The sequence below is a fragment of the Pan paniscus genome, chromosome 8 (assembly GCF_029289425.2).
Source record: "Pan paniscus chromosome 8, NHGRI_mPanPan1-v2.0_pri, whole genome shotgun sequence".
In the NCBI taxonomy this organism is placed as follows: Eukaryota; Metazoa; Chordata; class Mammalia; order Primates; family Hominidae; genus Pan; species Pan paniscus.
In genome coordinates, this window is record NC_073257.2 from 17585152 (window position 1) to 17729330 (window position 144179).

Consider the following 144179-nt stretch of genomic DNA (forward strand, 5'->3'; position numbering starts at 1 on the left):
AGGTGATTAGGTGTTTCTCTCTTGCAACTCTTAGAATTTTTTTCTTTATGTTGACTTCAAATAGTCTGATGACTATATACTGTGTTGAAGTTCAACTCGAAATGTATTTTCCATGAATTCTCTAATCTTCTTGCATCTGACTAAGTGTTTCCCAATACCAGGGAAGGTTTTCTGAAGTATATCCTCTAAAACGTTTTCCATACTTTTTACTTCTTTTTCTTCTCACTCCAGAATACTTACATTTCTCAGGGGTGGTCACTTTACAAAATTCTCTATTTCTCAAAGACTTTGTTGATTTTTTAAAATTAATTTTTCTATATTTATGTCTGACTGAGTTAATTTGAAAGACCTGTCTTCCAGCTGTAAAACTCTTTCTTCCTCTTGGTCTAGCCTATTGTTAAAGCTTTCAACTGTATTTCACATATTCTTCAATGATTTTTTTATTTCCAGAAGTTCTGATTTTTTAAAATGATGTCAATATATTCTTTCATATTCTGTATTTTTTTTCTGATTTCTGTGTGTTAGTTTTAAGCTTTCTGTTTGGTCTCATTGAGCTTCTATAACTCAATATTTTGAATTCTTTGTCTGATATTCCAAAATTTCATTTAAATTAGGATCTATTGTTGAAGAGTTAATATGATCCTTTGAGGGTGTTAAACAGTCTGTTTTTTCATACTTTCAGAGTTATTTCCTGTTTTGTTTCCTCAACTGGATAAACTATTTTACCCTGTTATGTTTTGAATTTGCTTTTGTTTGGATGACAAGCTTATCAGGGAGCTTATCTTATTCCCTAGTGCAGTGGGCTTGCATCAGCAGATGTCTTTCTGTGTTGAGTGATTCAAGTTCCAGGCCAGTAGATGGTTCTATGGGTAAGAACTGGCTATGGCTGATACAGAGGTGTATATCTGATCCTTGTTAACTGAGAGAAGCTATCTGTGTAATAAGACTTTGATCTGACCTGTGGAAGGCACAGCCATCTAATCTTCCTGCTTAGCCAAGAAGCAGGCCCGCCTACAGGTTACACAATGGCAGACACAAGCACCAGCAGGAGGGAGAAGTTTCAGTGGGCAGATATCAAGTTCCTAGAGGTATGCTAAGCATGAAGTTGGGAAACCTCTGCTCTTTGCCCATTTTAAAAGAGGTTATTTGGGTTTTTGTTGTTGTCGTTGTTTAGCTGAGTTTATAATAATTTTTTTTCTTTTGAGATGGAGTCTTGCTCTGTCGCCCAGGCTGGAGTGCAGTGGCACAATCTTGGCTCACTGCAGCCTCCACCTCCTGGGTACAAGCAATTCTCATGCCTCAGCCTCCCAAGTACCTGAGATTATAGGCATGAGCCACCCCTCCCAGCTAATTTTTGTACTTTTAGTAGAGATGGGGTCTCACCATTTTGGCCAGCTTGGTCTTGAACTCCTGACATCAGGTGATCCACAAACTTCAGCCTCCCAAAGTGCTGGGATTACAGGCGTGAGCCACCATGCCTGCCCATAAATATTTCATATTAGTTTTCTATTGGATTTACAGTTTGTAAATATTTCCTTCCATTTTGTAGGTTGTCTTTTTACCCTTTTGATTTTTTCTTTTGATTTACAGAAGCGTATTTGTTTAATTAAGCCACCTATGTCTGTTTTTATTCTCTTGTTTGTGTTCTTGAGGTCATACTCTTGAATTATTTCCCTAAATTTAGTTATAATTTTTTCCCCAAAGAATTTTCCTTACATTTTCTTATACCACTTTATAGTTTCAGTTCTTACATTTAAAACTTTATTTTGAGTTGTTTAAAAACCTTGCAAAGCAATTTGGAAATATAGGCAACACTGGAAAGCTCTAACTTTTTTGAAAAATATCAATTTCTTATTATGATTTTAGGGATCAGGATTGTGATCTCATCAACATGTGTTTTACTGCAAAAGGTCTGTTTAGGTCACTCATGTTAATTTCCTTGCCCTTGGCATGTGGTTATAGTGGGAAGAGAGCTGCTGTTGTGTCCGGAATTGGTGGGTTCTTGGTCTCACTGACTTCAAGAATGAAGCCGCGGACCCTCGCGGTGAGTGTTACAGTTCTTAAAGGCAGTGTGTCCGGAGTTTGTTCCTTCTGATGTTCAGATGTGTTCGGAGTTTCTTCCTTCTGGTGGGTTCGTGGTCTCGCTGGCTCAGGAGTGAAGCTGCAGATCTTCGCAGTGAGTGTCACAGCTCTTAAGGTGGCGCTTCTGGAGTTGTTCGTTCCTCCCCCTGGGCTCGTGGTCTCGCTGGCTTCAGGAGTGAAGCTGCAGACCTTCGCGGTTAGTGTTACAGCTCATAAAGGCAGTGTGGACTCAAAGAGTGAGCAGTAGCAAGAAGTATTGCAAAGAGTGAAAGAACAAAGCTTCCACAGTGTGGAAGGGGACCCGAGTGGGTTTCCACTGCAGGCTGGGGCAGCCTGCTTTTATTCTCTTATCTGGCCCCACCCGCATCCTGATGATTGGTAGAGCCAAGTGGTCTGTTTTGACAGGGTGCTGATTGGTGCGTTTACAATCCCTGAGCTAGACACAAAGGTTCTCCACGTCCCCACCAGATTAGCTAGATACAGAGTGTGGACACAAAGGTTCTCCAAGGCCCCACCAGAGTACCTAGATAAAGAGTGTCCATTGGTGCATTTACAAACCCTGAGCTAGACACGGGGTGCTGATTGGTGTGTTTACAAACTTTGAGCTAGATACAGAGTGCTGATTGGTGTATTTACAATCCCTGAGCTAGACATAAAGGTTCTCCAAGTCCCCACCAGAGTAGCTAGATACAGAGTGTCCAATGGTGCATTCACAAACCCTGAGCTAGACACAGGGTGCTGACTGGTGTATTTACAATCCCTGAGCTAGACATAAAGGTTCTCCAAGTCCCCACCAGACTTAGGAGCCCAGCTAGCTTCACCCGGTGGATCCCGCACCGGGGCTGCAGGTGGAGCTGCCTGCCAGTCCCGCGCCCTGCGCCTGCACTCCTCAGCCCTTGGGTGGTCAATGGGACTGGGTGCCGTGGAGCAGGGGGTGGTGCTCCTCGAGGAGGCTCGGGCGGCGCAGGAGCCCATGGAGGGGGTGGGAGGCTCAGGCATGGCGGGCTGCAGGTCCCTAGCCCTGCCCGGTGGGAAGCAGCTAAGGCCCGGTGAGAAATCGTGTGCAGCGCCAGTGGGCTGGCACTGCTGGGGGACCCAGTACACCCTCCGCAGCCGCTGGCCCGGGTGCTAAGACTCTCATTGCCCGGGGCCAGCAGGGCTGGCCGGCTGCTCAGAGTGCGGGCCCGCCAAGCCCACGCCCACCCGGAACTCCAGCTGGCCTGCAAGCATGGCGTGCAGCCCCAGTTCCCGCTCGCGCCTCTCCCTCCATACCTCCCTGCAAGCTGAGGGAGCCGGCTCCAGCCTTGGCCAGCCCAGAAAGGGGCTCCCACAGTGCAGTGGTGGGCTGAAGGGCTCCTCAAGTACCGCTAAAGTGGGAGCCCAGGCAGAGGAGGCCCCCAGAGCGAGTGAGGGCTGTGAGGGCTTGCCAGCATGCTGTCACTTCTCACTGTGACCCAGTCCTAGCCAATGCCACGTAAGAGGGACCATGCTAGGGGCTTCTAGGAATGATTCCTCACTTCTAGAAAGAAATTTTTAAAATGAGGTGGACTTTCTTCTGCAAGTAGCTATTGTCCTGCTGCAGTGTGAGTTCTAAATTTGCTTCAGCAGCCTCCACCCAGCCCAAAGATAATATCAATACACAGAAGAAGAAGAGTCAGGAGACGATGAGAGAAGTTCTGGACTCCAAGGAACAACACTCAGAGCTTGCCTTCCCTCAGACTTCTTGTTATGGTGGTAACAGAGTTCTATTAAATTTATATTAATTATAAATTGTTTTCTTGACCTGGTTTTATGCTAATCAAAACCATAAAAGTTAATAATTTTCTCTTTAAAACATCCCCTGCATTTTGTCCCAATCCAGGATTAGTCAGAATAGATGAAAACTGATGAGTCATCCTGAGAGCATGAACCCCAGTGGATTGTAGGGGTTGACTACAGTATTGAGAAATATTAAAATAACAATAAGTACAGAAGAGGCAGGGATCTCAAAAAGTGCTCAGTGGAACCACCACTTATTGTGAGTCAACATCCAGGACACAGTTGTTTCTTCAGACAGAATTCACTCTATGAAAACACTATGAGCAAGGTGGGTTTTACTTAAAATTTCATCGTAATTTTTACATTGTAAATTTACATTGTAAATTTCATCCAGTGTTATAATTAAAATTTCCTACATATTCCCTTAGGCATCTCTGGCTTTTTCCCAAAATTTCCTCCCGGGGTATCAACAGTGCCTCCTCCTCCTCCACAGCATACCTGTTCTTCCTATTCCCTCCTGCACAGCTTCTGCTGCTCGACTGTTTCCACAACAATGCAAACTGACTGTTAGCCTCCATGGCTCCTCTGCTCAACAGCCATGCCCTCACCCACAAACCTCTGTGAAGTTCAAGTATACCCCTTATTGTTCACATATAAACCCCTCAACCCAGAGAATTGAGTCAACAAAACAGGAAACCTCCTCAGGACAAACACTGCTGCCAATATAAATTTGTATTTATTTATTTTAAAATTTATTTTATTTTCAATGTGAGTGTCAGCTCCCATCTCCCTGTCCTCATGTTCCTTTCGTAAGACTCAGAATTTCTGTGTCTCCTGAGGTCAGAGTTTTTCACCAGATTGTATACCAGCTGTGGAAAGTTTGAATTCTTATCAACTCCACAAACTTATGCTAGTCAGACAGAAGCCCCCATGTGCTAACTGTCTTGTCCTTTGAGCCTTGGGAAGTGACAGGAGACACACCTGGTCACTGGAGGAAATCGTGAGTAGAGAGAGAGAGACAGATGAGGAGAGTTTTGAGCCTGAGCCCTTTGTGATACATGAGTGGTTAAGGCTTGGCACTTTTCACCTAGAATTCGGAGGATGTATCAGAAATCCTGAATTTCCAGACAGATACCTGCTGAAAGACTGGAGCCCCCACAGAGAGCTTCTATTTAGGCAATGTTGAGTAGAAATATGTGGTTGGAGCTCTGCAGAGTGTCTCCATGGGTGCGCTGCATAGTGAAGTGGTGGGAGCAAGGCTTCACCCCTCAACATTCCAGAATTATAAATCTACTAGCAGCTTGCAACTTCAGCCAGGAAAAGCCACAGGCCTTAAACTCCAAACTGTGAGAGCAGCCACCTCAAGAATTTTAAATATTCTGTCACCACATATGTTGATTATATGTTCATATTGACAAAAATCTGCTGTTGAAGACTTCTAGTGAGTTTTTCAATTCAGTTATATTTTTCAGCTCCAAAAATTTAAAAAAAAAAAATTCTGTATCAGTGATCATATTGTCATTTTTCTATATTTTTTGGATTTCTGACAGTTTTTCTCCACATTTTTCATTAGCGATTTTAGTATACTTATTGTAGTTGTGTAAGTCTTCTACTAATTTCAATGTCTGTAGCTCTTCAGGAATGATTTCAGCCAATTGATTTTCTTTCTTATAATATACTATATTTTTCTATGTCTTTGTATGCCTTGTTATTTTATTTAATTGGGTATATGTTGGGAGAAAAGCTGAGTGTTGGGAGAGAAGCTGAGGCAGGGCTTGCATTTCTGCTAGACTTGCTGGCTCCTTGCTTCTAGCACTCCCGTTATTTCAAGCAGCCATATGTTTCTCATTCACTTGATACGCTGTTTCCTTTCAACCCCCACATCCTCACCACCTGTTTGTTTGAGCACCAATAAATAGTGTGGGCTCCCAGAGCTCGGGTCCTTTGCAGCCTCCACACTGGCGATGGCTGCCTGGTCCTACTTTCTCTCTCAAACTGGCTTTTTCTCATTCCTTTGACTCCGCCAGACTTCCTCGCCCCCATGACCTGGTGTTGTGTCTGATCACCCCAACATTCCTGGCTGCCCAATGTGGGGCAATGAAGACCCCAGTGAAGGAATGCTAGAGTGTGTGAAAGCGGAGGATGCATCGTCAAAGGACACCCGAGGACGTCTCAAAGAAGCTCGGCGGGAAAGCTGAGCGCTCGGAAGAACCAAGGTAACAATGAGACAAAGTGAAAGCAGACATTCTGCTTATTTAAATTTCTTAAGGCATTTATTACAAAGAGGGGGAGTGAAAGTTAGTACTCAGAATTTGTTATCACTCTTTAGTACAGTAATGCAGTTTTTCCCATGGTTTCCTGAACAAGGGACTATGGAGTTAGATGAATGGGAGAGAATTGGAAGAGATTTTAAAAAGGCATGTAAAGAGGGAGCAGAAATTCCAGTTTCCATTTGGTCAGTGTGGGCGCTAATAAAGGCAGCTCTTGAGCCATTTCAAACAGATAATGAGGCAGATTCAGATGAAGAGGAGAATGAGTGTAAAAAAAACTGACTTAAGATTCTGAGTGTGAGGAACAGCTACTAGAGGAGATTAAAGAAAAGAAAGGAAAACTTAAAAAAGTATGTTTTACTAGCCCGTCGGCTCCACCTGCTGAATTAAGTGAATGGCCACCTCCTCTCTCTCCCGTTAATGGGGGAGAAAATAAATTAGCTGAAAAACTTACTGCTCCTGTAGTTGCAACATTAAAAGCTGGAGCAATTGGTCGTGCTCTACAAAATTCTATTCAAAAAGCTAGAGCTGAGGGAGAACTTGAAGCATGACAACTTCCCGTTACTATAATCCAGCAGGGTGGACAGACTATAGCAATTGGGCCACTTTTCCTTCTAAGTTACTAAAGGAATTTAAGCAAGCCCTTAGTCAATACGGACCAAACTCTCCTTTTGTGCAAACTTTATTTAAAAAACGTGGCTCTTGATAATAGATTAATACCATATGATTAGGATACTTTGACAAAATCTGTTCTCACTCTGTCTCAGTATTTACAGTTTAAAACCTGGTGGGCTAATGGAGTTCAAACTCAGGCAAGGGAAAACACACAAACACAGCCACCTGTGCCTGTTTCCTTTGAACAGTTAATGGGAGTTCGCCCTAATTGGGGTCGATTAGAGAATCAAGCAGTAATGGAGGATGTTACCATGGTTCACCTGCACTTTGTGTGCTTCCAGGCATAGGAAAGCATAAATGTTACAGGGGAAAAATATCCTTCTTTCAGTTCTGTCTGAAGAACCATATATTGATTTTATTGCTCAGTTCCAAGAGGCTGTGTATAAGGTCATAACTGATAAAACGGCTCAGGATGTTGTAATACAGCTTCTTGTATATGATAATGCTAATGCAGAGTGTCAACTGCTATTATAGACCCCTGAGAGGGAAGGCTTATTTAGCTGAATATATTAAGGCTTGTAATGGCATTGGAGGTAACTTACATAAGGCTACTCTTTTAGCTCAGGCTATGGCTGGATTAAGAGTAGGAAAGAATATGCCCCATTTCTCAGGCTCTTGCTTTAATTGTGGGCAATTTGGACACACAAAGGAATGTACAAAAGGAAATCAAAAGGCAAAAACTACTACCATCAATCAACAGAAAAGTCCCAGTATACGTCCCTGGTGTAAGGCAATCACTGGGCAAGTCAGTGTCATTCTAAATTTAGCAAAGATGGACAATCTCTTTCAGGAAACAGGAAGAGGGGCCCCTCCTTGAGCCCCTTAACAAACTGAGGCATACCCAGCACAGCCAGTGCCCTTACAAATGTACAACAATTATCCCCCGCCTCAGCAGGCAATGCTGCCGCAGACCTCTACAGCACAATTCCCATCTCCTTACTTCCTGGGGAGCCACCAAAGAAGGTCTCCATGGGAGTTAGGGGACCCTTACCCTCAGGAACAGTCAGTTTATTACTTGGAAGGTCTAAATTTAAAAGCCGTCACTGTGCATGTGGGAATAATTGTCTCTGATTATACCAGAGAAATTCAATTAGTTATTAGTTCCTCCGTGGTCTGCCTCCCCAGGAGAAAGAATTGCTCAGTTGTTGCTGTTACCTTACATAAAACTAGGAAGCAGCACAGTGAAAAGAACGGGAGGCTTTGGTAATACTAATCCAGCAGGAAAGGCTGTTTATTGGGTTAATCAAGTGTCTGAAAAAAGACCTATTTGCACAGTAACTATTCAGGGAAAATATTTTGAAGGACTAGTAGATATTGGAGCTGATGTCTCTATTATTGCTATAAATCAATGGCCCAGGCACTGGCCTAAGCAAAATGCATCCATTGGTATTGTTGGAGTAGGAGCTGCCTCAGAAGTTTTTCGAAGTTCCTTGATTTTATCATGTCAAGGGCTGGGTGGTCAGGAAGGGACAATTCAGCCTATCATTACACCTATTCCTGTCAATTTATGGGGTAGAGACTTACTGCAACAATGGAATACTGAAATATCTATTCCTACAGATCAATATAGTAATAATAGTAGACAAATGAAAAATACAGGATATTGTCTGGGAAAAGGACTAGGAAAAGATAAAAAAGGCCAATCAGAGCCTTTATAATTACAAGGGCAAACAGATCGGATCGGATTGGGGTGTCATTTTTAGGAGCGGCCGTTGTTGAACCTCCAACTCCCATTCCTCTTGTTTGGCTAACAGCCAAACCGGTTTGGGTGGAGCAATGGCCTCTGAAACAGGAAAACCTGGAGGCTTCAAAAGAACTGGTGCAGGAGCAATTGCAAAAGGGACATACAGAGCCTACTTTCTCCCCCTTGGAATTCTCCTGTATTTGTCATTAAGAAAAAAATCAGGGAAATGGAGAATGTTAACAGATTTGAGGGCTGTTAATGCTGTGATTCAACCCATGACTATACTTCTCACAATGTCCCTTCAGCACCTGACCCTATACCCGCTGGTTATTCCTTGGTTATATTAGTAATACAACAAAGAGTAACATTAAAAGCTAATGATTAATAATGTTTATACTAATGATTGATAATATCCATGATCATCTCTTTATCTAATTTGTATTATAACTATTGTTACTCTAACTATTTTCTTATACTGAAACAGTTTGTGCCTTCAGTCTCTTGCCTCGGCACCTGGGTAATCCTTCGCCCACATCTCCCCCCTTTTTATTGATTAGGATTGTCATTGCCATCATTGCTTGTCGCTGGCTTCGAGTTTTTCATTGGACTCCGTGGAGACGCCTGCAGACTAAAAGCAAACAACATAAACACACCAATATTAGTAATGCTGATAACAAAAGTGAACCTCCAACGGGTTTGATCCACTTGAAAGGATTTAGATCAGATAGTCCTTTTGTAATTCTTTCAAATATGTCAGAACCAGGAATGGTAGTTAAATGAGCCTGGGAAGCCTCAAAAATGTGCTCCTTCAGTGTTGAAATGTCTAGGGTTAAATTATCATCCCGGGCTTTTAGATGCCTTTGGACTTTTTCCCAACTATGTTGATCTTCCTTGTAAGCATAAGGTGTTATGCAATAATCAGAAGTATTCCAATCACATTGTAGTTGCATTCAGTGTTCTAAATTCATCATCCTGTCTCCCAACCAGATGACACTCTGGTGGAGATCATTCATTTGATTGGCCAGTTTTTGATCAGTCTGAGCCTGAGAATTCCAAAGTCAGGTGGAATTTTTTTGGCATGTTTCCACATAATGAGTGGTGTGGACCAAGTTATGAATGGCTACTCCAGCAGTAGCCGCTGTTGTAGTAACAGTAATTAAACCTGCAATCACAGCAATGAGAGTAAAAATGAATCTCCTAGTTCTTTTAAGAATCCCTTTAAGGACTTCATTGACTACATGAACAGAAGGAGATGATTCCCAGAGGCGGTGTAAAGAAACTGATATCCATACCCCTTCCCTGGCCGTGACCAGGAGAACACTTGTTTTTGGATCAAATGTAGCATCAATGCATGTAAACAATTTGCAATTATTGCATTCAATAGTTTGACTATCAGGGGTGATAATTATGTTTCCAATCAATAACATATGGTGGTTTAACACAGCTCCTAATGGGTACCACCCTCTCAGACATTAAAGAGATCTTATACATGTTTGTTTTGGTATTTGTAAGAATTTTTTGATAAGCTACATTCCATAATCTGATTCCGGATATGGCTTCAGACAACCTCCACAATTCAGGATGTTCCGGGGTAACTATGGGATGAATCATTTTTGGTCTAGGAGGAATGATGACCTTGTCCAACCATTTGAATGGGTAAGGAGACACCCATTCCCTCTTTTTGTAGGACTGCCAGCCTTTCTCTTCATAATCTATTAAATAGTTAAACTCAGAACATTGGGTATTTTGGCCAAAGCAATCTCGCCAATAATATCCTTTTGGGGCCCAGTCAATGACAACACCTGTGATCGGACTCCTTAGCACTACTACTTTTGGGGCATTGCAATCACTCCATAGAATGTTTTGAATTATTAGGTCCCTTTATAGGGTCTTTTAAACAGTCTGGCAATCCTTGTGTTTTATTATGCTTTACTGTGACAGGAATTCTCTGTTCTTCAAATGAATTTATGTTAACGGTCAGAACCTGAAAAGAATTACTACAGAAGACATTATGCACCTGATAAGAATCATTGCTGGAGGCCAGTACAGTCCACATCCAATTTTGATTAGAGAATGCCAAACAACCAGGTGCAAATCCTACACACAATGGTGGAAATTTATATCCAATGGACACATTAAAAGGCATTCCTTCTTCGTCTGTTTAAGCCGGAAATCTGTCGTCATTAGGGACTGGCATGAATGCACTGTCATTAGTATAAACTTCCACTGAGGAATCCATCCATGAAACAGATCGAATAAGAAGGGAAACGGGACATATGCCCAGTAGGTGTAATTTTGAGTTGCTGCAGCCCCGGGTATACTTACCACTGCAGTAACTACCATAATGGCAGCCAAGATAATATTACCCATAGTTTTTGGAATCCCTTTGTCCTGTAGGTGTCTCTCAACCTCTTCAGACATTACTTTTATCTGACCCCTGACATCAGAAGGGTGGAATTTTAGCATTGGGAGTTATAGGGCGAGTCTGTGAGGCGAAGTCGAGATATAAATTGTATTAGTCAGGTGACGAGCCTTGCGTTTCGATTTCTGGCGGCTCTTCTCCTTTTGTTTCTGATGGTTCTTCAGGGCTGGAGTCATGGTACAAATTCAGCTGATGGGAGAGAACCCAAACAGGTTGTTGGTCCTTTCCTGGGGAGACACAAGCAAAACCCCTACTCCATGTTATTACAGTGCGTAATTCCCATTTATTAGTTTTTGTGTCCTTCCACCATACTCGCTTGCCTTTTTGTGGGTCAAATTTATTACCAGTAAAGTGTTGTTCTGCTGCCATGAAAGGTTGGTTCTTGGCCAAATTTAAAAATTTTAATGTGAACAGAGCTAAATTTATCTAAGCATGGGGAGTACTGACATCCCCTTTCTTTTTGTTATCTTGTTTGCGAAGCTGGTCCTTGAGAATTATAGGGAATTCCAGTAGTGTGAGTAATGCCCCATGCTTGAGTGAACTTTTAAAGGAAATGCTGGTATAGCTGGGACCATTATCAGTTTTAAGCTTAGCAGGGCAGCCCATAACTGAGAAACAAGAAAGCATATGTCGTTTAACATGAGCAGTACTTTCTCCTGTTTGGCATGTAGCCCAGATGAAATGGGAAAAGGTGTCAACTGTTACATGTACAAAAGAAAGTCTCCCAAAAGCTGGAAAGTGGGTCACGTCCATTTGCCAGAGTGTGTTGGGGGAAAAGCCTCTAGGATTAACTCTGGAAGGAAGTGGTTGTAGGATTAACTCTGGAAGGAAGTGGTTGTAGGATTAACTCTGGAAGGAAGTGGTTGTAGGATTAACTCCGGAAGGAAGTGGTGTAGGATTAACTCCGGAAGGAAGTGGTTGTAGGATTAACTGCCGAAGGAAGTTGTTGTAAAATTAACACTTGGTCAGAGGGACAGTGCCGTACTATGGTTTTTGCCTGTTTCCATGTGGGAGGGAACTTGCTTCTGAGTCCTGCAGCACTGACATGAGTTAGGGCATGACAATTTTGCATGTCCATAAAAATGGATGTGACTAAAGCATCAGCTCTGGCATTTACAGCTGAAAGAGGTCCTGGAAGTGATGTATGGGCTCAAATATGAGTAATGTAAAAGGGGGCACAGTGTGCTCTGAGAATTGTCTAAGACTTTTGAAAAAGTGAAAGTAATCAGGCAAAAATTTAACTAACACTGTTTCTATGTTGGCAACATGCACGAGGTAGGCAGAATCAGAAACAATGTTGACAGACTCAGGAAAATCCTCAAGGACAGTCATAACAGTGATAAGTTCAGCTCGCTGTACAGAAATAAGTCCTGTGTTAAGAACGCGTTCCCATGGTCCTGTGTATACAGCACGGCCATTAGAGGAAGCACCAGTAAATATAGTAATGGCTCCAGTTAATGGAATACTTCTAGTAATATTGGGTAAAATCCAGGAAGTGAGTTTCAGGAACTGGAACAATTTTACATTAGGGTAATGATTGTCAATTATACCGGGGAAATGGGCCAAATTTACCTGCCAAATAACACAATTTGTAAATGCTTGTCAGACTTGTTGATGGTTTAAGGGAACAATAATTTTTTGAGATTCCTGTCCCAAAAGTCATAAAAGATGGGAACAGGCTTGCCTAATGAGGGTAGAAATTTAGTCAAGGTAAATAGTAAGTGTCCTTAGAGAGCTATGGGGAAGAAAACACCATTCAATTATATCATGTTCCTGAGTGATGATCCCTGTTGGAGAGTGTTCAGTGGGAAAAATTAAAATAGTGAAAGGTAATTTGGGATTGAATCTAGTGACCTGAGACCATTGAACTGTTTGTTCAATCAATCATAACTCAGACTCAGCCTCTCTGAGTCTGAGGTTTCTGTAAGAAACCTTTTGCTGTGTAAATCTGGATCCCCACATAATGTGGCAAAAAGGTTTGACATAGCATATGTAGGGATGCCCAAAGAAGGGCAAATCCAATTAATATCTCCAAGTAACTTTTGAAAGTCATTCAAAGCTTTTAAGGCATCTCTCCTAAGCTGAACTTTTTGTGGTGTAATCACCTTGTCTTCCAACTGCATGCCCAAATACAGAAAATGAGAGGAAGTTTGAATTTTTTCTGGTGCAATAGTCAAAACTGCTTCTGAAATGGCCTGTTGAATCACAGAAAAGCAGGAAATCAAAATGGTGTATGGGGGGGCTGTGCAGAGGAGATCATCCATGTAGTGAACGATGTAACATTGAGGAACTGATCCTTGACAGGTTGAAGCACACGCCCCACAAAATACTGACAAAAAGTGGGACTATTAAGCATGCCTTGTGGTAGGACTTTCCAATAGTAGCATGTAGCCTGAGCGACATTGTTGAGGGAAGGGACCATAAAAGCAAACTTTTCAAAGTCCTGAGAGGCCAGTGGAATGTTAAAAAAGCAATCTTTAAGATCTATGAGGATTAGAGACCAATACTCAGTGAGCATAGAGGGGGAGGGTAAGCCAGATTGTAATGTCCCCAGAGGTTGAAGTACAGCATTAACTGCCCTGAGATCAGTGAGCATTCTCTGTTTTCCAGATTTCTTTTGGATAACAAAGACAAGTGAATTCCATGGAGAGAAAGATTCCTCAATGTGTCCCAATTCTAACTGTTCCAGGACTAAATTATGGAGCGCCTCCAGCTTATTTTTTGGGAGCGGCCACTGATCCACCCAAACTGGCTACTGAGTTTTCCAAGTCAAAGGGATGGCATCTGGAGGCTTGACAGTGACTGCTTCTAAAAAGAATAACGAAGCCCTTTGGAGTCAAATTTATAGAAAGGTTGAATAGGTGCAGTAATACCTTCAGCCAATTTTCCCAGACCAGTGTCTTGAACATATCTCATTTTTGTCATAATGTTTTTACTTTGCTCACTGTTGGCAGCATGCGGAAATGAAATTTGTGCACCCCATTGTTGTAAAAGATCTCTTCCCCAGAGATTAACTGGAATAGGTGTAGAGGGTGAACAGTACCAGTCTGTTCCTCTGGGCCAGTACAATGTAAAATAGTGGAACTTTCATAAACCTCAGTGGCCTGACCAACTCCCACCAACCCGGTGGATGTGACTTCTTTGGGCCAGTGACGAGGCCATTGGTGTAAAGCAATAATGGAAACATCAGCACCCATGTCAATCATGCCCATGAATTTCTTTCCATGTATATGCATGGAACAAACAGGTCAGGTGTCAGAAATTTTATTAGCCCAGTAAGCCGCTTTACCCTGATTATCTGCACTCCTAAAACCTCCAGTTCTTTTATGAGAACTGGATCTGAGTGGAATGTACAGCAGAAGAAGTTGAGCAATTCGATCTCCTGCTGAAGCTTGGCAAGGAACTGCAGAACTAACAATAATGTGTATTTCCCCAGAGTAATCAGAGTCAATTACACCATTATGTACCTGAACACCTTTTAAATTTAAGCTTGAGTGACTGAGCAATAAACCAACAGAGCCAGGTGGCAAGGGCCCAAAAGCACCTGTGGGAACAGCTATTGGTGGCTCTCCAGGCAAAAGGGAAATGTCTCTAATACAGCAGAGATCTACTGCTGCAGATCCTGTGGTGGCGGGGGACAAGCATTGAACTGAGATCCTTGTTGAGGTTGTGACATCTATGCTTGTGGCATGAATGGTTGAAGTGGAAACTGAGTGGTTGGATCGATTGGTTGGGCTGGGGATGCCCTCATCTGGCTGCAAGGCCAAGGCTGGGAGTTGGGGAATGCCTCATTGTTTGGAGGGGCCTGGGGCTGGCCCCTCTTACCATTTCCCTGGTTTTGAAGTGGCTGTAAAGGGTTGCCATTAATGTCGAATTTCGAATGGCAGTGAGCTGTCCAGTGATTGCCCTTATGGCATCTTGGGCATGGTGTGGATGGTGGGGCTCGCAGTTGTACGGCCTTTTGAGATTGGTGTTGTACAGGGTGTTGGTCTGAACACCAAGGACATTTTTTCCTGGTATGTCCAGATTGGCTGCAGTGAAAATAATTACCAGGAAATTGTCCAAGCATTCTAATGCTGGCCATAGCCTGAGCCGTGACCATAGCAGTATGTAACGTTCCACCAACACCCTCACATGCTTTAATATAGGATGTGATTAAATCACTTCCTGGTGGGATTTTACCTTTTACAGAGTGAATAGCAGCCTGATAATCTGGATTTGCTTGTTCATAAGCCATGAGTTCCACAACCAAATGTTGGTTATTTAGATCAGGAATAGATTTTTCTGCCACGTCCTGAAGATGGGCAATGAAGTCAGGGTATGGTTCATTTTGCATTTGTCTAATGGCTGTAAAGGAGGGACATCTATTGCCATCATCCTGAATCTTATCCCAAGCACCCAGGCAGCATTTTCGGAGTTGCTCAATGACTTCATCATTCAATATAGTTTGGTTTCTAATTGCAGCCTACTGCCCCATTCCCAGTAACTGGTCAGTTGTAACGTTAACAGGAGGATTAGAGCCCTGATTAAGGCGGACTCAATCCTGGACAGCATCAACCCACCATGTCCTAAATTGTAAATATTGTGATTTAGATAAGACAGATTTTGCTAGAATTTCCCAGTCACAAGGCACCAAGCATTTATCTTCTGCTAAGGATTTTCGGGCGGAACGGACGAAAGGGGAATTGGTACCATATTGTTTAACCGACTCTTTGAAATCTTTAAGGAATCTGAAAGAAAAACTTTCCCAAGTGGCAGGTCATAAGTGGACCTGACCAGGGTGTAAAGGATCAGGTTGCACCACAGCCCGAATAGAAGGTATGCCAGGAGCTGGCTCTGCTGCGACATCAGGCCCTTGTTGCACTGGCTGAGGAGCCTGATCCCTGAGCTGCGGGTCTGGAGAGGCAGTGGCATCAGCTGCCTGCTGAACTTGGTCAGCAGGCGGTGGCTGATCCATTGCAGCCAGAGCAGGGGCAGCTAGAATGGGGGCAGCAGGTATAGGAGATTGTAGAATAACAGGAAACGGCCATGCCTCGGGATCCCCATATTCCCTTGCCTGAGAAATGGCCCTCATAAGAGGGGTGTCATTATCAGGAATGTATGTAACCTATTGCTTATGGGTAGCAACAGCAGTTGTGACTGGACCAGAAGCAGAAAAGAAATTGGGGTTTTGAATATAGGAGAAGTTGAGAGACTTCAAGCCAGGCTGACGCACAGTTGCCTGCTTTGCAGGTCTTTCAGGGGCCTGAACTCCAGGCTGTTGCATTGACTGCAGGGCCTGAGCTCCAGGCTGGTGCATGGACTGCAGGGCCTGAACTCTAGGCTGGTTCATGGACTGCAGGTTAGGCTTCTGGGGAGCCTGATGCATAAGAGGAAAGGCAGAATTGGGTGAAGAGATAGCGTTGAGGGCCTCATTACTGGGCCGAACAGGGATAGAGTTGACAGCCTCATAACCGGGCTGAACAGATGGATGGTTGAGAGCCCTACAGCAGGGCTGAGACAGTACAGGAGGTTCTGGCCACAAGGGCTGCTGATAGTACATTTCAGAGGGATTTTTTTTTATTATACTTTAAGTTTTAGGGTACATGTGCACATTGTGCAGGTTAGTTACATATGTATACATGTGCCATGCTGCTGCGCTGCACCCACTAACTCGTCATCTAGCATTAGGTATATCTCCCGATGCTATCCCTCCCCCCTCCACCCACCCCACAACAGTCCCTAGAGTGTGATATTCCCCTTCTGGTGTCCATGTGATCTCATTGTTCAATTCCCACCTATGAGTGAGAATATGCGGTGTTTGGTTTTTTGTTCTTGCGATAGTTTACTGAGAATGATGATTTCCAATTTCATCCATGTCCCTACAAAGGACATGAACTCGTCATTTTTTATGGCTGCATAGTATTCCATGGTGTATATGTGCTACATTTTCTTAATCCAGTCTATCATTGTTGGACATTTGGGTTGGTTCCAAGTCTTTGCTATTGTGAATAATGCCGCAATAAACATATGTGTGCATGTGTCTTTATAGCAGCATGATTTATAGTCCTTTGGGTATATACCCAGTAATGGGATGGCTGGGTCAAATGGTATTTCCAGTTCTAGATCCCTGATGAATCGCCACACTGACTTCCACAATGGTTGAACTAGTTTACAGTCCCACCAACAGTGTAAAAGTGTTCCTATTTCTCCACATCCTCTCCAGCACCTGTTGTTTCCTGACTTTTTAATGATTGCCATTCTAACTGGTGTGAGATGGTATCTCATTCTGGTTTTGATTTGCATTTCTCTGATGGCCAGTGATGGTGAGCATTTTTTCATGTGTTTTTTGGCTGCATAAATGTCTTCTTTTGAGAAGTGTCTATTCATGTCCTTCGCCCACTTTTTGATGGGGTTGTTTGTTTTTTTCTTGTAAATTTGTTTTAGTTCATTGTAGATTCTGGATATTAGCCCTTTGTCAGATGAGTAGGTTGCAAAAATTTTCTCCCATTTTGTAGGTTGCCTGTTCACTCTGATGGTAGTTTCTTTTGCTGTGCAGAAGCTCTTTGGTTTAATTAGATCCCATTTGTCAATTTTGTCTTTTGTTGCCATTGCTTTTGGTGTTTTAGACATGAAGTCCTTGCCCATGCCTATGTCCTGAATGGTGATGCCTAGATTTTCTTCTAGGGTTTTTATGGTTTTAGGTCTAACATTTAAGTCTTTAATCCATCTTGAATTGATTTTTGTATAAGATGTAAGGAAGGGATCCAGTTTCAGCTTTCTACATATGGCTAGCCAGTTTTCCCAGCACCATTTATTAAATAGGGAATCCTTTCCCTATTGCTTGTTTTTCTCAGGTTTGTCAAAGATCAGGTAGTTGCAGATGTGCGGCATTATTTCTGAGGGCTCTCTTCTGTTCCATTGATCTATATCTCTGTTTTGGTACCAGTACCATGCTGTTTTGGTTACTGTAGCCTTGTAGTATAGTTTGAAGTCAGGTAGCGTGATGCCTCCAGCTTTGTTCTTTTGGCTTAGGATTGACTTGGCAATGCAGGCTCTTTTTTGGTTCCATATGAACTTTAAAGTAGTTTTTTCCAATTCTGTGAAGAAAGTCATTGGTAGCTTGATGGGGATGGCATTGAATCTATAAATTACCTTGGGCAGTATGACCATTTTCATGATATTGATTCTTCCTATCCATGAGCATGGAATGTTCTTCCATTTGTTTGTATCCTCTTTTATTTCATTGAGCAGTGGTTTGTAGTTCTCCTTGAAGAGGTCCTTCACATCCCTTGTAAGTTGGATTCCTAGGTATTTTATTCTCTTTGAAGCAATTGTGAATGGGAGTTCACTCAAGATTTGGCTCTCTGTTTGTCAGTTGTTGGTGTATAAGAAAGCTTGTGATTTTTTTACATTGATTTTGTATCTTGAGACTTTGCTGAAGTTGCTTATCAGCTTCAGGAGATTTTGGGCTGAGACAATGGGGTTTTCTAGATATACAATCATGTCATCTGCAAACAGGGAAAATTTGACTTGCTCTTTTCCTAATTAAATACCCTTTATTTCCTTCTCCTGCCTAATTGCCCTGGCCAGAACTTCCAACACTGTGTTGAATAGGAGTGGTGAGAGAGGGCATCCCTGTCTTGGGCCAGTTTTCAAAGGGAATGCTTCCAGTTTTTGCCCATTCAGTATGATATTGGCTGTGGGTTTGTCATAGATAGCTCTTATTATTTTGAAATACATCCCATCAATACCTAATTTATTGAGAGTTTTTAGCATGAAGGGTTGTTGAATTTTGTCAAAGGCCTTTTCTGCATCTATTGAGATAATCATGTGGTTTTTGTCTTTGGCTCTGTTTGTATGCTGGATTACATTTATTGATTTGCGTATATTGAACCAGACTTGCATCCCAGGGATGAAGCCCACTTGATCATGGTGGATAAGCTTTTTGATGTGCTGCTGGATTCAGTTTGCCAGTATTTTATTGAGGATTTTTGCATCAATGTTCATCAAGGATATTGGCCTAAAATTCTCTTTTTTTGTTGTGTCTCTTCCTGGCTTTGGTATCAGAATGATGCTGGCCTCATAAAATGAGTTAGGGAGGATTCCCTCTTTTTCTATTGATTGGAATAGTTTCAGAAGGATTGGTACCAGTTCCTCCTTGTACCTCTGGTAGAATTCGGCTGTGAATCCATCTGGTCCTGGACTCTTTTTTGGTTGGTAAGCTATTGATTATTGCCACAATTTCAGCTCCTGATATTGGTCTATTCAGAGATTCAACTTCTTCCTGGTTTAGTCTTGGGAGAGTGTATGTGTCCAGGAATTTATCCATTTCTTCTAGATTTTCTAGTTTATTTGCGTAGAGGTGTTTGTAGTATTCTCTGATGGTAGTTTGTATTTCTGTGGGATTAGTGGTGATATCCCCTTTGTCATTTTTTATTGCATCTCTTTGATTCTTCTCTGTTTTTTTCGTTATTAGTCTTGCTAGTGGTCTATTTTGTTGATGCTTTCAAAAAACCAGCTCCTGGATTCATTAATTTTTTGAAGGGTTTTTTGTGTCTCTATTTCCTTCAGTTCTGCTCTGATTTTAGTTATTTCTTGCCTTCTGCTAGCTTTTGAATGTGTTTGCTCTTGCTTTTCTAGTTCTTTTAATTGTGATGTTAGGGTGTCAATTTTGGATCTTTCATGCTTTCTCTTGTGGGCATTTAGTGCTATAAATTTCCCTCTACACACTGCTTTGAATGCGTCCCAGAGATTCTGGTATGTTGTGTCTTTGTTCTCGTTGGTTTTAAACAACATCTTTATTTCTGCCTTCATTTTGTTATGTACCCAGTAGTCATTCAGGAGCAGGTTGTTCAGTTTCCATGTAGTTGAGCGGTTTTGAGTGAGATTCTTAATCCTGAGTTCTAGTTTGATTGCACTGTGGTCTGAGAGATAGTTTGTTATCATTTCTGTTCTTTTACATTTGCTGAGGAGAGCTTTACTTCCCAGTATGTGGTCAATTTTGGAATAGGTGTGTTGTGATGCTGAAAAAAATGTATATTCTGTTGATTTGGGGTGGTGAGTTCTGTAGATGTCTATTAGGTCTGCTTGGTGCAGAGCTGAGTTCAATTCCTGAGTATCCTTGTTGATTTTCTGTCTCGTTGATCTGCCTAATGTTGACAGTGGGGTGTTAAAGTCTCCCATTATTAATGTGTGGGAGTCTAAGTCTCTTTGTAGGTCACTCAGGACTTGCTTTATGAATCTTGGTGTGCCTGCATTGGGTGCATATATATTTAGGATAGTTAGCTCTTCTTGCTGAATTGATCCCTTTACCATTATGTAATAGCCTTCTTTGTCTCTTTTGATCTTTGTTGGTTTAAAGTCTGTTTTATCAGAGACTAGGATTGCAACCCCTGCCTTTTTTTGTTTTCCATTGGCTTGGTAGATCTTCCTCCATCCTTTTATTTTGAGCCTATGTGTGTCTCTGCACGTGAGATGGGTTTCCTGAATACAGCACACTGATGGGTCTTGACTCTTTATCCAATTTGCCAGTCTGTGTCTTTTAATTGGAGCATTTAGTCCATTTACATTTAAAGTTAATATTGTTATGTGTGAATTTGATCCTGTCATGATGATGTTAGCTGGTTATTTTGCTCGTTAGTTGATGCAGTTTCTTCCTAGTCTCGATGGTCTTTACATTTTGGCATGATTTTGCAGCGGCTGGTACCGCTCCATGTTTAGTGCTTCCTTCAGGAGCTCTTGTAAGGCAGGCCTGGTGGTGACAAAATCTCCGCATTTGCCTGTCTGTAAAGTATTTTATTTCTCCTTCACTTATGAAGCTTAGTTTGGCTGGATATGAAATTCTGGGTTGAAAATTCTTTTCTTTAAGAATGTTGAATATTGGCCCCCACTCTCTTCTGGCTTGTAGGGTTTCTGCCGAGAGATCCACTGTTAGTCTGATGGGCTTCCCTTTGAGGGTAACCCAACCTTTCTCTCTGGCTTCCCTTAACATTTTTTCCTTCATTTCAACTTTGGTGAATCTGACAATTATGTGTCTTGGAGTTGCTCTTCTCGAGGAGTATCTTTGTGGCGTTCTCTGTATTTCCTGAATCTGAACATTGGCCTGCCTTGCTAGATTGTGGAAGTTCTCCTGGATGATATCCTGCAGAGTGTTTTCCAACTTGGTTCCATTCTCCCCATCACTTTCAGGTACACCAATCAGACGTAGATTTGGTCTTTTCACATAGTCCCATATTTCTTGGAGGCTTTGCTCATTTCTTTTTATTCTTTTTTCTCTAAACTTCCCTTCTCGATTCATTTCATTCATTTCATCTTCCATTGCCGATACCCTTTCTTCCAGTTGATCGCATCGGCTCCTGAGGCTTCTGCATTCTTCATGTAGTTCTCGAGCGTTGATTTTCAGCTCCATCAGCTCCTTTAAGCACTTCTCTGTATTGGTTATTCTAGTTATACATTCTTCTAAATTTTTTTCAAAGTTTTCAACTTCTTTGCCTTTGGTTTGAATGTCCTCCCGTAGCTCAGAGTAATTTGATCATCTGAAGCCTTCTTCTCTCAGCTTGTCAAAGTCATTCTCCATCCAGCTTTGTTCCGTTGCTGGTGAGGAACTGTGTTCCTTTGGAGGAGGAGAGGCGCTCTGCTTTTTAGCATTTCCAGTTTTTCTGTTCTGTTTTTTCCCCATCTTTGTGGTTTTATCTACTTTTGGTCTTTGATGATGGTGATGTACAGATGGGTTTTTGGTGTGGATGTCCTTTCTGTTTGTTAGTTTTCCTTCTAACAGAGAGGACCCTCATCTGCAGGTCTGTTGGAGTACCCTGCCATGTGAGGTGTCAGTGTGCCCCTGCTGGGGGGTGCCTCCCAGTTAGGCTGCTCGGGGGTCAGAGGTCAGGGACCCACTTGAGGAGGCAGTCTGCCGGTTCTCAGGTCTCCAGCTACGTGCTGGGAGAACCACTGCTCTCTTCAAAGCTGTCAGGGACATTTAAGTCTGCAGAGGTTACTGCTGTCTTTTTGTTTGTCTATGCCCTGCCCCCAGAGGTGGAGCCTACAGAGGCAGGCAGGCCTCCTTGAGCTGTGGTGGGCTCCACCCAGTTCGAGCTTCTGGGCTGCTGTGTTTACCTAATCAAGCCTGGGCAATGGCGGGCGCCCCTCCGCCAGCCTCGCTGCCGCCTTGCAGTTTGATCTCAGACTGCTGTGCTAGCAATCAGCGAGACTCCGTGGACGTAGGACCCTCCGAGCCAGGTGCGGGATATAATCTTGTGGTTTGCCATTTTTTAAGCCCGTCGGAAAAGCACAGTATTCCTGTGGGAGTGACCCGATTTTCCAGGTGCCCCGTCCGTCACCCCTTTCTTTGACTCAGAAAGGGAACTCCCTGACTGCTTGCGCTTCCCAAGTGAGGCAATGCCTCACCCTGCTTCGGCTCGCGCACGGTGCGCACACCCACTGACCTGCGCCCACTGTCTGGCACTCCCTAGTGAGATGAACCCGGTACCTCAGATGGAAATGCAGAAATCACCCGTCTTCTGCGTGGCTCACGCTGGGAGCTGTAGACCCCAGCTGTTCCTATTCGGCCATCTTGGCTCCTCCCCCTCAGTGGGATTTTTTAGATCTGGGGGAAGGAGATCCTTCATAATGTCCTCATAAAGTGATACTGGGGGTGTGGTAGGTGCGGTAGGCTGTGGTGTATTTGGTGGTGCCAAAGGAATATCAGAATGGAGGTCCATTTCTAAAATGATGGCTTCAGGTTGTGCGGTGCTCTCTGGAGAGAGAGTACTGAGGATTTCCTCAACCTCTTCGGAGGAGAGCAAAGGTAGAGTACCCTCCATTCCCTCCTCCTATGGCTGCAAGGATTCTAAGATGGAGCGAACCGAGGACCAAACTGTGCAAATGGCCGGCGGGATAACATGTCCCCCTCTATGAGTGATTTTAAACTGTTGGCCCACCTCACCCCAATCTTTAAGTTCTAGAGTTCCCTCAGTTGGAAACCAAGGGCAAATGAGAATGATGACCTCAAAGAGTTCAATTAGCTTGTCAGAAGAGACTGAAATTCCTCCTTCTTTAAGAAGGGTTTTTATGAAGTTTAAATAGGCCAAGTACTTTGTACTGGCTTGTCCCATGGAGTCCCTGAGATACTCTGAGCGCCCAAGCTTACCACCAAGCTTAATGACGACAATCCTCAGGAATCTGTCGTTGAAAGTCCTCTGCTGAGTCCTGCACTCAAAGCGCAACTTCACACAGTGAGGGAGAAACCCACGTTGGAGCACCAGATGTAAGGTCCAGCCCTACGGGGCTTTGCCGGTGTTCTCCCCATGTGTGGAGATGAGAGATTGTAAGAAATCAAGACACAAGACAAAAGAGATAAAGAGAAAACAGCTGGGCCCAGGGTACCACTACCACCAAGATGCGGAGACTGGTAGTGGCCCCGAATGGCTGGGCGCACTGATGTTTATTGCATACAAGACAAAGGGACAGGGTAAGGAGGGTGAGTCCTCCAAGTGATTGATAAAGTCAGGCAAGTCATGTGATCATTGGAAAGGGGGCCCTTCCCTTTTAGGTAGCTGAAGCAGAGAGGGAAGGCAGCATACATCAGTGTTTTCTTCTATGCACTTATAAGAAAGATCAAAGACTTTAAGACTTTCACTGTTTCTTCTACCACTATCTTCTACGAACTTCAAAGAGGGACCAGGAGTACAGGAGGAACATGAAAGTGGACAAGAAGCATGACCATTGAAGCACAGCACCACAGGGAGGGGTTTATGCCTCTGGATGACTGTGGGCAGGGCTGGATACACAAGAAGCTGGTGGAGCAGAGTGTTCCCTGACTCCTCCAAGGAATGGAGACTCCCTTTCATGGTCTGCTAAGTAACGGGTGCCTTCCCAGGCACTGGTGTTACAGCTTGACCAAGGAGCCCTCAAGCTGTCCTTATGCAGGCGTGACAGAAGGCTCACCTCTTGCCTTCTAGGTCACTTCTCACAATGTCCCTTCAGCACCTGACCGTATGCCTACCGGTTATTCCTTGGTTATATTAGTAATAAAACAAAGAGTAATATTAAAAGCTAATGATTAACAATATTTGTAGTAATGATTGATAATGTCCATGATCATCTCTATATCTAATTTTTATTATAACTATTCTTATTCTAGCTATTTTCTATATTATACTGAAACAGTTTGTGCCTTCAATCTCTTGCCTTGGCACCTGGGTAATCCTCCGCCCACATATAGTCACCCTGAATCTCTCTACTAAGACACTGCGTAAATAAATACATATACTTTAGTCAAATTTAGACAGTTTCTTGAGGATTCCATGTGTCCACTGTTAGCTTTTTAATCCACTATCTTGCTGAAATCATTCTCTGTGAAAATTTTCATGACTTTATAATATTACATTATGTCAATATATAATAATTTACCTATTTCTCTTTTTTTGTTGTTTCATCAAAAAGCAAATGGAAGCAATCAGGGCGGTGTAAAACAACTCAAAGATATTGGTCATGCATGATGCAAACAACAATCATGTTTTAATCTGCCCTCTAAAGGCAGAAACAAGTAATTTCTCATTTTTCTTTAGGAATAATGTTTAGCAAGAGCATAAATTATATAAAATAGTTATCAGTTTTTTGGTTTGTTGCTTTACAATAGCCTCTATTAAAACTGGCTGGAAGAAAAAAAGGCACTGTTTGCATATTGCAAATGATGTCCAAAGTCCAAAGGCTGTTAATAATCAATACTCCAATAATCAGATTTTCTTTTTCATTTGCACCCTATTCAGGATTATATCTTTATCAGTACTGTACCTTCATCAGCAATGAATATTTTTCTTACAATGCAAAAAAGAAAGAAACAATAAATTTGCTGAGGAAAAAAGCAAAAACACCATTTTTGGGGGGTTTTAACTTTAATTTTTTATTGGGGGTAATCTTTTTAAAGAACTCTTAGTCATTTTTTAAGATTGTGTGTGTGAGAGAAAGAAAGATGAAAGTCATTTCAAATGATTCACAATAAAGAAATGATGTCATCATGGCACAAACAAAAAACATTTGTAGCTGGAGGTTGTTATAGTCGCACATACAGTCATAATTTGTTCTGAAATATCTTTGAGTAATTGAATAATTTTTGTAAGATATAGAGATTCTGAAAAGCAAAATGACTTCAGAGATAAAATAATGAGTTTATTTGTAAAATGCTTTACTTAAGAATTTTATTAGAGAAGAAACAATTGAACTGGATTCAGTTTTCTTCACAAACAGCATAAGATGGCATGCATACTTTCTTTTACATGCTATTGGTTAACCATTAGGCAGTGTGCAGAGGGCATTGCCTCCATTGATTTTATAACCTGTGAGGGAAGAAGAAAGAAACATTTGCTAGCCAGCTGAGTGACAGTGATGGATTCAAAACATCAGTGTTTGAAGCTAAATGATGGTCACTTCATGCCTGTCCTGGGATTTGGCACCTATGCACCTCCAGAGGTAATAATAATGTTTTTGATGCAGAGAGTTGAAAAGAGCAAAGCCAGAATAAGTGGAAGCTGACCTGGGTTGTCAGGTTTGTGTTCCTGTGTTACTCTGCATGACTCCAACCTAAGTTTCCCTAGGTTAAAGCTATACTCTATGTACAAAGAGAAAAGGTCAACCTTTGTTGTGCATTGAAGTCTGGTTGCATGGTCATCTACTGTTTATTTGGGGCACTGTTTTTTTTTCTTCTATTTATGTTTATTTCATAGCTTGTCAGAATCCATGAAACTCAGCAGTGAAAAACACTGCCTGCCTGCTCCTCTCTTGGAAATTGATGGCAATAGAAGTGGTTTCTCTGTTTCCTTCTACATTGAAGAAATCTTTTCTTCTTCTAAGAAGACATAATACCGAAGAATTTTTACGGCAAAATTTAGTGGAGATGGGGTGCATGAAATACGTTGGGAGAGTATCACTGTTCTGATATGCGGCCTTGAGCACCACATGGTAATACTGGACCTGGACTAAAGAGAATTTCCCATGTACTACTCTCACCTCTGAGAAAATTACCAGAGGATATAAAATATCCTCATTTTAAGAGAAAAGAAAAAACGACTAGAACCTAACAAGGTAAGTTTAAATTATTGGTCCTTGTTCATATGCATCAGATTTGTAACAAAATGGTAGGAGTGGTCCTCTGACACAAATGTGAGCAAAATGGAGACTTTATAGACTAAACTATTTCTACGCTGGAAGAAAACTTGTATTCCAAGACTGTCCTGAGACTACTATATTTGTGATTAGGGACTAGATACATGTAATTTGAGTCTCACTTTTCTCTCTATCAGTGTGTTCTGTGCAACATCACTGGGAGAGGACTCATAGGAGCTTGCACTGTATTCCTTCTATAATTCCTTTCATGTACCTTTGTCCCTGTGTTAATTTCACTTTATTAAAAATATTTAGGACTATATCTGTAACTATAGGTTGAGGTCAGTGTGGGTTAACCTGTGCCTCTGCTCTCCTGACTCCATGGAACTTTCCAGAGCAGTCAACATCATTGCCAAATCTGCACCTTCCATGTAGGCCTGGTGTTTTTACTACTGTCTAGTGGACACACTGTGGATACTGCCCATGTGGCCGCATTAGATGTTTCCAAAACTGTGCTTATATCATGTTCTCCCAAACCTGCTCAGCTCCTTATCAGATCAAAAACATTTCCATCAACCTTGTGGTCCAGGTGCCAATTCTTACCTTCTCCATATGGAATTGCTCACTAAATCCTGTCAATTCGGTGTCTTTACTCATTTCAAATCTCTTTCTTTTTTCTCTTTGGATGTTTGCACATGACCCAAACACTGTATTTGCCTCCAGAAAGGCTGCCTTAGTGGAGTGAATAGGAGCACTTGGATTTAATTTTCTGCAATATGGAGATCTCAATTCTGAGAATAATGAAATTTTAAAATCAAAGAAGGAGTGTGGATGCAAAAGCCCCTTTGTTGGAGATAATCTATAGCCAACAAAAGGCATTTACTATTTCTTCATGCTTTGAAGGTTTTAGTAGTCATAGACAGTAACTCATGTAATGAGGGAAAACAGAAGTTATGTAACTGCTGGCAGTGGAGATTTTAACAAGTAATAGAGATGATGAGATAATGTGTGAAAAACATAACAATGGCACATTGTAAGAACTCAAAAACTGGTAGATACCATTGTTGATATTTTATTAATATAGAGGAAAATAAAACATAAAAAGGAAATTATTGAATGAAAGGAAGAATAGCAAGCATTTGTAATTCTTACCACCAATGAAATATTTAAGGATAAGTAGGCATTTGTTTTTCCCTTTATTTTTTGTGCTATTTCTACATATACATTTTTAATGCATTGCATATTCCTGGATATTGGACCCTGTATCATATACAACAGTTTACATTTCTGAAAATTACCAAATACGTTTCATAAGGTAGGCAGGCACTAGGTAATAAATAAAGTAATAAAAGACAGCCTAATTGCTACCAGTAGCCATTCACACTCAAAATTATTTATTAGTGATGAGCGTATAACTTGCCTCTTCTTCTTCAAAGTAGGGCAGAAAGAGTTCCTACTTTCATTGGGAATTTGAAATAGAAAAGGTCAGAATGACTCTTTGCTCTGTAGGCAGATGTACAGGAATGTTTTTGAAGATTTGACTGTGTGTGTGTTTTGTTTTGTTGTTTGTTTGTTTTGAGGCAGAGTTTCACTCTTGTTGCCCAGGCTGGAGTACAGTGGTGTGGTCTTGGCTAACTGCAACCTCTGCCTTCGGTGTTCAAATGATTCTCATGTCTCAGCCTCCCAAGTAGTTGGAATTACAGGTGCCTGCCACCATACTCGCCTAATTTTTGTATTTTTTAGTAGAGACGGGGTTCCACCATTTTGGTCAGACTGGTCTCAAAATCCTGACCTCAGGTGATCCACTCACCTTGGCCCCCCAAAGTGCTGGGATTACAGGCGTGAGCCACTATTCCCAGCTGACTTTGTGTTTTATGTATTAAGTTCCAGGCAGGGGAGTAGAATTGAATAATTTATTATTTTGATAATACAGATACTATAAAGTCATGCTCTCAAAAAATGCAGATTCTCCATCAATCAGAATATGAACTTCTTAACATCCACGCTAATGACAGCTTCCTAGAAATCACTGTGCTACCCCCCAGTAATGGAATCATTGCAGTTCATATCATGCATTATTCTTTCTTTCTTCAGTCTTGCTGGCCACCCTGATTATCCATTTTCAGACAAATATTAACATGGAGGACTTTGCGTGAGTTCTACCAGAGGCCCTGTGTGTAGATGGTGACACAGAGGACATCTTTATGCTAGTGATTAGACATACCGCCTTTGGCTAAATCTACCCTGCTTAGAGACTTCAGTTAGCCGAATATAAGTCCACAGGCCATAAGGGAAAGACAATAAATTTGTTTTCTTTGGAAAAATTCAGTGCTCTCTTCTAAAGATTCTTTACCTACTTTGGTCTCCATTATTGTATGTTTTCTTTCTTTCTGACTCATTAGCTCAAAAAGGGTGATTTGCTTATAAGTTAGGATCAGAGGGTGGTGTGTCTGGAATTGGTGGGTTCTTGGTCTCACTGACTTCAAGAATGAAGCCACGGACCCTCGCAGTGTTACAGTTCTTAAAGGCAGCGTGTCCAGAGTTTTTTCCTTCTGATGTTCGGATGTGTTCGGAGTTTATTCCTTCTGGTGGGTGCATGGTCGCGTTGGCTCAGGAGTGAAGCTGCAGACCTTCATGGTGAGTGTTACAGCTCTTAAGGTGGCATGTCTGGAGTTGTTCATTCCTCCTGGTGGGTTCCTGGTCTTGCTGGCTTCAGGAGTGAAGCTGCAGACCTTTGCAGTGTTACAGCCCATAAAGGCAGTGTGGACCCAAAGAGTGAACGGCAGCAAGATTTATTGCAAAGAGTGAAATAACAAAGCTTCCACAGTATGGAAGGGGACCTGAGCAGGTTGCCACTGCTGGCTTGGCCAGCCTGCTTTTATTCTCTTATCTGGCCCCACCCACATCCTGCTGATTGTTCCATTGTACAGAGAGCTGATTGGTCTGTTTTACAGAGAGCTGATTGGTCCATTTTGACAGGGTGCTGATTGGTGTGTTTACAATCCCTGAGCTAGACACAAAGGTTTTCCAAGTCCCCACCAGAGTAGCTAGAGTGTCGATTGGTACATTCACAAACCCTGAGCTAGACACACGGTGCTAATTGGTGTGTTTATAAACCTCGAGCTAGATACAGAGTGTTGATTGGTATATTTACAATCCCTTAGCTAGAAACAAAGGTTCTCCACGTGCCCACTAGATTAGCTAGATACAGAGTGTGGACACAAAGGTTCTCCAAGTCCCCACCAGAGTAGCTAGATACAGAGTGTCAATTGGTGCATTCACAAACCCTGAGCTAGATGCAGGGTGCTGATTGGTGTGTTTACAAACCTTGAGCTAGATACAGAGTGCCAATTGGTGTATTTACAATCCCTTAGCTAGACATAAAGGTTCTCCAAGTCCCCACCAGAGTAGCTAGATACAGAGTGTTGATTGGTGCATTCACAAACCCTGAGCTAGACACAGAGTGCTGATTGGTGTATTTCCAATCCCTTAGCTAGACATAAAGGTTCTCCAAGTCCCCACCAGACTCAGGAGCCCAGCTGACTTCACCCAGTGGATCCTGTGCTGAGACCACAGGTGGAGCTCCCTGCCAGTCCCGCGCCCTGCCCCTGCACTCCTCAGCCCTTGGATGGTCGATGGGACTGGGTGCCGTGGAGCAGGGGGCAGCGCTCGTCAGGGAGGCTCCAGCCACACAAGAGCCCACGGACGGTGGAGAGGCTCAGGCATGGTGGGCTGCAGGTCCCGAGCCCTGCCCCATGGGGAGGCAGCTAAGGCCCGGTGAGAAATTGAGCACAGCAGCTGCTGGCCCAGGTGCTAAGCCCCTCACTGCCCGGGGCTTGCAGGCTGGCCAGCTGCTCTGAGTGCAGGGCCTGCTGAGCACATGCCCAACCAGAACTCGCACTGGCCCACAAGGCCATGCGCAGCCCCAGTTCCCACCCATGCCTCTCCCTCCACACTTCCCTGCAAGCTGAGGGAGATGGCTCCGGCCTTGGCCAGCCCAGAAAGGGGCTCCCACAGTGCAGCTGTAGGCTGGAGGGCTCCTCAAGCATGGCCAGAGTAGGCACCAAGGCTGAGGAGGCACCAAGAATGGCAAGGACTGTGAGGCCTGCCAGCACGTTGTCACCTTTCAATCCCCCCTCTAAACAGGACACCCTAACTGCTGTTGGGAATTTGGCCAATGACTGCTCTAGCTAATTCCTGCTGGATAGGGGTAATGAAGGGGCCCTGCAGTTGTAGTGTCCTCCAGAGGGGAGCTCTCCAGGCCAGGGGAAGTGCCAGCGGGTTGGTCCAGGGGTCCTTGGTAGAAGTTGTTAATTGAACTCATTTGGGGTTCCATTTGTAAGACCATCTGTAGCTTGATGGCCTTGATTCTAGAGGAAACAAATTTGACAAGAAGGTTAAAAATACAGGGCCCAAAGGCAAATAACAGCAAGATGGCTGCCACGGGACCTAGAAAGGGGAGAAGCCATGTTGCCCAACTCCAGAGGTTGGTATAAGAATTTGAAAGGCGTTGTCTGATTTCAGAAGACTTTTCCTGTAAACGCTGGTTGGCATCTTGTACTATCCCCGACTGGTTAGTGTGAAAACAACACTCTTCCCCCAAGAAGGTGCAGAGTCCTCCTTTCTCAGCAGTGAGGAGGTCTAGGCCTCGGCAGTTTTGGAGAGTCACTGCTGCCAAAGAGTCTATTTGGGATTGTAAAGTAAGAATAGATTTCGTTATTTCTTGCAAACTGTCTGAGAAATCCTTTGAGAGTGTGTGGTAGTAGGATAATGAAGTAGATAAACCAGCTATTCCAGTTCCTGTAGCAGTAGCCATTCCTAACCGTATAAGTAGGGGTATTAGTTGTATGGCTCTGCAATGATGGACTTGAGCTTTGAGGGGTACCGATAAGGTCTGATTTCCTGGGGCAATGTTAATGTTGGGATTTAGAAAGACTAAGGTGCAGGTGCCTGTCCAGTTAGTGGGGAGGCAGATATAGGTCAATGTTCCACATAAGAAAAATATGCCTTGGCTGGGTAGACAGAACTTTATCCTAGCTTTTAAAGGAATGGGATACACTGTTTTTTTCTTCACTACTTCCATCTCTCTTTCTCTTTGACTTCTTTGTCTCTTCCTCTCTTTCTGACTCTGACTTTCTGTGTCTGTCCCTCTTTCTCTCTGACTCCTTCTCTTTGTCTCTTTCTCTTTGACTCTGTTTCCTCTCTCTCCTTCTCTTTGTCTCCCTGTTTCTGTCTCTGTCTCTTCCCCTCTGTCTCTTTCTTTGACTTCCTGTCTCTTTCTTTCCTTTCTGCTGCCTCTGCCAACTGCTTATGCTGCTGTTATCCCCTCTTCTTCCCATTTTGATGGATTTGACAGTGTAAGACTCCCACCTCCTTGGGTTTTTGCACTGCATGCAATAACTCTATAATTTCCTTGTGGTATTTAATGGGGGTTCCCCCAGAGGTTAGGAACTCCCTTTCTTTCCACATTGCAGCATGGGCACGCAGGATTAGATAAGCATACTTGCTATCTGTATACACATTTATTCTTTTTCCCTTTCCCAGTTCTAAGGCTTGGGTAAGTGCCACTAGTTCTGCTAACTGGGCACTGGTCCCTGGAGGAAGAGGCTTACTTTCAAATATGGTTACATCTCTGTGGCATAACCTGTCCTTCGTATCCCATTCTCCACAAATGAACTTCCATCTGTATATAGGTTAAGGTCAGGATTAGTTGAGGGGACTTCTAAGAGATCATCTTGGACGGCATAAATCTAGACTATAATTTGTTGGCAGTCATGCTCAATTGGTTCCCCATCCTCTGGGAAAAAAGTGGCAGTGTTGAGGGGCATGCACATGCATATTTGAAGCACCAGTCCCTCAAGGAGTAGTGCCTAGTATCTAAGTAGGCAGTTTTCTGACAGCCATAAACTTCCTTTGGCACCTAGTATGCCATTTACATCATGAGTAGTCCAGACAGTGAGATCCTTTCCTTGTATTATTTTGATAGCCTCTGACACTAAGATGTCCACTGCTGCAACTACCCTTAAACAGTGAGGCCAGCCTTTTGCTACTACATTAATTTCCTTACTTAGGTACGCCACTGGTTGTGGGGTTGTCCCACGAGTCTGAGTAAGGACTCCAAGAGCTATCCTGGCTCTCTCTGTGACTTATAAAGAGAAGTTTTGTCCTGTGGGAAGGCTTAAAGATGGAGCTTGTACTAGGGCCTGCTTTAAGGTTTTGAAGGCTGTTTCTGCCTCTGGTTCCCATTCTACTAGATGAGTATTTGCCATCTGGGTTTCCTTGATTAGAGTATAGAAGGGCCTGGCTATCTCGCTGTATCTGGGGATCCATAGTCGGCAAAAGCCGGTAATTCCAAGGAACCCCCTCAACTGTTTTAATGTCTTAGGGCAAAGATAAGCCAGTATGGGCTGTTATGGGCTGTATTCGTTCCTTGCTGAGGGGCCTGGTCCCTCTGGCTAAGATTAGGCCTCGATATTTGACCTGCTGTAGCAAAGCTGGGCCTTCGACTTAGACACCTTGTAACCTTGATTAGCTAGAAAGTTCAACAGATCCAGAGTAGCCTGCTGGGACAAGGCTTCCAAACTGGTAGCCAAAAGTAAATCATCCACATATTGAAGGACCAGAGTGCCTGGACTTGAGAAGTGGCCTAGATCTTGGGCCAGTGCCTGACCAAACAGATGAGGGCTATCCCTAAACCCTTGGGGCATGTAAGTTGGGATGTGTGGTCTGTGGGATCCTCAAAGGCAAAGAGGAACTGGGAGTCAGAGTGCAGGGGAATACAGAAGAAGGTATCCTTGAGGTCCAGAACCATGAACCATTCTGCTTCCTCTAGTATTTGAGAGAGCATGGTATAGGGATTGGGTACAACTGGATATAGAGGAATTACTGCCTCATTGATGTGTCTAAGATCTTGCACTAGTCTCCACTGACCATTCGGTTTTTGTACTCCTAGAATTGGGGTGTTGCAGGGACTGCTGCATTTCCTTACTAAGGCTTGAGCTTTCAAATGTTTAACAATATTCTGTCATCCTTTATGAGCTTCAGGCCTTAAGGGATATTGCCTTTGATAAGGAAAAGTGGTGGGATCCTTTAACCTGATTTGGACTGGGTGGGCATTTTTTGCCCTTCCAAATTGTCCCTCCAATGCCCAGACTCAGGGTTGATTCCCTCCTCAAGTAGGGGACAACAAATGGGTAACTTGTTTCCCATATTCATGTAGATAATAGCTCCAGCTTTGGCTAATATATGCCTCCCTAATAAGGGTGTGGGACTTTCAGACATAACAAGAAAGGCGTGTGAAAAAAGCAAAGTCTCCCAATTACAACTGAGGTTCCAGGCTGTCCCAGGATTCCTTGGATGGTAACAGACCTTGAGGACAGTCATCCAGGACAGGAGATTAACACTGAGAAGGCTGCACCAGTGTCCAGCAGGAAGTCAATTTCCTGGCCCTGAATAGTTAAACATACCCTGGGGCTCAGTGAGGGTGATGACATGAGCTGACGCTTGCCCTGGGCACCCTCAGTCATATTGTTGGATCATCTGGTTGGGGGCTTCTGACCCAGGGAACCTTTGTCCTCTGGGGCAGTGCACCTTCCAGTGATTGCCTCAGCATAGTGGACATGGATGAGGGGGCAGCTTGTTTCTCATTGGACAATCTTTTTTAAAGTGTCCTAGTAAACCACACTGATAACAAGCCCTGCCAGGTGATGGGCCTGCTCCATTTTCTGTCCTCTCTGAACCACCAAGGTTTGTTTGTCTGAGGGCCATGACTAAGGCTGCAGCCTTTCTCTGATCGTGCTTTTCCTTTTGGGTCTGTTCCTCTTGGTCCCTATTATAGAACACTGAAGCTGCCAGGTTTAATAATGCCTCTAGATTTTGTTCAGGGCCCAGGGCTTACTTTTGGAGCTTTCTCCTGATATCTGTGGCTGATTGGGTATTAAACTTATCTTTTAGAATCAATTGACCCTCGAGTAATTTGGGTGATGGGAGTATAATTTCTTAAGGCCTCATGTAGCCACTCAAGGAAGGCAGAAGGATTTTCTTCCCTTTCCTGAGTCATGGTGGACATCATTGAATAATTCATGTGCTTTTTTCTAATTCTCCTCAGTCCTTCTAGAACACAGATCAACAGATGTTTACGACTCCAGTCCCCATGATCTGAGTCAAGGTCCCAGTGGGGATCCATACTGGGGATGGCTTGCTGACCGGTAGGGAATTTGTCCCTTTCTTCGGCTGTCATGCTATCATTTACTGACTAAGATACCATGTATCTCCAAACTCTTGGGCTGTAGCTAAAGCTGCATTCTTTTCATTAAAGGCCAGGGTTTGATTTAACAGTAGCATGACATCTCTCCAAGTGAGCTCAAAGGTTTGCCCTAGACCCTGTAGGACATCTGTGTACCTATCAGGATCATCTGAAAACTTCCCCAGGTCTGCCTTGATCTGCTTTAAATCAGAGAGGGAGAAGGGGACATGTACCCAGGTTGGGCCAAATTCCCTTCCCCTACAGCTTGAAGGGGACATAACTGATAGCCCGGGGGTTTTTGTGGTCCTTTGGAGATTTCTTTGCTTATTTCCTTCTGGGCAGGGGAGATTAGAGGAGGCTTATCATTAATAGGAAGGGGAGTTATAGGGAGGATAGGATATGGGGGTAAGCTGAGAGGTCCTCCTGTGGGATGTAAATTGTAAGCTTTGCATAGTTGTGTATTCTCCTTCAATGAAAAGAGAACTTGGACATAAGGTATTTCACTCCATTTGCCTTCCCTCTTACAGAAAAGGTCAAGCTGCAGGATAGTACTGTAATTTGTACTTCCCTCAGGTGGCCATTTTTCCCCATCAAAGAGAGAATATTGGGGCCAAGCTGTAGTGCAGAAAAAAATGAGCCACCTCTTTTTCAGGGTTTGTGGGTCAAATTGGTCCCAATGGCTTAGGATGCATTTCAAGGGTGAGCCTGTTGATGCCTGAGTGTTTCCCATCTGAAAGACAAAATTGCCTGTGGTTTTGGTTTGTTTTCTTTCTCCCCCTGCCCACAACAGTCCCTGGACCCTGCTGATCAGAATAGTTGTGCTCACCAATGCAGCAGCAGAAACAACCCCTGCACAAGAACCCACAACGGTCCCTGGACCCTGCTGGTTGGAATACTTGCGCTCACCGATGCAGCAGCAGAAACACTAGTTTTCCTCCCAGACAATATGGAGGACCAAGGAAGGTCAGATTTAGTGGCTCTTATTGACACATTCTCGAAAACCTGCACCCTTGCCTGTCCTCCTGGACCACAAGGAGGACTGACTGAGAAAAATCGGATTTAGTGGCCCTTACCGACACATTCTCAAAACCCTGTTAGAGTCCTAAGCATTCACCTGTTAGTATTGGGACTTTACCCCTGTCCTGTAAAGATGTTATGCCCCAAAAATGAAGTGGAGGGCCGTACCCTGAGGGAGGTAAGGGATCTCCAGGGTTGGAAGAGTGACACCTTTTGTCTTTACTTATATGAATAGGAAGGATACAATTTCTGAGGCTCCCAACATCCTAGCTTCAGGAATAGCTTTTTTTAGGCCTGTTAGCCTGAGGAGGGATCCTAAAATTCCAGGTAGTCCCCACTATGATGGGGCTTTGGGCAAAAATTATGTCTTTCTGATTGGTGAATCCAGGTGCCTAAAGAAGGTAACAGAGTTTATACTAGAAGTCACAGGAGAAACTAGAAAAACACCAGAGACAGGTAGCAGTCTTTAGAAGCAAGACTAACCTCAGAGAAGAGAGTCAAGAGGAAGTTTGTCTGGCAAGCTTTAGGACCCAGGGGGCAAGGGTCAGGATAGATAGGATAGATGAGCGAGTCTCACTTGGGCGACATGCCTTTGAGAGTTCTGCTCACGGCCGCAGGGTCAACCAACTTGTCGTCAGGACCCCGGAGCTGCATGACTTTCCTCTCTGTTGACCCTTGGCTCAGCCCAGAAGTACAGGAAAAGCAGAAGCTGGTTATAGGCAAACCAATGGTCCCAACTCCGAAGAGTCGGGGGTTGTTAGCCCTTTCCCAGAAAGCCTGACACCCGTGTCTTTAGTCCGGCGGCCACGCTAGTTGCTTTTAACTGGCTGACAGGTGCCCGGTATTTAGCCCCCAAATTCTAAGGAAAAATAGGACAGAATAGCAAGTGAAAGGGGTCCGATGGTACTCAGTGCTTGGCAATAGGCGATAGTCTCGCCGCTCATTGATAGGCGATGGTCTCACCCCTCGGCGATAGTCTCACCCCTTGGCGATAGGCGATGGTCCCTTCGTGGTCGCCAAAATGTGTCCAGAAATGGTGGGTTCTTGGTCTCACTGACTTCAAGAATGAAGCCGCGGACCCTCGCAGTGAGTGTTAGAGTTCTTAAAGGCAGCATGTCTGGAGTTTGTTCCTTCTGATGTTTGGATGTGTTCGGAGTTTCTTCCTTCTGGTGGGTGCATGGTGTCGCTGGCTCAGGAGTGAAGCTGCAGACCTTTGTGGTGAGTGTTAGAGCTCTTAAGGTGGCACATCTGGAGTTGTTCATTCCTCCTGGTGGGTTCCTGGTCTTGCTGGCTTCAGGAGTGAAGCTGCAGACCTTCATTGTGTTACAGCTCATAAAGGCAGTGTGGACCCAAAGAGTGAGCAGTAGCAAGATTTATTGCAAAGAGCAAAAGAACAAAGCTTCCACAGTGTGGAAGGGCACCCGAGCAGGTTGCCACTGCTGGCTTGGCCAGCCTGCTTTTATTCTCTTATCTGGTCCCACCCACATCCTGCTGATTGGTCCATTTTACAGAGAGCCGATTGGTCTGTTTTACAGAGAGCTGATTGGTCCGTTTTGATGGTGCTGATTGGTGTGTTTACAATCCCTGAGCTAGACACAAAGGTTCTCCAAGTCCCCACCAGAGTAGCTAGATACAGAGTGTCGATTGGTGCATTCACAAACCCTAAACTAGATGCAGGGTGCTGATTGGTGTGTTTACAAACCTTGAGCTAGATACAGAGTGCCAATTGGTGTATTTACAATCCCTTAGCTAGACACAAAGTTTCTCCAACTCCCCACCAGACTCAGGAGCCCAGCTGGCTTCACTCAGTGGATCCCACACTGGGGCTGCAGGTGGAGCTGCCTGCCAATCCTGTGCCATGTGCCCGCACTCCTCAGCCCTTGGGTGGTCAATGGGACTTGGTGCCGTGGAGCAGGGGGTGGCACTTGTTGGGGAGGCTCGGGCCGCACAGGAGCCCACAGAGGTGGGGAGGCTCAGGCATGGCAGGCTGCAGATCCCAAGCCCTGCCCTGTGGGGAGACAGCTAAGGCCCAGCAAGAAATTGAGCACAGCAGCTGCTGGCCCAGGTGCTAAGTCCCTCACTGCCTGGGGCTTGCGGGCTGGCCAGCTGCTCCGAGTGCAGGGCCCACTGAGCCCATGCCCACCTGGAACTCACGCTGGCCCACAAGTGCGGTGCACAGCCCCAGTTCCCTCCTGCACCTCTCCCTCCACACCTCCCTGCAAGCTGAGGGAGCCAGCTCTGGCCTTGGCCAGCCCAGAAAGGGGCCCCCACAGTGCAGCGGCGGGCTGGAGGGCTCCTCAAGTGCAGCCAGTGTGGGCGCTAAGGCCAAGGAGGCACCGAGAGTGAGCGAGGACTGCAAGGGCTGCCAGCACGCTGTCACCTCTCAGTGGGAGATGATGACAACCATTTTGTAGACCTTTTTGAGGTGGGCATGGATGATTTCCAGCTTCTGAAGAAGGAGCTGGTGACAGGTATATATCAGTGCATCTTTAGCTATTTGAGGAACAAGAAAACACACAGCATGGAGTCTGGAGGGTGAGGGCTATTGACAGGATGACCAGGAATCCATGGGCTTCCTCCAGCAATGCGGAGATCAGAGCTCCCAGAGCCTAGGAATGAGGCATCCCTATGGGAGGGGTGTTCAGTGAGGAGGGAGGGCACACACCCAGAAGAAATGATTAGAGGTCAGATATGGAAGAGGTTTAGGAGGGGGTTGAGTACATGTATGCTTGGAAAAATGCATTGGCAACATTTTGGGATAATTATATGTTGTGCATAAAAGGAAACTTTCTCCACAATCCTTCAAGAAACCCCAGAGCTGAGAGTCAGGCCTGGACCTCTGATGCCCAGTTACAGTATTGACCCTATTGAGCTGTGGTAGGACAGGACATTGAAGACACCATTGACTGATCAGATTCCCCTAACTACCAACCCATCTTTAGAAAATGTTCTTAGATTGCAGAAATATACTATTAATTTATTATACTTGATCTTTTTAAATGTTTCATACATAAAATAAGGCATGCTTATAAGTATGAAAGACAAAATGTCTTAAAGCCATTACATATTACTCTCAAATTAAGGCCAAAATGGTGAATAATACATCTAATAAAGCAAACTCTCCAAAATCCCAAAAATCTTTTGGAAACAGTGTATGCAAAATTGCACAATGTTTTCAAACTTTAGTAAATGTTAGGAACAACTCTTACAAAGACATGTAATTCTTTTACATAGTTTTTAGGGGTACAAAGTAAATCAGCTAATTGTGGGGACATAAATTTTCATTTCAGAAAACTCTTTTGAGAACTTGGGATATCCTGGTGAAAGCATTTTGAGGACAGTGGTTTTTGACCTGGGCACACTAACTGTTCTTACTCTGGTGGCCACCTTAGCCCCATCAAAGAGGCTTTCTCAAGTCAGGTCTCCCAGCACGTTTTGCAGCCCACAGTCTTTCCTTAAACTATGTATTCCTTAAAATTGAGGGAGGCTATAAACTTTGGAGTGCCCTAGGCCAATTTCTTGGACTGTTTTCTGTCTATTTTCATTCCCTTGATGATCTCTGGCTTTAAATACCACCTCTAGGTTGAGAAACACTCTAAAAATATTTGTAGCTGAGCTTTTCCCTCCAAACTCCAGAATGGAACATAACAATGTGTGCTCTACATCTCCGTGTTAGTGTCTAATGAACATTCACCCTTAGCATGTCTCAAACAAACCATGTAAACCAGTGCCATCCTGTTCCACCTGGACTTTCTTATTTTAACTAATAATTATTTCACATCTCATAAAGTTGATTGAGGTAATTACCAAGAAAACAGTGACATTTTCTCAAAACTTACAGGTCAAGTGTGTAACTCCTAAGGAAAAATTTTAAATGTCAAATTTCTTTAGCAAGCATAACATGTTTTTCCAGATGTGAAATAATCATTAGGACAGTCATTTGTAAATACTAAATCTGCTCCAGGCTTATTCCAGCCAGTTCATTACTTAGCCCTCTATTTCCACAGAACGCCTAGTTAAAAAAAAAAGAAAAAAAGAAAAAAAAAGAAGGAAAACAAAAAAACTTGTAATTTCTCAAAGCTCAACACTTGGTTTTAGGAACACTTGGGATGTAAGAAAATTGTATAGGGACCTCCAATCCCTGATTCATTATTTTTTTCTCTACAAGAAATGCTGAAGTGAATAATTCAGGATGAAGGAAAGGAAATAGATAGTAACTAACAGCCATTTAGACCTATAAAGATGTCCTAGTCAATGTGAATAGGTGGCAAAATATGAAAACATGTATTTTTGAAATTTTGGAATTGTACTCTATTTTTCTTCAAGATTTAAAATATGAATTTATACAAATAAGTATAATTCTAAGTTAATATGTACACAATGTAGAAAGCTGTAATTAGTAACAAAACAATGTAAAGTGGAATAAAAACCTGGGGAAAGGGAGAGTTTTTATATAAAATTTAAGTTACATTCGCATTCGTTCAAAGTAGATTGCTATGATTTTATTAAATCGTATGTCATCCCCACAGCACAGAGAATAACTGTGTTAGAATATACTCCACAGGAAATGAGAAAGGAATACCAATGTCATTTTAAAAAATCACATAACCTTACAAAATGGTAGTAAAGGTGAATATGAAGGACAAAAAGCTATAGAGAGTGGGAAACATTGAAAATGGCACAAGTAGCCAGGAGCAGTGGTTCATGCCTGTTATCCCAGCATTTTGAGAGGCTGAGGCAGGCAGATCACTTGAAGCCAGAAGTTTGAGGCCAACATGGTGGAATCCCATCTCTACTAAAAACACAAAATTAAGCCAGGTGTAGTGGTGCAAGCCTGTAACACCAGTTACTCAGAAGCCTCGGAAGCAGAGGTTGCAGTAAGCCAACACTGCACCACTGCAATCCACCCTGGAGGACAGAGGTAGTCTCTGTCTCAGAAAAAAAAAAAAAAAAGGAAAATGGCACAAGTAACTCTTTCCCTGTCAAAAATGACAGTCATGTGTCGTGTAATGCCTGGGCTATCATCTGAGAAAGGCTCTGTGAGGCAGCTCCATCACTGTGGGGACATGAAAGCATGAAGAGAAAATTCTCTCAATGTCATTGCCTCGCCAACTACGTTTATGTCATATTCTAAATCCTTTGCTGTCATTTCAGGAATGTTTACAGCATCTTCATCAGAAGTGGAATCTATTTCACCAAACCAGTTTCTTTGCTCATCCATAAAAGTAGCTTCTCATTTGGTAAAATTATATCGTGAGATTGCAACCATTCAGTAATATTCAAGCTCCAATTTTAACTATAGTTCTTACTATTTCCATTACATCTGCAATTATTTTCTCCACTGAAGTCTTGAATTCCTCAAAGTCATCCATGAAGGTACTAGTACAAAAGCAGGCCCATGGACCGAGGGAACACTAGAGAAGTCCCAGAAATAATGCTGCACACCTGCAATCATTCAATGAGTGATGCTGTGATGACTAGCTAGCCATGTGCGGAAGATTGAAACTGGAAAGCCTTCCTTACACTGTATTAAAAAATCAACTCAAAATATATTAAAACCTTAAGTTTTAAGCCTAAAACTATGAAAAACCCTTGAAGATAACCCAGAAAATACCATTCTGAAATAGGCCCTGGCAAAGATTTCATGATGAAGACACCAAAAGCAATTGCAAGAAAAACAGAAAAGACAAGTGGGACGTAATAAACTAAACAGCTTCTACACAGCAAAAGACACTAGCAACAGAATAGACAGACAACCTAAAGAATGGAAGAAAATGCCTACACGCTATGCATCTGATGAATGTCCAATATCCAGAATCTACAAGAAACTTAAACAAAATAACAAGCAAAAAGAACAACAACTCCATTAAAAAGTGGGGAAAATACGTGAAGAGATGCTTTTTAAAAGAAGACATACTTGTGGCAAACAAGCATATGAAAAAAATGTTCAACATCACTGATCATTAGAGAAATGTAAATCAAAACTACAGTGAGAAACCATCTCATACCAGTCAGAATGGCTATTACTAAAAAGTCAAAAAATAACAGGTGCTGCTAAGGTTCTAATGAAAAGAGAACACTTATACACTGCTGGTGTATTAGTTCAACCATTGTAGAAAGCAGTGTGGTGATTTCTCAAAGAACTTAAAACAAAATTACTATTCAACCGAGCAATCCCATTATTGGGCATATAGCTCAAAGAATATAAATCATTCTATCATAAAGACACGTGCATGCATATGTTCATTGTAACACTGTTCACAATAGCATAGTCATGGAATCAAATTAAATGCCTGTCAACACCAGACTGGATAAAGAAGTCTTTACATTCTCACAAAATGTATATACCACATTTTAACCTCCAAGATGATGACATTAGGAGGTTGGTACTTAGGAATTGATTGTGTTACCAAAAGAGGGTGTCCAGGTTCTTGGCTTCTTGAACAAAGAATTGGACAAAATGCAGAAAAAAATGCAAGGAAAGAATGAAGTAGCAAAAGGAAATATTTATTCAAAATGAAAGTACACTTCACAGTGTGGTAATGGGCATGAGCATAGGGCCCCATTACAGAATTTGTGGGGTTTTAAATACACTCTAGCGGTTTCCATTGGTTACTTGCTGTATGCCCTATGTAAATGAAGAGGACAAAGTAAGGTTACGAAGTCACTTAGTGTACACCCTATGGAAAGGATATTTCCTGTCATAGCTGAAGTGTTAATTGGCCTTATGTTCCCTGCCTCCAGACATTATTTTCTTGACTCATTTCCCCACTGAGAGATGTGATCTTCATAAATCTTTATGGGAGGCAGAGGGACAGCTGGTCTTTCTTCTGTAGCTGCTTCATGCTGGCTTGGGGTGTCGTCTCTACCTATTGAGGATCACAGAACTCTCACTCTGCTCTCTCTAGTGGAGGCAGGGTATCTCCTTGATGGCCAGGGTGGTGTCTTTACCTGGAATTGGCTGGAGCCTTTGTTGCATGATCATCTGAAGCTAAATGGTCTCTAGGTGAGAGGAAATGAATTTGGTTAAAACATTTATTGGGAACTTCAGGAGTGGATACCTGTGCTGTCGAGAATGTTTGTTATAGAGATTTGCAGGAGACAAACAAAATTTTGTCTGTGGTGTGTTCTAGGATCTGTGTGTTTCCTTAAAGTCTTAGAACTAGTGACTCCATTTTGGTTTGGTTTGGTCTGTTGAGGCTCAGTGCATGAGCCCAGTCCAAAACAATGGCCTCCTATAATTGTTTCAGAAATTTCCCCTTTTTGATCAGGTTCTCACTTAGGTGAGAATGTGACCAAAACTTAGGGCCTTAGCGCCACTCTCAGTTACCATCCTTTTGGGTTTCCCATCTCAGCATGTCATTGACAGGTTACAGTGTCCTCATGGTTGCACATTTCTTTCAGCTCTTGTCATTCCAGTCGAAGAGAGACCAAATGACATCCTAGTGATGGTTGCATATAAGCATTTAAAACCTTTGAGAGAATATAGCGCAGCAAGGAGACTATTATTATGACTATTGGGAGCATAATACCTAGAGTTTGGAGTATGGTGCTCATCCAAGGTCCCCATAAGCCAAACCTCCTAAAATAGAATAGATTAAAGAATGAGCTAGATAAAGAGTCTACTCACTTAACTTAGCAGTCTCATCTCCTTCACTGAATTTCCATAATCTTCATTTAATGTATTTTTCCATAGGTCATAAGTGCCAGCTGCAGCATAGATACTTTTCTGTTCATCCAACTCTATTATAACTTTCACAAAAGAATTTAAAGTCTGTTGTTTAACTGTAGCCCTTACAGTAAAATTTGCTATAGAGCATATAATGGGGGTACATTTCTATTCATTGCTTCTCTACTCTAAACCATGGAAAAAGCACTTAACAAATGATGCCCTTCTAGAACAGTGAAGGCCTCCTGGCAATGTTCTCTTTAACCTATGATGTGGATTAAGAGGAGTGAATCATTGTTTGTTTGTTTGTTTGTTTTTGAATGATTATTAGGCAACATATGTACCATTAAAGTTTCTTATGTACATTGGGCCCTTGTCCTTTATCTACCAAAGTATAAGTTTATCCATTTATAAGGCTGGCTGCAAATTCCTTAACAAACAAAAGTACACCCCATAAGTGCACATAACAGATCCCTTTTCCATTTCTATTGTTCAGAGAGGCATAAGCAAGAAAAAATAATAAAAGATAAGAATTTCATGACAGTAGAAGTGTTAATCTGTTAACTTGGGAAAAGATATTCACTTCAAGGATGCCATCTTCATTTTGGGAGAAATTTCCCTGGTTAGTTTTACCTTAAGGGCTCCAATGAGTGTACAATTCCAAGAGTGTGGAGGGAACTTTCTCAGTTGTGAGATTATGTACCCAAAGTTCAAGGTCCCAAAGTTTTGTTGTAGTGCAGATGGCAAGATCTTCTGATGTTCTCAGAAGATCCAAACAATTGAAAGCTTTTTTTACCTGGTGAAAATATACTGTAGCATAATAATCTACTGTTATAACATCAGCCCTCTTGCATGGGAAAGCTTTTATACAACTAGAAAACATGCATTGAAAATAACAATTGAATGACATCCTTTCATAAAATGTCTAAATTGCACACCAGGTAACTGAATGTACCTGAAGCTTTGTATTCCCAGGAATATGGGGCCAAACAATAGTTATAAACTATGTTAGTAATTTGTAAGTTACCACACCAATGTACTCAAATTGGATTATTTTATCTTTTCCATGGTGAGTCATGGAGTGCAGAACTTTTAATAATAAATGCTTTAAGGACTCAGGAAGGACAATGTGGCCATCCTGGTTCTCCATGAGTCTAAACTTGATTAACATTAGACTTATATCCTCTTGAATACCAGTTGATTCTCCAAATTAGGTGCATTGTACTGATAGCTGATGAGTTACCATGGGTGATTTGACTCAGACCATGGAGTTTATTCAAATTGTATATTTAAATAATTTTAGTATTAGCTTGTTTAACATGAAAATCTGACAAAGTATTTTCTTGGTATTTGATTAATTTTTTTTGTTCTACTTGGATTAGTAGCTTTATACAAGAAAATTTGGTTATTTCTATGGTTTATAGTAACATAATCATAATTATAGTTGATGGCATATAATTAGACATTTGAATTTTAGAAATTCCATATAATCTTAGAACATACATTAGCATTATTCACAAAATATAACCTAAAGAAGATTGAACATCATTTTGGTGATCCCATGTACCTAAACATGTTAAATAATCTTGTTTACCTTTTTTCTGGATGTTTTCAGGGGCCATCTGATCCATCCAAAAAGCCAGGCATTAGAAAAGACAATTTTGAAACTGAAGTTTGATTTTGGAATTCCAGATTGCCCTAAATTACTTATTTTGCCAAAATGATGACTCAGAAATTTTAAGCAAAAACCCTTTATAACCTTTTACCAAAACAAAACAAAACAAAACACATTTTACTATTCTTACACATCTTGCATATAAAACTTTTTCTAGTAATCTTAATTACATGTTAATGGTGACTCCTAGCAATCTTAATTGTAATGTAAAACCTGCTAAGTTGTGTTCTGATAAGATTAGAATGTTTCCAGCATAGTTAGGGGCATGGCCAACTCCCCATGGAGATGGGGGTGGCAGGGACTCAGGGGGATGTTCAGGCAGGCAGAGGGGAGAAGAGGCAAGAGCACAGGGAATGCTGGGAGCCTCCCAAGAAGGCCTGTTTCATCCCAGAAGCCCCCAGGGCCATCCCGAGTGGGCTGTCCTCAGGCCTTACCTAGCTGGAAAGCAGGCAAGTTAAACAAATTTCAAACACCAAAGAAGCAGTTTATGACCTTAAAGCATTTAGCAAACCTAATATTTGAACATAACTTAGACCACATGTTTACATTTTCAAGACAACTGTATTTTACCAATAATCTTTAAAACTGTTTATTTCCTAAAGATTACTCAAGTCACATGAACTAAATAAAAAGCATTACATTTTTCACTTTTCTGACAAAATATTTGATTTAAGCTCTTATATTATTATTAAACCAATTAATTTAAAACTTTACAGAAGGGACAAATGGTGACTTTTACCTTTCATTTAACCAGTTTGCACAGAGTGAAAGAGACCAGAGACTAACTGGTAAGAAATATTCTTTTGCAAGCATGTCTGGTTTCTGGGTTCTTTCTCCCTGAGTGGCCTTAGGGACCCTGCTCAACTGTATGCAGACAAACATATTGCCATGAATTAAGAATATTCACAAATAGTTTACAAATTTTGAAGAAATTAGGCAGAGAGAGAAATAGAACTCAAATTCTATTTATGAAAGTATATTCAACATGCTTAAACTGTCTAGAAGCCTAAAATCCAAAAAGTCAGTTAGAATTTGATAACTTCTGAATTATACAAAGTTATTCTTTTTCTCACTAATAACATAATCTTTTCCAGCACATTTTGCCTACAGAATTATGTGTTAACTAGAATTCTTATTCTTATAACCTAAAACTTAAGCAAAACCCTGAAAAGCAAGAATTCCTGGCCAGGCATGGTGGCTCATGCCTGTAATTCCAGCACTTTGAGAAGCCAAGACAGGTGGATCACTTGAGGTCAGGTGTTCAAGATGAGCCTGGCCAACATGGTGAAACCCCCATCTACTAAAAATACAAAAATTAGCCCAGCATGGTGGCAGGCACCTGTAGTTCCAACTGCTTGGGAGGCTGAGGCATGAGTATCACTTAAACCCAGGAGGCAGAGGTTGTGGTGAGCTGAGATCACACCATTGCACTCCAGCCTGGGCAATAAGAGTGAAACTCTGTCTCAAAAAAAAAAAAAAAAGGAAAAGAGCCCTTCCGCCTTCTGCACAGGGCAAATAGTCCCATTCATTCCTAGGCCTTCAGGCAATACCTGGGAGTGACTCCAGCCAATTGCCTTCAATTTTCAAGGAGCTACTAGAAAGCAGTTGTTGAGAGGCTGAAAATGAAAGAAAGGAAAAAAAGAGAAGACCCAGGTCCCTTAAGCAAACTGGTTGGTGACGGTTCGGTGCCTTCACATGGACACCCTTAGTTTTCACTGGCCATAGCCAGAATTCTGCAGTTTTCTCTGTGTTTAGGCACTGCCCACCAAGGAGAGATTCCCCTGTATGAAACAGAAAGGAAAGGAGAGAAATAAATCCTAAACTTTGGGCCTAGCTTCTGCTGGAATTTCTCCTGGCTGGCTCAGCAAAATATGTTACCAGTGGAGGGTGTCCAGGTTCTCAGCATCTTGAACAAAGAATTCAATAAAATGCACAAACAAAGAAATAATGAAGCAACAAAAGTAGATATTTATTGAAAATAAAAGTACACTCCACATTGTGGAAGTGGGCCTGAGTGTAGTGGCTCAAGGGCCTCATTACAGAATTTGTGGGGGTTTAAATACTCTCTAGGGATTTTCACTGGTTGCCTGGTGCACACACTATGTAAATGAAGAGGGTGAAGTGAGGTTACAAAGTCATTTACCTGGAATATACCTTATGGAGAGGATATTTCCTGTCATAGCTGAAGTGTGAATTGGCCTTGTGTTCCCTGTCTCCAGACCCTATTTTTCTGTCTCAGTTGGATCTTGAGTGTGGAACCATAATAAATGGGATTAGTGTCCTTGTTAAAGAGATTCGAGAGAGTGCTTGTCCCTTTTGTGACATGAGGATAGAAAGAGGACAGCTATCTATGAGTCAGGAAGCAGGGCCTCACTAGACACTAAATTTGTCTGCACTTGATCTTGAGCTTCTAGCCTCCAGATCTGTGAGCAATCCATGCCTGATATTTATAACTAACCAGTCTGCAGTCTTTTGTTATAGCAGCTGACATGAACTAAGACAGCCTATTAGAAGGAGGCATAGACTTAACCAGTGTTTTGGGGGTATTTTAGGAGCCCTGATAGGTGATCTTCATGTCTGCTTTGCTTCTATGGGGTGGTATTGATGGGCTGAAGTGGATTGTCCCAGCTACTCTGGAAACATTTCTTTTTGTTGCCTCACAATGGATTTCCACTTATTTACAGAGAATTATATGGCTGTATCTTACTGTGCTTTATGTTGCTGTAACAAAATAACTGTAACTGGCTGGTTCTTACACAATAGAGGTATATTTGGCTAATGGCTCCAGAGGCTGGAAATTCCAAGGCCATAGTGATCTCATTGGATGAGAGCCTTCCTGCTGTGGTGCTCCATGGTGCAAAGCAGGAGAGTAAGAGATCAGGAGCAAGAGAATAAATAAGCAAGGGAGATCAGTGGCAGAGACTCTCCCTGCTCTCATGGGCTCTGTCTATTCCCTCTCTACATAATGAGAGTAAAATCCAAAGAGCATGAGGACCGAATCAAATATGACAAAGACTCCTTAGAGGCGTGTCAGTGCTGGTAACACCTGTTTTTCACAACTCACGGTGACTAAGGCACAGACCACCCCACACAGTGGCACAGATTCTCTTCTTGAACAGACTTTCCCCAGGCTCCTCTGAGTCTCTTTTGAAATAGGCCTCGCCTTGGTCTGTAAGGATCTGAACACACCTGAACATAATTTCTAACAGTTCAAGGCTACATCGATAGATAACCAAGCCCTGTTAAAGAGCCAGCCTGAGAAAACTCACGGCTTCCAAAAGAATTCAGTATTTGTTCCAGCAATGTCTGAAGAAATGCCTGTCTCCCAGTCTCACAGAGGGCAGGAGTCCAACTTCCCTTAGTTCCAGTTAGCAAACCCAGAGGGACTAATCACATGGCCCAAGCAGCCCCTTCCTACTTTTTGTAATTTTCCGCTTGGCTGATTCCACTCAGTCTCTGCTCAGCCTTTCCCTTCTCCCTCATTTTCCCTTTAAAATGCTGAGTCATCTTGCATAGATCATAGTTCAGTTCAGTTCACGCTGGACCTCTTCTCTACTGCGATGTTATGTTACTGATAAAACCTGTCCTCACCATGTTAATCAGTACCCAGCTTTCTTTGTCTTTGACTTTAGCAATAGCAGAATTTGTTTTTTTCTGGCTCTTATGATTTAATAGCTACAGACAGGTGGGCATGAAGACCAGCCTATATGATACTTACCTCTGGGTTCTAGTACTATTGAGCAGCAATTTAAGTATTAGGGATTTACAAATGTGTTTAATTTATTGCCAAACCCTGGCATAAGTCAAAATAAATGCTTATATTTGATCACTAAAATACGAGGGTAATGATCCACCTCAGGGAGGAGAGTATGTGACTGCAATTAGAATCTTTAAAGCCTTCTGTTTAGAAAGCATGCTTGCTTGAACTTCAAGTTTCTAGGCAAATGTAAGGGTCATTTGTAAAAGCTGAGTTTTTCCTGTTGCCAGTAAGGATAGAGACCTTTTCTTCTATGCTCATTTCTTAGACTATTTTCTTAAGAAAAAAATTGTATTTGTAAACTCTTCCTTAGTCCCTTTATTATGCATGTCAATTTTTTGAAAAGCTGACTAAGCCTCTAGCCAGAATTGCAACCTGCCAGTGTTGTGTTAAGGGCAAGAGAGACAACTCTTTGGAAATGAAAATATCGAGAAAGATAACTTCATATCTCCATGGGCCCCTTACTCCAAGCTACAACTGCCTGCTTGTCATAAAGAAATGTTATTTTTCCTTGGGATAAAGGTGACTGTCTAGCACAGAAGGATACCCCAATTACCAGGTGAATTTAGGATGGAGAATGTTATAAAAAGAATGTTTGAAAGAATGTTATAAAAAATGGTGGTGTTAGGCCTTATTACATGAAGACCAGTTATCATTTATCTCAAGAAGATGCATGTAAGGATTATATTTCTTGGCTATATAAAGGGGTGAGATTTCTTTCTGTCTTTGTAATCTCTTTAGCATATTACCCGTGATGCACATTGCAGCCTGGTTTAATGCTTTTTAAATTTTATTTATTTATTTATTTATTTTCGAGACACAGTCTTGCTCTTTCTCCCAGGTTAGAGTGTAGTGGCACAATCTTGGCTCACTGCAACCTCCGCCTCCTGAGTTCAAGTGATTCACCTGCCTTAGCCTCTCAAGATGCTGGGATTACAGGCGTGCACCACCCCACCCAGCTAATTTTTGTGTTCTTAGTAGAGACGGGGTTTCACCATGTTGGCCAGGCTGGTCTCGAACTCTTGTCCTCATGATCCACCTGCCTCAGCCTCCCAAATTGCTGGGATTACAGGTGTGAGCCACTGCACCCAGCCCTAATGCTTTTTTAATAAGAAAATTATTTTCTTTATTTTCTACTTTATAGAGAGTTTTGTAGAATGGCAGGAGATTTCATTTTTAACATTATTCTCCAATATAAAGGAGAACAGACTTGACAGTTGTCCCAAATTAGGTAAAAGATTGAGATTGGAGATCCCCATAGGCCCATAATTTCTACCTTTGGTAACATAATGGAAGACATAGAACAACCCTCCCCTACATAGACTCCTCAGTGGGACAGCCCAATTACATCCACTGTCCTGAGCACATGGACCTCCTTTCTCTCTCAGTCTTACCCACGTGACTCAGCGAGCAGCTCCAGCCCAGATCACAGAACCATATGAAGAATTGAAAACCCCACCTTCTCAAGAGGGCCAAGGGCAGAGCATGGACATATTTGATTAGTACCAAGGAGACATGAGAAAAATGAAAATATTGCCATGACTGTGTTTTGGTATTCCAGAGTTTCTGCCTTGCTGCTATCAAGAACATCACCCTCACCTCGGGTGCTTCTTGTTAGTAATTCTTCCTCCTTGACCTCACCCTGTTCTGTGGTTGTAAATCCCCACTTGTCTTGGTTGAAAGCAGAGTTGAGCTTGAAGGAAACCAAAATATTTCATTCCTGGGAAAGGAAGATAAATCTTAGGGCCCCAAAATCACTAAGCTAAAGAAAAAAGTCAAGCTGGGAACTGCTCAGCACAAACTTGCCTCCCATTCTATTCAAAGTCACCCCTCTGCTCACCGAGATAATTACATATTTGATTGCCTCCTTTGCAGAGGCTAACCAGAAACTCAAAAGAATGCAACCATTTTTCTCTTATCTATCTATGACCTGGAAGCCCCCTCCCCACTTCAAGTTGTCCCACCTTTCCGGACTGAACCAATGTTCATCATACATGTGTTGATTGATGTCTCATGTCTCCCTAAAATGTATGATACCAAGCTGTGCCCCGACCACGTTGGACACATATCCTCAGGACCTCCTGAGGGTGTGTCATGGTCATTTGTCCTCAATCTTGGCAAAATAAACTCTCTATATTAACTGAGACCTCTCTCAGATTTTGGGGGTCCATACTCTAAAAGAAAGTATTTTGACAAATTTCAAGATGGCTATTCAGAAGGGCAGGAAATACAAGAACAGCTGAAAACTGTCTTTTATGAGAGAGGCTTGCACCTGTAGAGAAACTCTGCTTGGATGCAGCCAGGCTTTCTCTGAGGCTTTCCCTTTGACTTAGGAAAGATTAACTGACGGTCTGACATCTTTAAAGGTCTGAAGAAAACATTTTCCATCTCTTCTCTTAAGTGCTGCTATCTGTGAGGTTTCATTGACATAGTGTGCAAGAAGATTAAATTTTGGTACCCGAAACTCTTTCAGCCAAAGAGAAAATTCTAGCCAGGAACTGGGACACAAAAACCTGCCTGCCTCTTTTGGTTCCTAAATAAGATGGTTACAAGATGAAAGGCTACCCACCTCCCCCATATTTTGTCCACAAGGAAATTCCTGGTGAGCTGTTGAAACTTCACCATGGTGATACAAATCCATAGCTTATCTTTACAGTTGCGGTCACCCCCCAGGCACAAATGCATTTCTGATTGTTCCCCTACCCCATTTTGTCTGTGTTATCTTATGTAAAATGCAGAGTCCCCATATTTTTCCTCTGCCCCCTGCTGTTGATGTGAGAACTGTGTGCTTTTCAGTATCCCGCCCTTTCCCCTTTAAATTTGGAGCCCTCAAAATCAGAGAAAGGCATAGACCTGTCTCCTGGGTGCATCTTCAACTTTGGCAAATAAATCTCCTAAAATTACTGAGACCTGTCTCATCATTCTTTGGTTGACAATAACAAGACCTCTGCTAGCCGGGCCTCCTCTTTTCTCCCTCCCATAACCCATGTTGCCACTACAATCTGTTTTGCCAAGACTTAAGTCTCTCATTTTTTTTCTATAAACTTAGATGGTTTACACGTTGCTCTGTGGTTCTCCCCTACACATGGTCATAAGTTTGTGTGCCTTTTCTCTTTCTAATCTGCCTTTTGTTGGGTGAATTTTTAGTGAACTTCAGAAGGTAGAGAAAATTTTTCCCTTGGCCCCCACCAGCATGATCGCTCTCCCACAGAAAGACCCAAATTAAGTGGCCCTACATCTAACGCCATGGCCCCCCTTGAGTGAAGTATTTCTCACTGTGTTTTAGGAAATGTCATAAATAAGTTTTTTTTTAACACCCTGTCGGACCATAAAGGATTGATCTACTGGTAGACACTTATTCTCAATCAGAGCTTTTCCCAAGGGAATTTGTCATGTGGAAAAAAGCTCAAGGAATGGCCAGGCATTGTGGCTCATGCCTGTAATCCCAGCACTTTGGGAGGCTGAGGTGGGCGAATCACCTGAGGTTGGGAGTTTGAGACGAGCCTGACCAACGTGGAGAAACCCTGTCTCTACTAAAAATACAAAATTAGCCGGGCATGGTGGTGCATGCCTGTAATCCCACCTACTCGGGAGGCTGAGGCAAGAGAATCACTTGAACCCGGGAGGCAGAGGTTGCAGTGAGCCAAGATCATGCCATTGCACTCTAGCCTGGGCAATAAGAGCGAAACTCCATCTCAAAAAAAAAAAAGTCAAGGAATATGGGAGTCATGGGGGCTTGGATGTATTGCTGGGGGGCTCTAGAGAAATGGAGGAGCACAGGTTGCTGGGGCTAAGATATCCTGAGCTGCACTGGTTTCTGAGCTATTCAAATCCCAGTTGTTTCACCCTTTGTTTTTGGAGTCACCCAGGATCCTTTTAGCAACCACCTTTCACTTGCATTTAAGCCTGTTTTTACGGTTGCAAACACACAAAACACACTTAAATAAGATGCTGTAACAGTAGTTCTCAAATCACAGCAACAACTCTAGTAGTTGTGTCCTAGGAAATTAAAATTCTGTGTTACCTACTTGCTATGGTTTGATGTGTTCTCCAAAGTCCATGTGTTGGAAACTTAATCCTCAATGCAATAGTGTTGAGATGTGGGACCCTTAAGTGATAATTAGATCATGAGGGATTTGCCTCATTCATTAATTATTGCTGTTATCTCAGAGGTGAGTTAGTTATCGGGGATTGAAATCCTGATAAAAAGATGAGTTTGTTCTCTCTGTCTCTCTCTCTCTCTCTCTCTCTCCACTCTAGAATTGTAAAAAACTAATCTCTATTCTGCATAAATTACCCAGTCTCAGGTATTCCATTATATTAGCAGGAAATGGACTAAGACACTACTTTATAAAATTTTGCAGTTTCCAATGTTCAGCTTTTCCTTGATCCAGCTTCATCTATATTTTTCTTTGCTTGTTACTGATGGTGAAATTTTCCTGTTGTCTCTCATTTATGGCTTACACTATCACATGCTCTCTACTACTTCATGCCTTCTATTTCCTTCTGTTGCTTTTTTGTAAGCATCTCTTTTCATGTGTCTCATTTTTAGGCTCTCTAAGACATATCGTAAAACTCACTTGATTCCTCACTGTCATGCATAGAGCTCTGTCTGGGGGAAGTTCTCCCTCCTGACCTGCTACGCCATTACCCAGCCAAAGGAGCGCTGCCTTTGCTTTATTTGCACATTCCTGTTTTAAATAGTCATGCCCAGAATTATGTGGCTACTTGGCGCACATAATGAAAAATCTGGTTTTTGAAGTCATGCATAAAATTAAAATATCTTTGTATTTGGTTGTCTGACATCCACTGTGGTCTCTGTTTCAGCACCTCATTGGGATTATTGAACTCATTAAATTCTTTACATGAACTTGAATTGTTCATAGAAATCTCTAGCCATTTCCCTGGTTAAACAGGATAATCTTTTTTTTTTCACTAAAGAACATTCGTGGTGGTTTAGTGATGAGGTTAATATTCCCCTCTTGTCCACCTCCACATTGGAAAAACCACGTTGGACTGAGTTTTGAGGAGCAAAGAACTAATCACTTGACCAAAGGGGCCCTGTATCCCCACAAGCCCTGGGTATTTTTCTCTCATAGAGAGAAGAGGGTCTATATGGATACCTGAAAATGTGATTTTATATATTCTTGGCATCCAGGGGAGAAAAATCAAAAAGCAAAGAAGCTACAGTTATCTCCCCAGAAATTAATGGGTCATGTCAAGACTATAGGTTTTCATTTCCTTCTGTTGCTTGTTAGAATGATGTTCTTGTGGGAAACTGGAGTTCCACAGTTCCCATTTCTTCTTGACTCCCTACCCTAGCTAAGTACTTTATTCTTAAGAGACTGGCACCAAGTCACTTGGTCCTATTATGGAAATGCAAGGTTTGTCTTTTGAATGGATTTCTGAAGACAATGGGTAAAACATTAAAGTTGATTTAATTGCTTGCCTCTCTGGGCAAGGAGTTTGGTTTTTGCTGAACATTCCCCTTAGTAAAATGGCAGGATGGTTTTGCTTGCCATTGAAACTAACCAAACATTTAATCCTTTTCCCTTTAGAGAAAAAAGAAAAAAAAAAGGTGCAGCTCACTGCCAGTGCCCATTTAGTTTTACATTAACATGTTCTTTGAGGTTGAAGCAAATCTGACCGATTTTCAATGTAAAAATTACATATAAAAACTGTTCTCGGAGTTATTTCTAAACAGAACTAAGATCAGAATTGTTTGAATCATCAGAATCGTCTCTTTTGAAAAATCGATTCATCAAATGAATCTTCAGCCAACAACTGTTCAAGAAGGATGCAAATATCACAGGTAAGAATCCTACATTTTCTAAGATGTGACATTGTCAGTGATCTGAAAATATGATTACTATATTTTGTAAATGGAAATACCATTACAAAAACAGAAAGCTATAAAAGGAATGATGTCTTTTGTTTCCAAAGTCAACATACTAGAGTGATTCAAAAACAATAATAAGTCAGGTGCGGTGGCTCATGCCTTTAATCCTAACATTTTGGGTGGCTGACGCTGGTGGATCACTTGAGGTTGAGAGTTCGAGACCAGCCTGGCCAACCTCGTCTGGCCAGTGAATGGTGGTGAAACCTCGTCTCTACTGAAAATACAAAAATTAGCCAGGTATGGTGGCATGTGTCTGTAGTCCCCGCTACTCGGGAGGCTGAGGCAGGTAGAATCACTTGAACCTGGGAGGCGGACGTTGCAGTGAACTGATATTGCACCACTGCACTCCAGCCTGGTCAACAGAGCAAGAATCTGTCTCAAATAATAATAACCATAATCATAATCATAAAAGCGAGATATTTTGTGGCAAAGTTTTCTCAGGGTAAACTGCCGCCACAAGTGCCACTGGTGAGAATTCTTGGGTCAAATGAAAAAAGGGTTAAATGCAAGGCAGGTCATCAGCAAAGTACAGTACCTGTTTGTGAGTTGATTTTCTCTCCAGTCCGACATGTTCCTCAATATGATTTTTAAATAGAATAGGGATCTCACTGGAGGATATGCAAGTAATTTAAATTTGTTCATACATATAGGCAGGGCCCAGAGAGATTAAGAGCACATGTGGTTTAAATGCTGTTATCTCTGCTTTGTGAATAGCGTGGTAAGTTGAAAATATTTGCCATTGAAGCAAGGGACTATTTGCCTCAAGGTTAAATCAGACAAGAAGAGCTTCAGATGCCTGGTCTGCAGTGATGAGTAGAACAGGCCCTTCTGCTGTTGGGTGCAGACATTTCTCCTCCACCTTCTTTAAGGCATTAACAGTCACTAGACGTGTTCATGTAAAGGTGTCTCGATAGTGTTAACTCCAGTCTCCTTGTGAGTCTTGCTGACTCACCATGACTAGAGGACTTGGATGGCATGCTAGACCTTCCAGTAGCCAGCCTGGATCATTGTACTTGTTCTGAGTTGCACAGGTGTTTTACTTTTGTGCCAGGTGGTTGGAAATAGGCACATAAAATGCAGCTATTTGTTTTAAAATCATTTCATTTATTGATGCTCTTGTCCAGTGTGTCTCAGGGTGGTATCTGCCTTCCCAGGAGGCAGGAGTGGGGCCCCCAACTGAGGAGCTCATGGTGCACTCTTAGCTTTTAAGACTTGTCATACAGGGTGCAATAAAACAAAATGTGCCACTTAAAATGTACTTTTTTGGTATATTTTGATCTTGCTGTTAAGAGGGGCTACAATTCAGAGAGGCTGCAGACACAGAAATAGCCCTGAAAAGCTTTCTTCTCTGGCAGAGATTTGCAAGTGCTGAGGAAATACACGTTAGTGAAGTGAACAGAGGATAAAAGCGTTTCTCTGAGGCACACCCCAACCCCGCCTTATCTGCCTAATTGGATCAAGGAAAGATTAACTCCCAGGAAAAACAGACTAAGATCCTATGCTTTAAAGGTCTGACTGAGAAACTTCTCCATAGGCCACTGTCTATCTTCCTCAGGGCAGCTTGGGGAGCCCCTGAGAGACTCACATCTGTGTGGGGACAGCCTTGGCTCACCATGCATACCTCTCTCTCTCCCCCATTACCTGAGACCCCACCTCCCCGAGAGACCCCAAGCCCCTATTCTCTCTGTAGCCTCAGGATGTGATGAAATCTTCAATCATCTGGTCCTGCTTGGAGTCTCATATTTGCTGCTCCATGTACATGTATATGAATTTATATGCATTTTATGTTAATTATTCCATTGTCAGTGTATCTTATGTAATCAAGTCACCAAAACTTCAGAAGGGCGAGGAAAGAAAATTCTCTTTGCACCTGCAGGGGTATCTGCATGGTATGCAAAGCAGAAAAGTTAAAGTGAAATAATGAATCAGAGTCAGGGAATGAGCAAACGTGACCTGGACAATGGCAATGAAGGAATTGTGCACGGCCTCTATACTGGTATTTACATAACTGAGGTCCATCAGTGCCAAGATCTTTGTCTTTTTTCTTTCCTTCCCTCTCACTGCACATGTCCGGACATAGGCCGGTAAGAGCGTCTGGTTAAGATGTGGAGTAAGAACATCTGGTTAAGATGTGGAGATGGGAAACACTGTATGGGAATGTGAATGAGTGTGTGAAAATGTTAAAAATCGTGTTGAGAAAAAAATCTTTCCTTGTGCAAGTATACTTACTTGCATAATTATCACCTTTAGTTTTGTAAATATAAGATTTCTCAGAGCCTGGCTGGGTGCGGTAGCTAATGTCTGTAATCCCAGCACGCTGGAAGGCTAAGGCAAGTGGATTGCTTGAGGCCAGGAGTTCATGACCAGCCTGGCCAACATGGTGAAACCCCATCTTTAATAAAAATACAAAAATTAGCTGGGCATGGTGGCATGCACCTCTAGTCCCAGCTACTCATGAGGCTGAGGCAGAAGAATCGTTTGAACCCAGGAGGTGCAGGTTGCAGTAAGCTGAGATTGTACCACTGCACCACTCCAGCCTGGGTGACAGACTGAGACTCCGTCTCAAACAAACAAACAAACAAAGATTTCACAGAGCCTGCCATTGAATGTGTAGTGTTTAGGAAGGATGGAAGGATCTTAAGGAAGCCACTATCTGTGTCTCACTTTCTTCGTAGTGTTAGATGAACTTTCTCGTTGACCCCTGACAGGAAGAGCCTCTGTATTGGACCACCATGTTTGTGCTCACTATGTAGTAACAAACCAACACACCAAAATAGCAGGAGTTGCCACTGACAAAGAGTTGAATGATCAAATGATGGCCAAAGGAGGAGGTAGGATGCAACCTCAAATTCACTGCCCCAGGGAGTTTTAGAATGGGGTTTTCAAGGGACTTTTGGCAGATAGAGGGCTGAGGAGTTGGGGGGTTGCTGATTAGTTAGGGTGTGGGGGATGAAAACATAAAGATATAGTAAGTGCATTCTAGGATCAAATCAGTTCCTTAAAGTGGGTATTTACGCAGGATGGTATCAGTGGATCTGTTGGAATGCAGGATCTGGAAAATATGGAAAATTTGAAACTTCTTCACATTACAGAAGTTATCTATAGACGTTAGGGCCTTGTAATACAGGCTATAAGCTGTAAGCAGCTATAAGAAAGTGGCCTGTGGGGCCCAGCTGGTTAATGTTTAACTACCCTTCACCTCAAAAGCTTATGATTTTGCTAAAAACCTAGACATTCATTCAGTCTTATTGATTTTATAAGGATGGTGTCACCTTCATTAAACACATTTGTTCTGAGGGACAGTTGGTCTGCAGTGGCCATTGACTTATGTGGCCAAAATGCTTGCATTGACCAAAAACTTTCTTTCACATGAATAAAAATATTCCTCTAAAATAAGCACTTGTTTTGAGAGTCTCTGAAAAACAATCATTGTATATAAGAAATATATTTTGTGGTTAATGACATAATTTTACTTAGGGAAGGCTGTTTCTCTCAGTACATCGTTCAACTTTGGCACCAGCCAACATTCTCAGGACTCCCATAAAGCCAACCAACTAAGCAAAATCCTGAATATTGTTCACTAATCCTGATTCTGCCTCCTTTCTAGGTGTGAATTCAAAGGCAGCATTACTCCCCATTTTGTTCCCTGTCCTGTGTCTCTCCCCTGAGGCTTCTCTGCAAAGCATCACTGCCCAACTTAGCATCTGTCCTGGGCACTGGTAATAATGTGGTACCATTCATCCTCTCCTAGCATTTGATCACTCATCAGGAGCCCTCAGCTCCATGGGGAAGAGGACTGAAGAAGAAACCAGTGAGCTCCTGATTTCTTGCTTCTTTCTGTCAGTATTTTTTCTAATATCTCCAAGTTGCAAGAGAGAAGTAGAAGCTACATGGCATTCACCCTAAACCTACTTGCATGATGCATTCTGTTTGTCTTAGAAGGATCATTATACTTTATCATAAGAGGAAAAAACATTCTCCATTCTAGCAATTCTCTGGATGATTCTGCCTTAAATAGAGGGAGTTTTACTGTCTAGATTGAGCTTCTGCTCCTTGGTCCACTCCTCTTGAAACTTTACTGAGGTTGTTTATTAAATCTAGGAGTCTTTCTGAGGAACCTTTAGGGTTTTCTAGGTATATAATCCTGTCATCAGCAAACAAAAATAATCTGACTTCTTATTTTTGCTACTTAAATGCCTTTTACTTATTTTCATTACCTGATTGCCATGAATAGTACTTCCAATTTTGTGTTGAATAGGAGTGGTGGAGTGGACATCCTTGTCTTGTTCCAGTTCTTAGGGGAAAGGTTTTCAAGTTTTCTCCATGCAATATGACATGGCTGTTAATTTGTCCTAGACGTCCCTTATTATTTTGAGTCATGTTCCCTTGATGTCTAATTTACTGAGAGTTTTTATCATAAAGGTTTTATGTTGCATTTTATCAAAACTCAGCATCTGTTGGGATGATCTTTTATTTTGCTTTTAATCATGTTTATATGGTGAATCGTGGTGTAATCATGTTCAGTGATTTGTGTATGTTTAATCATCCTTGCATCCCTGGAATGAAATCCATTTGGTCATGATGAATTATCTTTTTGATGTGCTATTGGATTTAGTTTGCTAGTATTTTGTTAAGAATATTTGTGACCATGTTTTCCAAGGATATGTTCCTCTAGTTTTATTTTTCTGTTCTGTGTTTGCCTGATTTTGGTATCAGGATGATACTAGTTTAGTAGAACAATTAGGGAGGAATGCCTCCACAATTTTTTAAAAGAGATTCCATAAAATTGGTACCAGCTCTTCTTTGCATGTGTGGCAGAATTGAGTTGTGAATCCCTCTGGTCCCATGCTATTTTTCACTAGAAAATTTTTAATTACTGATTTGATTTAATTAGAGTAGTTTTCATTACTCATTATGGGTCTGCTCTGGATTTCTATTTCTTCCTGATTCAATGTTGGGAGGTTGTGTGTTTCCAGGAATTTATCTATTTTCTCTATTTTTTTATTATTATAATTTAAGTTTTAGGGTACATGTGCACAACGTGCAGGTTTGTTACATATGTATACATGTGCCATGTTGGTGTGCTGCACCCATTAAATTGTCATTTAGCATTAGATATATCTCCTAATGCTATCCCTCCCCACTCCCCCCACCCCACAACAGTCCCCGGTGTGTGATGTTCCCCTTCCTGTGTCCATGTGTTCTCATTGTTCAATTCTCACCTATGAGTGAGAACATGCGGTGTTTGGTTTTTTGTCCTTGTGATAGTTGACTGAGAATGATGGTTTCCAGTTTCATCCATGTCCCTAAAAAGGGCATGAACTCATCATTTTTTATGGCTGCATAGTATTCCATGGTGTATAGGTGCCACATTTTCTTAATCCAATCTATCGTTGTTGGACATTTGGGTTGGTTCCAAGTCTTTGCTATTGTGAATAGTGCCACAATAAACATACCTGTGCATGTGTCTTTATAGCAGCATGATTTATAATCCTTTGGGTATATACCCAGTAATGGGATGGCTGGGTCAACTGGTATTTCTAGTTCTAGATCCCTGAGGAATTGCCACACTGACTTCCACAATGGTTGAACTAGTTTACAGTCCCACCAACAGTGTAAAAGTGTTCCTATTTCTCCACATCCTCTCCAGCACCTGTTGTTTCCTGACTTTTTAATGATCACCATTCTAACTGGTGTGAGATTCTATCTCATTGTGGTTTTGATTTGTATTTCTCTGATGGCCAGTGATGATGAGCATTTTTTCATGTGTTTTTTGGGTGCATAAATGTCTTCTTTTGAGAAGTGTCTGTTCATATACTTCGCCCACTTTTTGATGGGGTTGTTTGTTTTTTTCCTGTAAATTTGTTTGAGTTCATTGTAGATTCTGGATATTAGCCCTTTGTCAGATAAGTAGGCTGCAAAAATTTTCTCCCATTCTGTAGGTTGCCTGTTCACTCTGATGGTAATTTCTTTTGCTGTCAGAAGCTCTTTAGTTTAATTAGATCCCATTTGTCAATTTTGTCTTTTGTTGCCATTGCTTTTGGCGTTTTAGACATGAAGTCCTTGCCCATGCCTATGTCCTCAATGGTATTGCCTAGGTTTTCTTCTAGGGTTTTTATGGTTTTAGGTCTACATGTAAGTCTTTAATCCATCTTGAATTAATTTTTGTATAAGGTGTAAGGAAGGGATCCAGTTTCAGCTTTCTACATGTGGCTAGCCAGTTTTCCCAGCACCATTTATTAAATAGGGAATACTTTCACCATTGCTTGTTTTTCTCAGGTTTGTCAAAGATCAGATAGTGGTAGATTTGCGGCATTATTTCTGAGGGCTCTGTTCTGTTCCATTGGTCTATATCTCTGTTTTGGTACCAGTACCATGCTGTTTTGGTTACTGTAGCCTTGTAGTATAGTTTGAAGTCAGGTAGCATGATGCCTCTAGCTTTGTTCTTTTGGCTTAGGATTGACTTGGCGATGCGGGCTCTTTTTTGGTTCCATATGAACTTTAAAGTAGTTTTTTCCAGTTCTGTGAAGAAAGTCATTGGTAGCTTGATGGGGATGACATTGAATCTATAAATTACCTTGGGCAGTATGGCCATTTTCATGATATTGATTCTTCCTACCCATGAGCATGGAATATTCTTCCATTTCTTTGTATCCTCTTTTATTTCATTGAGTAGTGGTTTGTAGTTCTCCTTGAAGAGGTCCTTCACATCTCTTGTAAGTTGGATTCCTAGGTATTTTATTCTCTTTGAAGCAATTGTGAATAGGAGTTTACTCATGATTTGGCTCTCTGTTTGTCTTTTATTGGTGTATAAGAATGCTTCTGATTTTTGCACATTGATTTTGTATCCTGAGACTTCGCTGAAGTTGCTTATCAGCTTGAGGAGATTTTGGGCTGAGACAATGGGGTTTTCTAGATATACAATCATGTCATCTGCAAACAGGGACAATTTGACTTCTTCTTTTCCTAATTGAATACCCTTTATTTCCTTCTCCTGCCTGATTGCCCTGGCCAGAACTTCTAACACTGTTGAATAGGAGTGGTGAGAGAGGGCATCCCTGTCTTGTGCCCGTTTTCAAAGGGAATGCTTCCAGTTTTTGCCCATTCAGTATGATACTGGCTGTGGGTTTGTCATAGATAGCTCTTATCATTTTGAGATATGTCACATCAATACCTAATTTATTGAGAGTTTTTAGCATGAAGGGTTGTTGAATTTTGTCAAAGGCCTTTTCTGCATCTATTGAGATAATCATGTGGTTTTTGTCTTTGGTTCTGTTTATATGCTGGATTACATTTATTGATTTGCATATGTTGAACCAGCCTTGCATCCCAGGGATGAAGCCCACTTGATTATGGTGGATAAGCTTTTGATGTGCTGCTGGATTGGGTTTGCCAGTATTTTATTGAGGATTTTTACATTGATTTCATCAGGGATATTGGTCTAAAATTCTCTTTTTTTGTTGCGTCTCTGCCACGCTTTGGTATCAGGATGATGCTAGCCTCATTAAATGAGTTAGGGAGGATTCCCTCTTTTTCTATTGATTGGAATAGTTTCAGAAGGAATGGTACCAGCTCTTCTTTGTACCTCTGGTAGAATTCAGCTGTGAATCCATCTGGTCCTGGACTTTTTTTGGTTGGTAAGCTATTGATTATTACCTCAATTTCAGAGCCTGTTATTGGTCTATTCAGAGATTCAACTTCTTCCTTGTTTAGTCTTGGGAGGATGTGTGTCGAGGAGTTTATCCATTTCTTCTAGATTTTCTAGTTTATTTGCATAGAGGTGTTTACAGTATTCTCTGATGGTAGTTTGTATTTCTGAGGGATCGGTGGTGATATCCCCTTTATCATTTTTTATTGCGTCTATTTGATTCTTCTCTCTTTTCTTTTTTTATTAGTCTTGCTAGCGGTCTATCAATTTTGTTGATCTTTTCAAAAAACCAGCTCCGGGTTTCATTAATTTTTTGAAGAGTTTTTTGTATCTCTATTTCCTTCAGTTCTGCTCTGATCTTAGTTATTTCTTGCCTTCTGCTAGTTTTGAATATGTTTGCTCTTGCTTTTCTAGCTCTTTTAATTGTGATGTTAGGGTGTCAGTTTTAGATCTTTCCTGCTTTCTCTTGTGGGCATTTAGTGCTATAGATTTCCCTCTACACACTGCTTTGAATGCGTCCCAGAGATTCTGGTATGTTGTGTCTTTGTTCTCATTGGTTTCAAACAACATCTTTATTTCTGCCTTCATTTCATTATTTACCCAGTAGTCATTCAGGAGCAGGTTGTTCAGTTTCCATGTAGTTGAGCAGTTTTGAGTGAGTTTCTTAATCCTGAGTTCTAGTTTGATTGCACTGTGGTCTGAGAGACAGTTTGTTATAATTTCTGTTGTTTTACATTTGCTGAGGAGAGCTTTACTTCCAACTATGTGGTCAATTTTGGAGTTGGTGTGGTGTGGTGCTGAAAAGAATGTATGTTCTATTGATTTGGGGTGGAGAGTTCTGTAGATGTCTATTAGGTCCACTTGGTGCAGAGCTGAGTTCAATTCCTGGGTATCCTTGTTAACTTTCTGTCTCATTGATCTGTCTAATGTTGACAGTGGGGTGTTAAAGTATCCCATTATTATTGTGTGGGAATCTAAGTCTCTTTGTAGGTCACTAAGGACTTGCTTTATGAATCTGGGTGCTCCTGTATTGGATGCATATATATTTAGGATAGTTAGCTCTTCTTGTTGAATTGATCCCTTTACCATTATGTAATGGCCTTCTTTAGATCTTTCTTGGTTTAAAGTCTGTTTTATCTGAGACTAGGATTGCAACCCCTGCCTTTTTTTGTTTTCCATTTGCTTGGCAGATCTTCCTCCATCCCTTTATTTTGAGCCTATGTGTGTCTCTGCATGTGAGATGGGTTTCCAGCACACTGATGGGTCTTGACTCTTTATCCAGTTTGCCATTCTGTCTTTTAATTGGAGCATTTAGCCCATTTACATTTAAAGTTAATATTGTTATGTGTGAATTTGATCCTGTCATTATGATGTTAGCTGGTTATTTTGCTCGATAGTTGACGCAGTTTCTTCCTAGCCTCGCTGGTCTTTACAATTTGACATGTTTTTGCAGTGGCTGGTACTGGTTGTTCCTTTCCATGTTTAGTGCTTCCTTCAGGAGCTCCTTTAGGGCAGGCCTGGTGGTGACAAAGTCTCTATATTTTCTAATTTGTGCACGTAGAAATGTTTACAGGAGTCACTGATACTCTCTTGTATTTCTCTGATATCAGTTTTAATGTCACCTTTATCATTTCTTTTTTTTTTTTTTTTTTTTTTTTGAGGCTCGCTCTGTTGCCCAGGCTGGAGTGCAGTGGGGGCAATCTCAGCTCACTGAAACCTTCACCTCCCAGGTTCAAGCGATTCTTCTGCCTCAGCCTTCCAAGTAGCTGGGATTACAGGCACACATCACCATGCCTGGCTACTGTTTTGTGTATTTTTAGTAGAGACGGGGTTTCACCATGTTGGCCAGGCTAGTCTCGAACTCTTGACCTCAAGTGACCCTGCCTCAATCTCCCAAAGTGCTGGGATTACAGACATAAGCCACTGTGCCCAGCCTCACCTTTATCTTTTCTGTATTGTATTTTTTTGAATATTCTTTTTTCTGTTAGCTAGCTGACTATCAATTTTGTTTATCCTTTCAAAGAACCAAATTTTTGTCTCATTGATCCTTTATACCTATTTTTTTTCTTGTCTCAATTTCATTTAGTTATGGTGTGACCATTCTTATTTCTTTTCTTCTGCTAACTTTGGGTTTGGTTTGCTCTTACTTTTCTACTTCCTTAGAAGTGACTTTAGGTGGTGAGTTTGAGGTCTTTCTATCTTTTCAGGGAGGCTTTAACACTATAAATTTATCTCTTAGCACTGCTTTCCCATATCCGAGAGATTTTGGCATGTTGTATGTCTATTTTCATTCATTTCAAAAAATCTGTTGAATTCTGAATTTCATTCTTTACCCAAAAGTTGTTCAGGGACACATTGTTTAATTTTTCATGCATTTGTATAGCTTTGAGAGTTCCTCTTGATATTGATTTCTAATTTTATTCAACTGCAGTCTGAAAAAATACTTGATATGATTTTGACTTTTTAATTTTATTGAGACTTGCTTTATAACCAAGGATGTGGTCAATTTTTGAGAATGGTTCATGTGCAGGTGAGAAAAATGTGTACTCTGTAGTTGTTAGGTAGAATGTTCTGTAAATGATTATGACGTCCACTTGGTTCATATTCCACCTTAAGTCCAGAGAGTTTTTTTTTTTGGCGATTTTCTGTCTCAATGATCTGCAACATTTATAAGTGGGGTGTTGATGTCATTTACTATTATTGTACTTCTCCCAGTCTGTTTTCTTAGGTGTAGTAGTATTTCTTTTATGAATCTGGGTGCTCCAATATTGAACACATTTATATTTAGGATAGTTAAATCTTCTTGCTGTATGGAATCTTTATAATATAATGCTCTTCTCTGTCTTTTTAAAATATCATTGGTATAAAAGTCTGTTTTATCTAGTATAAGAATGGCTAGTCCTGCTTGCTGACATTGATATATCATGTAAATGAAAACAAATCTGTAGGTGTCATTAGACCTAATGGTAGATCTCCTGTAGGTAAAAGCTGTTGGGTCTTGTCCTTTTATCAAATTTTCCATTCTATTTCTTTTAAGTGGAGGATTTAGGTAATTTATGCTCAAGGTTAACATCAATATATGAGCTTTTGTTTCTGTCATGGTCTTGTTAGCCAGTTGCTTTAGAGACTCAATTGTGCAATTACTGTATAGTAATTATGACCTGTGTACTTCGTGTCCTTTTATGATGGTATCATCATATTTTTATATTTAAGATTCCTCTGAGCATTTCCTGAAGGGCTAGTCTAGTGGTGACAAATTCCCTTAAAATTTGCTTGTCTGTGAAAGATGATTTCTCCATTTTTTTCTATAAAAAGGCTAAAAATAGGCCCCCAATATCTTCCGACTTTTAGGTTTTCTGCTGTTAAATCTGTTTAGTATAATAGGATTTTCTTTAGAGGTGATTTGTAGCTTCTCTGTAGCTGCTTTTAAAATTTGTTCGTTCTTATTGACCTTGTGTGGTCTGGTGACTATATGCCTTGTTGATGTACATTTGGCATAGTATCTTTCAGGTATTCTCTGAATTTTTTGAATCTCATTTCTAAATGTCTATCAGGATAAAGAAAATATTTCTGCATTATTTCTTCTACTATGTTTTTCAAACTTCTTACTTCCCTATCTTCCTTAGAAATGCTTATTAGTTGTAGATTTGATGGCTTTATATAATCCCATATTTCTCAAAGGCTTTGTTCATTTATAACAATTATTTTCTTTTTTAAATTTCTGACTGGATTAATTTGAAAGAGTAGTCTTCAAGATATGAAATGCTTTCTTCTGCTGGTTTAGTCTACTCTCAAAGATTTAAACTGTATTTTAAAAATCCTTCAGTGAATTTTTTTGTTTTCAAATTTTTGGTTTTTTCCCAAAATAAGTATCCTTTTTTTCTTTCCTTGATTGCTTTTGTAGTTTCTTTGTGTTTGTTTTTGACCTTCTCTGGATCTTATTGAGCTTTCTTGTAATCCATACTTTGAATTATATACCTGACATTTCTCAATTTTATTTTGATTAGAGTCCATTGCTGGAGACTTAGTGTAATTTTTTGACGGTACCACAACATTCAGATTTTTTATGGTGCAAGAATTCTTGTACTGGATTTTTTTTCTCATTTGGAGAAGCTGAGAGTTCTTGGTTTGAATTTACATTCATTCCGATGGAATTCTTTTCTCTATTTTTGCTTTATACCTCCGCCCTTGAGGGTGTGATTGTAGAGTATCATGAGTAGTGTATTTTGGCTTTGCTTCAATAGCCCTATGGCACTTCTGTTGGTAGGTTTTTACATTGAGTTGCGCAATTCAATTCACAGGCCAGTAGAGGGTACTTATGAGTAAGAGCCAGCTGTGCCAAAGCAGATGGGTATATACTCGATCTTTGTTTACTGTGTGAGGCTTTCTGTTGTTTCAAGTGATGGGATGGACCGTGGAATGATCAGTGCCCTGAGCTTCCTATTCAGTGTGTGACAGAGATATAGCTGGGTAGAGCTGGAGTAGCTTAATTACCTGCAAATACCCCAGTGATGAGCACAGGCACCAGCCCAAAGAGAGGTTACCAGAGAAACTTCTGTCGTAAAGCATGAAGGTCTCTGTGGGGGTTAGGAAACTGCACTGATCCACAACCTGGGTAGTCAGTAACACAATCTGTTTCCCTAATACATCCCTGTCTTGAGCCTTGTGACTCTCAGTTCAGATGCACACTGCTGTCTATCTCCAGGCCACAGTGTAGCTGAGAGCCATAAAATAAAAATCTACTGTCCCATAGCTCTCTAAGGAAGTGATAATTGGGGTAGAACCTCTTCACGCAGTTCAATATAGACAGCTTTGTGGCTCTCATGTAGTGTGAGGTGGTAATGCTGCTTCTTCATGGAGATAGAAGGAGGGGCTCCACCTTTCAGCATTTCTGTGTTGGTATCAGCTATATTGGTGTCATCTGGTTGGGTCAGCCCAGTCTCAGGACCCCAGCGAAGTGATCACATGCCAGCATTGTTATACTGGGTTGGGCAATTTTCCAATTTCAAATTTCACATTTCCCAGGCCCCTACATGGCAATGGAATGGCATGTATGAGGAAAGAAGACTGATGAGTGGTGATGAAATTACAAGACAAAGTGAGACTGTTCTGTCCTAGAAGTCAGATGAAGAAATTGTTTTAAGAAGAAAAGAGTCAAATGCTATTAATAGGACAAGTAAGATGGAGTCTCAACATTGACCATTGGGATTGACTATTGACCTTTACAAAGTCAAGAATGTTTTGATAGCATGATGGAGGCAAGAGTCAGAATAGTGTGCATTCAATAAAGTTTAGGATGAGAGTAATTAGATACAGAGTGTAGAACATACTCAAATAATGGGCTGTAAAGGGGACCAGACAATTGAGCAACCACCGAAGAAGAAAACGGAGTAAAATGAGGGTTATTTTTGTGATGACAGTAAAAACAGCATGCCTGTGTGCTCTTAGGAAGAACTTAGCAGAGAGAAAAAAACTGGTGATGCAGGAAAGAGACAATGAGAATTGCTGAAATTATGTCCAAATTAGTTTTCTGTTCCTGCTGTAACAAATTACCACAAACATTATGGCTTGGAACACCACAAATTAATTTTCTCGAAGTTCTGGAGACTAGAATTCCAAAGTCTGGTTCAATGAGCTAATGTCAATGTGGCCACAGGCCTAAACACGTATTTTTCAGAACATATCTCTAATGTTAGGTAATACATGACTACAATTACTTTGTCATTTTTTATTTATGTCTTTAGCTTTTTGTCCTTCATATCCTCATATCCTTAATTAACAATGTTTTTGTGTATGATTTTTAATAATATTTGTATTCCTTTCTCAATTGCTCTTTTATTTATTCTGTAGTTATTTTCTTTGTAGTTACTCTTGGGATTATATACAGCAACCTATAGTTATAACAATCTACTTTGAAAGCAATGCCAATTTAACTGCAATCCTATACAAAACTTCTTCCACAGCTTCGTTTCCACTTCACATTATTGATTTCATGAATTACAAATTTATACATTGTGTACATGTTAACATAGATTTATGCTTACTTGTACACATTTGTATTTTAAACCTTGAAGAAGTGTAGAATAAAACCAAACTTTCAAAAATACATATTTTCACACTTTGCCATATGTATACCTTTAGTAAAGGGCTTCATACTTCTATATGGTTTCAGGTTACTGTCTAAAATGCTTTTATTTTAAGCTGAATTAGTCCCTTTACCATTTCTTGCAAAGCAGATCTAATGGCAATGGACTCTTGCAGCTTTCATCTCACATTGTATTAATAACTTTCTAATTAAAAAATAATTTTTGCCAGATATAGATTTCTTGGTTGGCAGTTTTATTTTTACCACATTAAAGGTATTACCTATTATGTCCTTCAAATTGTCTAATCAAAAATCTGTTGATCATCTTGAACAGAATTTATTGTTCTGTACGTAATACAGAGTTATGTTTCTCCTGCTGCTTTTAAGATAGTCTATTTGTCGTTGGCTTTTAGAGTTTGATTTTAATGTATGTGGGCCTTAGTCTTTTTATCTGAACTCCAATTCTTTAAGTTGCTCACATATTTAGATTCATGTCTGTTGCCAATTTGAGAACTTTTTGATGATTGTTTTCACCACATAATCTCTCCACCCCCATAGGCTCCTGCTTCTCCTTCTCAGAATCCAATGCTGTGTATACTACTTGACTTGATGGTGTCCTACAAGCCCTTTAGGGTCTGTTCACATCTCTTTACTCTTTTTTTTTTTTTTTTTTTGCCTTAGACTCAAGGATGTAAAATATCTTATCCCTAAACATGTAGATTATATCTTCATTCTGCTCAAATTGCTGTTGAAATCCTCTAGTGAGATTTTCAATTCAGTTATATCATTCAGCTCCAAAATTTGTTTGGTTTATTTTGTATAATTTCTACATCATTGTTGATATACTCATTTTTCCATATATGCCTTTCCCAATTTCCTGTAGTTCTATTTCCATATTTTTAATTGGAAATTATAGCATATTTAAGATAGTTGTTTTAAAACCTTTCTCTACTAATTTCAGTGCTCATGGTTCTTCAAAAATAATTTCTGTCAACTCATTTTCTTTCTTATAAGGGACTGTGTTTTCCTGTTTCTTTATATACCTTATTATTTTATTTGAGCATTTCAAAATATAGACATTTTTCTAACTCTATATAGATTTGTTCTGTGTCATGACGATTATCAACTAATATGCTTGGTATGTTCTTAGTCTTAGCATAAGCCCAACATAAAACCCTAAGGCCTTGTCAGCAATTTTCTGAACTTGTATCTGCCTGGACTGTGTGTGCCCATTAGTAGTTCCCCCAAATACCTACTGTCTTTTGAATAGCTTACTATTTCAAAAATTCACAGCCCAGCTTCCCCTCAATGGGTTAGATGGACTATTGCACGTCTCTTCCCCTAATCTCTTGCCCTTGGCATCATACTACATTTCTACTCAGCACCCCCATAAATAAATAAGTTTATTTTAGTCTATTTCAGATCACTTCTTGATGCGTCCATGAGACAAGTAGGGGCCTTTTGATCCACCATATTGCTGAAATCACTCTGTAAAAGCTTTCAATGATTTTATATTATATTGTATCAATGTATAATAATTAACTTATTTCTCAACTTACTTTTTGGTTATTGTTTGAGGAAAAGTAAATAGAACGAAATCAGGGCATTGCAAGTTCTGACAACTCCAAGATGTTGATAATGTATTGTGCAAACTACATTCATCATGTTCTAATCTGCCCTCCAAAGGAAGGAACAAGTGAAAACTATCCCACATGAGAATTATTCATCCATTTATATGTAATTAATTTCCAGTTTTTCCTTACAAATAATGTTTAACAAGATGACAAATTATATAAAATGGTTATCAGTTTTTTGGCTAGTTACTTCTTGATAGTCTGTAATAAACCTGGTTGAAGAACAAATACTATTAAGGCACTGCTTGCATATATTAAATGATGTCCAAACTCCAAAAACTGTTAATAATTAACACTCCAATAAAAACTACACCAGAATTTCTTTTTATTTGCACCCTCATCAGGATTACAGCTTTATCAGGACTGCACCTTCTTCAGAAATGAATATTTCTCTTACAACGCAAAGAAAGAAAAATCAAAATAAATTTTCTGATTGAAAATGTAAAAAGGCAAATATTTTTACAGTTTTGACTTTAATTTTTTATTGAGGACCAACTATTTGAAAAATTCTCATTAGTCATTCCTTTAAATTATGTGTATGTGACAGAAAGATGTAAGATGGTTAATTATTTCAAATGATGCAGTATAAAGAAGGGGCATTATCACGGCAGAAACGAAAAAAGATATTTGTAGCTGGAGGTTTTTATAGTCTAACATATGGTTGCTATTTGTTCTACAAATCCTTTTGAATAATTTAATATAGAGATTTCGAATAGAAAATAATACTTTAGATAGAAATTAATGAGTTTATTATAACCATATATTATAATAATTTACTTAGGAATTCTCTTTGATAAGAAACAAATGAACTGAATGCAATTTTCTCCACAGACCATATAAGACTGCCTATGTACCTCCTCCTACATGCCATTGGTTAACCATCAGTCAGTTTGCAGGGGTCGGGGGAGGGGTTTCCTGCCCATTGTTTTTGTAATCTCTGAGGAGAAGCAGCAGCAAACATTTGCTAGTCAGACAAGTGACAGGGAATGGATTCCAAACACCAGTGTGTGAAGCTAAATGATGGCCACTTCATGCCTGTATTGGGATTTGGCACCTATGCACCTCCAGAGGTAAGAATAATTCCTTTTAGTTTTCTGATTTCAAAAGAATAAACCTAGTAGAAGTGAAACCCATATTGGGTTGTAAGGTTCGTGTTCCTACCTGGATGGCTCACTGGTCTAGGTTTCCTAGACTAGAAGAAAAAAGTAGGCAATCCTTGTTCTGCATTGAGGTCCATTCCTATGGTCACGTACTGCTTATTTTTCGTTTGTGCACTGTTTCGTTCTTCTGTTCATGTCTAGTTCCCAGCTTGGCAGAATATGTAAAACTCAGCATTGAAGAACACTGTCGGTCATCTCCCTCTGGTGGAGATTAATTGCAATAGGAGTGATTTCTCTGTTTCTACAACTGAAGAACTCTTTCCATCTTCCAAGAACATACGATCCAGAGAAATATTTATAGCAAAAATTACTGGATATGGTGTGCACAAAACTGTCGGCAGAGTATCACTGTTCTGATGGGCGGCAGTGAGTGCCACCCAGTATTACCGGACCTGGACTAGAGTTTCCACTGTACTACTTTCACTTTTAAAAAGAACTTCCTGAAAGAAAAAAATACAACCTCATTTTAAGTAAAATCTAGAACCTAACAAAGGAAAGTCTAAATTCTTAGTCCTTTTTTGTATGCATCATATTTGTATCAAAGTGGTAGGAGTGGTCTTCTGACACAAAAATGAACAAAATGGAGACCTCATTTTCTAGATAGAACTTGTATTCCAAGACTGTCCTCAGGCTACTAAGTGTGTGAATAGGAACTAATTATTGAAATTTGAGTCTCTCACTTTATCAGTAAGTTGTGATGATCTACAAGGATACATTTTCTAGACCATTGACAAAAGTGGTTTAATTTTTAATATAAATTGGCATGGGCAGGAAATGAAAATAACGACACCACTGAAGCTCCAGCCTTGGTAAACCTTTGAGTGTTGGCACACTAAAGACTGCTCTCAAAAAAGATTTAAAAAAAAAAAAAAAAAGACTTCTCAGGAGATGGCGGGGAGACCGTTATCTAGTTCCTTGTAATTTCAACGAAACAAGAAAGCGTCTTTAAATACATGTAAAAATGAAAACAGTTTATTTATATTTTTGTCATTAAAAAATACCTTTCAAATCTTTATCCAAATTTGGTCAATAAGTCAGTAATTTTAAATTTCACTGGAATTCTGTCTTTCCTGAAAGAGATAGCCTTATTTTTTATGGCAGAACTGTACCTTAGTAAATTCTTACAGATTTCAGTGAATTTTTAATGTACAAATCGATATCCTCAGAGTATACATCTTTACTCCTAGTGTTCAGTTCTGTTGTGTAGCCAGAATGACTGTGCAGAAAAGACTTAACATAACAGACTACTATTCACAGATGCATTATTTCCCAAGTGAACCCTAGTTGGGTCGATGTAACTAGCATCCAGTCAAAATCTCAAGAACTGAGACACCAAAGAACATCTCTTGTAGACAGCATTTCCCAAATACGATGTTGGAGGAAGTCTGAGTGAGCATTCTGTGTAATATCACTGGGAGAGAACTCATATGAGCTTGCACCGTTTCCCTTCTATACTCCATGTGATTTTTACCATGTATAATATCACTATATTAAAAATAATTAGGACTATTTCAGTCCTGTTAACTTTTCCAACAAATCACTGAATCTGAGGGTGTTATTTGGTACCTCCATAACAGTGATCAACCAGAGATTGCCTGAGACTGAAGGTGTTTCTGGGATGCTCAACCTTTATTACTAACCAGGAAAGACTCAGGCAAACTGAGATGGACTTTTCACCCCACATACAGACAGGAGGAAAAGCTGATTCTTGTATAAAAGTCAATGCTTGTGCCTGAACTACCTCTCAGCCACAATGATCACCAGATACTACCTTTGGTTGCTCCTCCAGGTTCCGAGAAGTAAAGCTTTGGAGGTCACAAAATTAGCAATAGAAGCTGGGTTCCGCCATATAGATTCTGCTCATTTATACAATAATGAGGAGCAGGTTGGACTGGCCATCCGAAGCAAGATTGCAGATGGCAGTGTGAAAAGAGAAGACATATTCTACACTTCAAAGGTACTGTGTCTATGATGAGCTTGTGTGCACATGTATTTATTGTGATTGTGTGGAGATGACATTTCTATGACTGGATGAGTAGTTGTGGGTGAATTTTGCTTCTGGGTTGAAATTTATTCACACATATTCACATATTAAAACTGAAATCAAAATCAAGGAATGATGATCACTTTTCATTTTGGCTGTGTTCCAATTTATGACCTGAAAGTCCCTTTACTTTTTTGAGCTTCAGCTGACATCAGTGTGATTTGACATGTGCTATAGAATCACAGAGAACAATAATCATGTTATGGTTTTTCTTATCGCCTGGGTGATTTTCTAAGATTTCTTATTATTCTCTCAATTGCTATCTTTATCAGTGAGATAGAAAGCAATATAAGAAAGCTCTGGGAGTATTAAATCATACACACTTAAATTGTCCTAAATTGTGTCCAGCATAGTGAGCATGTTCAAAACTTGTTTTACCCCCCTTTTATGTTGCTTTAGTTTCTAAGCAACATAAATAGCTATTCTTAAGCATTGGGTTGAATGGATAGAAGAATTAGACTGTTAAAATGAGTTGTAAACTCTACTGAAGATAATTCAGGTAACATCATAGTTATTACTTAATACTAATTTTTACATTTTAAGAATTTACTCCTATCATTCGGTAGATGTACAAACTATACATCCAACGTATAATAAAGTTTATAAGGATAGGTCAGAGCCAAAGGAATCATGAGAAGGAAGAGAATATGTTTGCCAGCGGTCATAAATTTTGAAGCAGTAGGAAAATATCTAAATATTAGATGGCACAAAGTAATAAGATTTGCTCAAGCATTCATTCAAAATCACCTCCATTCTTTAACCTCTGCAGCTTTGGTCCACTTTTCATCGACCAGAGTTGGTCCGACCAGCCTTGGAAAACTCGCTGAAAAAAGCTCAATTGGACTATGTTGACCTCTATCTTATTCATTCTCCAATGTCTCTAAAGGTATGCAGTTTGTATGAGCATAAAATTGCGCTTCTGCTGTCATTATAAACATTGTTTATCTGGATAGTTGAACAGAGCTTTTTATTAGGAGGATGTAGGGATTATCACACAGAAGAAGAACCGTAAGTGGAACACCTAATTTCCTTTCTTTCGAGTAAATTTTGAATCCTACTTCTCTAATGCACACCTACAAGAGAAGAGAGTACAGCAACCTCAAAGCCTCTTCCTCAAAAACTTGAAATTACAATAGTCTCTTTCAAGGCACTGTCTTAGTTGTGGCTTTTGAGTCCATCTCTTGGGATGTTCCCAGACAGAGTTTCATGCAGTTGTGGTGCCCAATAAAACTGCTGCACATGTGATGCACAATGAGTTTCCACCATCTCTCCCCATTTCAAGCTGAAGCAGATTTGGTGGAAGCCACTATGCATGGTTCTTAAATTAGAAACCCTTAATGTGGACTTGCAAAGCTTTATTATTCTGCTGCCTCTTCTTTCACAATAGAGTTTGAAGCTGTATTTAGCCAGGAATTACTGTGTAGTGTATAACTTTTGATTTAAAGTTAGAGAAATCTACTCAGGCTAGTTAATGCAACAGAGTTTACTGAGTTATATAAAATGGGAAGTCAAAGACATGGCTACATTTAAGGATATGAAATAGTCTACAAAAATGTATCATTTGTCTATTCTTATCTCTAAACTCCAACACTTTTTTTTATTATTGTTGACCCAAACTTTTTCACTGGTGGCGATTATGGCTTTGGAGCAGTTCAAGGCTCATGGTCATCACCATAAGACAACACCTCTGGGTCTCCCAACTTCTGCTGACCCTATGTGATTCACAGTCCTGCCCAAAGACTATCAAGTCTTCAGGTGGTCTGATAATCCTACCGTGTACAAGAGTACAATCCATTATTTTTGGATATCAAGGTATTTCCAAATCAAAGAGAGGTACTTTAATAGAGGAAATTATAAGGGCAGAATAAAGTGACGTAAGTTAACTATGAAACTTGATTAAGACCTAGAAAATGGTCCTTTTCTATACATATAATATTTGTAAGAGATTAGAGGAAGCCTGTCTCCTGAATACATTCCTTATACCTTCATATGTAAAACATTTAGCACATATCACTTTCTGGAGCATTGTACCACCTGTCTCATGGAGGATTAGTGTCCTTAAAGGTACCTGGGATTACAGCTATGAGTGGAGAAATTAATTTGTGACATCATTAAAATGACTGCTTCTATTTCAGCCAGGTGAGGAACTTTCACCAACAGATGAAAATGGAAAAGTAATATTTGACATAGTGGATCTCTGTACCACCTGGGAGGTGAGTGCTTGGCAGAGAGGACACAGAGAAGGATGACAAAAAGAGAAAATCTGTTTCCCAGGTTCAATAGGAAAGAATGGAATCTGCACCATTAGATCTAGAAATTCAGAAACTTTACAAGAGTAGCTTTGGTGAGATGAAGGGAAAAACACAAAAGGAATGTTTAGAGAGTGGGGCACAAGACTTGGGGGCAAGGAGGACAGGAATCTCTTTCCTTGCTTGTGCATTAATGTATCCAGTTTCCTAAGGAAGAGATAGAAATTCTTACTCTTGCTGCCTCTATCTTCTTCCCCTATTTGCTGTTTGAATTTTTCTGTTCTTGACAATCACTGCTAGCTATTTTCATTGTCATACTTTGAAAGTTGTTGCTCTCACAGTTCTGTCTTGCATTTATCATGATTTGCAGCCAACTGCACAAATAATTCCTCACAACCCCTTTCTCCACAGGCCATGGAGAAGTGTAAGGATGCAGGATTGGCCAAGTCCATTGGGGTGTCAAACTTCAACCGCAGGCAGCTGGAGATGATCCTCAACAAGCCAGGACTCAAGTACAAGCCTGTCTGCAACCAGGTGAGCTCCCTTGGCCTTCTCTCCTTTCGGTTCTTCATGCCCCTCTTCCTGTCCTGTTGCCAAATATCTGTTTGTTTTGTCCCACTTATCTTTGTGAAGTAGAAGATTATCTAGAGAGCAAAGCTTCTGTCAAGAAAGGCATGAAGATTTCTTGTTTGTACCCTGCTTGGAAAAGTATTAGGGAAAAATTGGAATGAGTTTAATGTTGAATCGTGTGTAATATTTAGGGGAGGTCCATTTGATCAGGGAGGCCTGGAATCATCAATTAGAACTCAAGGAAGGGTGGACTTACCTCTAAGCTATGAAAGATGACCAGAAAGTGCATGGGTGAAGGTGATTTGGAGGGAATGGTGTATAGATATGAAGCTAGGAAAAGATGAAATGAGCTGTACATGAACAGAGAGTTAGAATAAGAGAAGAGAGGTGCTAGGGGTTTACATGGAATTTGGATGTCTGAATGCCTCTTCTTGATATTTCAACAATTCTTGACCAGGGGCATAGATATACTAAAAATTAGCTCCAGACAATGAAAGTCATCCATGTCAGAAAGAGAAAAATTAGGCCGGGTGCAGTGGCTTACGCCTGTAATCCCAGCACTTTGGGAGGCAAAGGCAGCTGGATCACCTGAGGTTGGGAGTTCGAGACCAGCCTGACCAACATGGAGAAAGCCCATCTCTACTAAAAATACAAAAAATTAGCTGAGTGTGGTGGCACACGCCTGTAATCCCAGCTACTTGGGAGGCTGAGGCAGGAGAATCGCTTGAACCCAGGAGGCAGAGATTGCGGTGAGCCGAGGTCACGCCATTGCACTCCAGCCTGGGCAACAAGAGTGAAACTCCGTCTCAAAAAAAAAGAAAGAGAAAAATTACCTGTTTATGGAGATAACTGTTCACAGTGGATAAAATCAACACTGAGGAAATTTAGCAGAACATAGACCTGACCTATCACTGCCCATGTCTTAGTCTGCTACTTCTCTTTGGGGTCTGTCATCCAATCAGTTGTTTAAACACATCTATTCTATGCATGGTTTTTTCATAGCTTAGGGATAAGTCCTTTTTTCCCCCTGAGTTATTGTTAATGATTCCAGGCCTCCTTGATCAAATTGACTTCCCCCAAATGTCACAAAAAAAATTCAAAATTAAAGTCACTCTACCTTTTTACTAATTTACACTTTTTTATTCTTACTTTTATACAACTTAGAGCCAATGAGTAAAGATCTACAATTGAAATGTGAAGTGTATAAAATTTGTGAATTTGGCCTAATGATACAGTTCCATCATATCCAAATAGAAACATTAAGAAAATGCAGTTTTAATATTAGTCCTTCAATTTTTTCATAATTTTCAAACTTTCAGAAAATTTGATAAAAATAATATACGATTCAACATTACCATTTATATTCAAAATTGTTAACACTTTGCCACATTGCCAAATATTTATGGCAAATATTTATGTGGGTATATCTGCATAAATACATATATTTTCAAAATCTCTTTAAAATAAATTAGAAAGATGACAATTCACCTCTACAGACCTAAATAAAGTATGTCACAGAAATGAAGATATTCTTCCAGCTACAATATAATTATTGTATCTAAGGAAACTAACTGCAATGCCCTCATGTCGTTTAACATCCAGTCTATATTTGAATTTCCCATTGTTTAATGGAAATGTCTTCTATAGCACCCCCTTTTAAAACAGACTGGAAACAAGTTGTGAGCTGATCTTTTCTTTATAATCATAGGTTTTCCATTCAGCAATTACTAATAATCCACTGGGTGATAATTCCTAACAGAAGAAGTCATATTCCATGACAAATTTTCACATATGATTGTGTAAACATCACTAATACTTTTGTATTTTATGGTTATTTATTATTGTATTTATTATTTTTTGGAGTTTTTAGATAATCATTTTCAATTTTAAAACCTTATTTAACTATTCTTACGTGACATTTTACTATGAAAAAAAAATCCTTCACCAAATCAAAATGAAGAACAAATATTCCTCAAAGACAAAGTTTAATACTTTCCTCTAAATATCAATTTCCTAAGAGATTACTATAATAACCACCAATGGTGGAGGCAAATTATTTTGTTCTTTCTTGCTCTCTGATTATCTCACTCATTACTCTGGACTTGGACATTTTTCCTTAAGATTTTTAATTAATTTTTGTTAGTGCTCATTCTTACCCAATGGGTAGATTTTTTTCTTGATGCTGAAATCTATCCAAACATCACCAGTGACATTTCTTTGAAAGTAGTGCTTTTGTCTTTCAGACTTGCCCTCACGAGTCCTTGACCAAATTCTTGCTTTCTGGCACAATCTGAAGCCCAAAGGCTCTAAGAATCTTACTGTATCCCAGATATGGAACTTGTTACATCTCCTTCTAGTTGTCAAAGGTCTTTGGAAGCCAGGATCTGATTCATAGATGAGCTTCTGTTCAGAAATGGCATTTCCATTTATACTTTTAGAAGATATATAAAATTTATTTCTGTGAAAAAGATTATTACTTGACAATAATATCCTCAGCTCAAATATAATGCTATACTGATTATTATTCAGCTTCCTTACTTTCATCTTTTTAATATTAACATAACTATTTCATATAAATTGATGCTTCTCTCTTTTGGTCAACTGCAGGTAGAATGTCATCCGTATTTCAACCGGAGTAAATTGCTAGATTTCTGCAAGTCAAAAGATATTGTTCTGGTTGCCTATAGTGCTCTGGGATCTCAACGAGACAAACGATGGTAATAAAAACAATGGGACCTTTACATAAACCTTCATTTTGCAGAAATTTTTTTAGTCAGAGCATCCTCAGTTTCCTGTAGTTAAGTTCCAAGTGGCTCATGGAGAGGAAAGAGAATTGCATTTCTGATGAGATCTTGGATGATGCTGATGGTGATGCTTGGGGGCCTCGCTTGAGAAGCTCTGGTGCAGAGTGGACGCCTTAGTCTGTTTAGGGAGCCGCCTAACAAACTATCCCCAGCCTCAGGGCCTCAGCATTTCTGCCTTTCCTTCCAGGGTGGACCCGAACTCCCCGGTTCTCTTGGAGGACCCAGTCCTTTGTGCCTTGGCAAAAAAGCACAAGCGAACCCCAGCCCTGATTGCCCTGCGCTACCAGCTGCAGCGTGGGGTTGTGGTCCTGGCCAAGAGCTACAATGAGCAGCGCATCAGAGAGAATGTCCAGGTGAGGAGCGGGGCTGTGGGCCTCAGGGTGCCTGCACAGTGTCCTTCACACGTGTGCTTCTTGTAAGGCTCTCAGGACAGCCTTGGGCCAGCTCCATTTCCCTGTATTTCCCATATGAACGCTTTGCGTGCATCCTGAGGGTTTCTTCTACTCTACCACGGGAGAGACAGCACAGGTGCAGAGAATTAAGATGGGACCAAACCAAAAATGGAGATTTTTTAATTTCAGCATTAAGTTGACAATCTACTCTGCATCCCTGCACCAGGAACATCATTTTTTCATGTTGTTTGTTTGGTTTTGGTTTTTTTTTGAGACAGAATCTCATTCTGTCTCCCAGGTGGGATGATTCTCCTGCCTCAGCCTCCTGAGTAGCTGGGATTACAGGTGCCTACCACCAAGCCCGGCTAATTTTTGTAATTTTTAGTAGAAAGGGTGTTTGTTTCGCCATGTTGGCCAGGCTAGTTCCAAACTCCTGACCTCAGGCAACCCACCTGCTGTGGCCTCCCAAAGTGGTACTACAGGTGTGAGCCACTGCTCCTGGCCTCCTCTTCATCTTCAGAAATGTGGAGTAGCATTAGGTGTTCTTTAGTCTACCAATCATTGTGGATTTTTTATTTCCATTTCTTTGTACACTCAGTTAAAATTTCACATATTTATTCACTTGGAGTTTTCTGTTTGTGTACTGCCTAAGTCTTTGACTCTTAGTTGCTTGTCTTTTTTTTAAGTATAGGAGACCATAATTATACTATTAAATAGAGCTGTTAAACAAATCACCCTCAACATAGGGGTTTAAGGTGAAAACCACTGATTTACTCAGGATTCTCTAGTTAGAAACTTAGCATGGCCTCAGCCTGAACTTAGTCAAGTTCTGTTCTTGGCTGGGCTCTCTCATGTGTTTGCAGGACAATGAGGTAGCTCTGCTTCAAGATGTCAATGGGACATTTGTCTGGGTGCCATTTTCTCCTCCATATAGTTCATCCTCCAGCCATCCAGCCCAGACTTCACCTCAGCACATGGCATGACCCCAAGGCAGTGAGTGGACACATGCAAAGCCTTTTCATGTCTAGGCTCAGGGCTGCCACGCCATTGCTTCTGGCAAATATTACCCACTAATGCAAGTTACAGGCCAGACTCAAGGGATGGGTAAATAGACACCACCACTTATTGGAAGGAGCTAGAAATTCATATAACCAAGCAAGTGGATACAGGGACATGTGAGTGTTGGAGGAAGTATTTCTTATTAATCTATGATGGATTAATATATGATAGGTTAATATATATGATAGATTGATATATTATAGTTTAATAAGATATATGAGATAGATTACACATATATACATATATATATTCCGGGTATTAATCATTTAGAGATTTAGATGTATTATTGAAGTACCACCTCCCAAATTGCATATGTGCTGTGATTTTCTCTGTAGTTATGTTTTCATGAAGAAAAGTTGCTACTTTTCATGTAGTTAAATTATTCATGCCTCTTTCCTGTGGTTGATGAGTGGCATGTCTTTTCTTATATTGGGAACATGACAATCTTTTAATATGTTATCTTGCAAAATTGGTAATTCTCTTTACTTATAAATTAGTTGTAAATTCAAATGAATTTCTTTTTCAATACTAAGTAAAATAAATATGCACATGGAATTTCTAAATTGATATCAAAAGGTGCCACCAACAATTATTGAAAAGCGTTCACATTTGCTCACATACCTTGATTTTTTTACCTCTACCATAAATGAAACATTCACAAATAATATTCTTGCCTCTCCTTTGTCTTCAATTGACTTATTTACTTTTCTGTACTGTCTAAATAATGAAAGGTCTTGCTACCAGAATGGTACAACTTTTTTTCTAACTCTTTGTTTTATTTGATAATATCTTGATTATTCTTGACTGACTATTCTGTTATATGAAATTTTGAAACATCAACATCCACGAAAGAGTACATATTTTAGTCTTTGGTTGATATTGTATTGAAACTGCAGTTCACTGTGAAGAGAACTTTTTGACAATATTGAGACTTTCAACCTATGATGAATTTCCAACTATTTAAATGGCCTTTTAATATATATTTCATTAATTTTATAACATTATCTACTAAACCATATGTATTTTTAAATATTTATCCATAGATACTGAAAATTATTAGAACCTCTTGATAACGTTTTCCTTTTTGTTTTGTGGATTTTCTAATGTGTAGAAATGTTAAAAGAAAAATGTAATGAACACCTTTTACCTAGACTCATTGTTAACTTGTTCATGATTTTTATTCTCTCTCTCTCTCATTCTCTGTATCACTATTACAGAGTGATTTATTCAATTTATAGATTTATTCAATTCCATGTGTTAGCAATTAGTGGCATCCTCTTGATATTTAAAGTCTCTCAAATTTAGAGAGTAAGATACACTTCAAGCCTGTATCTGTTTCCTTTAGACATGAAATTGTTTGTTAGTAATTAGACAATTCCTGCCTTGAATTATGTTGAAAACAAACGTTGTTTGCATTATACCTGTTTATTAAAGAGATATAGAAATTCAACAATATCTATCGAACTTAATATATAATCTTCTGTTATTTAAAAATTTGCCTCTAGATTCTTGTGGGCCTTCTAGGTACATGACCCTATCATGTGGGCACAATGTCAGCGCTGTTTCTTCTCCATTTTCTGTTGAAATTTTCTCTTTGTCTGCAGAGTTGTGCAGTTTCAATACATAATATCTAGGAATGGATTTCTGCTTATTTTTCATGGGCTATTCACTGACCCACCTGAGTGTTTAGAGACGACTTCTATAACTGTTTAAAACTTACCAATATTTTAAGTATTGTCTCTGCACCCTACTGTCTAATATACTTGGGGGTTCACAACTGGCAATTATGCAATCTAAAAATAATAAAAGTTTTTTATTTCTGTGATAGGTTTTTGAGTTCCAGTTGACTGCAGAGGACATGAAAGCCATAGATGGCCTAGACAGAAATCTCCGCTATTTTAACAGTGATAGGTAAGTTTCCTTTGTAAATGGGTGATCTAATTTATTTTTGGAGAAGGAATGTAGGATGGGTGTTGAGAGTGACCTCCATACCAGAGGGACAGAGGCCAATGTGAGTCAGAGGTGAGACTGGAACTCTCCTGCTGGATTCACTCCAGAGCTCTGTTCTCTGGCAGGGTGAGTGGGCAGGGATCAGCATGGGTCTACCTGTGCCTCTGCTCTCCTGACTCCATGGAACTTTCCAGAGCAGCCAACATCACTACCAAGTCTGCACCTTCCATATAGGCCTGGTGTTTCTACCACTGGACATGCTGTGGATACTGCCCATGTGACTTCATTAGATGTTTCCAAATCAGTGCTTATATCACATTGTCCCAAACCTGCTCAGCTCCTTATCAAATCAAAAACATTTCCAACAACTTTGTGGTCCAGGTGCCAATTCCCACCTCCTTCATATGGAATTGCTTGCTAGATCCTGTCAATTCAGCATCTTTTATTATTTCAAATGTTTTTCCTCCTTCTCCTTGCATGTTTGTTCATGCCCCAAACTCTGCTTTTGCCTCCAGAAAGCCTTCCTTAGTGGAGTGAATAGGAGCGCTTGTCCTTGATTTCCTGCAATATGGAGCTCTCAAGGCAGAGAATTTAAAAAAATTTAAAATCAAAGAGTGTGAGTGTGGAGGCAGAAGCTCCATTGTTGTATATAATTTGTAGCTGATAAAAGATCTTTACTATTCCTTCATGGTCTAAGGTTCTAGGATTCATAGACGGTCATTCATTTAATGAGGGAAAAGCAGGAAGTTACGGCCGGGCGCAGTGGCTCACGCCTATAATCCCAGCACTTTGGGAGGCTGAGGTGGGCAGATCGACTGAGGTCAGGAGTTCGAGACCAGCCTGGCCAACATGGTGAAACACTGTCTCTACTAAAAATATAAAAATTAGCCAGGCATGGTGACACTTACCTGTAATCCCAGCTACTTGGAAGGCTGAGGCAGGAGAATCGCTTGAACCCAGGAGGCAGAGGATGCAGCAGTGAGCTGAGATCACACCACTGCACTCCAGCCTGAGTGACAGAGTGAGGCTACATCTCAAAAAAAAAAAAAAAAAAAGTAGGAAGTTATGTAACTGCTGGCAGTGGAAATTTTAACAAGTGATAGGGTGAGATAGTGTGTGAAAAAGCATAAGTACAGTAGCCCTTCATAAGTGCTTAAAAATTGGTAGATATCATTGTTAATATTTTTTTAGTTTCAAGGAAAATTAAGAATAAAAAAAGGAAACCATGTAAAAGAAAGGAAGAGCAGCGAGCATCAGTAATTCTTATCATCAATTAAAAATGTAATAAGCTGGTGTTTATCTGTTCCTTTATATTTCATGTTATTTCTATATAAGAATTTTTAATGCATTGTAGCTCCTTGGATATTAGACCCTATATCATATATAACAATTTACATTTCTGAATCTTACAAAATATATTGCATACAGTAGGCAGTAGCAGGTAATAAGTAAAGTAACAAAAGAAAGTATAGTCAGAGTATCTCTGCTCTCCTGACAGATGTACAGGAATATGCTTGAATATTTGACTTTGTGTGTTTTACGTGTTAACTTCCAGATAAGGGAATATGATTGAATAATTTATTATTTTGAAAATACTATATTATGAAGCCATGTTCATAAAGGTAAGAAAGGCAGATTCTACAACTAGTCAGACAACTTAACATTCACACTAATGACAGCTTCATTGAAATCACTTTACTACTCCCCTAGTAATGGAGCCATTGCATTCATATTATACATTATTCTCTTTTCAGTCTTGCTAGCCACCCTAATTATCCATATTCAGATGAATATTAACATGGAGGGCTTTGCCTGATGTCTACCAGAAGCCCTGTGTGTGGATGGTGATGCAGAGGACGTCTCTATGCCAGGGACTAGACACATCACCTCTACTTAAATCCGTCCTGTTTAGCGACTTCAGTCAACTAGAGCTGAGTCCATAGGCCAGAAAGACAATAAATTTTTATCATTTTGAAATAATTGAATGTTTTCTCAAAGATTCTTTACCTACTGTGTTCTGTAGTGTGTGTTTTCTTCTGGCTCAACAGGGCTAAAAACTGTGTGATTTGCCTGTAAGTTAGGAGTGGGGGAATAATAATCATTTATAGACATACTGTAATGGGACTGCAATAGAGTTTTCAGCCTCTAGAGAAGGAGCAGGTGTGGATCAGTTAGTGCCTCTTTAGCTCTTTTAGGAAGAACTCGCACAGCATGAACTCTGGAAGGTAAGCGATATTGACAGGATGACCAGCAATCCACAGGCTCCCTATAGCAGTACAAGGGTCAGAGCTCCTGGAGCCTGGGGAGGAGGCATCCCTGTGAGAGGGGTGCTCAGGGCACCCACCAAGGAGAAATAATTGAAAGAAGCTATGGGGGAGCTTAGGAGAAGGGAGTCAAACACATCTCTGCTTGGAAAATTTGGCACTTTTTTTGATAATCATAGTTGTAAATAAAACATTCAACAATGTTTTTAAAAACCGCAGAGCTGAGAGTCCAGCCTTGACCCCCCCCAAGTGTGCCCTGTGACACCAGTGACCTTGGGGGGCTGTGGTGGGGCAGGACATCAAAGAAACAATGAACTATATGTGTACATATGTATGTGTGCATGTGTACGTGTACACGTGTATATATGTACATATGCACGCATATATACATATGTACACGTGTATGTACATATGTGTATGTGTGCATGTATATACATATGTACACATATTTGTATATAATAAAAATCATATTTGTATATGTTTTATACATAAAATAAGGTACACTATCAAATATGAAACACAAAATATCCCAAAGTCATTACATATTACTGCCAAATTAATATTAAAATGGTAGGTAATACATCTAATCCAATTTTCAAAAATCTCAAACATCTTTTGAAAACATATGGAAAATAGCATGATGCTTTTAAACTTTGGTAACTTTTAGGACCACCTCTTACAAAGACATGTAATTATTCTGCAGTTTTTAGGGGTATAAATTTCATCAGCTAATCGTGAGGATGCAAATTTTTATTTCAGATGACTCTTTTTGAAAACTTGGGACAATGTCATGGCCTATTGGTTAAGGCATTTTGAGAAGAACAGTATTTTTTGACCTGGGCACACTTGCTAACACATTCATTCTCAACTGTTCTTATGCTGTTGGCCACCTTAACCCCATCAAAGCCATGTCTCTCAGCTGATAATCATCCCCTCAAGTTTCATAGTAACCACAATCTTTTGTTAAATTATTTGTTCCTGAAAATTGGAAAAGGCCATACACTTTGGAGTTCCCTATGCCAATTTTTGGGTGATTTTCTGGCTTTACATACCACTTATAGGCCGAGAAACCCCCAAACAGTGTCTCTAGCTCTGCTTTTTTCCCCAGACTCCTGAATAGAACATGAAATTATCTACTCTAACATCCCTACATTAGTGTCTAACATTCACTGTTCGCATGCCTCAAATAAAACTGATGTCAACTACTGTCATCCTGTTCCAAATCAATTTTTTTACTCTAACTAATGATTATTTCACATCTACTGAAGTTGATTTACATAGTTATTGAAGAAAGGTTGATTTTTCTGAACTTAGTAGTCAAGTGTATAAAGCCAAAGGAAAATTTTTAATTTCTTTAGCATGCAGAACATTTCTTTTTTTAAGATGTGAAATAATTATTAGGGTGGTTATTTGTAACTACTAAATTTGCTAGAGGCTTATTCCAATTCTTCACCCTCCATTTCCACTTCCTATTTTTAAAAGAAAGTTTCTCAGAATTTCATAAAGTTCAATGCCTGGCTTCAGGAACCCTTGGAATGTAACCAAATTCTACAGAAACTACCAATCCTGTTTTCTCTACAAGAAATGCTGGAAGGCGGGTATTTCTGCATTTCCATCTGAGGTACCGGGTCCATCTCACAAAGGAGTGCCAGACAGTGGGCGCAGGTCAGTGGGTGCAGTGCACCATGCAAGAGATGAAGCAGGGCGAGGCATTGCCTCACTCGGGAAGCGCAAGGGGACAGGGAGTTCCCTTTCCTAGTCAAAGAAAGGGGTGACAGACAGCACCTGGAAAATCGGGTCATGCCCACCCTAATACTGCGCTTTTCCAACGGGCTCAAAAAACAGCGCAGCAGATTATATCCCACACATGGCTCTGAGGGTCCTATGCCCACGGAGTCTCGCTGATTGCTAGCAATTGCTTGCAAACATGCTGCAAGGCAGCAGCCAGGCTGGGGGAGGGGTGCCCGCCCTTGTCAAGAGTCGCTTAGGTAAACAAAGCAGCCAGCAGCCAGGAAGCTCCAACTGGGTGGAGCCCACCACAGCTCAAGGAGGCCTGCCTGCCTCTGTAGGCCACCTCTGGGGGCAGGGCACAAACAAAAAGACAGCAGTAACCTCTGCAGACTTAAATGTCCCTGTCTGACAGCTTTGAAGAGAGCAGTGGTTCTCCCAGCACGCAGCTGGAGATCTGAGAAGGGGCAGACTGCCTCCTCAAGTGGGTCCCTGGTCCCTGACCCCTGACCCCCGAGCAGCCTAACTGGGAGGCACCCCCCAGTAGGGGCAGACTGACAACACACATGGCCGGGTACTCTTCTGAGACAAAGAAGAGTTAGACTCTTAAGTAAAGACTTAGACTCCCACACATTAATAATGGGAGACTTTAACTCCCCACTGTCAACATTAGACAGATCAAGGAGACAGAAAGTTAACAAAGACACCCAGGAATTGAACTCAGCTCTGCACCAAGCGGACCTAATAGACATCTACAGAACTCTCCACCCCAAATCAACAGAATATACATTTTTTTCAGCACCACAACACACCTATTCCAAAATTGACCACACAGTTGGAAGTAAAGCTCTCCTCAGCAAATGTAAAAGAACAGAAATTATAACAAACTGTCTCTCAGACCACAGTGCAATCAAATTAGAACTCACGATTAAGAAACTCACTCAAAACCACTCAACTACATGGAAACTGAACAACCTGCTCCTGAATGACTACTGGGAACATAACGAAATGAAGGCAGAAATAAAGATGTTCTTTGAAACCAAAGAGAACAAAGACACAACATACCAGAATCTCTGGGACACATTCAAAGCAGTGTGTAGAGGGAAATTTATACCACTAAATGCCCACAAGAGAAAGCAGGAAACATCCAAAACTGACATCCTAACATCACAATTAAAAGAACTAGAAAAGCAAGAGCAAACACATTCAAAAGCTAGCAGAAGGCAAGAAATAACTAAAATCAGAGCAGAACTGCAGGAGACAGAGACACAAAAAACCCTTCAAAAAATTAATGAATCCAGGAGCTGGTTTTTTGAAAGGATCAACAAAATTGATAAACCGCTAGCAAGACTAATAAAGAAAAAAAGAGAGAAGAATCAAATAGACACAATAAAAAATGATAAAGGGGATATCACCACCAATCCCACAGAAATACAAACTACCATCATAGAATACTACAAACACTTCTACACAAATAAACTGGAAAATCTAGAAGAAATGGATAAATTCCTTGACACATACACTCTCCCAAGACTAAACCAGGAAGAAGTTGAATCTCTGAAAAGACCAATAACAGGAGCTGAAATTGTGGCAATAATCAATAGCTTACCAACCAAAAAGAGTCCAGGACCAGATGGATTCACAGCCGAATTCTACCAGAGGTACAAGGAGGAACTGGTACCATTCCTTCTGAAACTATTCCAATCAATAGAAAAAGAGGGAATCCTCCCTAGCTCATTTTATGAGGCCAGCATCATCCTGATACCAAAGCCAGGCAGAGACACAAACAAAAAAGAGAATTTTAGACCAATATCCTTGATGAACATTGATGCAAAAATCCTCAATAAAATACTGGCAAACCGAATCCAGCAGCACATCAAAAAGCTTATCCACCATGATCAAGTGGGCTTCATCCCTGGGATGCAAGGCTGGTTCAATATATGCAAATCAATAAATGTAATCCAGCATATAAACAGAACCAAAGACAAACACCACATGATTATCTCAATAGATGCAGAAAAGGCCTTTGACAAAATTCAACAACCCTTCATGCTAAAAACTCTCAATAAATTAGGTATTGATGGGACATATCTCAAAATAATAAGAGCTATCTATGACAAACCCACAGCCAATATCATACTGAATGGGCAAAAACTGGAAGCATTCCCTTTGAAAACTGGCCCAAGACAGGGATGCCCTCTCTCACCACTCCTATTCAACATAGTGTTGAAAGTTCTGGCCAGGGCAATCAGGCAGGAGAAGGAAATAAAGGGTATTCAATTAGGAAAAGAGGAAGTCAAATTGTCCCTGTTTGCAGATGACATGATTGTATATCTAGAAAACCCCATTGTCTCAGCCCAAAATCTCCTTAAGCTGATAAGCAACTTCAGCAAAGTCTCAGGATACAAAATCAATGTGCAAAAATCACAAGCATTCTTATACACCAATAACAGACAAACAGAGAGCCAAATCATGAGTGAACTCCCATTCACAATTGCTTCAGAGAGAATAAAATACCTAGGAATCCAACTTACAAGGGATGTGAAGGACCTCTTCAAGGAGAACTACAAACCACTGTTCAACAAAATAAAATAAAAGAGGATACAAAGAAATGGAAGAACATTCCATGCTCATGGGTAGGAAGAATCAATATCATGAAAATGGCCATACTGCCCAAGGTAATTTATAGATTCAATGCCATCCCCATCCAGCTACCAATGACTTTCTTCACAGAATTGGAAAAAACTACTTTAAAGTTCATATGGAACCAAAAAAGAGCCTGCATTGCCAAGTCAATCCTAAGCCAAAAGAAGAAAGCTGGAGGCACCACACTACCTGACTTCAAACTATACTACAAGTCTACAGTAACCAAAACAGCATGGTACTGGTACCAAAACAGAGATATAGATCAATGGAACAGTACAGAGCCCTCAGAAATAATGCCACATATCTACAACTATCTGATCTTTGACAAACCTGAGTAAAACAAGCAATGGGAAAGGATTCCCTATTTAATAAATGGTGCTGGGAAAACTGGCTAGCCACATGTAGAAAGCTGAAACTGGATCCCTTCCTTACACCTTATACAAAAATCAATTCAAGGTGGATTAAAGACTTAAATGTTAGACCTAAAACCATAAAAACCCTAGAAGAAAACCTAGGCATTACCATTCAGGACATAGGCTTGGGCAAGGACTTCATGTCTAAAACACCAAAAGCAATGGCAACAAAAGACAAAATTGACAAATGGGATCTAATTAAACTAAAGAGCTTCTGCACAGCAAAAGAAACTACCATCAGAGTGAACAGGCAACCCACAAAATGGGAGAAAATTTTGGCCACCTACTCATCTGACAAAGGGTTAATATCCAGAATCTACAATGAACTCAAATTTACAAGAAAAAAGCAACCCCATCAAAAAGTGGGCAAAGGGCATGAACAGACACTTCTCAAAAGAAGACATTTATGCAGCCAAAAAACACATGAAAAAATGCTCACCATCACTGGCCATCAGAGAAATGCAAATCAAAACCACAATGAGATATCATCTCACACCAGTTAGAATGGCAATCATTAAAAAGTCAGGAAACAACAGGTGCTGGAGAGGATGTGGAGAAATAGGAACACTTTTACACTGTTGGTGGGACTGTCAACTAGTTCAATCATTGTGGAAGTCAGTGTGGCAATTCCTCAGGGATCTAGAACTAGAAATACCATTTGACCCAGCCATCCCATTACTGGGTATATACCCAAAGGACTATAAATCATGCTGCTATAAAGACACATGCACACATATGTCTATTGCGGCACTATTCACAATAGAAAAGACTTGGAACCAACCCAAATGTCCAACAATGATACACTGGATTAAGAAAATGTGGCACATATACACCATGGAATACTATGCAGCCATAAAAAATGATGAGTTCATGTCCTTTGTAGGTACATGGATGAAATTGGAAATCATCATTCTCAGTAAACTATCGCAAGAACAAAAACCAAACACTGCATATTCTCACTCATAGGTGGGAATTGAACAATGAGAACACATGGACACAGGAAGGGGAACATCACACTCTGGGGACTGTTGTGGGGTGGGGGGAGGGGGGAGGGATAGCATTGGGAGATATACCTAATGCTTGATGACGAGTTAGTGGGTGCAGCGCACCAGCATGGCACATGTATGCATATGAACTAACCTGCACATTGTGCACATGTACCCTAAAACTTAAAGTATAATAATAATAAAAAATAGTAATAAATAATTAATAAAAGAAATGCTGGAGGGAATACTTCAGTTGAATAGAAGGAAGCAGACAGTAACTCAAAGCCATATAGAGCTATAAACACTTCTAGTCTATGTAAATAAATATATGGCAAAATATGAAAACATGTATTTTTGAAATTTTGGTTTGTATTCTATTTTTCTTCAGAATTTAAAACATAGAAATAAGTATAATTATTTGTTAATATGTACACAATATATAATGTCCTAATGAGTGACAAAAATAATATGAAATGGGAAAAAAACCTGGGAAAATTAGTTTTTTATGAAATGGAAGTTAAATTGATGTTGCTTCAATGTAAATTGTTATAACTCTATGAAGTTGTATGTCATCCAGACAGCAACTACAAAGATAATAACTGTAGAATATACTCAAGAGGAAATGAGAAGGGAATCCAAATGTCATTTAAAAAATTACACAGTCTCACAAAATAGTAGTAATGATGGATATGAAGGACAAAAGCTATAGACATGGAGAAAAACATTAAAAATGGCAAAAGTAACTCTTTTCCCATCACTAATGACAGTCATGTGTCATGTAATGCCTGGGCTATCTTCTTGAGAAGGGCTTTGTTAGGTAACTTTTTCATTGTGTGGACATCATAGTGTATAGATAATTGTCTCAAACCTTGTCATGATCCTATCAGCGATCTTTATGTCATATTCTAAATCCTTTGTTTTCATTTCAACATTCTTCATAGCATCTTCATCAGAAGTGAAATCCATTTCACCAAACCACTTTCTTTGTTCATCCATAAAAAGCAACTTCTCATTTGTGAAAATTACATGAGACTGCAACCACTCAGTAATAGTCAATTTTCAATTCTAATTCTAGTTCTCTTGCTATTTTCACCAAATCTGCAATTACTTTCCCCACTGAAGTCCTGAATTCCTCAAAGTCATCCATCTATGAGGGCTGGCATCAACATCTTCTAAACTCCTGTTCAAGTGTATATTTTGCCCTCCTTTCATGAGTCATGAATGTTATTAGTGGCATCTAGAATAGTGTATTAGCGTTCTCCAGAGGGACAGAACTAGTGGAATATATATATATATATATATATATATATATATATATATATTTATGTATATATAAAGGGGAGTTTACTAAGTATGAACTCACGTGATCACAAGGTCCCACAACAGGCCATCTGCAGGCTGAGGAGCAAAGAGAGCCAGCCCAAGTTCCAAAACTGAAGAATTTGGAGTATGATGTTCAAGGGAAGGAAGCATCTAGCACAGGAGAAAGATATAGACTGTGAGGCTAGGCCAGTCTCTCCTTTCATGTTTTTCTGCCTGCTTATATTCTAGCCATGCTGACAGCTGATTAGATTCTGCCCACCCAGATTAAGGGTGGGTCTGCCTTTTCTAACCCACTGACTCAAATGTTAATCTCTTTTGGCCACACCCTCAGAAACACACCCAGGATCAACACTGTATTCTTCAATCCAGTGAAGATGGCACTCAGAATTAACCATCCCAAGTCTACCCTTTGTTAACTTGAACCCATACACATCTCCTGAGATCATACATAGTATTCAAATAAATACAATAATAAGGTCATAATTATGCCTAACATAATACAACTATCCTTCCTACAACCAGAAATGCACCAATCCTCACCCCAAATACTATTACATAAAGTAAACAATACTTAAATGCTGATGTGAAGTCAATAAATCTTATGTCACATGATAAAGAAAGGAAATAAAATGAAGATTTTTTTTAGTACAAGTATATACATGCACAAATATGGTTTTAACAAAAGGAGGAAATACTCACGACAATTACAGTCCTCTTTTCTGCAGCTGGTCACATGGTCATAGCCAGTATTGATGACTACCTTCTTCTACTACCCAGTATGCATACCTATGTATACCTGATATACAAGCACCTCAGCAGGTCATGTTTTTTTCCTGGTGGAGTGACCCAAACCTTCATTTTTGAAGGATCTGGGTCACTTGTAGTCCTGCTGGATTGGGCTGTTGTAGTTTCCCATTGACCTTAATCACACAGCATGGTAATACTAAGCGACGCCCTAATGCATACTCTTCCTTACCTCTGTTGTGAAGTAGTAGACTGATTTCATCTTGATAGCCCGGGTCAGTCACCCCAGCCAACACTGTACCTCCCTTCTTAGCCTGTTGACTTAAAGGTAGGAGGAACCCAAAGTGTCCAGATGACTATCTTTCAGTTTAATGGAATTGTCATTGTGTCTCCTGGTGACAGCGTTCTTCCCTCTAGAACTAAGATCTCTAGGCCAGCAGAAAGTGATGTCACGGGAACAGGAAGCAAAATTTTGTTAGTGGATCACTAGGGGTTATGCTGAGTGGTGCCACTTCCACTTCCATCCCTTGATTCCCGGACTGTGAATCCTGGCTATGAGAGAAACAGTACTAATACATTGGACGCTGATTCAGGGCATACACAGCCTTCTGGAGAACTTTGCCCCATCCCTGCAAAGCACTGTCACCAACTTTCTAATCATGCTTCTTCCAAGTCCCTTACCATCCAGCCAAAATATTGGCTACAGGCCATGAATCACTATATAATCACACATCTGGTCATTTCTCCTTCCATGCAAAGTGCACAACCAGGTGCACTGCTTGAAGTTCTGCCCACTGGGAAGATTTCCCTTCATTGCTGTCCTTCAGGGATGTAGGACTTCAAAGGGGCTGTAGTGCTGCACCTGTCTGCTTTTGGGTGGCCCCTGCGTATCATGCAGAACCACCTGTGAACGACTTACAAAATATAGTAATTCTTGATCACTGGAAATGTTAAATCCTGGAAAACGTAGCATTCCTATGTGTGATGTTAACATCATTTTCCCACACTTGTTGGCTGAAGATTCATTTGATGAATCCAATCTCTCCAAAATAGATGATTGTGATGATTCATAGAATTCTGATGTTAGTTCTCTTTAGAAATAACTCCAAGAACAGTTTTTATATTTTTACATTGAAAATAAGTCAGATTTGCTTCAGCCTCAAAAAGTGTGTTTATGTAAAATAAATGAGCACTGGCAGTGAGCTTTTTTTTTTTTTAAACAGGAAAAGGGTTAAAACGTGCTTCCTAAACACGAGTCTACAAAATAGCCACATTTAATTCACCGCTTAACCACTTTTAAATGTTAGTTTCCTGAGCCAAAATGAAGATTCAGGAGCAAACAATGAGGTAGTGGACTTGAGCTCCCCTCAGATAACAAGACCCATTTGTACATTTGGCTCCAGGGTGGTCTTCAACTATAGGAGATACTGGTTCATAGAGATATGGGAAGAAACATATCCACCCTCAATCGAGGATTCCTGAAGCAAGCCAGGACCTGGGGTAGGATTGATACCCTCCAGATTGTCTCCAATTTGGAAAACTTTGTCACAAATGGTATGTCTGTGATTATCAGGTATTAAGATCACCCACTCAGGACATGCTGGTTCTAGGTGTGTAGAGAAATTAGAAACTGTCTTAGTCCATTGTGTTGCTATAAAGGAATACCTGAAGCTGAGTATTTACAAAGAAGAGGTTTGTTGGCTCACAGTCTGGTGGCTGTACAAGAAGCATAGCATTGGCATCTCTTAGGCCTTTGGTGAGGTCTTCAGGCTGCTTCCACTCATGGCAGAAAGGAAAGGAGAACCAGCATGTTCTGAGTTCACAGAGTGAGAGAGGAAAGCGAGAGAGGAAAGTAAGGTGCCAGGCTCTTTTTAACAAGCAGCTATGAAAAAAGTAATAAAGCCAGAATTCACTTGTTACTGCAGGGAGAGCACCAAGCCATTCATGAGAGATCTGCCCCCATGACCATAATGACTTAACTAGGCCTCACCTCCTACATCAAAAATTCAGCATATGGTTAGGAGGGTCAAATATGCCAACCATAGCATTCTCCCCCTGATCCATAACCTCATGTTCTTCTTACTTGCAAAATGTAGCCATTTCATCCCAATAGTTCCCAAAAGTTGTGACTTGGTCTAGCACCAACTTAAAATTCCAAAGTATAAAAATTCATGTCAGACTCAAGGCAACTTCCTGCCAGTTATGAGCCTATGAAGTCAAAAACAAGTTATTTACTTCCAAAGTACAACCATGTTATCCATTGTGGGTAAACATTCCTTTTTCAAAAGGGAAGTTAACCAAAAAAAGGCAGGGGTAGGGACAGGGGAAACAGGACTCATGGAAATCAGAATTCCAGCAAAGCAGACATTAAACTTAAAGCTTCAAGGTAATTTCTGTTGACTTTATGTCTTGTACAACCTATGTGTCTAGATTCTTCTTGGCCTAAGTAGCATTCCTTCCTTCTGGCTGTGGGGCAGGGCCTTCTGTGAAATGGGAGTCTTATGACCTAGAGTCAAACAAGATAGGTCAGATAATTATTTTTATGGCCATAATTTACACAGAATGGTGGAGGGAAAGTTAGAGTAGTATCTTTAGTTTTTATGGCTGGCTTTGGGAAAAATGGATTCTGATTCCTATGACCTACCTTGGGGAAGAAAGATTCTAGTTTCTGTAGCTAGTTTAGAGCAAAAGAGGATTGAGATATAAGAGGGCGAGAGAAGCTCATAGAAAAACTTTTGCTTCTGAAGCCTTTATTTGGGGCATTGTTTGCTGAGTCCTGGCATTAATAGAATTGTATGTTGGTTCTCTTATTAATCTGCCTTTCATCAATTGATTTTTAGTGAAACATCAGAGAGCAAAGGGGAAGTTTTCCCTTGGCCCCTATAGCTGCCATTTGACTGGAGGGAGATATTTTGTTTTCTTTCTATTACTGGACAGTAAACATGCCTTCCATTTCCTTGGAGAAAAATACTATCTCTATATGCCAACACTGTTCACTCTATAAATTTCTTTAAAAAAAAAGAAGGGTGGAATGCAGGGAAGTCAGTGCCCCCTACTTATCAAATGTGCAGAAGTGTGAAAGACCTTGCAGAATGGTCTCCCAATAGGCACTTACCAATTTTGATCAATTACACACTCCTTACAGGGTTTGTTTCATTCATAATCTACATCCTCTACCAGACTATAAACTCAAGGCATTTACATTTTTATTTCATTTTTGCCTACTTTATTTATTGATAAAACAATGTTTGGCACACAATGAATATTCAATAAAGTTTTGCCAGATGAATAAACAAATGAATGGCACAATATGCAAGAACTAACACCATGCCAGAACATGGGTAGATGATTAAGAACCTTAATAAATTAATGAGATGCACTGCTTTAAAATCAGTAAAATATAATTTTGAAATTTTTGAATAATATTTGATAGCTTGAAAAATACGTGTTACTTCTGTTATATATAAAAGTACATAATCTACATGTAGAAGATGATTTCATGATTGTAAAAATGCACAAAACAAGAATATTTGCATAGGAAAATTATGAATAAAAATACACCAAATGTAAAGTATTCTGGAATGGAAGAATTACACATTATTTTTGTTCTCTATCTTTTCTATTTTCTAAATATTTATGTTATTTATGCCCCCTTTTAATAATTAGAAAAACAAACATCCTCATACTCAAATCTTTGTTATTTCATAAAGTGAAGAAGTGAAAGGCAGGCAAACAGAAACTCTAGACTCTGCTTTCTAATCCCCTCACCAAATACAGAGATCCTCTCTAAGATGCCTAAAAGGAAGAAATTCTGCTAGTATCGCTCAATAGCTCATGGTCAATATTCTTCAGAAAATGGATAACAAGGGTGATTAGCAGCATTGAAATAGAAAAAAGAATATTAATTTATAATTCTTTTCCCACTCTGTGAATGCAAGTGTTTTCCCAAAGGTACAGTGAGGGTTTGCTGGCATCCCATAACATGTATCTCTAATATCTAGACATGCAAAAAGTTGTTGGGAACAGGCCCCCCAAAACTGGCCATAAACAAATCTCTGCAGCACTGTGACATGCTCATGATGGCTATGACACCCACAGTGAAGGTTGTTGGTTTATCAGAATGAGGGCAAGGAACAGCTGGCCCACCCAGGGCAGAAAACCACTTAAGGCATTCTTAAACCACAAACAATAGCATGAGCCATCTGTGCCTTAAAGACATGTTCCTGCTGCAGATAACTAGCCAGAGCCCATCCCTTTGTTTCCCATTTTAGTTAATCTATAATCTATAGAAACAATGCTTATCACTGGCTTGCTGTCGATAAATATGTGGGTAAAACTCTGTTTGTGGCTCTCAGCTCTGAAGGCTGTCAGCCCCCTGATTCCCACTCTGCACTCTATATTTCTGTGTGTGTGTGTCTTTAATTCCTCTAGTGCCACTAGGTTAGGGTCTCCACGACCAAGCTGGTCTCAGCAAAAAGTGATTACTGTTTGATTAATTGTAAGAACTCTTGTTATTCAGTAATAGTAGTATTATTTGTTTTCCTTTTCCTGTGTTCTTTTTTTTTCATTTTTATAATTTGTCCTTTCCAATGGAATGTCAATAATGAGTACCTTTTCAGCAGTTAGTGTGCCAGGAGCTGTGATATTGAATAGGGTCACAGAGATGAGTAAGACAAGGCTAAACACTCTCATGAGGGAGGCCACAGATTTCTACTTAAAGCCTTTCAGTATATAAAAGTCACTTCCCACATTTTTGTTCGTTCAAAAATATCTTCTCTCAGAATCCTGGTATGGTTTCACAAAAAGAAGAGAGACTGTTCACATATTTTTTGGGGGGACTGAATCTTTATTCTTATAACTAAAATTTTTTCCCTATTTCTGAAATAGTCATATTTTTATTTTATTTTATTTTTTGGTAATTATTCTACCAGTTTGGAATGTAAAAGTGGAAAATATGATGCCATTACATTGCTAAGCAGCAAAATGAGCATATATTTCCAAGCCATGCTAATTATGATATTATATATGTAATGTATAAGTAATATAATGAATCAAGGGATTATAAATAGAATTTTAAGTTAATATGCTCTACAACAATCCAGGTTTTTTTTTTTAAGTGAAGCATAAAAAGACATAGAGGCTTTTCTTTTTCTGATTTTTGCATATAAAATCTCTGTCGGGTGCAAACACACATAAAAAATTTCATTTTTTCCCTATTTCTACACTCCCCTCCAAACTTCTTTGTGTTTGATTCCTCTTCTTTCTCCTCAATCCTGAGATCCTGCCACAGTTAATCCAATGGAACGTCAGGTTTGTGAACAAACCAAAGTTAAGGGATGTTGGGTTCCCCAGAGATGGGCTTCAGATGGACAAAGATGACACTGGAGTAACAGTCTTGCCCTGAGGATCCAGAGAAACTCCAGAGGATCTTATCTTGGTAGAGGCCATAGGGGACACCTCAGTCACTAGCACTGAGGGTCTATTAATTTCATAATTCATTTATCATTCAGGTTGGTGAGATTTATAGAGCTGAGAAAATGAGAGTTGTGACAGGCAAAGAAAGCCAAGGAAGACATAAATTTGGGAGATATAAATGGTGTCCTGAAAAGGTAATGCCACATTAAGGAGAAATGCCACTGGGTTCTTACGGGAGGACATGGAAGCAGGGCCCACTGTGACTTCCCTAGGACCTATTCACATTTACCTACCTGGGCCCATCTCCATAAAAATATTAAAATTATGTCTTATGTTGCCTCGGTGGAGACATGAAGAGGGACCAGGTTTGAGTCATTATTACATATTTCTTATCATATTAATTTTTCTTTTTTTAGCATAAATTAAGACAGCCCTGTGCCTTCTAGTCTAATGGGTAAGAGGGTCCAAAGCGTAGGACCCAGGCACAGGTAGTGAGGGCATCAAAAAAAGTGATTCACAATGGTGCAGACACAGGCAGTGTTACTTACAGACCGACATTCCTGTTGGGTCAGAAATTGAGCCCTGGAGGAAACCTATGGTCTGAGGGCTACGGTGAATCTCTTGTTTCACCCCATGCCTGAATTCAGGCCTGTCTTCCTGATGTAGGAAAGATGTGTCCCTCTGTTTTTGTGCATCCTGCAGAAAACGGTCTGTGAAAGAATCTGCAAGCATCACTTACAATTGTAACTTAGCATGTCGGAGATTTCCGTTGAGGCCGTCAATGGCTTTCATGTCCTCTGGAGTCAACTCAAAGTCAAAAACCTGAAAAGCAGGCGATACTCACATTAACCTTTCCCAGGACAGCAGCTTCTACCTGGGAATCCAAGGACTTTGCAAGGGGCAAAGGCAAGGATGGCATTAGGGGAGGCATTTCTATCCTCATCGGCTTCCAGGTGCACCTGGCCTGGGACCTCTTCCACCTGAGCTCTGCCTCTTCTCCATCCCACCCCTCTTCTATTCTGCACCACTTCTCAAAAGAAAGATGTGCACTCATCAATCTAAAATATTTCTAGAAAATTGCTTGAGACAGAAAAAGGAAATCACTTGTTTTAAAATGGAAAAGAAAGTGTAGACACAATACCTGCCACCTGGACTTGACCACACTTGGTCAGGCTCTTGTTTCCCCACTTCCCCGGGAACTTGATCCAGCCTTAGACTGAGCAACCCTTGAAACACGGAACAATCCCATTCAAGAAACCAACCTAGACTTAAGCAAGAGAAATTTATTCAAAGGGTAGAACTCTGAGCATAACATCTATGTGTCTCAAAGATCAGTCAGAAAACATTTTTTATAACGACAAGCAAACACAGCTGCAAATAGACAGTATTCAGGGGTCATGAGGTGAGCAAGTAGAACAGTTGATCAGGAAATGCTTTTTCTGGGGCAAACATATTAGTATAATTATGGTCTTCTACACATAGAAAGAGACAAGCAAACTAATAAAAATACCCAAAGACTTTAACAGGTACTACTATAAAGAAAACTCTAAGAGAATATATGAAATTTATACTGAGTAAAGAAGGAAATGAAAAAAATCAGCAATGATTTGGAGACTAGAGAACACCTAATCCAACTCATTTCAGAAAATCAAGAAAAGCAGATGTCCCCAGCACAGGAATGCATAATAAATTGCCAACTTAATGTTGAAACCCAAATCTCTGGTTTTGGTCCCATCCTAATTCTCTCCACCCATGCTGCCTCTTCTGTGGTAGAGTAGAAAACCTTTAGGATGTACACAAAGCATTTGTGCATAGGAAATAACCAGGAAATGGACTTAGTCCAACGGTATCCTGCTCTCACCTTACAGGAAGCACATGTGTGAAGGACACAATGCAGGAGTCCTAATGCCCACCCAACTCCTCACCTGCATGTCCTCTCTGATCTGCTGTTCATTGGAGCTCTTGACCAGGACCACAGCCCCACGCTGCAGCTGGTAGCACAGAGCAATCAGGGCTGGGGATCACTTGTGAATTTTTGCCATGACACAAAGAACTGGGTCCTCCAAAAGAACTGGTGAGTTCTGGTCCACCCTGGAAGGAAACCCAGAAATGCTGAAGCCCTGAGGCTGGATTTCAGTTTGTTAGGCGGCTCCCTAAACAGACTAAGGTGTTCATTCTGCACCAGAGTGTCTCAAGTGAGGCCCCTGAATAACAGCAGCAGCATCACCTGGGATCTCGTCAGAAATGCAAATTCTCACCTTACCCTAACTCACTGAGAGTGAAATCCAGGAAAGAGAGTACCATATAATTAAAATACTTCATCCAAATGGCATTTTAGGTAAACTTCCTGATGCTCTTATTACCATAGTTCATGTCGTTGGGTTCCCAGAGCACTGTGGGCAACCAGAACGATGTCTTTTGACTTGCAGAAATCCAGCAGTTTGCTCTGGTTGAGGTAAGGATGACATTCCACCTGCAGATGACAAAGATAGAAAAACATCAGATAATAAGAAAAACAGTTATGTTAATATAAAAAGATTACAGATTAAAGTAAAAGGAGGTGAATAAATATGTGTAGCATCAAATTTGAACTGACAATATTACTGTCAACTAATTATCTTTTCCATCAAAATAAATTTTATATTGCTGTTTCCTAAAAGTATACATAGAAATGTCATTTCTGAGCACAAGCAACTCCATGGACCAGATCCAGTATCTAACTACCTTTGACCACTAGAAGGGCACACAGCCAATTCCAGCTCTGGGATAGGGTAGGATTCTGAGTTTTGGACATCAAATTGTGCCAGAAAGTAAAAATTTCTTCAAAGACTCATGAGGCCAGGTTTAAAATGCAAAATAAGTAGTTTTATAGGAATATTACTGGTAATGTTTGTATAGATTTGAACACCAAAAACAATAATAAGTAAAATCAATCATAAATTATAGCAAAAACAATTCACGGGTTCATAGTCATGAGAGATTAAAAGAGAGAGCAAAAATATTTGCCTCCACTGATGGTGATTATTGCAGTAATTTCTTTCTAGGGTATGAATAATTAAAGGGAAAGAGTTAAGCTTTTAGCACTTCTGAGAGGAATAACTATTTCTTTTCTTGACTTGGTGAGGGATTTTTTTTTCATAATAAAATGTAAAGTCAGAATAATAAAACTAGTAGTTAAAATTGAAAGTAATTACTTTAAAGCCCCAAGGAAAGAACAAATACAATAATAAAATAATAACACAATACAAAAAATTAAAACATCATTGCTATATACTCAATCATTATGTGGAAATATGTTGTGGAATATAACTTCCCCTCTTGATAATTATCATCCAGCAGATTACTAGTAATTGCAAAGGGGAAAACACGTCTCTATGAAGATTAGATCTAGCCACCATTAACTTAACCAAGTGATCAAAATTAGCATGACTAATTGTGGGGCAATCTGTCATTTCATGCTGCCTACTGTGGTGTAATTTCAGGGATACAGCAAGGTAGAGACAGTTTATCTCCAAAAATGTTTAACCTCGATGACATAAAGCATTCAAGTATAACTTCTAATTTATAGAAAAGTACCTTTTGAAAACGTAAAAAAAAAGTTAACTGATCAAAATACAGTAAGATGAAAGTCACAATTGGATTTTTTTTTGTTTTCACGATACATCTTATATTTATTTACCACTTATTTAACATCTCTCATTGTTGTATAATTTTCTCTGTAGAAGTTGTACACATCTTTTATTAGGTATACTTTTGGTACTTAGTATCTTTTTATATTATATGGTATCATTAATTTTTTTCATCTGCTGTTTATGGTTAAAAATAAGAGTTATAAAAGACCATTCAAGGAAACAATGGTAAATCTCAATACAGGTGGGGTATTAAATAATCTGAGGTCATTATTGGTACTTCCTTAGATATAACAGTTGTACTGTTACTGGGAGAATATCTTCATTCCTATGCTAGCTTTGAAAGCTACCCACCCTGGTAGCTTAACACAAAGGACATAAACTTTTGGGAACTCTGTGACCCTGCCTGTCACCTGAGAAACCAGAATACCTCCCTAGGGCAACATAAGGCAAGCTCAAATCTCACAGCCGGTGCTCTTTTGCAAGAGCTGGAAACCAACCAACATAGTTCATTACAGCATCCCTGGGTAGAATAACATTGCACCCAGGAAGAAGAAAACTTGTTTGTAATCTCAGCTGTCCCTGTTGCCTGCAACTACCTGACTAACAAGAAGTCCTGAGCCTGTCCCTGAGACATGTTCACTACTATTACATCCAGCATTTGAGAAAGCCAACACAAAATGGCTATCTGTAACCAAAGAATCTCACAGAGTCTATGTCACTTCCTTGACACCATCATGAGAGCTGGTGCTGGTACCCACTGCTGGGAGACATGAAGACAGGTCACATCACACGATCCCTTGCCAATATTCCCCAGCACTAGCCCAGAGTTGGGCAACCCCACTGGGTGGCTAGACCCATAAGAGCAATAGCAATCTATCACTGTAGTCTGGCTCTCAGGATCTTCTACTCCTAGTGTAATGGAAAGAGCGTCACATCAAGACAACATCCCGTAGCACAAAAATATCCAGATAGCAGGACTTGAGTTCCAGATCTTTACACTGGTGGGAAGTTTCTTTCAGCAGAGACACAATTTCAGTGCTAGATTCAGTAGGGAAAGTCTAAACCTCTACCACCAACAGTCAAGTGGCCTTGGTGCTCATGAAGGGTCTTGTAGAAGGGGTCTTCTTTCCCCCCTTGTCCATCAATGCAGACATAGCTAGGACTTCTCCTAAAGAAGCTCTGCATGGGTACACCTATACACAGCTTTCCTGGAACACTTCAGAATGACTGCATCCCCACAGAAGGAGCACTCCCCAGGTTCAGGCTTGCATGAGAGACAGTCACAATTTCTCCCTATTTGGAACATCAACATTTCTACAGATGAAAAGAGGTACCTGTCTGATCTCAAGATTCAGAACACTGGGACAAGAGTGAGGCTGGGAAGTGCATAGCTTTCCTGTCAACCTGGTACGGGAGCTGAGGTAGCTTCTACCCTTTACGTTGATAAGATGAATCCAATTGAGAGCTCTCCCAACCACATTGGGTACTTCATTTAACTACCTGCTTTAACTACAAATGGTTCCTATCCAGAGATACCACCTCTACTGGCCTGGGGTGGTATCCCTGGGTAGGGGATACTCAATAAATAAAATAAACTCTATAAATAAAATACTGGGAAAAAAATGAATGAATAAAAAAGTGCACAAAACAGGAGAATAAGATAAGCTTCAAGAGACTGCTGCCACTCCAATCCCATAGGAGACAGTGAACTTGCCCACACACTGAGTATATAGCTACTACAACCAGCATCTGAGGAAGCCGTGATACAAAGACTCTCTATAACCAAGGAATTCATATAAGTCTTCACACCTAATAGCACTAAGAACCCAACTAGGCTATTATAAACTATAAACATTAAAGTCAGATCCTTAAAAGGGAAAAAAGAAATTAAAGAAAAACAGGGAAATCAAAAATAAATTCAAGAACAATTAGAAGAAATAGTCTATCAAAATGAGAGGACATCAGAAAAGTAATTATGGTAATATGACAAAACAAGATTTTGTCACCCCAAAACCCTGGGGTCACCCAAATCACCCCAAAAAGATCACACTAGCTCCCCAGCAATAAATCCAAACTAAGATAAAATATTTAAAGTACCAGATAATGAATTCAGAAGGTTCATTATTAAGCTACTCAACAAGGTATCACAGAAAGGTGAAAAACAACCTAAAAATTTTTAAAAAAAATTCAGGATATAAATGAAAAATTTTCCAGAGAGATAGATATCACAAAGAAAAACCAATCAGAACTTCTGGAAATGAAAGACATATTTAGGGAAATACAAAATGCAGTGGAAAGTTTCAACAATAGACTAGAACAAGTAAAGGAAAGAATTTCGGAGCTCAAAGACAAGGCTTTTGAATTAACCCAATCAGACAATAAGAAAACAGGATCAGGTTGGATGGGTGGCTCACACCTGTAATCCCAGCACTTTGGGAGGCTGAGCTGGGTGAATCACTTGAGGTCAGGAGTTCAAGATCAGCCTGGCCAACATGGTGAAACCCAGTCGCTACTAAAAATATAAAAATTAGCCTGGCATGTTGGCATGTGCCTGTAATCGCAGCTACTCAGGAGCCTGAGTCAGGAGAATCGCTTTAACCTGGGAGGAGGAGGTTGCAGCACTGAGCCAAGATCACGCACCTGCACTCCAGCAGTCTGGGCAACAAAGCAAGACTCTCAAAAAAAAAAAAAAAAAAAAAAAAGAAATGAACAAATTATCCAAGAAATATGAGATTACGTAAAACAGCCAAACCTAAGAATAACTGGTGTTCCTGAGGAGAAGAGACGTCTAAAAGTTTGGAAAACTTACCTGAGAGAATAATTGAGAAAAACTTCCCTGGCCTGGCTAGAGATTTAGATATCCATATAGAAGAAGCTCAAAGTACTCCTCGGAAATTCATTGCAAAAATATTACCACCAAGTCACATAGTCATGAGTCTATCTAAAGTCAACATGAAGGAAATAATTCTAAGAGAGGTGAGAAAAAAGCATCAGGTAACATAAAGAAGAATCTATCAGACTAACAGGAGACTTCTCAACAGAAACCTCACAAACTAGGAGGGATTGAGGTCCTATCTTTAGCCTTCTTAAACAAAATAACTGTCAGCCAGAAATTTTGTATCCAGCAAAACTATATTTCATAAATGAAGGAGAAATATAGTCATTTTTAGAAAAACAAATGATGAAGGAATTTGACATTATCAAACCAGTTCTACAAGGCATGCTATAAGGAGTTCGAAATCTTCAAACAAAAGACTATTATACACCACAATGGAACCTCCTGAAAGCATAAAACTCACAAATCCTATAAAACAATAACACAACAACAGCAACCAAAAGTATTTAGGTAACAACTGAAATGATGAAAAGAACAGTACCTCACATCTGAATATTAACATTGAACATAAATGGCCTAAATGCTCCGCTTAGAAGATACAGAATGGCAGAATGGATAATAAATCACAAACCAAATACCTGCTATCTTCAAGAGACTCACCTAACACATAAAGATTTGGATAAGCTCAAGTTAAAAAGGTGGGAAAAGAGATTCCATGCAAATGGAAACCAAAAGTATTCAGGAGTTGCTACTCTTATATCAGACAAAACAGACTTTAAAGCAACAGCAGTTAAAAAAAAAGACAAAGAAAATCATTATATAATGATAAAAGAATCAATCCAGCAAGAACATATTACAATCTTAAATTTATATGCACCTAATACTGGAGCTCCCAGATTTATGAAACTATTACTAGCAGACTTAAGAAATGAGATAGCAACACACTAATAGTGAGGGACTCAATACTCCACTGTACAGCACTAGTCAGATAATCGAGGCAGAAAGTAAATAGGAAACAATGGATTTAACATACTATAGAAAAAAAATACTAAACAGATGTTTACAGAACATTCTACCCGCCAACTGCGGGATATACATTCTTCTCATCAGCACATGGACCATTCTCCAAGATAGACCATATGATAGGCCACAAAACAAGTCTCATTAAACTTGAGAAAATCCAAATTATATCAAGTATCTTCTCAGAACACAGTGGAATAAAACTAGAAATTGACTCTGAAAGGGACCCTCAAAACTATACAAAGACATGGAAATTAAATAATCTGCTCTTGAATGATTTTGGGTTAACAATAAAATCAAAATGACAATTAAGTAATTTTTTGAAATAAATGATAATAGTGACACAAGTTATGAAGACCTCTGGAATATAGCAAAAGCAGTGCTAAAAGGCAAGTTCATATCATTAAATGCCTACATCTAAAAGTCTGAAACAGCACAAATTGACAACCTAATATCACACCTCTATGTACTAGAGAAACAGGAACTAACTAAACCCAAAGATATCTGAAGAAAAGAAATAATATCAGAACAGAACTAAATGAAACTGAAACAAAACACCCCCACAAAAGATCAATGAAAGATAAAGCTGGTTCTTCGACAAGATGAACAAACTTGATAGAGCATTAGTGAGATTAACCAAGAAAAGAAGAGAGAAGATCCAAGTAAGCTCAATTAGAAATGAAACTGGACACATTACAAATGATATCACAGAAATACAAAAAATCATTCAAGACAACTAAGAACCCCTTTATGTGCACAAACTATAAAATCTAGAGTAAATGGATAAATTCCTGGAAACATACAACCTTCTTAGATTAGATCAGGAAGAAATAGAAACCTAGAACAGACCAATAACGAGCACCAAGAATGAATCAGTAATAAAAAATTGCCAACAAAAAAATCCAAGGATCAGATGGATTCACAGCAGAATTCTACTTGACATTCAAAAAGAAGTTGGTACGAATCCTACTGAAAATATTCAAAAAGATGGAGAGAGAGGGAACTCTGCCTAAATTAGTCTATGAAGCCAGTATCACCCTAATACCAAAACCAGGAAAGGACATAACAAAAATAGAAAACTATAGACCAATATCCCTGGTGAACATAGATTTAAAAAAATCCTCAAGAAAATACTAGCTAACCAAATGCATCAGCATATCAAAAAGATAATACATCATGATCAAGTGGGTTCCATCCCAAGGGTGCAGGGATGGTATAACATAGGCAAGTCAATAAATATGATAGATAACACAAAGATAATTAAAAAAGAAAAACCATATGGTTATCTCAATAGGTGCAAAAAAAGCAATTGATAAAATCCGCCATCGCTTTATGATTAAAACCCTCAACAAACTAGACATAAAAGGGACTTCCCTGAAAATAATAAAAGCCATATATGACAAACCCAAAGCCAACATCATACTGAATGGAGAAAAGTTTAAAACATTCCCCTGAGAACTGGATCAAAACAAGGATGCCCAATTTTACCACTTCTATTAATATTAAACTTAATCCTGGAGGTCCTAGCCAGAGAAATCAGGAAAGAAAAAGTAAGAAAGGGCATTGAAATTTGAATAGAGGAAGTTAAAGTATTGCTGTTTGCCAATAATATAATCATATACCTACAAAACCCTAAAGACTCATCCAGAAGTCTCCTAGATTTGATAAACAAATTCAGTAAAGTATCAGGTTACAAAATCAATGTACAGAAATTGATTTCTGCCATAAACCAACAACAACCACGCTGAGAGTCACATTAAGAAATCAAGCCCTTTACAACAGCTGTAAATAAAATAAAATAAAATCCCTAGGAACATACTTAATCAAAGAGATGAAACATCTCTACAAGGAAAACTATAAAACACTGCTAAAAGAAATGATACATAAAACAAACAAACGGAAAAACATCCCACGCTTACAGATAGAAAGAATCAATACTCTGAAAATGGCCATATTCTAAATTCATATGGAACCACAACAGAGCCACAATAACCAAAGCAATACTAAGCAGAAAGAAGAAATCTAGAGGCAGTACATTACCAGACTTTGAATTATACTACAAGGCTGTAGTTAGGAAAGGAGCATAGTATTAATATAAAAATAGGCATTTAGATAAATGAAACAAAATAGAGAACCCAGAAATGAAGTCAAATACTGATCTTTGATAAAGCAAACAAAAACATAAATTGGGGAAAAGACTCTATTCAATAAATGGTGCTGGGATAACTGGTAAGCCACATGTAGAAGAATGAAACTGGATACCATCTCTCCTTATACACAAATCAACTCAAGATGGATCAAAAACTTAAGTCTAAGACCTGAAACCATAAAAATTCTAGAAGATAACATTGGAAAAACTCTTCCTTACATTGGCCTCGACAAAGAATTTATCTCTAAGACCCCCAAAAGCAAATGCACAAAAAACAAAAATAAATAAACGGGACCTAATTAAACTAAAATAATTCTGCACAGCAAAAGAAATAATCATGAGAGTAAAGAGACAACCTACAGAATGAGAGAAAATTTTTGCAAACTACGCTTCCAGCAAAGGACTATTGTCCAGAATCTACAAGGAACTCAAACAAGTCAGCAAGATAAAAACAAATAATCCCATCCAAAAGTGGGCAAATGACACGAATAGACATTTCTCAAAAGTAGATATACAAACAGCCAACAAACATATGAAAAAAGGTTCAACATTACTAATAATCAGGGAAGAGCAAATTAAAACCACAGTGAGATACCACCTTACTCCTGCAAGAATAGTTATAATTTAAAAGTAAAAAAAAACAAAAACAGTAGAAGTTGGCATGAATGTAGTGAAAAGAGAACACTTTTACATTGCTGATGGGAATGTAAATGAGTAAAACTCCTATGGAAAACAGTATGGAGATTCCTCAAAGAACTCAGAAGTAGATCTGCCGTTTGATCCATCAGTCCCACTACTGGCATCTATCAAAAAGAAAAGAAGCTTGCATGAAAAAGACACATGCACACATGTGTATAGCAGTGCAATTCACAGTTGCAAAAATATAAAACCAACCTAAGAGTCCATTGACCAATGCATGAATAATGAAAATGTGTTATATGTACATCATAGAATGGTGTATATGTAAAAAGGATTGAAATAATGTCTTTTGTAGCAACTTGGATGGAGATTAAGGCCATTACTCTAAGTAATTCAGGAATGGAAAACCAAACACTGTACCTTCTCACTTATAAGTGGGAACTAAGCTATGAGGATGTAAAGACATACAGATGATATAATGGCCTTTCAGGACTCAGTGTTGGGGGAGGTTGGGATTAAGGTGAGGGATAAAAGCCTACATATTGAGTACAGTGTCCACTGATCGCCTGATGGGCTCACTTAAATCTCAGAATCATCACTATAGAATTCATTCATGTAACCAAAATCCACTTGTACCACAAAAGCCATTGAAATTAAAAAATGAGTGCATAAAAAATATTTTACTGATCTGAGCTGCGGCTCAAAAAAGTAAAGTGATTTTCAAGTAACAAATTTGAACACAACAATGATGAGAAAGACATCATTTGCCGCCTTTTTAGTTTTAATACATGAATATGTGTCAATAAATTGGAACCAATAAGCACAATTCACCCACCTACAGATCCAGTTACAGAATTGTCATCTCCACACAATCCCATTAAATACATGTGTATGCATGCTCATCATAGGCACAGTACCTTTGAAGTGTAGAATATGTCTTCTCTCTTCACACTCTCATCTGCAATCTTGCTTCGGATGGCCAGTCCAATCTGCTCCTCATTATTGTATAAATGAACAGAATCAATATGGCAGAAACCAGCTTCTATTGCTAATTTTGTAACCTCCACAACTCTATTCCTAGGAACCTGGAGGAGCAATTAAAAGTAGTATTTGGTGATCAATGAGCTCAACAGGTAGTTCAGGCACAAACAATGACCTTCACAAAAATCACATTATTCTTGCATCTTGGGTTAGTTCTATAAATGGGGTGATAAATCCATCCCAATTTGCTTTAGTCTTTCCTGCTTAGTAATAAATGTTGGGTATCCCTGGACCTCTTCAATCCCAGGTAATTCCTGGTTGATCACTAGCAATGAGTTTCCCAAGAACAACCTCAGATTCAGTCATTTGTTGGATAAATTAACAAGACTCAAATTACAATTATAAATATAGTCTTTATTATTACTATTATTATTTGAGACAGAGTCTCACTCTGTCACCCAGGCTGGAGTACAGTGGCACAATCTCAGCTCACTGAAAACTCTGCCCCTCCCCCACTTCATCTCAGGCTGAAACAATCCTCTCACCTCCGTCTCCCCAAATAACTAGGACCACAGATGCGCGCTATTATGCAGGTTAAATTTTTGTATTTTTGGTAGGTACGGGGTTTCGCTATGTCGCTCAGGCTCAAGCTCCCAAACTCAAGGGATCCACCTGCCTCCGCCGCCCAAAGTGCTGTGATTACAGGCATGAGCCACTGCAGGAAGCCTCCTAATTATTTTTAATATAGTGAAATTAACACATGGAAGAAGGCACATGGAAGGAACTACAGGAAGAATACAGTGCAAGTTCCTATGATTACTCTCTCAGTGATGTTGCACAAAACACACTGACTTCCTCCAGCATCACCTTTTGAGAAAATAGGGGAAATGTTGCCTACAAGGGATGCTGTTTAGACACTTCATTCCCAAGATTTTAACGGGTACTGATTACATTGACCCAGTCTGTGTACCACACACAAAACTCCCAGTCTTGTAAACAAAGCAGATATGTAGAAACCCCACACTTTGTACAAGCAGTTAATTATAGACAGCACCCTTATTAGTTAGGAAATGGTGGGAAATTCTGGCCTCCAACTTTGAAAACAGGTACATCTATGGGTGGCAGTCTATTGTGTTCACTCCTTTCCACACAGCCATTAGCCATTCTGTGTACATGACAGAACTAAATATGAGGAGTAAAGACATACACTCCAAGGATGTAGATTTATACATAAGAAATTAACTGCAACCTGTAAAAGATTAGTAAAGTATACTTTAGTCTTAAAAAATAAGGACAACTTTTTAAGGAAAGATATAATTTCAGTGAAATTTAAAATTATTGATTTATCTACCAAATTTGGATAAAGATTTGAAAGGTACATTTTTTAAACAACAAAGCCATGAATAGAACAATTTTCTATTTTAATATGAGTATTTCAGAAGCTTTCTATTTACAATGATATTAAAAGGAACTAGATGCCAGGTCTCACTGCCTTCCCCTGATACCAGCCCTGATCTTCTCTTTGCTGTGGAGGCACTCAAGGTTTACCAAGGCTAAAGCTTCCATGTTGTGCTTTTCCTTACTTCCCCTTCATGCCAATTTTCATTACAAAGTAAACCACTAGTGTTGATGGTCTTCAAGATGTCTCTCTGTAAATTCTTACAATGTACAGTTGAGAAAAGTGAGACAAATTTTATATGACTAGTCCTTATTCAAGCACTTAGTAGCCTTGGAATACACGTTTTCTTTCAGTATAGAAATAGTTCAGTCTAGAAAATAAAGTCTCCATTTTGCCTACTTTCATGTCAGGGGACCACCCATACCATTTTGATACAAATCTGATGCATATTAACATGGACCAAAAATCTAAAATTTCTCCTTCGAGGTTCTAGTTTTTTCTTAAAATAAAGTTATTTTTCCTTTTAATTTTCCTAGAGGTGAAAGTTGTACATGGGAACTTGTATTAAGTCCGAGACCAGTATTATTATTTTGTCATGCTCAAGGCCACACGGCAGCTCAGCCATACTCTCCCTAAGAGTTTTCATACACCCCCTCTCCAGACACTGTTACCACAAAGATTTTGTTCGATCGTGTATACTTGGAAGAACAAACAATTTCTTCAATTATAGAAAGAAACGGAGAAACCATTCCACTGCAGTCAGTCTCCTACAAAAGGAAATGCCAGGCAGTGTTCTTCACTGTTGAGTTTTAAATATTTTGCAAAGCTAGGAACACCCATAAACAGAAGAAAAAAACAGTGCACAAAATAAAAGTAAGCAGTACATGACCATATGACCAGACCTCAATGCAGAACAAAGATTGACTACCTTTTCTCTTTGAACATGGAATAGCTCTGGCCTATTAAAACAGACCAGGTGAGTCACGCAGAGTAACACAGGAACACAAAGCTAAAACCCAAGTCATCTACTTATTCTAGCTTTGCTCTTTTAAATGCTCAACACTGAAAATATGATTATGTTACCTCTGGAGGTGCACAGGTGCCAATTCCCAATGCAGGCATGAAATGACCATCATTTAGCTCCACACACTGATATTTGGGATCCATTGAATGTCATTCCTTTCGCTAAGCAGACACGGTTTCCTTCTTCAACATCCAGCGTTTATATTCACAGGTTGTATAAGAAATGGGCAGGCAATGCTACACTGCCCACTGTCTGGGGCTGACCAATGTCATGTAGGAAGAAGCAAGTGATGGTGTATTACACAGGCTATGAAGAAAATTGAATCCAGTGCACTTGTTTTTTATCAAAGAGAATTCTTAAGTACATTTTAATATAGTCAGAATAAAATTACTATTTTCTTGCTAAAGTAAAATTTTCCATCTGGAATATATCTATCTATCTATCTGGCTATCTATTATCTATCTATCTATCGTCTATCATCTGTCTATCTATCGTCTATCATCTGTCTATATATCTCATAAATTCCTCCAATAGATTTATAGAATTATTAATTATCATATGTTGGACTATAAAACACCTCCAGCAACGTCTCGTTTTTGTTCACGCTGTGATGATGTTTCATCTTCATTTTATGTCATATAAATGATCAATCATTTTACGTCTTTCTCTCACATGACGCTATTTAAAGGAATGACTAGTAAGCATTTTTTAACAGGTGACAATAAAAAAGTTAAACATTAAAACCAAAGAAAATTTCTCCTTTTACCTTTCCATCAGCAAATATTTTGGGTTTTTTTTCTTTGCATTGTAGAAGGAATATTCATTCCTGATGAAAATGCAGTCCTGATGATGTTGTAATCCTGACAAGGGTTCAAAGGAAAAAGAAAATGCAGAAATTATGACATGATGTTTATTGGAGTATTAATTATTAACAATGTTTGGTCTTTGGACATCATTTGTAATATGCAAACAGTGCCTTATAGTATTTGTATCTTTCATATAGTTTTATAAGAAACTATCAAAGGTAATGTTCCAAAAAACTGGTAACTATTTTACATAATTTGTGATCCTGTTAAATGTTATTCATAAAACTGGAATCTAATTACAATACATTGGTGAATAATCCTCACATGCCTTAATTTTTACTTGTGTCTCTCTTTGGAGGGCAAATTTGAACATAATGATTGGGCCAGACACGTTGGTTCACACCCATAATCCCAGCACTTTGGGAGGCTGTGGTGGGTGGATCACTTGAGATCCAGTGTTCAAGACCAGCCTGGCGAATATGACGAAACCTCGTCTCTACCAAAAATACAAAAATTAGCCTCGTGTGGTGGCAAATGCCTACAATTCCAGCTACTCAAGAGGCTGAGGCAGGAGAATAAGTTGAACCCAGGAGGCAGAGGCTACAGTGAGCCAAGGTCGTGCCACTGTATTCCAGTTTGCATGATCCATGACTAACATCCCTGATGAATCCACACCAATATCTGTTGTTTTTTGACATTTTAAGAATAGTCATTCTCACTTGTGTAAAATGATATCTTAATGTGCTTTGCTATGTGTTTCATAAGTGTACATTAAATGTAAATGGCTTAAATTTCCACATCAAAAGGACGATTTGCAGAATGGGTTTTAAAAAATCCAGGATGCAACTATATGTTCTGAATCAGAAATTCCCTTTAGAGGAGGACATAAATAGTGTGAGCATGAAGGACAAAAATAAGTATTTTAAGAAAATAGTAACCAAAGAAAAGGTGTGACAGCTGTACTAGAATCAGACGAAATAAAATTTAATCAAAAACTCTGACAAGAGATAAACAAGATATAAAACACAGGCATATTTTATAGCTATTAAAAGTCAGATTCCAGACCACCAACATAAAGCAAATACCACAATAAAATGAATCACATAAATTTTTAAATTTCAACTGTATGTAAAAATTATGTTTACACTATTTTATATTATGTAAGCAATAGTATCTGTCTAAGGAAACAATATACATATCTTAATTTAAACATTTTTTGTTACAAAATGCTAACAATTATCTGAACCTTCAGCAGGATGTAATCTTTTGGCTGCCAGAAATTATTCCCTCACTGGGAGTCCATTCCAAGATGGCAGAATAGGAACAGCTCCTGTCTGCAGCTCCCAGAGTGACTGATGCAGAAGACAGAGGCCAGCATCATCCTGATACCAAAGCCTGGCAGAGACACAACAAAAAAAGAGAATTTTAGACCAATATCCCTGATGAGCATCAAGGCAAAAATCCTCAATAAAATACTGGCAAACTGAATCCAGGAGCACATCAAAAAGCTTATCCACCAAGATCAAGTTAGCTTCATCCCTGGGATGCAAGACTGGTTTAACATACACACATCAATAAACGTAATCTATCACATAAAGAGGACCAACAACAAAAATCACATGATTATCTCAATAGATGGAGAAAAGGCCTTCGACAAAATTCAACCCCACTTCATGCTAAAAACTCTCAACAAACTAGGTAATAAGAGCTGTTTATGACAAACCCACAGCCAATATCATACTGAATGGGCAAAAACTGGAAGCATTCCCTTTGAAAACTGGCACAATATTGGAGCAACTTGCCCCCAATATTTCAGTGTACATTCTTTCTATTTTCCATGAGTGTCAGCCAGCTGAGAAATAAAGAGAGACAGTATAAAGAGAGGAATTTTACAACTGGGCCGCCAGGGGTGACATCACATATCTGTAGGACCGTGATGCCTGCCTGAGCCTCAAAACCAGTAAATTTCTATTAAGGATTTCAAAAGGGGAGGGGTTGTAAGAACAGGGAATAGGTACAAAGATCACATGCTTCAAAGGGCAAAAAGCAGAACTGCTAATAAGGGTCTAACAAAGATCACATGCTTCTGAGGGAACAGGACAAAGGGCAAAAGAAGAACTACTGATAAGGGTCCAACAAAGATCACATGCTTCTGAGGCAACAGGACAAAGGGCAAAAGCAGAACTACTGATAAGGATCCAACAAAGATCACAAGGCAAAGGGCAAAAGCAGAACTACTGATAAGGGTCTATGTTCAGTGGTGCACATATTGTCTTGATAAACATCTTACACAACAGAAAACAGGGTTCGAAGGCAGAGAACTGGTCTGACCACATATTTACCAGAGTGGAGTTTTTCCACACCCTAGTAAGCCCAAGGGTACTGCAGGAGACCAGGGCGTATCTCAGTCCTTATCTCAACCACATAAGAAAAACGTTCCCAGAGTGGCCGTTTATAGACCTCACCCCAGTAATGCATTCTTTCCCAGAATATTAATATTCCTTGCTAGGAAAAGAATTTAGTGATATCTTCCATACTTGCACATCCATTTATAGGCTGTCTGCAAGAAGAAAAATATGGCTCTTTTTGCCTGACCCTACAGGCAGTCAGACCTTACGGTTGTCTTCCCTTGTTCCCTAAAAATCACTGTCATTCTGTTCCTTTTCAAGGTGCACTGATTTCATATTGTTCAAACACACAAGTTTTACAATCAATGTGTACACTTAACAGAATTATCACAGTGGTCTTGAGGCAATGTATATCCTCACCTTATGAAGATAACAGGATTAAGAGATTAAAGTAAAGACAGGCATAAGAAATTATGAAAGTATTATTTGGGAACCGATAAATGTCCATTAAATCTTCACAATTTATGTTCCTCTGCCACAGCTCCAGCCGGTCCCTCCATTCGGTGTCCCTAACTTCCCACAATAGCACAAGATAGGGATGCCCTCTCTCACCACTCCTATTCAACATAGGAGCAAGAGAAATCAGGCAAGAGAAAGAAATTAGGAAAAGACAAAGTCAAATTGTCCCAGTTTGCAGATGACATGATTATATATCTAGAAAACCCCAAAATCTCAGCCCAAAATCTCCTTAAGCTGATAAGAAACTTCAGCAAAGTCTCAGGATACAAAATCAATGTGCAAAAATCACAAGCATTCCTATACACCAATAACAGACAGAGAGCCAAATCATGAGTGAACTCCCATTCACAATTGCTTCAAAGAGAATAAAATACCTAGGAATCCAACTTACAAGGGATGTGAAGGACCTCTTCAAGGAGAACTACAAACCACTGCTCAATGAAATAAAAGAGGACACAATGGAAGGACATTCCATGCTCATGGATAGGAAGAATCAATATCGTGAAAATGGCCATACTGCCCAAGGTAATTTATAGATTCAATGCCATCCCCATCAAACTACCAATGACTTTCTTCACAGAATTGGAAAAAACTACTTTAAAGTTCATATGCAACCAAAAAAAGCCTGCATTGCCAAGACAATCCTAAGCAAAAAGAACAAAGCTGGAGGCATTATGCTACCTGACTTCAAACTATACTACAAGGCTACAGTAACCAAAACAACATGGTACTGGTACCAAAACAGAGATATAGACCAATGGAACAGAACAGAGCCCTCAGAAATATCACACCTCTACAACCATCTGATCTTTGATAAACCTGACAAAAACAAGAAATGGGGAAAGGATTCCCTATTTAGTAAATGGTGCTGGGAAACCTGGCTAGCCATATGTAGAAAGCTGAAACTGGATCCCTTCCTTATACCTTGTACAAAAATTAATTCAAGATGGATTAAAGACTTAAATGTTAGACTTAAAACCATAAATACCGTAGAAGAAAACCTAGGCAATACCATTCAGGACATAGGCATGGGCAAGGACATCATGACTAAAACACCAAAAACAATGGCAACAAAAGCCAAAATAGACAAATGGGATCTAGTTAAAGAGCTTCTGCACAGCAAAAGAAACTACCATCAGAGTGAACAGGCAACCTACAGAATGGGAGAAAATTTTTGCAATCTACCCAGCTGACAAAGGGCTAATATTCAGAATCTACAAAGAACTTAAACAAATTCACAAGAAAAATCAAACAACCTCATCAAAAAGTGGGCAAAGGACATGAACAGACACTTCTCAAAAGAAGACATCTATGCAGCAAACAGACACATGAAAAAATGCTCATCATCACTGGCCATCAGAGAAATGCAAATCAAAACCACAATGAGATACCATCTCACACCAGTTAGAATGACGATCATTAAAAAGTCAGGAAACCACAGATGCTGGAGAGGATGTGGAGAAATAGGAATGTTTTTACACTGTTGGTGGGAGCATAAACTAGTTCAACCACTGTGGAAGACAGTGTGGCGATTTCTCAAGGATCTAGAACGAGAAATACCATTTGACCCAGCGATCCCATTACTGGGTATATACCCAAAGGATTATAAATCATGCTACTATAAAGACACGTGCACACATATGTTTACTGCAGCACTATTCACAATAGCAAAGACTTGGAACCAACCCAAATGTCCATCAGTGATAGACTGGATTAAGAAAATATGGCACATATACACCATGGAATACTGTGCAGCCATAAAAAACGATGAGTTCATGTCCTTTGTAGGGACATGGATGAAGCTGGAAACCATCATTCTGAGCAAACAATCTCAAGGACAGAAAACCAAACACCACATGTTCTCACTCATAGGTGGGAACTGAACAATGAGAACACTTGGACACAGGGCGGGAAAAATCACACACTAGGACCTGTTGTGGGGTGGGGGTTGGGGGAGGGATAGCATTAGGAGAAATACCTAATGTAAATGACCAGTTAATGTGTGCTGCAAACCAACATGGCACATGTACACATATGCAACATACCTGCACATTGTGCACATGTACCCTAGAACTTAAAGTATAATTTAAAAAAAAGAAAGAAAGAAAGAAATTATTCCCTCACTGTTGATTGCTGCTGACTGACTGATCAGGGTCATGGTTGCTGAGTTCTGAAATGACTGTGGCAATTTCTTAAATAAAATACAACAATGAAATTTGCCTATTGATAGACTTCTTTCATGAAAGATTTCTCTGTAGAGAGATTTCTCTGCTGTTTGACAGCTTACACAGTGTGGAACTTCTTTGAAAGTTGAAGTCAATTCTCTGTAATCCAGCCACTGCTTTATCAACTATCTTTTCATAATATTTTAAATCCTTTGTTGTCATTGGAGCAATATTTACAGCATCTTCACCATCTCATAATGGTTAAGAGTAGATTTCAATCCAAGAACAACTTTTTGTGCATTCATATGAAGGAACTCTTAATCTCTTAAAGTTTTATCATGAAATTACAGCAATTCAGTCACATATTAAGGCTCTATTTCTCATTCTACCTTTCTTGCTATTTCCATTACATCTGCAGTTACCAAAGCCTTAACCCCCTTAAAATCATCCATGAGAGTTGTAATTAACTTTTTCCAAACTTCTGTTCATGTTGATATTTTGACATTTTCTTATGAATTACAAATTTTCATGATGGCATTCAGAATGCTGAATTCTTTCCAGAAGGCTTTCCATTTACTTTTCCTAGATTCATCAGAAGAATCATTATCTATGGCAGCTATAACTGATTGAAATGTATTTTATGAACAATAAGACTTGTAAGTTAAAATTACTCCTTTATCCATGTACTGAAGAATAAATGTTGTGAAAGCAGTCATAAAAACAAAAGTAATCTTTTGGTACCTCTGCATTAGAACTCTTTGTTAACCAGGTGTATTGCCATTGAACAGTAATATGTTGAAAGGAATCTCTTTTTATTTTTGAGCAGGTTTCAATTTCTGCTTTTTATTTTAAACAGTAGACTTGAAATATTCAGTAAACATGCTATAAAGAGCTATGCTGTAAGACAGCTTTTTCTATTTATAGAGCATGGTTTTGAAATTATAATAAAGCATTGGTTTTATCCTGAAATCACCAGGCATGGGAGCTACTAACACAAGAGTCAGCCTGTCTTTTGAATCCAGGCATTGACTTCCTTTTAAATCTGAAAGTCCTAGATGGCACCTTTTTTGGTACAAGGCCCTTTCATCTACATTCAAAATCGATTGCTTATTGTAGTCACTTTCATTAATGATCTTACATAAATCTTCTGGTTGACCTGCTGCAGATTCTCCATCAGTACTTGCTGCTTTATTTTGCACTTTTTTGTTATGGAAATGGCTTATTTTATTCAACCTCATCAATCAACCTCTACTAGATTCTAACATTTTCTCTGCAGCATCCTCACCTCTATGAGCCTTCATACACTTGAAGAGAGTTAAGGTCTTCTTCTGGATTAGGCTTTGGCCTAAGGGAATGTTGTGGCTGGTTGATCTTCTGTCCACATCATTAAAACTTTCTTCTTATCAGTAGTAAAGCTTGTTTTGCATTCTAACCATATCGTATTCACTGGAGTAGCATTGTAGTTTCCTTAAAGAACTTTTCCTTTGTATTCACAACTTGGCTAATAATTAACACAATAGACCTAGCTTTCAACTTACCTCAGCCTTCAACATGCATTCCTCAATAAGCTTAATCATGTGTAGCTTTTGTGCTTAAATGAAAAATACGTTATTCTTTCTTTCATGTGAATATTTAGAAGCCACTGTAGGGTTACAATTTGACCTAGTTTTAACATCATTATGTCTTAGGGTATAGGAAGGCCTGAACAGAGTGAAAGAGATAGGGAACCACCTGTCACTGAAGCAGTCAGAAGACACACAATTATCTATTGCATTCACTATCTTATATGGGCACAGTTTAGGGTATCCCAAAACAAGTATAACAGTAACACCAAGATTACAGATCAGAGATTACCATAACAGATATAATAATACAGTGGAAGTTTGAAATATTGCAAAAATTACTGAAATGTGGGAAAAAAACACAGAGTGAACACGTGCTATTGGAAAAATGGTACTAACAGGCTTGTTCAATGCAGGGTTGCTACAAACGTTCAATTCCTTTTTTAAAAAAATACAGTATCTTTGAAGGACAAAAAAGTGAGTCATAACAAAATGAGGTGTACTGTGTTCATAAATGGGTTAATTTATAAGGAATATATCAAGTGTAACCGTTAATTTTAGGTGCCAACTGGATTGGATTAAGCAGTGTGCCAATACATGGTAGGGCATCATTTCTGGGTGTACCTGTGAGGATGACTCTGCATGACATTGACATTTGAATCAAGGGACCAACTTAAAAAAATTGCCCTAATTCAATATGGGAAACAACACTTCTATTAGCTGACGTTTCTGATAAACAAGCAGAGGAAAAGTCAGCTTGCTCTCTCTCTCCTGAAGCTGGGTCACCCATCTTCTACCCGTGGACATCAGAACTCCAAGCCTTCTGATCTTTGAACTTGTTCACAAGTGCCTTCTACCCCTGGACGTCAGAAACGTCAAAACTCCAGGCCTTCTGATCTTTGCACTCTAGGACTTTCACCAGTGGCCCTCAGCTTCTTAGGCTTTCAGCCTTAGACTGGAGGAGACTTTGATGACTCCCCTGATTTCAGGCCTTCACAGTTGGAATTGGCCATGGCACTGGCTTTCATGGTTCTACAGCTTTTGAAAGGTGCTTGGTAGCGCTTTTCAGAAAACATAATTGAAATGAGGCAATCCCTCAAATGTATTCCTGTTCATACATAAAATCATAAAAATGATTTTATGCATTTATATATGAGATGACACACATATACATGTATATATAATACATGTGTAAACATATGGATCTAACATATACTAGATATATTATTAAATATATTTAGATATATATTATATATAATATCTATATATTTATATCTATATATATTTTAGATTTCTGTTTCTTTGGAGAATTTTAACCATATTGATTTTGGCAGTGGAAGTGGTTCCAGGGGAACAGAATTTATACTGAGTTTTCTGAATTCATTTTGGAGTTTATGGAATGACCACTCTAATCTAACCAAACTTGAGAATACTAAAGACTCTATTTCCAATAATACAGAAAGTGCTAATAGTTTACAATATGAACTGTTCTTAGAGATGCATAAACTATCCACATTACCATATTCCACAATTTGCAAAAGGCCAGGAAATTAGTAACTCTATATATGATACTTTTGAATAGTTACGGAAAATTATTCAGTTTCAGCTTTCTACATATGGCTAGCCAGTTTTCCCAGCACCATTTATTAAATAGGGAATCCTTTCCCCATTGCTTGTTTTTCTCAGGTTTGTCAAAGATCAGATAGTTGTAGATATGCGGCATTACTTCTGAGGGCTCTGTTCTGTTCCATTGATCTATATTTCTGTTTTGGTACCAGTACGATGCTGTTTTCGTTCCTGTAGCCTTGTAGTATAGTTTGAAGTCAGGTAGTGTGATGCCTCCAGCTTTGTTCTTTTGGCTTAGGATTGACTTGGCAATGCGGGCTCTTGTTTGGTTCCATATGAACTTTAAAGTAGTTTTTTCCATTTCTGTGAAGAAAGGCATTGGTAGCTTGATGGGGATGGCATTGAATCTGTAAATTACCTTGGGCAATATGGCCATTTTCACCATATTGATTCTTCCTACCCATGAGCATGGAATGTTCTTCCATTTCTTTGTATCCTCTTTTATTTCATTGAGCAGTGGTTTGTAGTTCTCCTTGAAGAGGTCCTTCACATCCCTTGTAAGCTGGATTCCTAGGTATTTTATTCTCTCTGAAGCAATTGTGAATGGGAGTTCACTCATGATTTGGCTCTCTGTTTGTCTGTTATTGGTGTATAAGAATGCTTGTGATTTTTGTACATTGATTTTGTATCCTGAGACTTTGCTGAAGTTGCTTATCAGCTTAAGGAGATTTTGGGCTGAGACAATGGGGTTTTCTAGATATACAATCATGTCATCTGCAAACAGGGACAATTTGACTTCCTCTTTTCCTAATTGAATACCCTTTATTTCTTTCTCCTGCCTAATTGCCCTGGCCAGAACTTCCAACAACTATGTTGAATAGGAGTGGTGAGAGAGGGCATCCCTGTCTTGTGCCAGTTTTCAAACGGAATGCTTCCAGTTTTTGCCCATTCAGTATGATATTGGCTGTGGGTTTGTCATAGATAGCTATTATTTTGAAATACGTCCCATCAATACCTAATTTATTGAGAGTTTTTAGCATGAAGGGTTGTTGAATTTTGTCAAAGGCCTTTTCCTCATCTATTGAGATAATCATGTGGTTTTTGTCTTTGGCTCTGTTTATATACTGGATTACATTTATTGATTTGCATATATCAATTCAAGATGGATTAAAGACTTAAACGTTAGACCTAAAACCATAAAAACCCTAGAAGAAAACCTAGGCAATACCATTCAGGACATAGGCGTGGGCAAGGACTTCATGTCTAAAACACCAAAAGCAATGGCAACAAAAGACAAAATTGACAAATGGGATCTAATTAAACTAAAGAGCTTCTGTACAGCAAAAGAAACTAACATCAGAGTGAACAGGCAACCTACAAAATGGGAGAAAATTTTCGCAACCTACTCACCTGACAAAGGGCTAATATCCAGAATCTACAATGAACTCAAACAAATTTACAAGAAAAAAACAACCCCATCAAAAAGGTGGCAAAGGACATGAACAGACACTTCTCAAAAGAAGACATTTATGCAGCCAGAAAACACATGAAAAAATGCTCATCATCACTGGCCATCAGAGAAATGCAAATCAAAACCACAGTGAGACACCATCTCACACCAGTTAGAATGGCAATCATAAAAAAGTCAGGAAACAACAGGTGCTGGAGAGGATGTGGAGAAATAGGAACACTTTTACACTGTTGGTGGGACTGTAAACTAGTTCAACCATTGTGGAAGTCAGTGTGGTGATTCCTCAGGGATCCAGAACTAGAAATACCATTTGACCCAGCCATCCCATTACTGGGTATATACCCAAAGGACTATAAATCATGCTGCTATAAAGACACATGCACACATATGTTTATTGCGGCACTATTCACAACAGCAAAGACTTGGAACCAACCCAAATGTCCAACAATGATAGACTGGATTAAGAAAATGTGGCACATATATACCATGGAATACTATGCAGCCATAAAAAATGATGAGTTCATGTCCTTTGTAGGGACATGGATGAAATTGGAAATCATCATTCTCAGTAAACTATCGCAAGAACAAAAACCAAACACCGCATATTCTCACTCATAGGTGGGAATTGAACAATGCGGTCACATGGACACAGGAAGGGGAACATCACACTCTGGGGACTGTTGTGGGGTGGGGGGAGGGGGGAGGGATAGCATTGGGAGATATATCTAATGCTAGATGACGAGTTAGTGGGTGCAGCGCACCAGCATGGCACATGTATACATATGTAACTAACCTGCACAATGTGCACATGTACCCTAAAACTTAAAGTATAATAATAAAAGAAGAAAAAAAAAGAAAATTATTCAATAAAATAATGTTGCTTGGTTGTAACTAATGTTGATTGGTAAAGTTAAAAAAATTAGCTCAGGTATTTGAAATAACAGATCAAGCAATGTATCCATGACCTAAAAGCTTCTAGATATCCCCTGAGAGAGAAGCTTATGTCTTGTAATACAGAAAGTGCTAATAGTTTACAATATGAACTGTTTTTGCAGATGCATAAAGTATCCACACTACCATACTCCACAATTTGCGAAAGGCCAGGAAATTAGTGACTCTATATATGATACTTTTGAATAGTTATGGAAAACTATTCAAAATAACCCACTCTGTGGGTTGTCTGTTTACTCTGCTGACTGTTCCTTTTGCCATGCAAAAGCTCTTTAGTTTAATTAGGTCCCAGCTACTTATCTTTGCTTTTATTGCATTTGCTTTTGGGTTCTTGGTCATGAAATCATTGCCTAAGGCAATGTCTAGAAGGGTTATCTTCTCGAATGGAAAGCTTTGTCACTAATGGTATGTCTGTGATTATCAGGTATTAAGATCACTCACTCAGGATGTACTGGTTCTAGGTGTGTAGAGAAATTAGATACTGTCTTAGTACATTTGTGTTGCTATAAAGGCATACCTGAAGCTGAGTAATTTATAAAGAAGTCTCTTTGGCTCATGGTTCTGCATACTGTACAAGAAGCATGGCACTGGTATCTGGTAGGCCTCTGGTGAGGGCCCCAGGCTGCTTCCATTCATGGCAAAAGGAGATGTGGAGTTAGCATGCGCTGACGTCAGATGGTGAGATAGGAAAGCAACAGAAGGCGAGTAAGGTGCCAGGCTCTTTTTAACAAGCAGCCATCAAGAAAAGAAATAATGCAAGAATTCACTTACTACTGCAGGCAGAGCACCAAGCCACTCATGATGGATCTGTCCCAATGACCATAACAACTCCACTAGGCCCCACTTCCTACATTGAGAACTCAGCATATGGTTTAGAGGGTCAAATATCGCAATTACAGCATTCTTCCCCTGGCCCAGCACCAACTTAAAATTCCAAAGTACAAAAGTTCATCTCAGACTCAAGGCAAGTTCCTGCTGGTTATGAGCCTGTGAAGTCAAAAACAAGTTATTTGCTTTTGAAGTACAACATCGTTATCAGTTGTGAGTAAACATTCCTTTTCCAGAAGGTAAAAAATTAACCAAAAAAAAATATGGTGTGGGTAAGGTCAGGAGAAACAGACTGTGGAAGCCAGAATCCCAGCAAGGCAGACGTTCAACCTTATAGTTCCAAGATAATTTCTGGTGACTTTGTGTCCTGCATCCTGGGCACATTGATGCAAAGGGCCAGCTCTCAAGCATTTGGGCAGCCCTGTCTCCATGGCTTTGCTGGGCACAGCCCACATGGCTACTCTTACAGGTTGGAGTTCTGTGCCTGTGAGACTTTTCCAGGCAGAAGTTTCAAGCTGCCAAAGGGTCTGTGATTCTGGGATCTGGAGGGCTGTGGTCCTGCTCCCACATCTCCACTAGGTAGAAACACCATGGTGACTTCTGATCCAACATTTCTGCTTAGCATTGCCCAAGTAGAGACTCTGGGTGGGGCCTCCACCCCTGCATTAGGCTTCTGCCTGGCTCAGCGAAGCTGCCAAATCTCAACCACTCTTGTGCCACAGAGATATCAGGTTTGAAACTCCCCTCCTTTTTTTGTATTTTTATACTCAGCATTTCCTCCAGTGGCCAGGTGTGAGGCCTCTGGCTTCACAAGACTCAAGGGACTAGGTGGCTGCTACGTGGGGGCTTCTGCCTGAAGATTGTATACAATCTGGCTGAATGAGAAACTGATCTCAGGAGGCCAGGAGAATGCTCAGTAGTATAGGAGATAGAGAGGAGGAGGAACATAGGAGATAGAGAGGAGGGGAGAAGCAGGGAAGGAGGAAAGTAAAAATAAGTGGGGAGGAGAGATGCAGGGCATCCTTGAGTCAGCAATAACACTCATGTGCCTCAAATAAATAATTGATCTTATTGTAAACCAAAAAGTAACCAAGGCAGATATCACTCTATTAGAGGTTTATTTTGGCAAGGTTGAGGACACACCCAAGAAAGAAAAATGCAAGTCACAGTAAGATCTTTGACCTGAACTTTTTTCAAAGAGGATTTTGGGAGCTGCAATATCTAAAGGGTAAAGAACAAATATTTGAGGATAAAAAAAAGCAGGTCAGGTACACAATGAGGCAAGTGATTACATTCTTGTGAGCCTCTTATTAGTGCTCACTGAATCTACATCTTACACGTGAAAAGAAAGCAGTAGGGAAAAAAATTGTGCATTTGTCTTGCGCTCAATAAATCTACATTTTATATAGGATGTAGTAAGCATGCAAAATTACAGCTATCTGTTTGGAAATAAAAGGAAGGCAGCTTTTGGATGACTCCATTACCAAGCTTAACTTTCCTTCTGGCATAGTGAGTATGGGGTCCAGAGAATATATTTTTCTTTCTTTCCTTTCTTAGTAAGGCTCATTCCTATGTCATGCCAGGAAGTCTAATTTCTAGGAGTTTGTGAAGTCTTGTGTCCTGTGGAAGAAAGCAGGGACGGAAAGAAAGAAAAAATAGAAAAAAAGATGCCAAGGTCAGATTACAACAAGAAAAGGAAAGGAATCCTGGAAGACAGATTCTGTCTTTATACTAAAAACTCTACAGTCAGTAAGCACAAATATATATATAGCTGTTATATATATTTAAATGTTTGGTGATTCCAAGTAAGGAAAGTAGTAGAAAAAAATGAAAACATAATTTTGTTGACTTGTAGCCAGAAAATAATTTAGGATTCAGACCAGATAAATTGTAGTAAGTAATAAAAACTGAGAAGCAATGGACAAGTGTAGACTCTAATAACAGGTGTACTATAGTTTCTTTTGAAACATACTTTTTCTCTCCAGTCCCTAGATTTTATCAAAGACAAATAATGATAGAAACAATTTATTTGCAAAATATTTCATAGTCTTATTATTCTTGGCCTGATTATTTGCATACATTGCAACAAGAATAATTATTGTTCAATAGGCTCTTTATAAATTGGCTTTGCTGAAGCTATTTAAAAGACTCTCAGATTAGACTTTTAAAGACCTTTCTATCTCAGCCAAAAATGTATCTGTGCCTTCAGATGAATTGCATCCATTGGTTTATTTTCTCTTTTTTGTGGTCTCAAAATAACTTGAAGTTACTGGTCCTGTCATAAAATGGCATTCTTTATTTTTCACAGGTAAGAAACCCTGTAGATGGCATAGGCAAGGTAAAAGGACAGTCTTTCCAAGGCACTTTTATTGGCTTTATAAAGTTAACCTCCATTTCTCAAAGTAATCTGTTCATTTCTGCAAATATGTCATTCCAGTTAAAGCTTTGAGAAATTACTAGTGTCTTATTCCAAAAACAAACACATTCTTTTTAAACTTATGTGAATAACTATGTTGCCATAAATTAAGAATACTCACAAATACATTTCAAATTCTGGAAGAATTAGGCGAAGAGAAAAAATATTTTTCAAATTTTGTTTCAAATTTTTCTCAAAAAAGAATATTTTACTCAGTCACTGAAAGCTATAAAAACAGCTCAAAAGAATAAAGTCTTCTGGACTTTGAAAAACAAAACAGAAAGAATCAGCAGTAATTTAAACAAAATGTCATAAAATTGTTTTAGTCTTCTATTAGTTTGGTCCCATGCAATGAACTCATGTTGTTTGATATTGGAGCTAATAATTTTATGAACATATTAGCTCTTCACTGAGGGGATTCCAGGATGTTTTCTTTAGTCCAATGGCACAATTTCCATGGTTACTACAAAAATGCATTTAAATGTACCCATTGGACTCCTTTCTGCAAGCGTATTTAAAGAAGCAAGTCTTGGACAAGAGGTGATTATAAGTTGCTTTTTGAGAAGGATCAAATTAAGACAACAATTGTCTTTGGATGACAAAATTCTTAGGATAGCCATGATCAAAGACACAATTGACAAAGGACTATTTTATGCCATACACCAATTTAACATAAAAATTATAATAATTAAGAATATATACTAAGATATATCAGAGTTATAGAAATCTCATATAATTGAAGAACACATATTAATAACACCCTTATATAAATCACACTCAAAGAAAGTTAAACACTATTTCATATTTGACAATCCTTCCTGTATAATTTTAACATCTCAAATATGTAAGTTTTCGACTTTAGGAGCCCTAATATTTGTGAAAGTTAATGAGGTAAAAAAGACTAAATGTGTAACTTGAACTTTTGACTTTTGGAAAGTTTGTCAAATAGCAAAGCCTTAAGACATTTTATACCACAAAATAAAGTCACAGGTCACTGTAAAATAAGTCATTCATTTAGCCACATAATAATGCAAAGATTAAAAAAAAAAAAAAACCTCTACTTCTCATAGAAAGGAGACTCAGTTTCCCAAGAAATAAGACCTAATCAAGACAACATTGTGACTGCCCGGTGGGTTCTCCTTGCCACTGCCTAGATGAGCTGATCTATCAAGACAGGGGAATTGCAATAGAGAAAGAGATTAATTCACACTGTTCCAGGTATATAGAAGAACAGAGTTTTATTACTACTCCAATCAGTCTCCCTGAAGACTCAGGGGTTGGAATTTTTAAGAATAACTTGGTGGGTAGGGGACCAGTGAGTCAGGAGTGTTGATTGGTTGGGTTGGAGATTAAATCATAGGGAGCTGAAGCTGTCCTCTTGCACTGAGTCAGTTCATGGGTGGGGGCCACAAGACCAAATGAGCCAATTTATTAATCTGGGTGGCACCAGCTGATCTATCAAGTTCAGGGTCTGCAAAATATCTCAAGCACTGATCTTAGGCTTTACAATAGTGATGTTATCCAGGAGCAATTTATGGAAGTTCAGAATCTTATAGCCTCCAGCCGCATGACTCGTAAACCATAATTTCTAATCTTGTGGCTAATATATTAGTTCTACAAAAGCAGTCTAGTGTCCAGGCAGGAAAGGGTTTGTTTTGGGAAAGGGCTGTTATCATCTTTGTTTCAAACTACAAACTAAGTTCCCCAAAAAGTTAGTTCAGCCTATGCCCATGAGTGAACAAGAAGAGCTTGGAGGTTAGAAGCAGGATGGAGTCAGTTTGTTTCCTTCTCTTTCACTGCAATAATTTTCTAATTTATAATTTTGTACTAGTGGTTTCAATTCTTCCCTTTGGGTTTTTTTTTTTTTTTTTTTTTTTGAGACACAGTCTTGTTCTGTCACCCAGGCTGGCATACAGTGGCACAATCTCAGCTTACTGCAACCTCTGCCTCCCGGGTTCAAGTGATTCTCCTACCTCAGCCTCCTGAGTAGCTGGGATTACAGGCACACACCACCATGCCCAGCTAATTTTTGTATTTTTAGTAGAGATGGGATTTCACCATGTTGGCCAGGCTGGTCTTAAACTCCTGACCTCAGGTGATCCGCCTGCCTCGGCCTCCCAAAGTGCTGGGATTAAAGGCATGAGCCACTGCACCCAGCCCCTTTGAGTTTTATAACACCTTATTCTTAAGGTGTGGGCTATAAAAATGGGAAAAGGCCAATGACCACTCTGGCTTCTTCCTGCTGACAGGAGTCATAGTAGGAATAGAGTTGACCTCAAGGAGAGGTCTGTACTCATGCAGGCTGGGCTGGGATTCTAAGGTTTGCATGACAAAGGCATTATTATTGTCATCTATAATTTTAGTATAGCATTTAAACAAACAGCATACTATCAGGTAAATAATGAGTTCTAGGATAAAGAGTGCAATTTCCAGTTTTAAAAGTAAAAATTTGAAAGCACTAGTTTGGGGACTTGTAGCCCACAAAGAATTTGGGACTTAGTGCAAATTACAGAAAATAATAAAAACTCAAGAACAACTAACAACAGGTGTGCTATAGTTTTTTGAAACATAATTTTTGTCTTTCCAGTTCCCATTTGGGAATGCCACTGTTTGCTTGAATCATACATAGAGCTCTAGCCCATATTTGCTGTTACCGCCAAAAATGGACACAATTTTTTAAGCAAACTGATCTATGTGGCTCAGAGTAAATCATCACAGCAACTTGTATAAGTGGCTTTGTGACTGTTGATGTATAAACTGCTCAGAAAATTTACTGGAACACCAGGATCAAACTACAACTCAGAAAAATTGTCAGATTGCCATTGCAATTTAAAAATACTTCAAGGACTCTAGAAAACCTCATCTGTGGACTACTTCAGACATTAACATTTTTCTCCATGGAAATGCTGTGGGGAAGAGGGATTCTAGTTTCTGTGGCTAGCCTTGGAGAAGAATGGGACTGAGAGACAGAAGATTAGGAGAAGGTCAGAGAAAACCTTTTGCTTCTGGGGCCTTCATTTGAGGGTATTGTTTTATGAGTCCCAACATTAATTAAATTGTATGCCTTTTCATAATGAGTCTGCCTTTCATCAGGTGATTTTCATTGGCCCTTCAGAGTGCAAAGGGAAAATTTTCTCTTAGCCCCTAAAGCTGTGATTTTAATGCGGGGAGATATTTCCTTTTCTTTGTATTACTGGACAGTAAACATGTCTTCATTTTCTTGGAGGGAGCTACCACCTTTATATGACAAAGCTGTTCAATGTACAAATTTCTTGAAAAAAAAGTTTGGAATGGAGGGCAATCAGTGGCCTTATCAAATATGCAGCAATGTTAGAGATCTTGCAGAAGGATCTCCCTACAAGCACTTAGCAATTTCTAACAACTACGTACTTATATGTTTCTTGCATTCATAGTTGACATTCTCCACTAGACTACAAACTCAGGGATTTTAAAATTTTTATTTTGTTTAATTTTTGCCTATTTAATTTACTGCTAAAACAACGTGTGGCATACAATGGATACTCAATAAAGTTTTGCTTGATTAATAAATGAATGAATGGAACAATAAACAAAAATAATAAAAATGACAAAATGTGGGTAGATGATTAAGAAACAAAATACATTGAAAGATACACTGCTTTACAACAAGTAAAATATAATTCTGTAATTTTTGAATAATAGTTGCTTGCTTGGAAAAATATGGTAGTTATTTAAAAAGTATAGAATCTGAACATTGATTATTTCAAGTTTATAAAAACACATATGTAAATAAGTGAACATTGGGTTAGTCCGTTGTCACACTGCTATAAAGGAATACCTAAGACTGGGTAACTTTTATAAAAGTTTAATTGGCTCACAGTTCTGCAGGCTGTGTAGGATGCCTGGCTGGGTAAGCGTCAGGAAACTTACAGTCATGGTGGAAGGCAAGGGGGAGGAGACGCGTCTTCATGTGGCCAGAGCAGCAGGAAGAGAGTGAAGGGGAGATGCTACACATTTTTAAACAACCAGATTTCATGAGAACTCACTATCACCAGAACAGCAAGGGTAAAGACCGCCCCTATGATCCAATAACCTCCCACCAGATCCCTCCTCCAATACTGGGGATTATCATTGACATGATATTTGTGTGGGGACACAGATCCAAACCATATCAGACATGTTGTTTAGAAAAATCATGAAGGAAAATGCATCAAATGATAAGTATTCTGTAAGGAAAGAATTACAGGTCTTTTTTTGTATTTTTTATTTTTCTAAAATTTATGGGTATTACTTTAATGATCAGGAAAAACAAACATCTTCTTGTTAAAGTCTTCATTTCATAAAATAAAGAAAGGAAAGGCAAGCAACCTGCAACTACAGATCCTACTTCCTACTCCTCTATCAAATACTGAAATCCTCTCTATGTCACCTAAAAGGAGGAAATTGTGGTGGTAATGTTCAATAGCTCATGGTCAATATTCTTCAGAAAATGGAAAATAAGGGTGATTAGCAGCACTGAAAGAGAAAAAATATTAATTTAGTAACTTTTTTCCATTCTGTCAAAGAGTTTTTCTGAAGAAGCACTTGGGATGGGCTAAAATTCCCGAATTTACCACTACGTCCCTACTTGTACCTCGGCACACGTGGTTTAATCTATGGAGGGGATGAGATGCATTTCTAATACCCACACCCGAAAAACACAATTATGACTTAAATATAATTATAAAGATACTTGTTAGTAATTAAAATTACTGTTTGTTTTCCTTTTTATGTTCATTTTTCTTTTTTACAATTTGTTCTTTTTAATTGAGTGACATTAAAAAGTACCTTCTAAGCAGTTAAATGTGCCAGGAGTCATATTGACACAGGGCCACAGACATGAGTAAGACAATGCATTCACAGTCTCATAAGGCAGATCACAGACTTATACTTAGCCTCTGGGTACAGAAAAGTTACTTCCCACATTTTTCTCATTGAAAATGTTTCCTCTCAGAATCTTGGTGTGGTTTTACATAAAGGAGGATTCTTCAGATCTTTTTTGGAGACTGAGTCTTTACTCTGGCAACCAAAATTGTATTTCCCCTGCTTCTAAACTTTCCTCTAAACTCCTCTCTATTTAGCCTTCTCTCTCCTTAGTCCTGAGATCCTGCAGTAGTTGAGCAACTGGAACGTCACGTTTATAAATAAACCAAAGTCAAGGGATGTTGGGCTCTCCAGAGGTGGACTTCAGGTGGACAAAGATGACACTGGAGTAAGAGTCATGCCTTGAGGATCCAGAGAAACTCCAAAGGATCTTATCTTGGTAAAGGCCATTGACACCTCAGTCACTAGCATTTGAGGGTCTATTTATCTCATAATTCATTCACAATTCAGCATGGTGAGATTATACAGCTGAGGAAATGGGAGTTGTGGTAGGTAAAGAGGGCCAAGAAAGACATAAATTTTTGCAGAAATAGTTGGTATCCTGAAGAGGGAATACCACATTAAGGCTTCCCTAGGAGACAGGCACCTTTGCCTTCATGGGCCCATCCTGTATTAATACTTAAATTGTGTTTCCATTGCCATGATGTAAACACAAAGATAGAGCCGGATGGAGTCATTATTACATATGCATTATTATTGTATTCACTTTTCTTCTGATTTTAATATAAATTAAAGAGAACGTTATGATGGGCCCCTATAGGTTTGTAGGTCCTACACACTGAGCCTTCTAGACTCATAGGCAGTGGGCCCTGAGTGCTAGACCCAGGCACAGATAGTAAGGGCCTTCAAGAATTGGATTCACAATGGTGCAGACATTGGCAGTTTCACTTACAGACACATTTCTGCTGGGTCAGAGATTGAGTCCTGGAGGAAACCTCTGGTCTGAAGGCTACAGGGAATCTCCTATTTCACCCCATGCCTGAATTTGGGCCTGTCTTCCTGATGTAGGGAAGATGTGTTCCCCATTTCCCTGCATACTACAGAAAACAGCCTGTGAAAGAATCTACAAGCATCACTTACAATTGTAACTTATCATATCGGAGATTTCTGTTGAGGCCATCAATGGCTTTCATGTCCTCTGGAGTCAACTCAAAGTCAAAAATCTGAAAGGAAGAAAACACTCACATTAACCCCTCCCCAGGGCAGCAGCTTCTACATGGGAATACAAGGACTTTCCAGGAGGCAGAGGCAAGGATGGCACTGGGGGAAGCATTTTCATCCTCATCAGCTTCCAGGTGCATGTGGCTTGAGACCTCTTCCACCTTCATTCTGCCTCTTCTCCATCCCATCCCTCTCCTACTGGGCTCCACTTCTCAAAAGAAAGGTGTGCACTCATCAATCTAAAATATTTATTGAGAATTGCTTGAGGAAGAAAAAGGAAATCCTTTATTTTAAAATAGAAAATAAAGTGTGAAAAATAACTGCCACCCGGACATGTCCACACTTGGTCAGGGTTTTGTTTCCTCACTTCCCCTGGAACCTGATCCAGCCTTGGAATGACAGAGCCTTAGAACACAGGAAACTCCCACTCAAGAATCTGTTTGCCTCAGAAAAAGTATTTTCTGGACAACTGTTCTACTTGCTCACCTCAGGACCCCTAAATACTATTTCCAGCTGTGTTTGCTCTTCCTTATAAAAAATGCTTACTAATTGATCTTTGAGACACTTAGATCTTATGTTCAAAGAGTTCTGCATTTTTAATAAATCTCTCTTACTTAAGTCAAGAGTAGTTTTCATTTGTCAACACATAGTCCCTGATGAGGAGCCCATTAATAGTAAAACAGATATTTTTTGGTTTAAAAAAATGCTACTTTCATTATGTGATCCAGGACACAATTTCATGAAAGACTCAGATCTATCTATCTATCTATCTATCTATCTATCTATCTAACGTATTTATCTCTTCCTCTATATGTATCTGTCCATCCTCTTTCTATCTACCAACACATTTATCCACCACTCTTTTTAAAAATATACTTCAGAAGTTATATGGTTGTCATGAGAGCAGGTATTAACATTTTGATTTGGATCAAAAAATAAAATGGGCATTTTTTGTTTAAGTTGTCACAATGAGATTTAGATTTACCTATTTAATTTTTCCACAATATACTTAATCCAGAACTACAATATTTTGAAATAAATACATTATATATAATATGACTCAAATGTCACCTCTTGTAAATATTAAACTCATAATAAAATTTGTAGCTGTCATTTTAAAATGAGAAACAGCTTACATATTTTTTCAAAATTCTTGTGGGATTCTAAACAAAATAAGTTGCAGACCTGTGATTAATATAAAGTCCAGAGTGGATGTGGAGAAGGGTTTACAAAATAACTTCACTCATCAATTTCTTAGTTTGGTTGGTCTGTAAACTTATGCCTAGTTTCATACCTGCTAGAGTCACTGCCAGGGGAAAGGTAATAAAAGATAATCCAGAAGGAGCCATTGTATTTAGGTTCTCACAGTCCAGAGAGCACACTGAAGTATTAGCAAATGATGTAAAATTAATAAACAAAAAACTCACTAACAGAGTCATGCCAGGGGCTTTTGTGGTGAAAACTGGGCTGGGGTGTCCCAGTAGTTTAACAGAGCAGCTAATTTTATTTGGGTTTGATTTTAAAATACAAATAGGCATTTATAGGTAGAGAAGGTGAAGGAGAAGAATCAGGGTCCTTAAAGTTCATTACCATGTAGAAGAACTCCTGAAACGGATGAAAATAAGTGAGTTGAAATTTGCTTAGTGTCACCCAACTAGTAAGTGGCAAAGCCAAGCCTAGAGATCATAAACCTGAGGACTCTGAGTTCAGTGCCGTCTTGTCGATCCTTCCACACTGCCCTCCTCCCTTAGCACAGAGTGGAGAGCACAGGAATGCATGACACGTGTTGCATTCTCCCATGTAAGGGAGATCACCCAGATCAGCACCCATGGCTCACTCTGGAGCGACTCTGCTCAACCTGTACCTTGAAGTTCTCTTTGATTCTCTCCTGAGAGAAGCTCTTGGCCAGCACCACCACTCCCCGCTGCAGCTGGTAGCGCAGGGCGACCTGGCCTGGGCTTCGACTGTGTTTCTTGGCAATGGATTTTAAGATTGGCTCCTCCAAGAGATGTGGGCAGTCGGAATCCACCCTGTTGGGGAGGGAACAGACACAGATGTGAAGGATGCAGGATGGAAAATCTATAGTGTGCTGCTCCTTTTCCCCAAATTCTCCAGAGAGTTGAGAGGAGTGGGCACAATACAATTTGATTTAAAACGGTCTGATAACTATTCATATGGATTCATTCATAAATGCAGTGAACTGGAAACAATAAGGCTGTCCATTAACAGGTGAATGGATAAACAAGTTATCCATACCCTGGAATAACACCCAGCAATAAAATGGAAAGAACTACAGATACTCACAGCTACATGAATGCAGGTCACAGATATGGTGAAAGAAGCCAGGTGCAAATTAATGCGCATGATCTCTTTCATAGGAAATTTTAGAGCACACAAAACTAATCTAAGGTGAAAAAATCAGAAAATAGTTTCCTAGCAATGAGAAGTTATTGTCTCAGAAGGAAAAAAAATAACTTTTTTTGGGAGATAACAAATTTGTATACCACATTAGGGATGTGGGTTACAGAGTATGTCCATTTGCCAAAATTGTACAGCATTACAGCCTATGCAAATCTTACCTGAAGGCCACTTTAAAATTTATTTTAGGAGTGGGGTTGGAAGTAGTCACATAGATGAAACAGGAAGGAAAGAATGTTGGTGACATTTAAGCTCAGTAGTGATACATGGGAACAAACTACACCGTTGCTTTTCGCTTTTAATCTTTGAGCTTTTTATAATACAATTTTTAAAACTTCGTTTTAATAGGAGTTTCTCAGCATCAGCAGAATTCCCGCCATAGGTTACCTCTTTGATATTCTTATTACCACTGTGGGTCTCTTTGGGATCCCAGGGCACTGTAGGCAACTAGAACAATGTCCTTGGACTTGCAGAACTCCAGGAGTTTGCTCTGGTTGAGGTAAGGGTGACATTCTACCTGTAATTTTTCAAGACCAAAAGGTGTCACAATATATGAGCCAATAACCACATGCAAATTTAAAATTGGTCTGAAGGAATGTGTAATACTACATTAATAGATGTACTATACTTTCATGTTGGCCCTTTTCCCCATGCACCTTCTGAAGCACTTTCAAATCCCATCATTTGCCATACTGATACAGTAATTTTCTTATTCCTTTTCTATTCATGTTTGAAAATTATTAAAATACCTTGTGCCCCAATTATAGCCTCTAAAAGCCATTTTTACTGAAAGAAACCAAGATTCCTTAGAGAAAGGGCATATTCCAGTTCTGAGTGTGAAAGTTTCCATTTGAGCCTAGAAGAGCTTGCACTCTAGAAAGGAGAGAAGATAAGAATGACAATGACGCATGCTGCCAAAGGACCCAGGATCTTACTTGAAGAGGCTCCTGCTGGTCAAAATACGGAAATTTGAGCATCAAAAAAATAGTAATTATGATGAATGGAAAATGACGTATTGGCTAAAATTCATAAATTCGCATGGCATTAATCAAATGAGATCAGATCTGTAGCACTAAGCTTCAATTTACAGGAAGTACAAAAGGAACATGTCAAAGTGTGTCACGTGGATCAATGAGTAAGCCATTAGGAAGTGATGTGGAAATCTTTACAGGACAAATGACTTGATTTCTTTCATAAAACCGAAACTTTCACTGGATTCCTGACACCACCCTCTCGTGGTTGTCTCCACCTGTCTGGCAGCTTCTGTTCAGTCTCCTTGCCAGTGCCTCCCTGCCTCACCCTCTCCTGTGGATTTTCCTGCCTGTTCCTTTTCATCCATGAACTTTCCCTAGGAGAACAAATCCATGTCTGTGAGTTTAGTTACCATCCATAAAGCAATGACTCCAAACATCTGTATCTCCACCTGGACCATCCCGAGCTCCAGACCAAAGCTGCCGCTTCCCAACTCAGCACCTCCACATGGCTGTCTCATAGAAACTTTCACCCCCTCTGAAGAATTGTGCTCTTCCACCCCACTCAAATTGCTCTTTCTCTGGTATCTCCTACTTCTGAGAGAAAAGAACTCTCATCTATACAGAAGACATCAAAGCAGAAACTTGGAGACATGATTAAGCAGGAAGTGTGTGAAGAGCAAAAAGTCAGAGAAGGCCCCGGTGGGCTAAGGGCTCACCTGGTTGCAGGTGGGCTTGTACTTGAGCCCTGGCTTGTTGAGGATGCATTCCAGCAGCTTGTGATTGAAATTGGACACCCCGATGGACTTGGTTAAACCTGCTTCTTTGCACTTCTCCAGGGCCTGGGGAGGAAGGATATGGGTGGTAGACCTTTAGTGTAAATTTTTCTTTTCAATTGGCATTTGACTTTGTAAATGCTGGAAATCTGTTTTAACAGATATAAATATTAGACTGAATTAAACAGTTTTATCACTTGAATATACAATTTCCTAATGCATTACCTTGCTATGCAGATATGTTTGTCTCCTTGATTCTATTACATGCATACTCAGAACAGCAAGTAGACATATTTGTTGTCTCCCACTTATTTCAATGCTACCTATCTGGCTTGAGACATGCAATAGTTCCTTAACAAATTCTACCAGAGTCATAAGCAAAGCAGACTCTTGGGTTTTCTGTTAGTAGAGGGTTTTCTGCTACCTCTATTCTAGAATGGGGAAAAAAATGAAAAAAAATCAATCAAATGGGGTTTTCAAGGGCAGGTTCATTGTCCTGCACCTTCCACCCTCCTGCTGAGTCAGTCTGCAGCTGTCCCTCCTCCATGATGTGTTTCTATCCAAAGATAACATGCTGACTCCTTTTGTGCTTCTCTATGCTGACTCCTTATAGGGCTCACATCCTCAACCTGATCTCAAGGCCAAAGGTGCTTCTATGTCTACTTAGAACCTTAGAAGTTACAATTAAAATGAACTGTAGAGGCCATCTCATTCCACTCTCTCACTTCACAGATGAGAACACAGAGGCACAGAGAAGCTCCACATCTGAGGTCAGACAACTGCTGGAGGAAAATCCCATCTCTTCTGACCCCTCCTCCTGCAATTCCAACCTCACTACACAGTGCTGCCTGGTGTCTGCAGCAGAACATACCTCCCAAGTGTCACAAAGGTCCACAGTTTCTAAAATAATCTCCCCACTGGCATCCTTTGGCAGTAATTCTTCCCCAGGCTGGAAAATAGAAAAGAAGATAAAGAAGGACGTTTTCTATGGAATTCTCCTTTCTGGTGCCTAAGGAGCTCGGCCAAACAACCTTCAAGAGTTTCAGGAGGCGGTGATTATTAATCTGAGTGTGCATATTTGTGCCTGCATGTGCATGCATGTGTGCATGTGTGTGTATATATATGTGTGTGAGTATGTGTGTAAATGTGTTTGCATGTATGTGTGGATTATGTGTACATATGTGTATGTGTGTGCAAAGACATGAGTGGAAAGAAAGATAACCTCCAGGCTCCATCCTCCACACATCCCTACTCATCACTAAGAATGAGGTCCCTACAGTTGGAATTCATTTTGTTTCCCAAGGACAAGCTGGTGTGGAGGACAGTGCTTAATATAGCTATTCATCAGTGTGTTTAGCCCCAGTTTACGCTCACCCGACTCAGAGAGTGAGGACATCAGATGTGCTCAGCCAATGTCCACTGTGACGAAAGGTTAGATCAGCGGAGCCCAAAGGAGCCCATCTGTGCCACATGCACCATCCCAGGTATCTGTCTTTTGTTGGGCTGAAGGGTATGTACGGGAGACCCTCCCACTAAAGAGGTGGGGGTTCCCACTGTATCTCTGCAGTCTGTGGTAACTCAACATTCTTGAAGATCCTAATGGCTCAGGGCCTCCATTCAGGAACACAAGTACTGAGAAATACAGGGCAATGTCCTCAACTGTCTAGGGTAGAGGAAGTGAGATCATTGAATCTGAATCCCCCTTAAGGCTGGGGGACAAGGATAGACAGAAAATCTTGATGGTAGAGTCACTCAATTGTGAAAGATACTCATGAAAGTTTTGGCAATCCTATGCACCTCACTCAAATCTGCCTCCCTCAGGAAGAACCCAGGAAACCAAGCTAGAATGAGATAATTCAGATGCTTATAACCATGATGAAACAGTCTTGGGCATAACAAGGAAAAACAAAAGCTGACCTTCATAGCAAATGGTACATGAATAATGAAGAGATCTACATAGTCCAGTCCAAGTTTCTTCAGTGACCTTTCTAGGGCCAGGCGAACCAATTCTGGCCGAAAGAAAGTAGCCCAAAGCTGCAGTGACCAAAAGAAACAAAAATGGATTATAATTTCACACATTTGAGGACCAAAATTAAACTTCATGGTCAGACATTGAGATGTGAGTCTTAAAACACTGTGGTCCAAAGCTAAAAGAGCTGGGACTAAACGTATGTTACTCAGTATAAATCAAGTCCTTGATGGGATACTGAGATTTCCTTGAATGACTGCAATGTAAGAAAACTGTGAGTAAAACTAATAAGGGGCAGGAAAATCAACTTCAACGTATCAAGGATTAGAGGATTCATCCACCGAAATGAGTCAAGAAATGGCAGGACAGGGAGAACAGAATCTCTTTTCCTGTATAATAAATTCCTAGAAAGAATTATTCCGAGAGACCTACATTCTAAAAATAAATTATCGATGTAAACACACACAGGGTGCATCCTTGGAGACCTCAGCTCTGTTTACATATGAAGCATGGATTTCCATCTAGGACAATTTTAGAGAGTTCAGAAAACTCAATGCTGATTTGAGAAAAAGTGTTTTCTTGTCTGGATCACTTTTCTGATTAATATGTGACCTTACTTGCCACATCCTAAGAGCTCTTACTGAAGAACTGAAGGAGTGGACCCATAGTGGCTTGGTTAATCCATACAACAGTTAAAGGAGATAAGTATTATTTCCATTTTATACACGAATACTGTCTGATGCCCAGAGACACTGAAGAATTGTGTTCTACCAGTAACATATTTCAGAGTAAGCAAGTCTTTTCTGTTTCTATACTATGCCTTCATAATATTAGGAGTTAAATAAAGAATTCAACTTAGACCATATTTTCATTTCAAAATAATATATCTGAACTTATAGTGGCCTCTGGCCACTGTACACACAGAACTTTCACCTTGGTGGTGTAGAATATTTCCTCTCTCTTGACAGCACCATCAGCAATCTTCTCCCAAATGGCCTGTCCAACCTTCTCCTCATTTTGTTATAAGTATGCTGAATCAATATGGTGGAAGCCTACATCAATAGCCACTTTGGTGGCCTCGGCAGCCTGGCTTTTGGGAGTCTATAAGACAGGAGTAAAGAGTTGTTGATCTGCCCAACTCAAAGAAAATCAATGCGTTTCCCCAATAGCATTTTCACTGGCGGTTTCTGCTGGCCGCCTCCTCCAATTTTGATGACATGGGTTTCAGTGATAGACCTGTACCCTGAGGACATTGATTAAACTCCAGTATAACTTCTATTCCCAAATGAATTAGAGAAATTGGCTTCACCCTGGAGCATGGAAAAATCATGTCTCATTCCATATCAATCACCTGTAGAAATTGAATGTAACATATTAGACACCCCTTATACTTACTGGATAAAATAGATAATTATGCCATTGAAAGCAACTGGCCCTGTCTGACAGCAGTTGTAAATTGACTTCTCATGTTATAGTTTTACCAAGATTAAGCACATTGTTCTGTCATTTTTAGAGCAATTCTTGCAAAGCAACCCCAAAGCTCACCCTACCTCACTGTGACCAGTGTGACACTTTAAATTCCCTTCAGTAAACTGAGTGGATGGCAAATAGTGTATTTCATGAGAAGCACAATCTAGTCCCCATTATGATATTATGCCTCCTAAGTCTTCCCTTCTCACTTCCTAATGTGTAGAATTGAGATTAAAAAGTTAGTAAGTTAGGGTGGGTTCTTGGTAAAACTCCTTTAAACAGAGAAATGGCCTGAAAAATCAGCCTGCAGACACAGATAAGGAAACTTACACAAATCTCTGGCCCATTCGGATAAAAGACAAAGGCCCAACATAAAAACACATTTGTCCTTTATGCCTAAGACATACCAACAACTACACTAATAAGAGAACAAGACTCACCATAGATATGCCTTTGTCCTAACATAAAAACGCCTTTGTCCTTTAAGCCTAAGACATACCTATGACTACACTAATAAGAGAACAAGACCCAACATAGAAATGCCCCTGTCCTTTGTGTAACCAACAGGCTTCTAGAAAGTAGTCTCTCCTCCTTTTGTGGGCATGTACACTGTGGGCTACAGTGGCTTCCAGTGGACACTTTTCTTTTTTGGACATGCTTTTGACTGTGAGCTGAGCCTCTAAGAATCATCACTACAGCCTCTGATTGCTCCTGGGCCAAGGTCCTTGGTCAAGCTTTTACTTCAACTCTCTATTAGTCTCGGACCAAGGTCCTGGACAAAACTTTCACTTCAGTCTCTGACTGGTCCTGGGCCTAGGTCCAAGGCAAAGCTGAGTAACACTTTCTCCAAGTCCACTCAACACATTCTTTCCTTCCCAGTTCAAAACAGCCCAGACCCAACCTCACAGATGACAACCCATTCAGGCCCCCTCTCTACTACAGAGAGCTTTCTTCTTTCATTTATTAAACTTTCCTTCTAACCTCACCCTTTGTGTCCACAATTTTCTTGGTGGTAAGTCAAAAAACTTTGGGTGATACATCATGAGAGACTACTACATTTTCGATCCATTGATGAGACTGTAACATATTTTTGGTGTATGGGTTGGGAATGGGATTCATGGGAAGGGTGAGCAGGAGCCAACCTCCCAACTCTTTACTTTCATTTCAGATTTTTTTTTCTGTCAAGAGCAAACAAAACACTGGGCCCCTGTCAGTGAATAGGGCAGCTGCCAGCCTTACAAGACTCAGGGGACAGGCTTCCTGAAGAGGACTTTGTCAATGCCCATCATCCTCAGGTGTTGGGAATGTTGATCCTGTTCCACTCCAGTTTTCTTTCATGGAAGACCTACCTGTCGCATGCAGCTGGAAAGAGGTCCTAAGACAACTGAAAGTTACTGGCCGAGGCTACATCTCAGTGTTATCTGGAGGCTCCTGCACTAACTCCAGTTCCCAACAGCCTGTCAGGGCTTTGGCACCAGAACTTCTAGCCTTTCCTACTGCATTTTCTTTCTCTCTTTTCATGGCTGTCATGTCTTCTGTTCCTTCTTTGTATACAATGTTATAGCATTTTTACAAGCTGTGGATATATTCTTATTGGGTAAACTCAGCCAGTGTTGTAGTAATCAGGAATGTAATTCAAATAGGTACTGTTTTTGTGATTCCCTAGAAACAAGGGGAATTCAACATTTCTGTCTAAATTTTCACCTAATAAGGGCCTTTTTGTCCCTACTGATAGACATTCATGACACTGTATAGGGGGTTATTTCACCATGAGTGAATACCCTCCTCCCTCTCCATTTGGGTTGTCTTTCCTCCATGTAAAAATTCACCACTGCCCAATGAATTTTAACAGTTCCTTTATGAAACAAATTAGTTTTTTTTCCACTGTGGAACATATTATAGGACCAGCCTATTAAGCCTCAAACCTCTAACTTCTACCTGGAAAAAATCTGGAGTCAGAATTTTACCTAACATTTCAGACCCTACACCACCACCTAGGGGGATAGGATTTTTTCTCCATGGGGAGCCTTGTCAGCCCTTTGCTCAAAACCTCTGGTTTCCCAATTCCTCTCCCTCCTATGTCCCTCTAACAGTGATCAAACTTCATACCCCATCTGTGAACAGAAAAATGCCACTTTCAACAATCAGAAAGAAACTTCCCTTGAGAAACAAATTCTAGCCTCAGTGCTGTCCCCATCAGAGGGAGGACAGCCATTCAATCCTCAGCTTCTTTTGAGACACCTGTTCTACATCCACTTACACTGACATTGAAACAAAAAAGGTATTTTCTGTTTAATAGTCAATCAGTCTCATTCTCTAGAAATTCAATGCTTTACCAGGGCCATAGCTTGAAAAGACAGAGATGGAGTTAAAAGAGTCCCTTCATTAAAGGATCTTACCCAAATCTGACTACTGTACAATGTCTCCCAGACACCTAGGGTACCTCCAGGGAGGCTTATGATCTAAGAAATCTAGAAAGACACAGAACTAGTACCTCACACAGGTGAATATGACTACCCCTTAACGACTAACTTGTTCAGATCTATGGGTGAAGGTGACACTTGCATCCATGGGTGACTCCTATAACAGTCACTGGGACCTGGAGGATGAGAGAAAAGAGGAAAAGTGGGACACGCTTTCTATCTTTCTCTCCACCCTGGGTCACTCTAAAAAGAAGAAAGAGACTAAGGGACATCTTTTCTCCTCCCTTTTCTAGATGAGTAACAAACCATCTTCAGCCTGCACTCTTCTCAAGTGCATTCTGAAGCATTGAGATTCCTTCGACCCTGAGACACTGAAGAAAAAAAATGGCCATACTGCCCAAGGTAATTTGTAGATTCAATAACATCCCCCCATCAAGCTACCAATGACTTTCTTCACAGAATTGGAAAAAACTACTTTAAAGTTCATATGGAACCAAAAAAGAGCCTGCATTGCCAAGTCAATCCTAAGCCAAAAGAAGAAAGCTGGAGGCATCATGCTACCTGACTTCAAACTATACTACAAGGCTACAGTAACCAAAACAGCATGGTACTGGTACCAAAACAGAGATATAGACCAATGGAACAGAACAGAACCCTCAGAAATAATGCCACATATCTACAACCATCTGATCTTTGACAAACCTGACAAAAACAAGAAATGGGGAAATGATTCCCTATTTAATAAATGATGCTGGGAAAACTGGCTAGCCATATGTAGAAAGCTGAAACTAGATCCCTTCCTTACACCTTATACAAAAATTAATTCAAGATGGGTTAAAGACTTAAATGTTAGACCTAAAACCATAAAAACCCTAGAAGAAAACCTAGGCAATACCATTCAGGACATAGGCATGGGAAAGGACTTCATGTCTAAAACACCAAAAGCAATGGCAACAGAAGCCAAAATTGACAAATGGGATCTAATTAAACTAAAGAGCTTCTGCACAGCAAAAGAAACTACCCTCAGAGTGAACAGGCAACCTACGAAATGGGAGAAAATTTTTGCAATCTACTCATCTGACAAAGGGCTAATATCCAGAATCTACAATGAACTCAAACAAATTTACAAGAAAAAAACAAACAACCCCATCAAAAAGTGGGCGAAGGATATGAACAGACACTTCTCAAAAGAAGACATTTATGCAGCCAAAAGACATATGATAAAATGCTCATCATCACTGGCCATCAGAGAAATACAAATCAAACCCACAATGAGATACCATCTCACACCAGTTAGAATGGCAATCATTAAAAAGTCAGGAAACAACAGGTGCTGGAGAGGATGTGGAGAAATAGGAGCACTTTTACACAGTTGGTTGGACTGTAACTAGTTCAACCCTTATGGAAGTCAGTGTGGCGATTCCTCAGGGATCTAGAACTAGAAATACCATTTGACCCAGCCATCCCATTACTGGGTATATACCCAAAGGATTATAAATCATGCTGCTATAAAGACACATGCACACATGTTTATAGCGGCACTATTCATGATAGCAAAGACTTGGAACCAACCCAAATGTCCAACAATGATAGACTGGATTAAGAAAATGTGGCACATATACACCATGGAATACTATGCAGCCATAAAAAATGATAAGTTCATGTCCTTTGTAGGGACATGGGTGAAGCTGGAAACCATCATTCTGAGCAAACTACCACAAGGACAAAAAACCAAACACCGCATGTTCTCACTCATAGGTGGGAATTGAACAATGAGAACACATGGACACAGGAAGGGGAACATCACACACTGGGGACTGTTGTGAGGGGAGTGGGGAGGGATAGCATTTGAAGATATACCTAATGTTAAATGACGAGTTACTGGATGCAGCACACCAACATGGCACATGTATACATATGTAACTAACCTGCACATTGTGCACATGTACCCTAAAACTTAAAGTATAATAAAAAAAAAAAAAGACAGTAAATGATTAGGCTTATCTGGTAAATTGTATAAAAAACACTGTAAAATGATACGTGATGCTAGCTAGACCTTCTTTCAGTTACATTTATGTGTGTGTTTTTATAGGTATGTTCCAAAATTGTATAAAACTCGTAGAAACCTAATATGCCATAACTCTGGTTATTATGTTGTATGCTAGAGAAATAGCCAAATTTCTTTGTCAATTGCTAATCATAATTAACTTCCACCAGATTTAAAAAAAAAAAAGACTTCTATTCTTATACACATGGCATGGCTTTCTTACCAACTCTAGGATGGACAGGCCTAGACTCCTGAGAAAAGTGTTAATTTTAATACTATCCAACAACTAGATCTTTTCTGCAGACAGGAGAGGAAACGGTCTGAGGTTTCCTATGTGCAAGCCTTCTTTGCCCTGAAAAACAACCCAGATCTTTGTAAGCAT

General features: G+C 39.7%; 3 protein-coding genes and 1 non-coding gene across 10 annotated transcripts in view; 1 reads left to right on the forward strand and 3 right to left on the reverse strand.

The window, feature by feature from the left end:
• The first annotated feature begins 5668 nt into the window (after positions 1-5668).
• AKR1C3 (aldo-keto reductase family 1 member C3) lies at positions 5669-83809 on the forward strand. 7 transcript variants are annotated; one of them, XM_063607234.1, is made up of 12 exons: positions 5734-6056; positions 25594-25951; positions 54070-54147; positions 70433-70671; positions 72551-72718; positions 73575-73691; positions 74941-75018; positions 75466-75588; positions 78232-78341; positions 78616-78781; positions 81708-81790; positions 83584-83809. In XM_063607234.1, exons 4-12 carry the CDS (start codon positions 70588-70590, stop codon positions 83624-83626), a joined length of 972 nt encoding a protein of 323 aa, XP_063463304.1. In that variant the 5' UTR covers positions 5734-6056; positions 25594-25951; positions 54070-54147; positions 70433-70587; the 3' UTR covers positions 83627-83809. The 7 variants fall into 7 exon arrangements, with proteins under 7 accessions (XP_063463307.1, XP_063463305.1, XP_063463308.1 ...); XM_063607233.1 differs by lacking the exon at positions 83584-83809 and adding an exon at positions 81955-83572; XM_063607237.1 differs by lacking the exon at positions 70433-70671 and having other exon boundaries at positions 5669-6056.
• LOC112441071 (U8 small nucleolar RNA) lies at positions 69551-69686 on the reverse strand. The gene has a single exon (XR_003029050.1). It is a non-coding gene; the product is annotated as a U8 small nucleolar RNA (small nucleolar RNA).
• A 9158-nt stretch (positions 83810-92967) lies between the features above and the next one.
• On the reverse strand, positions 92968-111171 carry LOC129393174 (aldo-keto reductase family 1 member C4-like). Its single transcript, XM_055092372.2, has 2 exons — positions 111088-111171; positions 92968-108709 (listed from the first exon to the last, which is right to left on the reverse strand). The coding sequence occupies exons 1-2, from the start codon at positions 111169-111171 to the stop codon at positions 108527-108529; spliced, it is 267 nt and encodes an 88-aa protein (XP_054948347.1). The 3' UTR covers positions 92968-108526.
• An 18776-nt stretch (positions 111172-129947) lies between these two features.
• Positions 129948-144179, reverse strand: part of LOC100987632 (aldo-keto reductase family 1 member C15-like) — a 32359-nt gene continuing 18127 nt past the window's right edge. The window contains 8 exon segments of the mRNA XM_055092373.2: positions 129948-130154; positions 131643-131725; positions 133588-133753; positions 134549-134658; positions 135832-135954; positions 136760-136837; positions 137806-137922; positions 138791-138958. Of these exon segments, the coding sequence (XP_054948348.1) occupies positions 130112-130154; positions 131643-131725; positions 133588-133753; positions 134549-134658; positions 135832-135954; positions 136760-136837; positions 137806-137922; positions 138791-138958 (888 nt within the window). The 3' untranslated portion in view covers positions 129948-130111.

Coding starts and splice junctions, on each gene's coding strand:
- AKR1C3 (XM_063607233.1), top strand. CDS start 70,588: ATGGATTCCAAACACCAGTGTGTGAAGCTAAATGATGGCCACTTCATG. Junction 70,672..72,550: donor GCACCTATGCACCTCCAGAG/GTAAGAATAATT, acceptor TTGCTCCTCCAG/GTTCCGAGAAGTAAAGCTTT. Junction 81,791..81,954: donor CGCTATTTTAACAGTGATAG/GTAAGTTTCCTT, acceptor GTTCTCTGGCAG/GGTGAGTGGGCAGGGATCAG.
- LOC129393174 (XM_055092372.2), bottom strand. CDS start 111,171: ATGGATCCCAAATATCAGTGTGTGGAGCTAAATGATGGTCATTTCATG. Junction 108,710..111,087: donor GCACCTGTGCACCTCCAGAG/GTAACATAATCA, acceptor TTGCTCCTCCAG/GTTCCTAGGAATAGAGTTGT.